The sequence below is a fragment of the Syzygium oleosum genome, unplaced genomic scaffold (genome assembly GCF_021117445.2).
Source record: "Syzygium oleosum isolate NSW1041296 unplaced genomic scaffold, Sole_v2.1 Sole_v2.15, whole genome shotgun sequence".
Taxonomy (NCBI): Eukaryota; Viridiplantae; Streptophyta; class Magnoliopsida; order Myrtales; family Myrtaceae; genus Syzygium; species Syzygium oleosum.
This window is the reverse complement of record NW_026607499.1, coordinates 6,840,669-6,979,408: the sequence shown is the minus strand read 5'-3', so window position 1 is coordinate 6,979,408 and position 138,740 is coordinate 6,840,669. Positions and strand designations below refer to the sequence as shown.

At 42.0% G+C, this 138,740-nt stretch overlaps 16 protein-coding genes across 25 annotated transcripts in view; 10 read left to right on the top strand and 6 right to left on the bottom strand.

Annotated features, from left to right (window-relative positions):
- Positions 1–5,740, top strand: part of LOC115675487 (probable inactive ATP-dependent zinc metalloprotease FTSHI 1, chloroplastic) — a 5,941-nt gene extending 201 nt beyond the window's left edge. The window contains exons 1-15 of the mRNA XM_030598174.2: positions 1–730; positions 814–898; positions 1,001–1,435; positions 1,547–1,600; positions 1,697–1,762; positions 2,344–2,439; positions 2,506–2,634; positions 2,959–3,011; positions 3,207–3,402; positions 3,637–3,751; positions 3,821–4,095; positions 4,324–4,407; positions 4,518–4,630; positions 4,718–4,967; positions 5,145–5,740. The exon at positions 1–730 is cut by the window's left edge and continues 201 nt beyond it. Coding sequence (XP_030454034.1) covers positions 18–730; positions 814–898; positions 1,001–1,435; positions 1,547–1,600; positions 1,697–1,762; positions 2,344–2,439; positions 2,506–2,634; positions 2,959–3,011; positions 3,207–3,402; positions 3,637–3,751; positions 3,821–4,095; positions 4,324–4,407; positions 4,518–4,630; positions 4,718–4,967; positions 5,145–5,330 — 2,850 coding nt within the window. The 5' untranslated portion in view covers positions 1–17 and the 3' untranslated portion in view covers positions 5,331–5,740. The remainder of the gene's footprint in view (positions 731–813; positions 899–1,000; positions 1,436–1,546; positions 1,601–1,696; positions 1,763–2,343; positions 2,440–2,505; positions 2,635–2,958; positions 3,012–3,206; positions 3,403–3,636; positions 3,752–3,820; positions 4,096–4,323; positions 4,408–4,517; positions 4,631–4,717; positions 4,968–5,144) is intronic.
- Positions 5,741–5,907: 167 nt separating this feature from the next.
- LOC115675488 (uncharacterized) lies at positions 5,908–8,606 on the bottom strand. Of its 3 annotated transcripts, none has more exons than XM_056318185.1 (3): positions 8,259–8,606; positions 7,357–7,587; positions 5,908–6,413 (listed from the first exon to the last, which is right to left on the bottom strand). In XM_056318185.1, exons 1-3 carry the CDS (start codon positions 8,516–8,518, stop codon positions 6,203–6,205), a joined length of 702 nt encoding a protein of 233 aa, XP_056174160.1. In that variant the 5' UTR covers positions 8,519–8,606; the 3' UTR covers positions 5,908–6,202. The 3 variants fall into 3 exon arrangements, with proteins under 3 accessions (XP_056174160.1, XP_030454035.1, XP_030454037.1); XM_030598175.2 differs by having other exon boundaries at positions 5,908–6,327; XM_030598177.2 differs by having other exon boundaries at positions 6,207–6,381.
- Positions 8,607–10,116: 1,510 nt separating this feature from the next.
- LOC130140081 (RNA polymerase II transcriptional coactivator KELP-like) lies at positions 10,117–11,880 on the top strand. Its single transcript, XM_056318452.1, has 3 exons — positions 10,117–10,386; positions 10,757–10,862; positions 11,789–11,880. Exons 1-3 carry the CDS (start codon positions 10,117–10,119, stop codon positions 11,878–11,880), a joined length of 468 nt encoding a protein of 155 aa, XP_056174427.1.
- Positions 11,881–13,590: 1,710 nt separating this feature from the next.
- On the top strand, positions 13,591–15,123 carry LOC130140012 (uncharacterized). Its single transcript, XM_056318184.1, has one exon. The coding sequence runs from the start codon at positions 13,689–13,691 to the stop codon at positions 14,865–14,867; it is 1,179 nt and encodes a 392-aa protein (XP_056174159.1). The 5' UTR covers positions 13,591–13,688; the 3' UTR covers positions 14,868–15,123.
- Positions 15,124–15,516: 393 nt separating this feature from the next.
- LOC115693415 (omega-amidase, chloroplastic-like) lies at positions 15,517–16,896 on the top strand. Its single transcript, XM_056318186.1, has 4 exons — positions 15,517–15,832; positions 15,914–16,030; positions 16,450–16,668; positions 16,775–16,896. The coding sequence occupies exons 1-4, from the start codon at positions 15,599–15,601 to the stop codon at positions 16,793–16,795; spliced, it is 591 nt and encodes a 196-aa protein (XP_056174161.1). The 5' UTR covers positions 15,517–15,598; the 3' UTR covers positions 16,796–16,896.
- Positions 16,897–22,377: 5,481 nt separating this feature from the next.
- Positions 22,378–24,625, bottom strand: LOC115675509 (DCD domain-containing protein NRP-B-like). Its single transcript, XM_030598212.2, has 5 exons — positions 23,714–24,625; positions 23,182–23,282; positions 22,795–22,878; positions 22,577–22,687; positions 22,378–22,481 (listed from the first exon to the last, which is right to left on the bottom strand). Exons 1-5 carry the CDS (start codon positions 24,543–24,545, stop codon positions 22,404–22,406), a joined length of 1,206 nt encoding a protein of 401 aa, XP_030454072.2. The 5' UTR covers positions 24,546–24,625; the 3' UTR covers positions 22,378–22,403.
- Positions 24,626–27,080: 2,455 nt separating this feature from the next.
- LOC115675603 (3-oxoacyl-[acyl-carrier-protein] synthase I, chloroplastic-like) lies at positions 27,081–30,735 on the top strand. The gene is made up of 8 exons (XM_030598324.2): positions 27,081–27,409; positions 28,431–28,789; positions 28,898–29,329; positions 29,453–29,626; positions 29,747–29,860; positions 29,999–30,100; positions 30,211–30,277; positions 30,438–30,735. Exons 1-8 carry the CDS (start codon positions 27,091–27,093, stop codon positions 30,503–30,505), a joined length of 1,635 nt encoding a protein of 544 aa, XP_030454184.1. The 5' UTR covers positions 27,081–27,090; the 3' UTR covers positions 30,506–30,735.
- A 16,452-nt stretch (positions 30,736–47,187) lies between these two features.
- LOC115675551 (auxin response factor 9-like) lies at positions 47,188–51,532 on the top strand. The gene is made up of 14 exons (XM_030598274.2): positions 47,188–47,351; positions 47,576–47,691; positions 47,918–48,013; positions 48,343–48,399; positions 48,494–48,646; positions 48,731–48,815; positions 48,954–49,044; positions 49,164–49,328; positions 49,415–49,528; positions 49,611–49,683; positions 49,775–49,928; positions 50,036–50,583; positions 50,709–50,896; positions 51,000–51,532. The coding sequence occupies exons 1-14, from the start codon at positions 47,339–47,341 to the stop codon at positions 51,109–51,111; spliced, it is 1,965 nt and encodes a 654-aa protein (XP_030454134.2). The 5' UTR covers positions 47,188–47,338; the 3' UTR covers positions 51,112–51,532.
- A 6,816-nt stretch (positions 51,533–58,348) lies between these two features.
- Positions 58,349–60,020, top strand: LOC130140096 (uncharacterized). Its single transcript, XM_056318574.1, has 2 exons — positions 58,349–59,143; positions 59,588–60,020. Exons 1-2 carry the CDS (start codon positions 58,972–58,974, stop codon positions 59,770–59,772), a joined length of 357 nt encoding a protein of 118 aa, XP_056174549.1. The 5' UTR covers positions 58,349–58,971; the 3' UTR covers positions 59,773–60,020.
- A 6,380-nt stretch (positions 60,021–66,400) lies between these two features.
- On the top strand, positions 66,401–73,575 carry LOC115675535 (cellulose synthase-like protein G3). Its single transcript, XM_030598249.2, has 6 exons — positions 66,401–67,087; positions 70,013–70,162; positions 70,545–70,670; positions 71,156–71,602; positions 71,906–72,253; positions 72,852–73,575. The coding sequence occupies exons 1-6, from the start codon at positions 66,461–66,463 to the stop codon at positions 73,407–73,409; spliced, it is 2,256 nt and encodes a 751-aa protein (XP_030454109.1). The 5' UTR covers positions 66,401–66,460; the 3' UTR covers positions 73,410–73,575.
- A 3,914-nt stretch (positions 73,576–77,489) lies between these two features.
- LOC115675558 (probable E3 ubiquitin-protein ligase RHA4A) lies at positions 77,490–80,778 on the bottom strand. Its single transcript, XM_030598281.2, has 3 exons — positions 80,452–80,778; positions 80,100–80,185; positions 77,490–77,955 (listed from the first exon to the last, which is right to left on the bottom strand). The coding sequence occupies exons 1-3, from the start codon at positions 80,674–80,676 to the stop codon at positions 77,580–77,582; spliced, it is 687 nt and encodes a 228-aa protein (XP_030454141.1). The 5' UTR covers positions 80,677–80,778; the 3' UTR covers positions 77,490–77,579.
- Positions 80,779–87,312: 6,534 nt separating this feature from the next.
- Positions 87,313–90,540, bottom strand: LOC115675559 (30S ribosomal protein S6 alpha, chloroplastic). The gene is made up of 2 exons (XM_030598282.2): positions 90,093–90,540; positions 87,313–87,798 (listed from the first exon to the last, which is right to left on the bottom strand). Exons 1-2 carry the CDS (start codon positions 90,501–90,503, stop codon positions 87,556–87,558), a joined length of 654 nt encoding a protein of 217 aa, XP_030454142.2. The 5' UTR covers positions 90,504–90,540; the 3' UTR covers positions 87,313–87,555.
- A 7,678-nt stretch (positions 90,541–98,218) lies between these two features.
- On the top strand, positions 98,219–107,606 carry LOC115675462 (protein SPA1-RELATED 2). 2 transcript variants are annotated; one of them, XM_030598125.2, is made up of 8 exons: positions 98,219–98,429; positions 98,917–100,518; positions 102,314–102,471; positions 103,515–104,331; positions 105,178–105,324; positions 106,157–106,474; positions 106,607–106,666; positions 106,801–107,606. In XM_030598125.2, exons 2-8 carry the CDS (start codon positions 99,028–99,030, stop codon positions 106,990–106,992), a joined length of 3,183 nt encoding a protein of 1,060 aa, XP_030453985.2. In that variant the 5' UTR covers positions 98,219–98,429; positions 98,917–99,027; the 3' UTR covers positions 106,993–107,606. The 2 variants fall into 2 exon arrangements, with proteins under 2 accessions (XP_030453985.2, XP_056174470.1); XM_056318495.1 differs by lacking the exon at positions 98,219–98,429 and adding an exon at positions 98,595–98,734 and having other exon boundaries at positions 106,157–106,516; positions 106,550–106,666.
- A 670-nt stretch (positions 107,607–108,276) lies between these two features.
- Positions 108,277–112,629, bottom strand: LOC115675463 (uncharacterized). 7 transcript variants are annotated; one of them, XM_056318498.1, is made up of 7 exons: positions 112,133–112,583; positions 109,722–111,735; positions 109,470–109,583; positions 109,277–109,390; positions 109,084–109,197; positions 108,891–108,998; positions 108,277–108,742 (listed from the first exon to the last, which is right to left on the bottom strand). In XM_056318498.1, exons 2-7 carry the CDS (start codon positions 111,625–111,627, stop codon positions 108,585–108,587), a joined length of 2,514 nt encoding a protein of 837 aa, XP_056174473.1. In that variant the 5' UTR covers positions 111,628–111,735; positions 112,133–112,583; the 3' UTR covers positions 108,277–108,584. The 7 variants fall into 7 exon arrangements, with proteins under 7 accessions (XP_056174473.1, XP_056174471.1, XP_056174472.1 ...); XM_056318496.1 differs by having other exon boundaries at positions 108,891–109,001; positions 112,133–112,578; XM_056318497.1 differs by having other exon boundaries at positions 108,891–109,001; positions 109,722–111,728; positions 112,133–112,578.
- A 5,139-nt stretch (positions 112,630–117,768) lies between these two features.
- LOC130140099 (stellacyanin-like) lies at positions 117,769–118,924 on the top strand. Its single transcript, XM_056318578.1, has 2 exons — positions 117,769–118,090; positions 118,470–118,924. Exons 1-2 carry the CDS (start codon positions 117,898–117,900, stop codon positions 118,715–118,717), a joined length of 441 nt encoding a protein of 146 aa, XP_056174553.1. The 5' UTR covers positions 117,769–117,897; the 3' UTR covers positions 118,718–118,924.
- A 7,115-nt stretch (positions 118,925–126,039) lies between these two features.
- Positions 126,040–127,766, bottom strand: LOC115675393 (ethylene-responsive transcription factor CRF1-like). Its single transcript, XM_030598019.2, has one exon. The coding sequence runs from the start codon at positions 127,269–127,271 to the stop codon at positions 126,267–126,269; it is 1,005 nt and encodes a 334-aa protein (XP_030453879.2). The 5' UTR covers positions 127,272–127,766; the 3' UTR covers positions 126,040–126,266.
- Positions 127,767–138,740: the final 10,974 nt, after the last annotated feature.

Sequence of the window (138,740 nt, the reverse complement as noted above, 5' to 3'; positions counted from 1 at the left end):
TTCATTCCCCCTAGAACATGAGCAGCATCGACACTATGCTATCGTCTAGGGCTTTCTATGCCAAGCCGCGCGTATGCTCGAATGGGTTGTGCCCAATTCCGATTATCTCTCGGCGGGGACTAGAACGCTCGAGTTCCGTTCGAGGAATTCGGTTGCGGGCGGGAATAACTCGAAGGTTCTTCAAAGTTTCGTGCGAATCGAGCTCAGACTCGGCTCCTCCGAAAGGGGATGATTTTGTGGCTAGGGTTTTGAAGGAGAACCCTAGTCAGGCTGAGCCCAAGTACTTGGTAGGGGACAAGTTCTATACTTTGAAGGAAAAAGAGAACTTGAGCAAAAATGCTGATGTGGGTCTGTTTGAGATTTTGAGAAGGGCACTGGACACGAGAGGTAGACTGAAGAGAGGGAGTGATGAGGGTCAAAACAAGGTTGAGGCCGCCGCGAAAGAGGAGTCGGTGTACTTGAAAGACATACTGAGGGAGTACAGGGGGAAATTGTACGTCCCCGAGCAAGTCTTCGGCGAAGAGTTGTCCGAGGAAGAGGAGTTCGACAGGAATTTGGAGGCATTGCCCAAGATGAGCTTGGAGGATTTCAGGAAAGCTATGGAAAGTGATAAAGTCAAGTTGTTGACTTCGAAGGAGGTTGCCGGCATTTCGACGGCTAGTGGGTTTAGGGATTTTATTGTAGAGTTGAAAGAGATCCCTGGGGATAGGAGTTTGCATAGAACTCGATGGTATATTTCCTTACTTGTAGTTTTCGCCACATATTTTGTTTCGAGGTCATTTTTTGGTTGTTGAGCCATGTAGCTGTTTGTAGGGCTATGAAGCTGAATCAGGGTGAAGCTCAAGCTCTTCTGGAGGAATACAATGGTCCGCAGTATGAAATAGAGAGGCAAACGATGGTAATTCAGTTAATTATTTGCTTCATAAGTTTTGTGCGTAAATGGGACTAGAGATGGTGAATTCCTCTGACCATTCATTCTTGCTGATAACATTTTCTGTAGTCTTGGGTGGGAAAGTTACCAGAATATCCTCATCCGGTGGCATCTTCCATATCAAGCAGAATGATGGTTGAGTTTGGGATGATCACAGCTGTTATGGCTGCTGCTGCAGTGGTAGTAGGGGGTTTTTTGGCTTCAGCAGTCTTTGCTGCTACCAGTTTCATCTTTGTCACGACAGTATATATTGTGTGGCCAATAGCAAGACCATTTCTCAAGCTCTTTCTCGGTCTTATCTTTAGCATTTTTGAGAGAGTGTGGGACAATGTTGTCGATCTATTCAGTGATGGAGGGATCTTCTCCAAATTTTACGAGTTTTACACATTTGGTGGTGTCTCGGCTAGCCTTGAAATGCTAAAACCAATAAGCATTGTTCTTTTGACTATGGTCCTTCTTGTACGTTTCACTCTGTCGAGAAGACCTAAGAACTTCAGGAAATGGGTACTACTCTTCTCTCGTCATTTTCGCTTGCTTGTAGTGTGATGCAATAGCAATGTTCTAGCGTCTGTTAACCATTAAATTCTTTGCGTGACATCGCTTGTCATTATGCAGGATCTATGGCAAGGAATTGATTTTTCAAGATCCAAAGCAGAAGCTCGTGTTGATGTTAGTTTCGTTTTGTAATTTGCATCCAAGCATTCTTTGCTGGTGTAGAATTTGGACTAATTTTTTAGAATGTTCTCTGTGGATGAAATATTCCAGGGTTCAACAGGAGTAAAGTTTGGTGATGTGGCAGGGATAGATGAGGCTGTGGAGGAACTTCAAGAGGTAATCACTCTTTTTCTATGGGTATTCACTTGTAAGAACAGCTAATTTATTGCTTTGTTCCTGACTGAATGATCCCTTTGAGTTATCTTTGACAAATGGTACAAGAGTTTTCTTTGGATAACTACTATTTAAAGACTTGAATCTAGCATTTTTTACTTGTTCAACACTTCCATGTATTCCCTGAGCTTTGGCAATTTTACATGATGAAAATATTGTTCTAGCAAATCATGCCTTACAAAGTTAGATAATCTAGATGCAGCATGTGTGATATTTGCATCTCTAACTAAATCTTTTGCTCGAAGGGTGAGTTCATACTGAAATTTCGAAATTATCATTGTTTGTAGCCTGAAACAGACACATAGACATTTTTGCATACATAAACGTGCAAACGATAGCGCTAACTAGAATCTCGTTTTAACCCCAAATTTCCTGTTTAGAACACATTATACTTAAGGGGCCTTACTTACTATAAAGTACTTTGCTCTTTCATGACATCAATATATTGTAATTCCATAATGTGCTTTTGATTTGTTACCATCATCCAGCAGAAGCTCACAGATTCCGTTTATTTTGCTGGTTAGTTAGTGAGGTACTTGAAGAATCCGGAACTATTTGATAAAATGGGAATCAAGCCTCCCCATGGTGTCCTTCTGGAGGGACCTCCTGGGTGTGGAAAGGTTGGTTTTATTTGGTTTCTCCTGCAAATACCTTTGGCTGTTCTCACCCTTTCTATTATTCTGCAGACGCTGGTTGCCAAAGCCATAGCTGGTGAAGCTGGCGTTCCATTTTATCAAATGGCTGGGTCTGAATTTGTTGAAGTTTTAGTCGGTGTCGGTTCTGCTCGTATCAGGGATTTATTCAAGAGAGCTAAGGTATTATATTGTCCATACTATTCGAGTAAAGGATTAATTCCTTAATTTAACAAATAGGCCTATACTGAGTTGAGGATCGTGGAATTTTGTTAACTTTTCGAAAGATTTTGATGTGATTGTTTGCTCTTTGTTGCGTCACTTATGTGACAGAGGTTAGCTTTCTCGTATGTTACACCCAACTTTATGGGCTGTTACCTTGTAACGTACATCCACTTGTCGAGTGGGTTGGTTCACCTGCTTTTGGAATTGTCAACATCCTTTTACCGCTTTAGTTTTAACTATTCTGATAGGTCTTCTGATTTCAAGGTTTATCTGTTTTTGCAGGTAAATAAGCCTTCAGTTATATTCATCGACGAAATTGATGCCCTAGCAACCAGGTTAGTCTTCTATCTGAGCCGGCTCTTGATTGATTGAACCCTTCCTGTCACATTTTTGTCATCTGGAAATTCCTCAGTTGCCTGTGATTTGGCAGGGACAGTTGTCACTGCAGTAGTAATTAAAGCTTGTCTATTGTGCATGGTAAGCCCATAACTGTTGCTTGTCTTCTTGTTTTGTCGTTTATCTTTGATCAGGCGTCAAGGAATCTTCAAGGAATCCACAGATCACCTGTACAACGCCGGAACTCAAGAAAGGGAAACTACATTGAATCAGCTTCTTATAGAGCTTGATGGGTTTGATACTGGAAAAGGTGTGATATTTCTGGCAGCTACAAACCGTAGGGACCTATTAGATCCTGCACTCCTTCGTCCAGGTCGTTTTGATCGTAAGGTTTGTTTCTGTTAGTAAATAGTAGCTGTACTTTATTTTAGCTACACTGAACCCCAAGGAGAAATTGAAATAAAAGGAAAAAGGAAAAAGCTTTGAGTTAAAACTCGTACTTGGTATTAAGGCTGTTCTTGATATTGGGTGTCTTGAGTTTTTAGAATTAGTAAGGTGGCTAACTGGACTATTTCATGTTTTAAACTTTTTTTTCTTTATTTTCGTATTGTGTGTATACTGCAGATTAAGATACGGCCCCCTAATGCAAAAGGGAGACATGATATTCTAAAAATTCATGCAAGCAAAGTAAAGATGTCAGAGACCATTGATTTATCGTCGTATGCACAGAATTTGCCAGGTAGCTATGTTTCTCAACTATTATCAATTTGTTGGTTCAATATCTGATATGTGTTTGAATTATTGATAGGATGGAGCGGAGCACAATTGGCTCAGCTTGTCCAAGAGGCTGCTCTAGTGGCAGTTAGGAAAGGACACGGATCAATTCTTCGATCAGATATGGACGATGCAGTCGATAGACTCACTGTTGGACCAAGACGTGTTGGAATAGAGTTAGGTCATCAAGGACAATGTAGGAGAGCTACCACTGAAGTAGGAGTTGCGATGACTTCTCATCTTCTGAAGAGATACGAGAACGCCGATGTCGAGTGCTGTGATCGGATTTCAATCATCCCTCGTGGAGAGGTCCTCTTTCTGTTCCCAAGTCCTCTGTATCCTGTTTTCTTCTTTCACAAGGACTTGAGACTTCAGCATGTTCATTTCCTGGAACAACTCATTATGTTGGATGCTTACCTGCTGGTGCCATTAGCTACCAGGCAATCAGTATTATCATCGGATTTGCTATATTATTTTCCTTTGAAGCTTTATTTAGGGCTCCTCTTATTACTGAATGGTTGACTTGTGAACATGCAGACATTATCTCAAGTTGTCTTTCATCGACTTGATGACGAAAAATATATGTTTGAGCGCCGGCCACAACTGCTTCATCGCCTTCAGGTATGACACTCTCTTTGGCTAGTAGGCAGCTGGTGTATCTTCCCTTCCTCTTATTTCTATTAATAGATTAAATTGAATTGTGTCCTTATCCTGCTGTATTCGAACTATAGGTTTTGCTTGGAGGACGTGCAGCCGAAGAGGTTATTTATGGACGGGATACATCAAGAGCATCCGTTGGGTATCTTGCAGATGCTTCTTGGCTTGCTCGTAAAATTTTGACAATGTCGGTCCCTTGTGCTGTAATCAGTGAATTTCCTTTTCGAACATGTCATGGTGTTTAATACGGGGTTGTTCCGTGCTCCATTAACAGATGGAATTTGGAGAATCCGATGGTCATCCATGGCGAGCCACCTCCTTGGAGAAAGAACGTCAAATTTGTTGGACCGAGGCTGGACTTTGAAGGATCGCTCTATGACGACTACGGTTTGATTGAACCGCCAATAAATTTCAACTTGGACGATCAGGTTGCTCAAAGGACTGAAGAGCTCATACGCGACATGTATGGAAGGACTGTTTCTCTGCTCAGGAGGCACCATGCGGCCCTGCTCAAAGCTGTGAAGGTAAAATACACGATGTGATCTGAGTACTTGTTTTAGATTTTTCAGTATCTTCAAATCTTGGGGCCAAATGAAACTAGAGTCGAGCTAAATTGTGAGGGATGCTGAGTGTGTGGACTTATTTGTTTCATGCTCTTATAAGATAGTACTAATCCTGAGCCCTTTGGATCTGTATTTTAGGTTCTCCTCAACCAGGAAGAAATCAGTGGAGAGGAAATTGACTTCATTCTGAATAAATATCCTCCACAAACACCTGTGAGCCTTCTCTTGGGGGAGGAAAATCCGGGAAGTCTTCCGTTCTTCAAACAAGAAGCAAGTGATTTGGAGTACGCGCTTGTATCTCAGTCAAAAGAACAAAGCCTGTGAAACATTATGTGGCCTGGCTCAATACAGTAGATCCCTTGATGGGTGTGAGAGAGGACTCTCCAGTGAGTGATTTCCTCGTCTCATATGAAAGGTTGCATTCAGAAATAGCGTGAATGACAAGAGCATGGCGATTTTCATCGCGCTCAGTGTTTATTTGCTTCAGCTCAGTCCATGAAAAGAGAGGAACGTGTGACCTAAGAGAACTGTCAGCCACTTCTGTGTCAGTATTCAGAAATGAGATGGTTATCTGGCGCTTAAGATTCTTGTAGCTGTTAGAGTATTTATGAGTTTTATAAGGGGAAGGACAGCAGTTGTTTAAGTAAAATGATAACATAAGTGAAAGACAAACCACTTGTTCATTTTTGTAAATGATTTACAGGAATTGTTCATCAGAAGATTTGTTTTGGTCAGTAGGATATTGTACCAGCTCAAGTCTAGTTTTCTAGATGACTCCTGAATTCTCTGCTAATGCCTGTTGAGTTGCATTTGGGAGAAGATTGAATCATCCAAAAGTGAACCGACAACGGAACTTAAAATTCTACCAATGCAAATGAAGAAATGGGGAAAAATAAACAGCTTCAAATTCAACCATGTAGTTTCTTTTCCTCTAATATTGATAAACCATCCAAGGAATTAGGTACAACATTATTTGCTGTCTTGCAGAGCTGTTACTTTTTTGTTTGCCGGTAGCAGAGCAGTTAAAAGCATAGAAATTCAAGACTCAAAGATAATGTGTATATTTGTTGATGTTAAGTGCAAACCAAAAGAAAGTAGTAAACAAGAAAGATACAGTGATCATCACCAAACCCTGCAGTCCAAGCATCAGAAACCGACGTAGCTAAGACAAGGACAGGCGATATTCGTTCATCCCTTCAGTTTCTTCTCTTCCAGCTTTTCGGGCATCCCAGGAGACTAGTAGGATCGTGAACTTGTATGGCCATCATGATGGGAGAGGTGATATTACCTCTTGACTTTCCTCCGATCTCGCCCTTTCTTGCTGTAGAATTCATCGGTAGCTTACCCAGTTCGAAACATGTTGATGCTTCAAGAACTAAAAAATATGCAATAGAATTCCAGTAATTCCTAAATTGTCACCATCAACCCTAATAGGAAGTGATTATTGGAGAGAGAGAGCTACGGCTTAAAACTCATTTTATTTCAGCTTCACTATTATAACCAAAAATTCAGGGCTAGTTCACAAAAACAGGAAAAAAAAGGAAGTCACAGCCACACTTTATGATCTGGATATCCACAAAATGTCAGGCTTTTCAATAAGAATTCAAAGCTTTCAAGATTAACCGAGAAATTCACTCGTGTGATTGAAGCACCAAAAACAAGGGAATAGGCATAAACAAAATCACAACAAACCATTCAAGCATAAGTGGAAATGATAGTTGTAAGTAAAAATAAACAATACGGGCAGGTTGTCCGACGATGGATTAGGAAAATTCACAAACCCAGACCCCAGAGGGGAGTAAAAGAAAAGAAAAGTGCAACACCGTTGAGGCTAAGGAAATGAGGTCGAAACAGGAGGTCTTATCTTTGCTAAGCACTATCCAGGATTGCATTTGCACATTAGCTATACTTGTACGTCGTTGCTTGTCAAAACTAAAGTTGTCCTACAAAACACAGCAAATTACAGATTTCGCTGCACTGAAGGAAGATTTGATTTCTCCACTTATAAGGAGCATATTAAGACTACCTGCATAGGAGAACCTAAAAATTAATTTGGTATATATGCGAGTACAGACTCCAAATGGATGTCATCCTCAGAGCTAGACGTTCTGTTTGGACACTGACCTAAACCAGAAGAATTTCTTAATCCTCATGCCTGGAAATTAATGCTCGAACTTACAAATGAGCCAACATTCAGTTTCAAACACTCAAAGCCATTTGATCCAAACTAAAAACAACATTGACTAAAAATAATCCAGCAGTCATCAATAATCACTTAGGTGACCCTCCAGCAACGCCGTAAAATTCATAAAACCTCAGAGATGAAGGCAGACAAAATGAATGCCTTTACCTTGACTCTGATTCATCACCAGTTGCAGAACCGCCTCTTCCAAAAGCAACCTCATCCATGCTTTGCCCACGCCGGCGATATCGTCCACCAGATGCTACAAATCCAGGACAAGGCCTGTAAGCCTTTATTGGCCACCAACCAAAGCCTGGGACCGTCGCAATGCCACCTTGTATCCTCCCCTCTCCATTGCATCCCCTCTCCAGTTCCTCTCTCCCGCAGGCCTTGCAACCCCTGCACAGGGAAGTAATTATTCAGCATGATCCTGAAATTCTTGAACTTTGCAAATTAGTATCTGGTGATGGAGGAGCAGATCGACAGATTAGAGTCAAAATTTTCACCACAAGATTTAACAAGCATAGGCAAGGATGACATGCTTTCGCAACAAGCAATGAGTCAAGACAACGAATCAAGACAGGATCACAGGCATTATGTAAAGTACATTTACACATAGGTTTCAATTTAACTCGGCTATAACAAAGAATCTACAGTCAACAGAACTGCAAGTTCCTAGTTTGGTACCCTCTTCCCATTGAACCAGATAACAACGAAAGGTCCACCCGACAAACAAAGAAAGATTGATGGCAAACACGAGGTACAATTCGTCTCTCGGCTAGATGAACTACCAACTACCAAGCACCTTGTGGTGCTATAATCTGCACTACTTAAGCATAATTTGAGAGCTCCAATCATTTCATGCAGCTAACTTATAATTAGTGAAAATTGAACCACATGCTGCCGTTCCACTGCCACCGTTGCCGCCGCCGCGGCCACCTGCTGATTACATACTCCAGCAACAGGCAATGGCCTCTGTCACCATCTCTTTCTGGTCACTTTATGACCACCAGCAAGGCACTGAGTGTAAATCGCGAGAGAGAAAGAAAAAGGGTGGGGAGGGAAGATACCTCAGAGGAGAGACGTCGCCGCCTTCAACGGTGGAGTCCGGCTGGAGAGGAGCGGAGTCAGGCGGCGGCGGCGGCGGGGGAGGAGGAGGGAGGCCGTCTTCCACGACGGAAGAAGAAGCCGAAGCAGAAGAGGCGGAGAGGTCGAGCTGTGTAGGAGCACGACGGATGCGATTCGACGGCACCCACAAATCCGATCGCGAAGCTCCGCGGTTGAAGCAGTGGCGGTGACACGGCGGAGCTGCGAACATTGCCATCGCCATCCTCTCTCTCTCTCTCTCTCTCTCTCTCTCTCTCTCTCTCTCTCCGTGCGCCCCTGAGTGTGCAGGAAAGAGAGATGATAATGGCCACTCGCAAGTCACCAGCCTCTTCACTTCTCATACTGATATTTTAAAAGAGAAGAGAAAATAACGTAAACAATGTTCCCTCTAAAATTTTAATTTATTTAATTTAATTCGTGAATTATTTAATATAGTTTTTTTCCATTTGTTCAGACGACTAATTAGACGTTGTTTGATGATGTAAATTATTGTATCCTGATCTTGAGAAAAAAAAATATTTCATGTGTAACTTTTTTTTTGTGGTCCATTGTTCAAACTTAACACATTAAAAGCCACGTCAGCTGATTACGTTAACTTGCATTAATGGAAGGACGGCACTAAATATTTTCATATAGTTTAGAGACTAACTTGAACAATAATTCAAGGATTATATTGAATAAATTAAAAGTCTAGGGACTGCATTGCATATTGAATCGAATTTAGAGATTATTGGTGCCATTTTTCCTTAACGAAAGACATTGTAATTCATGTATGCGTTTGATAAAATATATAACAAAGAACAACAGGTGTGAAAAACTCTTAGAGAAATATGTCACTGATCTCAACTTGAAGATTGCAACACCATCATAAGACGAGTCACGTGTTAAATCATTACTAAAAGCTTCTCAATTCTTTGAAACAAATTTACGTTTACTTTTATAAGGTACACGAACGGTTTAACATTTTCTTTCCACTTTTGATCTCAAATTCACTTGTGTAGAAAAGGTTTCGCACAAAATTAGAATAATACGTGTAGAACCAATCCAACATCGCTTGCGAAAATAATCATTAGGGCTATATACCCGACATGCTCACCAGTTCGGCTTTTATAGGAAAAAAAAATTATTTCAGGTGCCAGCCAGTCCATATGATGCTCTTAAAAAAAATCCTTCTTACGAAATGGCTGGCACAGATAAGTTTTCCGAATTTCGACCGACGATAAAAAGGCAAGAAATCTTAGCCTAGTCGCATGAGATGGATACACTCATTAATGGGTTTGCTCTTGTGAAGAAAATAATTTCTAAAGCTCGTGGAATTATATGATCCCTAAACTTTGGCTCAATATACAATATAATCCATGAACTTTTAATTTGTTCAATATGGTCCCGAACTATAACCCAATATGCAATATGGTCCATGAACTTTTAATTTGTTCAATGTCGTCCATGAACTTTTAGTACATATTCAGTTTAGTCCCTGAACTATATGAAAATGTTCAATGTAGTCATTCCATTAAATCATGTTCAGGGACTACATTGAACATTTTCATATAGTTCAAGGACTACATTGAACATGTACCAAAAGAGTAGGGACCATATTTAATAAATTAAAATTTCAGGGACCACATTGAACATTAGGCTAAAGTTCAAAGACGATATTGAATAAATTAAAAGTTCAAAGACCACGTTACATATTGAGCCAATATTCAAGGGCTATTTGTGGCATTTTGAGAAATATATAAGAGAAAAACATCGAGTCCTCTCCCGCTCATTTCTTCTTCGCTTCCGTCTCTCTCTCTTTCGCACAAGAACGCAGAGACGATGATTGCAGCTATGCAGCAGCTGATCGCAATGACCGTGCGCGAAGTGCTGCAGGAGTCAGATGCCGACGAGATGACCGAGCACCAGCTGCGGATGGAGGTGTCCAGGAGGCTCGGGGTCGACCTCTCGCTCCCGAAGCACAAGGCGATCGTGAGCCAGGCCATGCAGTCGTTCCTCGAAGAGGAGGAACGAGCTCGGGAGGACGACGGCGAAGCGAGCGAGGATGAAGTTCCGGAGTATACTGACTCCGGCGACCTCATTGTCTGCAACGTGAGCATGTTTCTCTCGATCTCCATGCATTAATCCGTTTTTTTCCGTTAGATTGTGACGCTGGAGAGATTTGGAACTCTTCAGTTCCTTCAGGAGAACTTCATCCATTCACCTCGCTTAGTCTCTCTCTTTTCGGCTTGAGCTACTGCGATGCTTGATGCAGTGGAATGTGATAATTCTCCTTTCTCTGATCGGAGTCGATTAAGCTCGTGAGATGATGTTCGCGTGGCCAACTTCGATAAAAGAAAAAAAAAATTTCCGCTTTGTCGAATTGAATGAACCTACACGTTCTTCTACTAAACATCGATGACTTGCTGAACCATCTTAATCCATGGCGACCTTGTTTTGTTTCCTTGGCATTTGTTCACAGCTATCTAGGAACAGGAAAGTGACAGTCGGCAACTTCAAAGGAAAGACTCTGGTGTCGATGAGGGAATACTACAATAAAGACGGGAAAGAGCATCCTTCGCGTAAGGGTAAGCCATTTACACGCTTCGATTTCTCATGCGGTTTTGCTGTAGTTTAATCTTCATTTTCCAAACTGCGATGATCACCTGCGGAATGTTCTTTGAGTCCTTATCGTGAATTAGTCTCGATGATATACATCTGTTTCCACGCCGATGGGATGCTTTTGCTATTTAAGTGCGACGTATGCGTTTTATTGTTACATATTGGATCCTCCAGAAGATTAAGTTCTCACAGAATGAAGAGGTATTCCTTGAGAGCATTGGAGAATAGGCAATGTACGAGTTGAGAGACTTTCATCGGTCCATAAACACCCCCACGTATCTTGGTTAAGGTGCAATGTAGGAATTGTGAAATTAGAGTAATATGCTAATAGCGCAAGAGGAAAGAACTGGAGCAGAAGCTTCAAGCAGTTGACCGATATACAGTTAAGACAATAGACAGTGGATTTTGGATTTCCCCCATGACATTTTCGCAATTGATCATCACTGTTATAAAAGGTGAACGGATTTCCTAGCTAGGCGGGGACTTTGAATCACTTCGTCTTGGATGTTGCCATTGATGTTTTGTATTTCTTAGAATGAATTTTTGGATTTGTGAGCACAAAGCTTGTTCTATCTTACTACGTCGGAATTTGCCGATACCGCTTGTTTTCCTTTTCTCCTGATAAGCATATTTGCACCAGTGCCGATCCTAGGCTGATTTCAGATTTGCATCACAAAAGCCTTTGACGATTAAGCTTAAGCAATGCCATGAAGAAGCTTTGCATGCATGCATATGAGAGTCTTTAGCTGACACGCTTGCCCGGTGGTGTCTTTTCTAGAACTGATCTCTCTCTAGCTTTTTCTTACATATGTTTGATGGTAACAAGAGGGTTTATCCTTCATCTTTTGATTGGGGCAATTCTCATGTGCTTTCCTCTCCTTCGCGTCCGCAGGCATAAGCTTGACCAACAACCAGTGGTCACTCCTCAGGAACAAGGTGCCCGCCATAGAAGCGGCCATCAAGAAGATGACACCCGGCTCCTAGGGAGACTGCTTCATTCAGATCAAGATTTCAGACTCGTCCCATTTAAAACTTTAGCCTCCATCAATTGCCATTTATATTTGAAACCGACTATTACAGCTCTGCTTTGAGCTCCATAAATTTGCTGCGTGATATGAGTACATGCTGATACAGGCCGCAAGGACACCGGAAGTAGCATTGTCGCCTGTGTATACTTTATATACGATACGACTGATGTCTAGTATCGAGCTCTTCTGCGATCTTCATTCACTTATGATACTTGTTTTGGTCCCTTTTCTGGGGAAATAAATTCGAATTGACCTTCATTTCATCGAATGCAGTAGAATCAAGGTGATGCATTTCTCCTGAAACTGCCATATCTTGCACGTCTCTCGCCAGCTTAGAGAAGCTGCAAATGATTTGATCACAGCTCATTATTACTCACAAAATTTCAGATTTTAAAAATATTCTTCTCCGTCCATATATAGTTTCTTCATAATATGTCAATACCATCTTTCCCTTAATTAATAAACGAGAATATTTTGCAATTCACAAAATATTTCGGATGTCAATTTTTTTTTCCACACACGCAAGGCTTGTGTACTTCTATTAATCTCTACGATTACACTAAGTCCATGTACAGATTTTCCCGATGCATTATCTTCCTTGTAACACTCGGTCCAACAAGGGCGGGGAGTGGTTGCCGGGACTAGAGGGCCCAGACAAAGAGCGGCTTCTGGCAAGCCTCTAGGATGGCGAAGGGGCAGTAATATACCGAATTGTACATTGAACAGGAGAGGGCGATTCTAAGATTTATATGTGAAAATTGAAATAAACCTCAAATGCGCCTTTTGAGATAATGACAATGCTTAGCTTTGAACTCCAAAGATAAGCGTGCTCAGGTGAGAGCACTTCTAGGATGGGTAACTTCCTAGGAAGGTACCTACATGTGCGCCAAAGGACAAAATTGTAAGGTTCGGCATGAAACGGGGCAAAGCGGACAATACTTGAGTTAATCCACGGATGTCACTTCCTTTCTCCGGTACTCCCAATGTCTAGGCAAATCTCGACCAATCATTTATGGAAATGGAAGTTCTTATCGGACGTCGAGCACCGCACGAAATGAAAATTTCTCGACCCGATGAGAAGGGTTTATACTATACGACCATTCAGCTTCCATGGCAGTTTCTTATGGAGAGGAGCGCTGCTAATTTGAAAGAACATGTCAAAACTCAAAAGTGCTCCAATGGCGGCACAATGGCCGAACACAGTCCAATTGAGAGGTCCAAAATTGCTGGGTTTTCGCAGTTAACTTCGATATTTTGGTCAGCAATAGCTGAATATAACGAAGAAAGATGTCATTTTCTACTAATAAATTGAGAAAAATCAAATCCTTAAATCCGCATTCTTTTCGAAATTTTATCCCGTAACCCTAGATAATTATGGTGAGAAAATCACTATCATATCAAATTTGTTAGGGAAGCGCGAAGATTCATCTCCATGATCTTCGAAAATCGCTCTTTTCTTATCTCTCCACACGTTGATTCTCGAGGCCGACCTGGATCATCCCACCACCATTCAATCTTCTTGAGGTTTACAAATCGTTTCGACCCCACCACCGCCGCTTACTACCAAAAGACCATTCAGATAACCCACCGATCCGCCACCACACACTCCGTCCTCCCGCCACCACGTCCCCATCCGTCCTCCTCCTCCTCTAATCCAATCACACATGCATTAACTCTAAACCCACCACCCCCCCCCCACGCACGCCGGAGAAAACAAGAGGTGGGAAAACCCAGCACCAACCTCCATCGGACATCGCCGTCGCCATGGGCTGCGCCTCCTCCAAGCGGACCGAGTCCAAGGTCGACGTCTACCGCCCCCCGCCCTCCAGCTTCGCCGTCTTCGACATCAACTCCATCGAGGAGCCGTGGCTCCTCGTCGACAAGAGCGACAAGGAACCAGAGAAGGACGGCGCTCCTCCTGCTCCGGACCGCCACGCCCCCGACGGCAAGCCCTCGCACGTGCCCGACCCTATTCTCCAGAAGCTCCGCACCCTCGAGTCGACCGAGTCCCCACAATCCTGGGTCGAGGTCAGCAAGGCCCTCGAGGACCTCAAGACGGCCGCTGCCGCCGCGCCGCCGCCGCCCCCTCCTAAGCCGCTGCCGCCTTCGGCGAACAATGGTGCGGGAGAGGCGGCGCAGAGGGACGGGGCGCCGCGGAAGAGCGTGTCGTTCCACACGCTCGAGGAGCTCGATGCGAAGCTGTCCACGAAGCCGGCGGAGCAGCCGCTGCGCAAGACCGAGTCGATGCGGAGCGACCCGAGGAGGAAGGTTGAGTCGCCAGTCGCGGCCGAGTCGAGGGCGGCCGAGTTGAGGGCGGCGGAGCCGGCGGCGGGGTTCAAGTCAGTGAAGAACAACATCTTCATCGTGAAAGACAGGCTGGAGCGAGAGAAGGAAGGTAAGATGGCCAATTACGACCGGATGCTGCTGAGCAAGCGGGACCCGCTGAGCGTGTTCCCGGAGAAGTGCCCGCCGCGTGGCGAAGACTCGCTGGTCATATACACGACGTCCATGCGCGGCGTCCGCCGCACGCACGAGGACTGCGCGCGCGCGAGGTCGATACTGGAGATCCACCGCGCGGTGTTCGACGAGCGCGACGTGGCGCTGCACGGCGAGTTCCTCAGCGAGCTGCGGGAGATCCTCGGGGGTGAGGAGGGGGTCGCGCCGGGGCCCGTGCCGTTGCCCCGCGTGTTCCTCAAGGGCCGGTACCTGGGGGGCGTGGAGGAGCTCGTGAAGCTGAACGAGACGGGCCGGTTCGGGAAGCTGCTGGCCTTCGCCGGGGTGGAGCGGGGACCCGGGAGGCTGGCGTGCGAGGGGTGCGGCGGGGGCCGGTTCGTGCCGTGCCTGGACTGCGGGGGGAGTTGCAAGGTGGTGGTGGAGGGCAGGAAGGAGAGGTGCGGCAAGTGCAACGAGAACGGGCTCGTGCACTGTCCCGTCTGTCTCTAGGGGCGCTCGTAGGAGTCATCATCATCGGCCGACCATAGTCATCGTTCCGGCGTCGATGTCGATGACGAAACACATCCTATCAAGCGATGATAATCCGACATCCGATGATCTCTTTCAGGAATTGGAGATCACAATGCCAAAACGCACCGTATCAAGTCTCACCAATTTTCCTCTTTATCTTTTGTACATAGTGGTGGGCATGTGCTTTGCTTTGTTCAGTTTGTTTTGTTTATCAGAAAGAAATGATCTTGATTTACTTGTTAAAAGTTTCATCACATCCGATAGAAAGGTTTCACTTTCTCTGTTAAATTTCATTTATTTTTTTGTCTCTCTTATATGTTATCTCTATGTTTTATCCCTTAACCAATCGCTAATCCGTTGTTTTAATTTATCTGGTGAGTTGAATTTGTTCTAATCTGGCTTACTATAGATGCGCGCAATGCAGAGAACTTGTGCGTAGGGGTAAGCACGGTTTCAGGGTAGAACCGGGAACCGAAAAACCGAACCGGCGGGTAAGGTTCGGTTCCCGGTTCTAGGGTGGGCGGTTCCGGTTCTCGGTTCCAATTTTTTAGGAACCGCCGGTTCCCGGTTCCGGAACCCGGAACCGGAACCGTACCCGGAACCGGAACCGACACTCTTCCTAGTAAAAAATAAAAATCCTAACTTTTCTTCACAAATTTCTCTCTCTCGGTTGCTCCTCCGTTGCGCCCTCTCTCCCACTCCCCACACCCATGACTCGACAAGACCCTCTCGCCTCTCCTCGCTCCGTTCGGCGTCCGCCTCGGCTCTTCCTCTGTCTTCATCAACCGCGGTCCGGCTCATCCACGGCGGATTTCCGATTCTGGGTTTTTTTGGTGACCAATCGAGCGGCCTGTGGCTGGAGGCGCAAGAAGGGAGCGAGCAAGGACAAGAGTAAGCGTCAGTTGACGCCCGCGCTCCCTCTGCCCACTCCTCCCCTCGCCAAGGCATGGGCTCGAACCCCTCGACTTCGATCATCGATGCGACCTCGAAATTTGACGTCTTTTCTTTGGGTGGTGTGGTTTCAGTTTCAGATCGGGCTATGCCAACTTTCGGTGACGGCGGATAAAGAGAGGAACATTGCCCATGCTCGCGACGCGATTCGGGAGGCCGTGGACAAGGGCGCTCAGCTTGTTCTCTTGCCCGTGAGTCTCTCTGCATTAGGTAGACTTAGCAGATGTTTAGGCAAATGTAGCCCGTGTTGAATGAAAAAGGTCATTGAGCATTTCGTGTAGCTGCGGAAAGTTTGGATGTGCCTCCTGATTGCAAAATGGGAAATTTATGGCTTACAAGAACTTTGTATACCTTATCAAATGCCCTTTTGTGAAGGCGTGCACTAGAAGAAAGAATGGATAAAAGCATCTTGAGCGGGCACGTGTCTGTTTCATCAGTTTTGGGTGACTTTCTGTGGCTAAGTTCTTATTGATGCTTATGTAATTGCTATGTTTTTATACTGCAAGCTTTGGCTTCCAGTAAAATCAGCCATATTTGCAGCCTGCGCCGTTCTATAAAAGGAGGGAAAAATCACGCAGCTTGCCTCATGGTTTTGTTGACTCTGTGCCAGGAAATATGGAACAGTCCCTATTCAAATGATAGCTTCCCTGTTTATGCTGAGGACATTGATGGAGGTTCATCTCCTTCAACTGCTATGTTATCTGAAGCTGCTAAGGCCTTGAAGGTTACCATAGTGGGCAGTTCAATCCCAGAAAGATGTGGTGATCGATTGTACAACGCTTGCTGTGTTTTTGGTTCCATTGGAGTGCTGAAAGCCAAGCACCGCAAGGTAACTTTTCTTTCCTTAAGTAACTATGTATGGAACATTTAGTTGCCTGAGTCTTCTGGTCTATCTGTTGTTTGAGTTGTTTTCTTTTCTTTTTGGCTCTATGCAGACGTTGGACGTATTGGTATAGGCATCTGTTATGATATTCGGCTTCAGGAATTGGCAATGATTTATGCTGCAAGAGGTAGGTTTCGTTTCCTCTTCGTCTATTTTGCATTTCCTACAATGTTGATTGCATCTTGGTGCTGGGGCTACCACGGCCCAGTCTATGCGAGTTCAAAGTAAGAAGATTTTTGACAGTAAACATGTATGTCTTAAGTGGTGGACCTTTGGATTGTTTTCCTTTGATTTATTTTCGTTTTATCCCTTCCAATGATTTTTAAGTTGAACATCAGCAAAGTAAGCCTTGCACAAAGGGGGCTTAGCTGTATAAATGCTTTTACGACATTGCGATATGTCCTCTATTGCTTTTTGTATAGAAGATATCTCTTTGCAATATTGAGGCCTAATTAGCTAGTTTTTGCCTCCTCCACTATTATATTATTTTAAGTTTCTTTCCTAGATTAATGAGGTTTGCTATTGGTGTTGCTAATTGGCCTTTTATTGACAATATCATTCTACTAAATATATTTGCACTGATCCATTGATAATAAAGTTATATGATGCTGAACTCTTGGTGTTTTCTATTCTGCATAAATGGATCTAGGTTGTTAGATAATATCCCCTTTCTACTAAGCGAAATATTGTTTTTTAATAACTAGTCATTGTTGCGTTTATTTTCGTTTTGTTTAATTAAAAACGAAATTAAAAAAAAAACCTGTTGGAACCCGGAACCGACCCTGGAACTGTGACGGGGTAGGTTCGAGTTCGCGTTCTGACAGTAGGATTCTAGATTCCAAAAAATGAGGAACTTGTACCCGGGTAGGTTCAGGGTTAAGCGGACACGAAGACAAACTGGAACCACTCACTCCTACTTGTGCGTTTACATTTCTCGTACATGCAATTTTTAGGGAAAGGCCTGTTATCTGTCTCTTTCTCTTTCTCAGTAATGATCTCTCTCAGGTCAGCATTTTGCTGTGCTTGCAACATTATAAGTTGGTTAAAAATCTTGTTACCACACTCGGAACTTGTTTGCGATTCGAGACCAGAGAGGCATGGTTTCGTGAGACATACTCTTGGACATCAAGTTGTTGAAGATGCGACTGCGTCCTGTTATTCACTGCTATAGTGTTGGGGCTTCGTCGACTTCATGGCAACGTGAGCTGTTCGCTTCTTTCAGATAAAGTAGGACAGTTTAATTATCACCTGTAGTATATAGTCTTGTCTGTCTAGGGACCCTCACTGAATATACGGTTATACGCCTGAAAGGCCTTATATGTTGCTGCTGTGTCTGTCTCGATCGCCAATGTATATCTATAATGAACGGTCACATTAGATAGATAGACGTCTTTAGGGAATTTTTTGTTCTTCACGGGGAGAGAAGTTAAATGGAATAGTAAGGATCCGCCACCAATCATAGCGTTTTACAAGCCGTGCCACAAATCAGTATGCATGTGAGCCCAATACATCCCAACACTCAAATCATGCGGGCTCTGTCTTCTTGTAACCTGGTAAAATTAAAGACTCAGATGTATCGGTGATCACATGTACCCAGAACACCTCTAAGGTCGAGAAAAGCATGAACCATTCTTTTCTGTTAGGCTCGCCATTTTGTATCTTGCTTATAATCATGCCTTTGACTTAAGCCCACACGTGACTCAAGACGTTCATCAAATCTTAATTAACGTCATTAACTTAATCATTCTCATTAGCACCCCTCTTTAGCCACTTTCACTTGCTATTAGCTGATCATTGGGAGTGCGAGTGCGAGGTGCCCCAACCAACATGGAGGCTTTTCACGAGACGAAGAGTGCGCAACGAATAACATTGAAACAAAGTTGGTATACATTTTTCAAAGCATATTGTCGTATAGAATCAATGGGAACGTAGATCAAAATAAGTCGTATTTATAGTAAATCAAAACAGAACTTAAAACAAAATTTAAAAAAAAAAAAAAAAGCATATCTGATGGTGGCTACATTTACTTTCCTAGACCACACGCTCAATAGCATTTTAAAAGTTCACAACTATTATTACTCGTCATGGAAAAATATAATTAAGAAATGGTAAGAGTTACGTTTTTGTCGAAAATATCTTATGGAAAACTTCTCAAATTGTTTATGTGACGTCTACATGACAGCCCACTTTGTGGATAATTTTTTTTAAAAAAAAAATCCTTTTGAAGGAGAAGAAGGCATCTCTAGCGGACGCCGGTCAGCTTTCATCTTCCATGCATTATAAAATCGGAGGAATCTTGCTCGCTCCCGGATACCATGCATGCCCACTAACTGATACATTCTCCACGACCTTAGAAATGTAGAAGGGTCAAAATCAGCCCAATTGAATCACACTTCGAAAACGTATGAATGTAATATGAAAAAATGAGGCACGAATCAAGAACTTGCACATACTCATACAGATGAATAGCAATTTCCGAAAAGGAAACGCAAAGTTTGAAAAACTCACGAAAATCCTTCCACTTTGTGTTCTAATGGCCTGTTTCCTTTGTCGTTAAGATGTTGGGCCACTGGGCCTAAAACAAATCCATTAAAGCCCACATGCAGATCCATTAAATATATGGATTAGATGTTAATCGCTTTCGATATTATCTTAACTATGCTAACAAAGATGCTTTAACATCTCTTTCGTTCCTATCTTTGGGTTGATTCGTCCTTGAATAAAATGTTCTTTAGCTGATTGGCCCTGGCTATATGGCCAAATTCACTTGAAAAGATCTTGATCTTCATCTCCTCTTTCTTTCTTCTTCCCCGACATTTTTTTGAAAAATGATTAGGTAGTTCTTTCGGCTTCAGCGATGCCTTCATAGGGATGCAATTTGAGGTTCAACATTTTAAAACACTTACTTTTCTTCCAATAAATAGAGTCGCGAACAAGTTGAGGAACGACTGTTGTGGAAAATAAGGGCATCCGTCGTAAACTTTGTGAAAAATGTCGACTTTTTAGGTTTTCCTTTTCCGACTTCCGGAGAAGATGAGTTTTGGGGTCTTAAAAGATTTTGAAGGGGAGAGAGAGAGAGAGAGAGAGTACTAGGTATTACCATGTATGCATTTTCTAGTTAAGCGGACTAATCAAGTGGAATACCCACAAAAAAAAACAACACGAGAAGATATCCTTCGGTGTCAATATGATTTATGGATAATTATATAGATGGTCCCTGAATTTTGGCCTAATGCGCAATATCATATTTTAATTTTTAATTCGTTCATTGTGGTCCCTGAATTTTAACGTAATGTGCAATGTCGTCCCTGAACTTTTAATTTGTTCAATTTGGTCCCTGAACTTTTGGTGAATATTCAATTTGGTCCTTATATTATATGAAAATTTTCCATTGTCATCCTTCCATTGATTCGAATTAACCGAATTTGCCGATTTGGTTTCCAGTTTGATAACTTTGAACGGTGGACAAAAAAATAACGTTAAATGTGGATTATTAACGTACAATACCGAACTCAAATCAGGATCTGATGATGATAGGATTAACTTGACAGGATTAACCACTTGATTATCCCATTGGTAGAACAGTTCGCACTGAAGAGATATATATATGCAAAGTAAAGACCGGCAATTGGAAGAGTACCGAATGAATTCTTTAAGAACGTGTTTGCCTCGGGCAGAACCGGTAAAAATCAGGGGGAGGATCCTGTCGAAAGTGGTTGAGACTTTGACAAAAGAAATTGAGTTTTTCAAATGTCTATCTTTCGGCTACGACGGTTTCACATTGTTGTTTAGTTTAATGTTCTTCTAATCCGAACCTGTCCACGATTAGGATATTGGAAGGGACCAAGAGAGTTTTGGGCGGTGCTAAATTCATTGATTAAGTAAACCAACCCTGTGGAGTGGAGGGTAGACGCACAAGCAGTTCGGATATTGTTTCCGCAACATTCCTCTGAAACTTTCATGCATAACCATCTTAATTTCTCATCAACTAGTTTAAAAACACAATGAAATTGATGCACGGAATGTGTTTGCCCAGCGAAAAGTCAATGATTTGAAAAATATATATTTCCCTTCAATTTGAATGATCACTTATCGTCTCCTACAGCAATAAAATTTGTTTTCCTTACTAATGAATAATTGTTGTTTGTGATAGGCATATTTTCTGCGAACTAACTTTTCAAAATGATACGAATAATCATTTCTGTGAAGACGTTTCAAGTCATCGATTTTTCACATAAAAAAAAAACGGTGCTTAATCCACTATAAACGAGCAAATATATACTAAAGTAATCACAAAACAGAGTGGCAGGTCATGCACGATTTTTTCGATAGGGACAGGGCAGAGAGGGATGCACGATGCATGTGGGGCTGACTCGTAAACCTTGGAATGGCTTCATGGCCACTTAAAGGTTTCGATTGAGTAAAAACAACATCATTGGTCAAAATCACGGACTCCATTTGAAAAATTGAAAAGATCGAATCCTTTTGAACAGCTCCCCCCCCTTCGAGAATTGTCGACACAGAAACTTTTGGCTGTCCAAAAGTCGCGTGATGACAATTGACAAATGGGACCGGCCAGCCAATATCGCCCCTGGCTTCACTTCGGAGTCAGTCAACCCCCACCAACACTCGTAGAAGCGGTCAAAAAAACTTATAGAATTGAAAGCCGTATTAAAATCCCAATCTGCACGTCATGGCTGATGGCATGACCTTAAGAACATGTCGTTTCGAAGCTTCCGTGTGGACCTGTCCAGCACTATTTTGCTAAGTCTATGCTTCTTTGTCCGCTCCTTCACATGTTCTCACCTAAACCATCCATTTGTCCATCTTGTTCTTTTTCGATAGAAGAATAGGATGTCGGTAATCTCTGGCGCACCTAACGCATCATAAGTCATGGACACGACACATCGCTTTCCCTCTCCGATAAGAACAGACGAACCGGCTCAGGTTCCCGTCCAGTTGTCTGATTAACAACTATTCAAACTCAACAGCAGCTTCCATGAGACTCTCCTGCTGCTGATTAGTTGAAGAAAGCTTTACAGGGAAAGAAGAACAGAAGGGATGATTCTCGCGCAACGAATCAACCCTGCATACCTTCGTTCACTTCACATAACTATTGTTTCCATTTATCACTGTCTATGTGCACTCTCTCCAGGTTCGTGTGCAAATTGCAAACCTGAACATTCATTCAATCTAGGGTCCATGCTCCCGGGACCCTTGAATCAATAATTATAAATGACATCGGCCCGAATCGTAAGTATAAGGCATGACCAACATGCATTATTAAAAAACACAAAACATCACAATCACATCTTCATAGTTCAAAAGTAAGGAAACAAGTCCTTTCTCTCCAAGGCACGGCAGCTAAGCGAAGCTGCCGATAAAAAGCATTCGCCCTTTGGCCGTTCCTCTCCTTTAGTTGCAAAAAAGAAGGCATACATGTAGATATAACCCCTCCTTTGTAAACTATTTGACAATCATATAAATACACTTATTTTAGGTTCAGTATAACATTATTCTTACTAGTATCAGACCGCAAGGCAAGAACTAATAACTACACAGCTCGTATTGGTAGGTCTCCCTGCTCCCCCAGTTGCTCGAGAACCGCCTTGTACTAACTACTCCATCACAACTTAAAAGTATTTTAAGTGCGTGTATATCTCTGTTCCACCACGAACGCTTCATTCGGTGTCGTCGAATGATATCAAGCCAGTAAGGTTAGAATCCTGATCCGCAAATATATCCAAGAGGGAGAGTGCCTGAAACAAGAAAAATCGATAAGTCGTGAGTTATAGCAAAATGAACGGTTTGTCAATTCACTTGCGGCTGAGCACAGATCTAAAATAAGAAGTACCTCAGGCACGTTGAGTTCAAGTCGGAATTTGGGTCCATCATAATGGTGAAGAATGGGTCGGAATGAGTCCTCCTCAAGTGGGTCACAGATTTTTCTAGTCATAACTCTAACCTGTTGTCAATAAAAAGGATTAATACATAGAAATCAGTTTCCAGGACTAAAAATCTCGTATGTAATAAGCCATCATATGATCAAGCATGTAAGGACCTGGACAATACCTGTGCAGGGAAGCGTGATTCGCCAGGGCATTTTTTATCCTCCCAGGCTGTTGGGTCTAAGTTACTACCTCCAAAACTTGCAGCCTGAAATTACAAGTCGATGATAATTACCAGTAAGCACAACCACCCCTAGACCACCAAATCCATGAGTATTTTTATATCATGTAAAGAAGAGGATTAACATTAGGAAAATATTAAAGAGCGTGGTGCCTTTGAAGACCATAGGTATTTCTACATGAAGTAGGTAACTAGTTTTCAAATGTGTAATTGTTCAAATTTCAGTGTGTTGGTATGCGTTATTGCTAATTTTTTGTAGTCATGGGCACTCGTTAACGAGACTTATGTTGCACAAACCTAAAAGAAAAGAATAGCAGCATGTATACTAACCTCAAAAATCCCGTGGAGCTGGTGGGTCGAGTAGTTGTAGAGGAAAATGGGCAATCCCGGGGTAATCTGCCTGACCGAATCGCGATAGCGTGGAGGAAGACCTATCATACCCACAAGATACAAACCATTTAGCAAGAACGATGCAACTACTATAACAGCGGGACTGAAATCAATCAGATTGTAACTCCTCCAGAGGAAATTATCAAAAGAGGAGATAAAAGCCCCTATAATTTGATGGTCCTGGAGTTGAGTTGAAGAACGAACAAACTCTGAAGTTACTCCAATTATCATCATCTGAATTCAATCATCGTTATGCATTTTTCTCACCGCATACCATCAATCCTCAAACATATCTCATCATCATCTCAAAGGACCCAACAAGCTCAGAAACTATGTCACAAGCAAATTCACAGCAATTCTACAGTCACAAGAAGGAAATAATTCCCCGGACCTAAAGCTAAATTAAGTATCTCCTACCATTCACAACCTCAATGGCTCTAACAAAAGAAATCTACCGACGACAGAGACTTACCAAAAAGCTGTCTTTTCAGGTTTTCCTGCATGGTGTCGTTGTTGCAGACGAAGATGTACCCACCGACAGTCTCGTGCTTGGGCAGAGACTCCGACGGCGGAAGCGTCTTGAACCTCTTGTCGACGCCGCTCTTGGCCTCCCTCTCCTCGCCATTGTTGTAGCCATCGCCGCCGTTCATCTTCTTATTCCCGCTCCCGTTCTTCTTCGCAGCCTTGCCTCCATGGAAATCCTCGTTCTTGTTCTTCCCACCCTTCAGACTAACATTGTTGTTGTAAAAATTCACGGACTTGGCGTAAATCCCCTTGTTGAACCCTTCATTGAACCCCAGATTGTATCCCCCCATCTTCAAGCCGTCGTCGAAGCCGTTGAAATCCTTCCCCCCGCCGTTCACCTTCCACCCGTAGTTGAAGGCGTTGAAATCGTTGCCGACGCTGGGGCTCCCCATCTTCCACCCGTAGTTGAACCCATTGAAGTCGCCGCCGCCGTTGCCGTTGCCGTTGCCGTTGCCAGCGTTAGCGTTCCCGATCTTGCTCCAGCCGTCGGCGGGGGCGGGGGCGGCGACGGGGCTGAAATCGTTCCCGGGGAGGTTGAGGGGGCGGGGCCCGGATCCGACCTTCCAGGGCTCGTTCAGCTGGGGGAGCTTGGAAGCCGGGGCCGGGGCGGGGGATTCGGCGCCGACGCGGGCGTCGAAGTTGAAGCGGTCGTCGGAGCGCTTGGAGGAGGCGTAGGAGCTGCTCCAGATGGAGTCGTTGAGGGAGAGGTTGGCGAGGTTGGAGGTGTGGAGCCGGAGCTGGTCGCTGAACTGCCAGAACGCTTGCTGGTTGCTCTCCATATCTCCTCCCTCCTCCTTTCGCAAAGCGACGAATTCCGAACTGGGTGAGCGAGCGAGCGAGCGAGCGAGCTCAAAAATCACGACCCGATCTGATGAAGATGACGATGATGATGGTGGTCCGAAGGGATTGAGAGAGGAGCTGGGGAGATCGGTTTGCTTTAAATACAGGATGGAATCGAACCGGGAGAAATTTCGAGGAAGGAGGGAGGAGGATTGCGTGTGGATTTTGTCAAATGGTTTTGATCGAAAGTGGGAGTATAACTCCTCGCTGGCTTTGCTGAGCGGAACTACTTAGGAAGGGAGTGGGGGTTCGGGGTGTGAAATGACGGGTGGGGGAAGACGCGTTTTCCATTTTTGGAGCGGGACGGGAGGGGGCAGTTTGGGGAGAGCGCTGGGTAGGACCGGAGGGTCGCGTGTGTAATTTCGAGTTAATAAGTCTGCGAGACTTAGCGTAGGGGGAGTCGAGGGTCCACGTCATCGCATTCGGGCCGCGTTCTAGAAGGCCTCGGAGGTTTCCCGCCCGGGTCTCGCGTTACGTGCGTTTTGTGTTCACACTCGATCTGCGGAAATGAGTGATGGTTGGTTACTTTGCTTAATCCATAAATTAGGGTATGCACTTGGTTATGTTTCAGGAAAGCGGGGGTCGTCAATGGGCTTGGAACGGTAAAGTCCGAAATAAAATGGGTGCTGAATCGGTTTGCTCTTTACTTAGGTCCCGACTCGCCTCGATGACTCTCTCTTCACTCTCTCTCGATCTCGCGCTCGCTTACTCCGTGCTCTCATCTCAGTTTGAATGCGAGTTTTCCCCGGATCGAGTTTAAATATGGAAGTGTTTTAGCAATACGAGTCGGATCGGGTATAGGTCATTGGACTTGTATTGCATGAAATGGGTCAATTTTGGTCATGCCATTTTCGACCTGTCATACCCGTTTATCGTGTCCAATTTGTTTCGGTTACTAACCCTTTATTATATTTTTCGCTGGTGCAAATGGCTTTGGAAAAGTAAAAATGTATTTTCACTTTCTTTTTTTAAGGACATAAATGTCTCACCGCCGATTTTTTTTTGTCGTAAAAAAGAAACGAAATTAAAAAGTTGAGAAAAATAAATCAATTAGAAGTGTCAGACGAAAAAAAATCAATGATAATGATAACAAACGTCAAACAAAGAAGAATCTTAAAACTAGATGGTCGTATTAATAGAACTAATAGGATATCCACAGAAAAAGAATTACCAAATAAAGTTGTGATACCTAATGCGTAAAAATCAGTCCAATTTTGACTTTTCAAATTCAAGCTCGGCTCGACATTAGTATCATGGGTGCTCAACCTTAAACTCGACTATGCCGAAATTAACGACAAATTCGAGCCCCGACTTCTCATAGAACATGAAATCTAAAAGTGATCATCAGAGTCTCTTCAGCTTTATGAATACATGTTTTAGATATTGACATCATTCAACTATCCAACCAACAGGCAACAAGCGATCTGCTAGGGCTCCCCAAAAAGGGAAACACCTCTCTTCTCTGCTTCATATCAGTTCCCTGATTTCGGCCCAACCTTGTTGCAAGAACTGGGCTGACAACTTTGAAACGATATCTACATTTCTTTACTGGGGCATTCTTTTGGGCCCGAAAGCTCATTTGTTTACGAAGAACACCATCCTCTGTATCGGATCACGTTTTCCTGTATTCATGGTTACAGGAATGTATATGATCAGTGGCCTCTCTCTCTCTCTCGACTGAGAGATCATGGTCCGTGGCCTCGAGTCCTCCACGGCCCAAGGTCATGGTGGCGGCGACCGGCGGGTGCGCGCGCTCACGGGCACAAAGATATGAGAGAGAGAGAGAGATCATGCTATCGGCATTGGTGGTCGGCACTTTGCCGAGAGAGGAGAGAGAGAGATGGCGTGGTTATTAGGGTCGGTATTCTTTTTTCTTTTTCTTTTTTTTTTGGGTCTGTGCATGTGTATGTAGCTCTTTTGTGGTGCATGTCTCACGGGGGGTGTGCCTCCTATGACTCTTGCATGCTTTGAAACTTGCCCTATATATGCTCTCTAAAAATCTACTTGCTAACATGTAAACATTCATGACTCGTATCAGTTCTGCAGTATTATTTGATCAATTCTTTTGAAATCGCGTTCGCATTGAGTCCCATTAAACGATGCAAAGTTTCGATTCGGTCCGTGTATGTCATCTGCGATTAAATTTGTCCGGTCACATTCTCGCACGACTTGAGTATTCACAACATTGTTTTCCCTCTTTTGGACACTCCCAGAATGGCTTAGAGAGCTATGAAGGTAGGTCTGATATGTTCCCCACCCCACGACACTCAAAAGAAGCTCACGAATGAACCTAAAGAACACTTACGGAGCGGCACAATGAAGTGGTTAGTGGTAGCTAAGCGGTTAAAGGAAGATGAAGGCCATCATCTTTTGTAATCATCGCCCCATTCTTGTTCCCATTAGCACCAAATGGGATAAAAAGGATTGGGGGGGGGCGGATTCTACAAGCCTCCCAGCAAATATGGATCAATAACCCAACAAAGAATGCGAATAGCTCATTCTCGGTTACATCCTTGCTGTTCTCTGACAAACCAAAGTTGGGTCCGTCCCTACTTCTTTATATTCTCCTGTCCTGAAGCTACAACTTTTCAGGAACGAAAGGGTCAGAGAGAGAGAGAGAGAGAGAGAGAGAGAGAGATGGCAGGAATTGCAGGGACTTGCTCTGCTGGTCTGCTGTTTAAGGGCAGGGAGTCAGGGGCCAATGGGGCTGCTTCTTTGGTGCAGTACAATGGGCTTAGGCGAGTGGAGAATGTGCTTGTGGCTCCTCCTAGGAAAAAGCTTGCTGGGGTTATTTCTGCTTCAGGTATGAATGGCAATGCAAAAGAGTCGATGTGTGATCAAAATCTATATTATAAAACCGTATGGTGACCTTTCGTGTCCACATGAGATAATCGTGCTTGTGATCGTGATAGCACGAAAAGTAGTCATTTTGATTTGATAAGCTAAATATTTGACTTGCGAATGAAGACATGTCAATACGTGTCAATATATGGACAGGACTCAATGGAACTTATCATGCCAAATGCAGGCTTTTCTCATTGTAAGTTGTGTTTAGCCCCCCGTGTAGCGTAAACGAGTCATGTCCGCTGTTTTCAGCTCTCTGCGCTAGCAGAGTAGCCTTCTCTCTGGTTCTGATACTTCTTGATATCCGGTTATTAACTGATTTATCGATGTTGGGAGCAAATCAAAGGTTGTCTGTTGGGTCAAGTGCTTGGGCTAACCTTGCATAGGTTATTGACATGCGGGCCTGTACTACTAGGGAAACTTTGCACTGATAGGATTTCTTTGCACTTAGTAGAGCTTGGGGTTATTCATCTTATTCAATAAAGCTGAAAATTTTATCATCAGGAAAAGTTTAACATGATTCTGATAACCCAGAAAACAACACAAAATCTAGACTTTGTCATTCCATCATAGCTCCTTCCTTTCTCCGATTTCTTTCTCACTTATAGTTGGTGGTATCTACAATTCCCTGTAACTCGTGGTTTCTTGCAGCCCAGCAAGTCTTGCTCTTGATTGTCAATTACAGAAGTTACCACGTTCATTACGGCACCACTTCTTTCGGTAGCCCTTGCAAGTGTTCTTGCTTCAGTTGGGTACCTCTAGATGCATTAGTCTAGTGTTCTCACATGCAGAACTAACTTTGTATTTAATGGATGATGTAACTCCTGGCTTACTTTTTCCAAAGGATGTGCAACCCAGCACACATGCTATGCTAATTAGTCCTAATACATTGACAGTTTGTAGAATCTGATGTTGCCTATAAGCTATGAGAGATCCTATCTTGAAGGATCAAATCCTGATTTTAGTTTCGCAATTGTCAGCTCACAAGTGTGGAAAAATCAAGGCCATGGCCTCTCCGGCTGGATCAGCTCCCAAGCGAGAAAAGGATCCCAAGAAGCGCATCGTCATAACAGGAATGGGTCTCGTCTCGGTTTTTGGCAATGACATCGATACCTTCTACAACAAGCTCCTCGAAGGAGAGAGCGGGATCAGCTTGATTGACAGGTTCGATGCCTCGAGCTTCTCTGTGAGGTTCGCGGGCCAAATACGCGATTTCTCCTCCAAGGGCTACATTGATGGTAAGAACGACCGCCGCCTCGACGACTGCTGGAGGTACTGCATAGTTGCTGGAAAACGAGCCCTTGAAGATGCCAACCTCGGATCCGAGGTCCTTGACACTGTGAGTTCAATCTGTTTGAGTAAAGCACTCTGGCAATAATTATATTTTGCATATCATTTGGTCATTTTGATGAACTTATTGCCTTAATCTTTGTGTATGTCCTCACAGATGGACAAGACAAGAATCGGGGTTCTGGTGGGTACAGGAATGGGAGGGATAAGCGTGTTCAGCAATGGAGTGGAAGCGCTTGTCCAGAAGGGATACAAGAAAATCACCCCGTTTTTCATCCCTTATTCCATCACCAACATGGGCTCGGCCCTTTTGGCTATTGATACCGGACTCATGGGGCCGAACTACTCCATCTCGACCGCCTGCGCGACCGCAAACTACTGCTTTTGTGCAGCGGCAAACCACATCAGAAGAGGCGAAGCAGACATCATGGTGGTCGGAGGGACAGAAGCTGCGGTCATGCCCACCGGTGTTGGAGGATTCATAGCCTGCAGGGCTCTATCTCAAAGAAATGAGGACCCCAAGAGAGCTTCAAGGCCTTGGGACACAGGTCGTGATGGTTTTGTTATGGGGGAAGGTTCTGGTGTGCTGGTATGTACCGTGCTGACCAGCCAATAGTCCTTCACGATTAGATAAATTGACTTTGGTTGCACTCCTTCCGCTTTTGTTTGTGCATTGGAAACACTTATGCTGCTTTGTTTGTCGTTGTGGAAGATTATGGAGAGCTTGGAGCACGCGTTGAAACGGGGAGCCAATATTATCGCAGAGTATTTGGGCGGTGCTGTAACTTGTGATGCTCATCACATGACTGACCCCCGTTCAGATGGACTTGGAGTTTCGTCGTGCATCAGCAAGAGTTTAGAAGATGCCGGTGTCTTCCCTGAGGAGGTGAAAGCACTAGTTATAATGATACATTTCCAAAGCACCAGATATAATCATAATCCTATTGGGCCTATGCATATCACATATCGTTGTTTAGATGAAGCTAAACCAATCTTCGCTTGGCAGGTGAATTATGTGAATGCTCACGCTACGTCAACCTTAGCTGGGGATTTGGCCGAGGTTAATGCCATTAAGAAGGTCTTTAAGAACACATCTGAGATCAAGATGAATGGAACTAAGGTGAGACACTTCCTGTCCTGAATTTGGTTGTGGACTAGATGCACTGATTTGTCTACTCGTCGTGTTTGTACTCTCACTTTACTGTGTCCCTGTCACCAAAAAAGAAAGTAACAATATCAATAATGTAACTTGTTGCAGTCGATGATCGGACATGGTCTTGGAGCATCTGGTGGACTAGAGGCCATAGCAACCATAAAAGCAATCACCACTGGTTGGGTGCATCCGACAATCAACCAAGATGTACTGCAACTGAATGAATGTTCATGCTTTCATTTTCTATGTTCCTTGTTTTGACATTTCCCGTGACTTCAAAATGACCATAACTCTCTATTTGTTCTGCTCTTTTGTAGAACATCGAACCTGATGTAACCATCGACACTGTCCCGAATGTGAAGAAACAGCATGAAGTCAATGTCGGTAAGATCAATACTCAGCTTTTAGTGTGAGAACCAGATCTGCTGAGTGCTGGAGTTGAACATATATGAAAACTGCTATAACCTCAAGAGAAAATGTAATTTCACTGACAATTTTGTAAGAAGTTACAGTCTCGCTGAATTCATTTCACATGCATCTGCAGCTATATCAAACTCATTCGGCTTTGGCGGGCACAACTCTGTGGTGGTTTTCGCTCCATACACACCCTAAACAAAGCACCGGCTGATCAATCGGTCATCCACCATTCGCTCTCATCGACGTTCATGGGAACATATTCATTACCGCAATAGAGTTGAAATCAGCAGCTGAATCATATGCAAGCTGCAAGGAGGAATTATCGGCATCATCTCTTTTAGTACTCCTTTCAATCCTTCTCCCTTTACCGAGACCAGCTACGAATTCAAACATTTTTCAGAGAATAAGATACCTCAGTTCATTTTTGTTGTGGTGTATAATTTCCCACAAACCATGTTGAAAATTGAATTTCACTGATTGGCTTTAATCGAGACAAGGATAAGGTCGGTTGTTTCTGGTGATATTGTTTATCCCAGAAATGTTCTATCAACTGAGAACTCCCCTTAAGTGATAACACTGTTCTAGAGGATCGATGTGATGATGAAAACAGGTTCTTCACAAGGACCTCTACTTTTCTGCAAATAGTGTTAGCAAGGACCTTTAGATCAAGAAAATTGGACAAGGATCTTGTGAGGCTTTTTACACCAGAGCCCACTTCAGAACTTCAGTCCAGGAGCAGTCACATCTTCAATATGCTTCAATAGGAACAAAATTTGCATTGTTCCTTGATTGGTCCTCTCCGAATTCTAAAACCAGGGTCACAAGGGGATGATAAAGAGTAAATCGGATGAGAAGCGTCTGCTTTCAATAGAAACGACAATCTGTGAGGCAGCGAATCGGATTTGCGCTAATTTGTGTCTCCACTATGAAGCTACAATGATCAGAAACAAAAGAGGATCCGAACTTTTACATCCTTTTCTCTCTTCTTTCTTTTCTTCATCCGAAAAAATGCTTTAGAATAAAGAATCTATGAACAATTATCAGATCTTGAAAGAAATAACAGATAGGTTCTTGCCAGGTCATGGTCAGGGAGTGGTATCTTCAAAAGCTTCAGTTCAAATAAGCATATATCTGCTTGTACTGAAGTTGATCTCCAAATGGCTACTTTATGTCAATGAAGATTAAAGGACATTAATCGCTTTTAGGCTGTCATTAAAAGTCGATCGGGAAACTAACTCGCTTGCTTCTTGTTTGGTTACCGCACCAACTGGTGAAAAAGGGGGCACTGAACATGGGCAAGCTTGATGCCTTTGACATTGACATCATTTAGGTAAGCTTTCTGTACATTTGCTTTGGAAGTGAACATCAGTTTCCCTGTGGAGATTAGGTTAGAGATAAAGAATTAGTATTAAGCCACCGTGCCTTGCACATCTAACTTTTCGATATCTTTCTCTCCCAGTCTATAGATGTAATGCATTTCCTTTAGAATATTATGTTCATCCTATCTTTCTTGAGGGAGCTAAAGAGAATATGTGTCTAAGATATCCTGGTCTTCAGTGATACATATACACTTAGACATACGGTTAATACATATATACACATCGAGTGGTGAAGCGCTTGCCTTGGCTGCGGCAGTTCTCATACTCGAATCACGACTTCTCTCTCTCACGATAACCTCGCAGCCACATCCGTCATCCTATGAATAGAGCCTTGTCCAATATACGTGAATGGGATGATTTCCGTATATTCCTTAGGATCCCAGAGAAAGAAGAAGAATAATCTAATCTCTGCCCTGCAACAAGTTCCTTACTGGGTGGTTGACATCCACTCCTCAGTTTCTCATCATTTCCACTTTCCAGTGCTATTTGACCTACTTAGCCCTTTTAAAAGAACTATTCCCATTAGAATTAGCAAGTAATATCACGGTTCCATAATTGTATGGATAGAATAAGAGCTGCGCAGACCAATTTATGCATTAGTTAAGTATATACAGGCCCACATAAATTTGATCAATTATGATTGTGTTGCTAGAGACCACTTCCCACATGAATAAACCTTATTTACGTAGGAACAAATCCGAATGACCTTATTTGTTTTCTCTATGAAGTAGAACATTGAGTTGAAAAAGAACTTCTGGGTTTGTTTTCCAACCTCTGGTTGATTTCCAAAGAGGTGGCTCCAGGAGTGTTCATCATCACCCTGGCTGAGGAGTGTTGCAGATCTCTGGATTCGATTTCCCCAAGACAAATTGCTCCAGCAAAATGGAAAACTTATCAGATCACGAGCACATTGGAGATCTGATATCCCTGGCTGTTTTAGATTTTCATTGGGGCTCGTCGTTTGTGGGCACGAGTTTTTCCACGAGCTTCATTAGATGAACGGAAAGAGATTAGAGTTTCTACTTTGGGTAAGTGGTAGAACTTCATTCTCTCTCAAAAAAACCAAACGTATACATGATTTCTCTGTTTCGTTGGAGTTGAATCGTCGACGAAATACCTTTCACCAAAGGTTGGATCTTTGGTTTTTTTTAGGTGAATAGGGTTCTATGGTGATTCCGGATTGAAGTCTTATCAATGGAACACAGAGAAGAGATATGCTTTAACGGAATTTAATCAAACATGAAACCTGATGACATAAAATGCTTTTTCGGAATTTAATCGACGATAAAGTGCGATGACGAAATACAACGTCAAAATTTAATCGACGACGAATATCTAAAAACTATTAAAATACACGTCGGAATTTAATCGATGACAAGATATCTGAAGACAAGAGTATAGGAATTGAAAGATATTAGATTGTGGGAAAGAGCAATTGCGAAAAAGTAAAAATCAAGATAAATTGCGAGAATATTGAGTTCCTTGATTGATTGATCTAGCTTACAAAGAGAACGATGTGGTTATTTATAGCCCACAAACGACGGTTACATACAGAGGCTACAATTTTGGAATTCAAATAAGTAATAACTTCCTAATGGCGGTTACAAGAAGTTGTGTTGTTAACTAACTCCTATTATCTAGAACCAATATCCACGAGAAGTTAAAAATTCATAAATTAGCAACAACAAAACATAACTACCTAGCAACTATGTCTTCGTGTCGATTGCCTGTTGTTGATGGTTTTGTCGATCAACTTCTTAAGTCTTGATGAAAGCTCTCATCGATAACTGACTTCTTTCACGAGTTGTCGATTCTCTTCAAGTTGTCAATTGTTCTGGTCATTGTTGACTAAACTCTAATCTTATTGATTAAGCTTGATACTTGTCAATAATAATAAATAAATAAAATTGGTCATTTTTGGGTTTCAACATATGCCCCCTTTTAAAAGAATTGAATGAATGATTTACCTTACCAAAAAAAAAAAAGAATTGAATGATTTATGGATTATGATTCTTTTATATTAGATAATCACGAGTCATCATGTGTCCCCTTGTCTTCGGCAAATTCGTTTTTTCCTTATTGAATTTTATCTCGATCAGATTCATCATCTGACACATTTTTTCACGAAAGCCACATTTTGTGTATAGTCTTCATGTGGCCCTCTATCTTTGTCTTTAAATAGTTGCTCGTACTTAGACACTTGTGTTGCCAGCTGAAATAAATTGGCAAAATTTTAGCTTTCGAAATTTTCTCTTAGATTGAATTTCAATCCATTGAAAGCCAAATTTATGAATTATTTCTCTGAGTGTGAAGTAAGACATCTATTTATAGCCTTTTTGAATCGAGCAAAAAATTGATTGATCGACTCGTTATTATATCGATTGGGTGTGGCCAAATCAGTAATCAATACTTCAGGTATCGTTCTGTAAAATTGAGAATGAAATTGTCTCTCCATCTTTGCCCAATTACAAATCGAATTAGGTGGTAAATCAATGTACCAAGTATAAGCAGTTTTCGACAGAGACAAAGGATATAACTTAAATCTTAAAAACTCATTTGTCCCTACTTATCTGCACTAGGCTATAAATCAATCAATGTGTTCAATAGTCAATTGTTCATCTTCGCCCGCAAAATTAACTAATTTGGGGATTTCAAAGTATCTTGTAAAAGGCTGCTTATCAACCCATTCAGGATATGGTTTCCTATGATGATACCCCTGTCTAACCCAAATCGTTGTCAAACTTCTTCGACAAACTACGGTAGGTTCAATTGTGCATTTGGTTGGTTATTTCTCCCCGTAGGCAGTAACGTTGGTCTTGCCATATTATCAACATTAATCGGCATGTTAGGCCTAGCAAGACTATTCATAGTTGGTGGAACTAGCCTTATATCTTCAACATTTGGCAATTGACCGGCCTGTTGGCTAGTTTGATTTGCCAAATTAATATCACTTATTTGGTTATTTGAACCAACATCTGCCTAATTATCGTCATCATTGTGACCTCGATTAAAAGATTCAAGCCTTTGCATAGTTCTTATATGGAGTTGACTACTATGATAAATATTATTGGCATCAATAAATGAAGAGGGACTAGGAACATACCTCGTTACCACTGGATTGGATAGTGGTGGTTGATTGGACAATCTTGATCTCAAGAGAACATCATTCATGGCATTGATGACGATCAGCTTGATCATGTCTGATATGTGACTCACAATGTAATTGGTTATATCCTTCCAGCTCTTCGAACAATCTCTTCATGGTGGCCAACATATGAGGATTTGGTGCAACTTCTCTTAATTGTTCTTTAGTGAGACGTCAAGGAAGGTCTGCACCCTCGCGTTGGCCTACTTTTGCTGCTTGGTTAACGACTGAAGATTCGAAGTGCGCAACCCTGTCATTACCATTAAGATTGTTACCCGTGGCATTGTCCGACTCTGAATGATTCCTTGTTATTGGCATTGAATTTCCTCACATCGAACCACAAGTTATCCCACTAGGCATGCTGAAAAGATGTTTTCCCAGAATTGTGTCGTCAACGAAATACCTTTACCAAAAGTTAGATCATTGGTCTTTTTTTTAGATAAATAGGGTTTTGTGGCGCTTGCAAACAAGTGTCGTATCAACAGAACACAAGGAAGAGATCTGCTTCAACATAATTTAGTCAATGATGTATCCAGATGACATAAAAAGCTTGCCAGAATTTAATTGGTGACAAAGTGCGATGACAAATATACAACAACGGGATTTCAACAACAACGAGGATCTGAAAACTACTAAGATACACGCCGGAATTTAATCAACGACGGGATTTCTGAAACTACGATTAAAGTACAGGAATTGAAAGATATTAAATTTCGGGAAAGATAAATTGTGGAAAAGTAAAGATACATTTGCGAGAACATTGAGTTCTTTGATCGATTGTTCCAACTTACAAAGAGTACAATGTGGCTATTTACGGACAACAATCGACAATTACATACGGTGGTTATAATTTTGAAATTCAAATAACAAATAACTTCCTAATAGCAGTTACACGAAGTTTACCTAAAACAATTATCCACAAGAAGTGTAAAATCCCTAAATTAGCGGCAACAAAACATAACTACCCAACAGTTACGTCTTTGTGTCGATGACTTTGTCGATCAACTTCTCAAGTCTTGATAAATGCTCCCGTCGATAACTAATGTTGTCGATGACTTGCTTAGCGAGTTGTCGATTCTCTTCAAGTTGTCGATTGTTCTGTTCATCATTAACCAAACTCTGCTCTTATTGATAATAACAAAAAAAAAGTTAGTTATTTTTTAGTGTCAACATTCTCTAAACATTTGTGGAAAAAACAGACGCTTGGTAAATATGGGCCTTCCCTTATCCACTGCATTATCCTCCACTATACTTTCGACTACAAAACTCAGAAGATAATTTCAATAACTTTCTGCTTTAGTTTTCTCCCGGTGCGCAAGTGCAGATGACTCTCAGCAACAAAGAACTGAGCCAGTGAGAGCGTTGTAACATGAACTTGGATATACCAACTTGTCATTTTATCACTAATTATAACATGTCTGCACTATTTTACTGATCGAATGGGGTCATTTTCTAAGGGGAAAATCATGCTCACTATTCTCTGCTTTTCCTTTGGTTGGGAAATTCAAATTTGTGCAAGATTTCTTTCTTTTTAGAAGAATTCAAATGCTGTCTTCGGTCAGTGCACCCACAGTTTTACTTGCAGACCATCAAGTTCATGGACATGTAAGGATTTTAACCATTGAGAAATGCGTTTATCTCTCAAGTCTTCCAATATTTGAAATTTAGATGTCTTTATTCCATAGCAACCTTACTAACAAGATCTCAAAGTTCAAAAATATTTTCCGCTTTCCATAAATATTTTTATGTTGTTCGGATTGTGTATCTATATCTATAATTTCTTTCCATTATTTGATAACTCAAATTCTCCATGATAGAATGATTTTGCTTAATCTTTTAAATATCAATTTTCCTGAACACACGGAACGCGTGCACAAATATGCTTTTACCATGTGCTGGATAGAAAAAAGAAAAGGTATTTTGTCCTATAATATTTTTCTATGATCAATTTTTTCTTCTCAAAGACCCAATTCAATTCAACCATTTGACAGTCGTTGATAATTGAAGACTGAAAAAGGTTGAATTTTTACCATGAGTTGGACATGTTAGGGACATCATGTTTGCTAAAGTGCTTGATAATTGGATTATACGAAGAAATTCTTGTTCGATAATTTGGAAGCTTGAGCTCGGGCGACTCTCGTAAGCCCTTTAGAATTGCTGAAGAGAACATATTATCCACATAGAGCTCCAACCATAAAAGACTTATTCATCATGTGTTCGTAACCGGATATTTCACTCCCTAGTCGATGAAATAAATTTAAAATTAGGACTATATTACAAGAGGACTGGATATTGTCGTCCTTGGCAAGCAAATCAAATCAATGCGCGATGATTTTCTTTGAGTCAATACAAGTATGTAAGCATCATTACTTACTTAATCAACAGTACCCTGACTGAATAACAAGCTTAATTGTTAATCTTAGTAAAATTGGAGATAACGAATTTAGCTGTAGATGATCCCGACAGATAGGATTAGAGAGCCGACCACAGTCAACTTTTGTCTAACCAAGATGAGCACTCTTACCATCGAGCCAAAAAAAAAAAAAAAAGATGAGCACTCTTGCTCTAATTTAAGATTATTACTGTTTATATATATTATGTTTTGCTTTTGGATTAATACCACGAAAAACTCCAAACTTGTACACATTTGATAAATGTACCCCAAATTAATATTTTGACGACAAAAAACCCCAAAATGGTTCACCTACGACAAATTTACCTTCCGTTAGTTTCCGTTAAATTAGATTAATACCGCGAAAAATCCCAAACCTGTATATATGTGACAAACGAAGGGTAAAATCTCAATCCGGTACTCCCATCAACTGTCACGTGTTAACCAACTCAGCAAATTGACGATAAAATTTAACGGAAATTACCGGATGGTAAATTTGTCACGGGTGTATTAATTTGAGGTTTTTGGTGATCAAATAATTAATTTCTGGTAAATTTATCACACACGTATCAGTTTAGAATTTTTTGTGATAATAACCCTTTGCTTTTTCCTTATATGTGATTTTGGAGAATCATATGTTTGGGAAATTGCGCTTTATGCGAAGTAATCAATATTAAAAAAATTATCCTAAGACGAGCTACACTACAACTGCTTTTACTTTTGACAGATGGATCGCATTAATAAAATCAAATAGCTGTCTTGTTTAATTAGCGTATGATCTGCGCCAAGCGGTAAGAATATGCTGATCTTAAACCGCCCTATGTTCTGCCTCCAAATGCTGAAATTCCTTTTGTAATTACTAAAAGATGCGAGATTAAATCCCTTCTGTTCTCTAATTTCTTGCACCCCATTTTCTCTATGTATGGATTGCCCGCGATCTGTATTTTCCTCTTGATGTTAATATAAAGAGACAATTAATTTTTAAACGAAGCGTTATCGTGTCACGCTAGAAAACTAATTTGCATGTTGCTATTGAAGAAAATCTCCTCACATATCAATGACGCGTGATATATTTTCACTATTCAGATGAGAAGTATTTGTCGATAAAAGAAAACTATTTGCTCGTGCACACTTCCTAATGAAAGGGTAGTCTTTAGGCCGATTCATGGCGAATAAAAACTTTACCAGGAGTATCGTTGGTTAATTGACACGTGTGAATAAGCTCGGTCCAAATATTAAACTCCGATTCTATAAACGATTTCATATGGTTTCGTATGTTAGATAAGTCGTATTTTATTAGGATTGTTTTTTACATTTTACTTTTTTAGACAAAATTTTGTGACTTACGCACCTTTGATATTTTTTTTAAATCCGAAACACTTGAAACTTTCATGAAATGTATATAGGCATGTAAATTCATACGTAACTTTTTCGTACTTTTTAAAATTTTAATAATTTTTAAGTTTTACCAGAAAAGTAAAAAATATATATTTTTTTATTACTTGACTCAAAATAGACATGCCCTGGATGCATATACCATCAATTCCTTATTCTCCACGGGAAATTACATTAATACCACGGGTAGTAATGTAGCATGATTATTAATTTTCCCTAAAATACCCAAAAATTTGTTGGGGTAACTTGTTCTGTACATGTGACAGTGCTGACGTCGCATAAACATCACCAGCTAATCTTTAACGCTCTTTTGAGGACAGAACTACCGTGGACCTAAAGCAAAGTTTTGGAAGATAGAAAAATGATACAAATAGTTTCAGAACTTTGGTCTATTATGCAATATAGTCTTTTAATTTTTAAGTTATTCAATATGATTCATCCTATTTGCAATGTCATTTATGAATTTTTAATTTATTCAATATGGTATCTAAATTTTGGTTTAATGTTCAATATGGCCGTTGAACTTTTAAATCCTTTCATACAATTTAGGGATTACATTAAACATATACCTATAGTTTAGGGACCATATTAAGTAAATTAAAATTTTAGAGACGACATTACACATTAGGCCAAAGTTTATAGACTATATTGCACAAATTAAAAGTCCAGGGACGGTATTATACATTAGACCAAAATTCATTGACCATTTGTGATATTATCCCTTGGAAGAGCGAACTCAAATCCTCAAGCATGAAAATCCTTCATCTTTAGGTAAGGTGATATCATACTTCGATTTGTATTTTCCATTCGGGAAAAGGAGGGAGGGGAAAAAAACCCCGAACCCTCATATTTGTCCTTATATTTAACGCGCTCGCTTGAAGATACGTCACTCCAAAACGATTTACTGCGAATCTCCTACTCCCGATAGGGACAACTACCTTTCAATCGGATCGCAAGGTGGAATTTATTCTAGTGATCCTGAATGTCACCTGGTTACTAAGGTTAAAAAAAAGAATAGGATCGCCCCAAATTAGATAGAGTAAACTTGGGATCCAATCTTTCTTAAATTTCATCCGGTGTCCTCGAACTTGAGGATGTGATTTCCCCATAAAATTTGTGGGGAGATTATTGAAATGCTACTGAAAACATGGCGTGTGGCCCTTACTTTTGTTTTTCAATCTTTGCCTTAAGATAATTCCAAGAAACTCGTTTGTCTCATTATACAAAGGCCCTTCGATAGAGGGAAAGGGTCACTATGGAGATCATCAACATCAAGGACCAGAAACCATAGAGCCACGGTCCAATTATCACAAGTCCTAGCCATTAAACAAATCCCTAATTACTCCATCTTGCAGCCTAATCATGCACCGAGACAGACAGACATACACAAAACCACTACTTCATTGGCTTGTCCTCATCCCTCTCCATGTTTTCTCCTGCTGCTAGGAAAAAGGCTCGAGGAGGGGTTAAATATTAATGCCCTAGGAGCCTTTTAGATGCTTAATCACGCCACTAGGAGATAATTATATTTGCACAAAACCAGCTGAAGTGGACTCACTGAACTCGATTAGTACTGATACTAACAATTAATTTAATCTCTCCCCCACCTTTTTCTGCTGTCGCATAACGTCGTGGAACTTTCACAGAAACGATGTGGCAATGGGGACTTTGCGCATTCGGAAGGCCTCGACGGATTACCAAACCAATTCTCACTTTAATAAAATCATAACAAGACTTTGAATTCAACCCGAGTAATGGGGGGGAAGAAAGACTAATGAATCCAGCACTGGAATATGCGCTTAGCCTCATTGCATATTCAACATAGAAAAAGACAAGAAAAACTCGCGAGTAGAACCGAAGCACGAAGTAGTTAGACAAAAAAGAAAAGAAGAAGAAACTCGGACGAAAAGAGAAGTAACTTGAACGAAACGAAACAAAGCGACTTGGACCAGTTGAGAACCGAAAACTAAGTACTGTAACATTTTCAAGGGCTTCATGACTAACATCTTTTAAATGGCTAAGTGTGATTAAGGACGAGCATCGGGCTAATGGGTGTGAAAGGGATCTTGGATAAAATAAAATGTGGAAGGGGAGACAGGAGAGTGGCGTAATTGTGCTGAAGATGCAAAGTGGAACGGAGACGGGGCATTAAAATAATAAAAAGAAGTTAGGTTTGAATGAATCTTTTTTCCTTCTTTCTGTCGTACGTCTTCCAAAGTTTCCATCGAGTCATGATCAGGGAAGCAAGTCTCGTTTCCACATGAGACCGTCTAATAGTTGGATTCTAGGGTTTCCTGGTGGTTTCTCTGCCTTTTCCGCAGAAAGAGATCAGCAATTATCCAAAACTTGATTTGATTATGGATTAGGTTAGGCTGCAAGAAGGTTGCAAACTTAACTCTGCCATCAAAGTCTCGGTCATGGCGGGGGCTTAATTGAACTAATTTGCGTTTATGGCGTGCTAAAACAGATTTATAAAGTCAATACATTGATTATGGATTTTGATTAGGTGTTCAATGCCACCAAATTTTATTTTTTTTTGAGTGCCTATTAACGAATACATGACACAATTGCATATAGCAATGACAATAAGTTCTTAACATATCTACCAATAATCTTGATGCCAATTATGACACAAATAGTGCGCAGTTTCTCTATAGAGAGAGAGAGAGAGTTGTATTTCTTTTTTCTTTAAAGGTTAAACTCACGTGTAAGTGTTGGAAGAGTCCGTGTATGTCCCCTTGATCGAGAGGTAGAGGTAACTCTCATAGCCGGTAGCGAGCTAATTCAACCCTTCGATCATTAGCATGAAGCGAAGCTCGTTGAGATGATAAATTTCATCTAACATCAAACGAAAGAGAGTTTTTTTCTTCCTTTGGTCGGTCGTAAAAGACAAATGATTTTGCAGCTCTTGACATAGACCCTTGCAAGTCTTAGTCCTAGTCTAATACGTTAGTACGGCAATAGAAAAATAGACACGTTTGGTGTCTCTAGTACAGCAAAGTCAATTCTCAATTCAAGTTTGGAGATACTTCTCGCTCCCTTTAACCTTACATGATTCTCTTAGTCATTGGACAATTAACATGTACATTTGAACAGGCGCACCTTGTAAGTTCGAACTTTTGTACCACCCGATATAAACAATTCCAAGCGTCGGTTCATTTATCCCGCAACGCATAATCTAAGAATAACGATTACGTATAATTGCAATAGACAAATCACGGTTGAAGTTAGACTTAATCCGAAGAAAGCAACCATTTAACAAGATCAACACAATTCCGTTCATTTAACCCCCGATGTTGATGTGAGCGGTTGCCTTACAAGCTTAACTACAAACGGGAGAAAATTCGAGTTGTTTGGAACTTTGGAGGATTAGTCGGGGAATCTACTGGTTTTTTTAGTACAAGATATGATTCCATTAGGTAATTTATTGAGAAATTTATATTATAATATCAGTGGTTTACCACTATAATCAATTATAAATCGGCTAATTAGATATAGTGGACGGGGAATGTCTCTTCTAATATCGTGTAAAATCTTTGTGGGGTATAGTTGCGGGACGACCTCTAAAGAAACGTTGTGCGGTACAACTACACGAAACATACGTATTCAAATCGAGTGTATTGTTAAGGAATTTAGTCATGCCTTAAGCAAAAGTGACGAGGTGATAATACGAAATTGCTAATATAATAATTAAATATTAAACCACGCTTAGCTTAAATTTTTAAAAAAGTTGACAATGATCTCACAAAATCTCACACGGTATCAGAGCAGAAGGTCCTCGAGTTCGAATATTACCATGCTCCACTTACCTCCTCGATTAAATATGTCTACGCTTAGTACTGATCAAAAAGACCAGATTACGTGCGACGGGGAGTGATAGAACAATTAAATATTAAATCACGCATTAATCTAATAGCTTAAACTTTTATAAAAATTAGCAGTGGTCTTACAAAATATCACAATTACGATGTCTAAAAATATAATGGTGCATTTGCATTCGTTTGGAAAAGTATGTGCGGCAAGCTTTAAAGAAAATAGAGCATAAGTAGACAATAACATAGTGTTCTCGTAATAGGAATTGTATAATGGTGCTTCCGGAATATTGAGGAGGTGCTTGAACAAGTTTCGAACATTATAAATTTTCCCATTTTCTCCCAAACGAAAAATGATTGAAGGCTACGAAGAAGGATGACAGGACTTGTCTATTTTGGATTTAGTCGCAAGCGATGCCGCCGAGCGACGATCTCTTTGCAAGTCCCAAATTCGAACATTCCGTAATTTGTGTGGTGCCCTCGTGCTAATATCCATGACGACAGTCATATGAGTTACTCCATTATCTTTCTTTATTAAAGAAGGATGACCAGATGACCTTTTCATGATCGTGGATTGTCTGGGTAGACATGACAAACTATCGCACGAGCATAATATTGGGGACGAGCACAAGGTTCGATTTAATCTAGGAACCTAAAACCGGGTCCTTAGGAAATAAAAAATAAAAACACTTTCGCGCACATGGATAATTGAGCGGACAATAATAATATGACCAATCGATTAACAAATATTTTTATAACGAAATGACGCGACTATGTATATTTCATTATAGAAACTCGAATTTTTTTCCGGACAAAACAATAATTGGACCGGTTCCCGGACAAAAAAAAAAAGACAACGTTCATATCTGTTTTTGATAGTCGTATCCGTATTCATTTTAGGGATAATGGCACAAGCAGTCCCTGAACTTTGACCCAATGTGCAATTTGGTCCCTGAACTTTTAATTTGTTCAATATAGTCCCTGAATTTTAGCTTAATGTTCAATTTAGTCCCTGAACTTTTAATATGTTCAATGTAATCCTTGGACTTTTGGTATATGTTCAATTTAGTCTCTGAATTATATGAAAATATTCAATATAGTCCCTGAACTTGAATTAATTGAAGGACTACATTGAACATTTTCATATAGTTCAGGGACTAAATTGAACATGTACTAAAAGTCCGGGGACCACATTAAACAAATTAAAAATTCAGGGATCAAATTGAACATTCGGCTGAAGTTCAAGGATTACATTGAACAAATTAAAAATTCATGAATCAAATTACACATTAAATTAAAGTTTATGAACTATCTGTGTAATTTTCCCTTCGTTTTAAGATCACGCGCTTCTCTTCCTGTAGACGATCGATCCGCAAGAAAAACTGTTCGTATTTGTCCACGTCACCCTCCAGCAGGAGGGGCCGACACGTGGGAATGCGGGGCTCGGGCCTTCTCACGTGTGTGAAACGGGATTGGGGGGGCTGTCGTACGACGGGGAGAAGAAAACAAACAAAACAACAACAAACAACATGGAAACGTCACCATCCAATGGTACGGCGATGTCTCTCCATCACCTCTTTTTTTGATTGGTCCCCCGGACCAATGGCACGGGCCACGTAGTTTTCACCTCCACCCGCGGGTCAAATCCCGCCACCCCCAACCCCCAATATTCAGTCCATAAATCCTCCCGCGAAACAAATTAATTCTTTATTTTATTTTAATATATATATATATTATTGACCCGAGCATGTCGTGAAATTTCTTCGGTCTGAACTCTGGAAGGTTAAACTCGGGAGCATTCTCCATAGAGAGGAAATAAAAATTGGTGGGCATGGAGTATTTATATATTTAAAATAAGGAACGCAGTCCTGTAAACCTGTCAGGATTATCTGGATAAGCGGGACTACCCTAATTAGAAGCTTGCTTCCTCAGCTTTGAACCATCATCGCTGAGGATCCAAGGCTCGTCCCCGGTTATCGAGGTACGGGGAGCTAATACAAAAATAAAAATAGAGGGGAAGGTTATAAATTAAATTAGGGAAAACGAAATAAATGAAAGGCATCTCCCAAAAAAAAATTGTGCTGGGTAAACCCGGGCCAAACCTGTTGCCTGCTGCGAAGCAGACAACGAAAGGGACGGCGGGATCACGGGAACGGCGACGGTGAAGGTAACGGTGACGGCGGCTCCACCTAACGACTTCCGTTACGTCCGGACCACACGCCCTTCCCCTGCCATCTGGTGGTCTGATATTAAAAAAGGGACCATACGTACGCCTGCTCTGGAGAAAAAGGGCGGTGGAATTGTTACCTCGTCAGCCTGATATCACCTCTTGACCAAGGCCACAAAAAAAAAAAGAAAAAAGCGAAATATGTTACCATGGGACAACGAGATTATTTTACCTTCGAGTAAAGTATAAAAAAAAAAAGGGGAGAATTAGTAAGATTTCGTTTGTTTCGTGAAAAAATATCTTTCGAAAAAACATTATCATCATTTTCAAGCATTTGGTTCGTTTTGAAAAATGAGTCGACGAAAAATATTTTCTTCAGTCAATGGAAGACTTATTCTTAAATTCGAGAAAATGATTTTTTCCTTTGAGAAGTTGGAAAACATTTTTCTAATATGTGATTAAGTGTCGGCGCTTGAATCCAAAACTTTACGGTTAGGCACGAAAATCCTAATTTTGGTTCTCAGGTCCTGGCGTTCGGGACCAAGTCTCCATTAGCCTAGCCCGGATCCATCAGGGCTGAGCCCGAGTCCATCGAGGCGGGGGTTGAACCCCTGGTGCTTGTAGGCTCGTAAAAGCTATGCTCGAGTTGCTGACACTCAAGCTTTGGTCCACAAAGGCCGTGCGTGGGTCCTCGACGTTCAAGCTCGGGTCTATGATCAATGAAATGTTTGTTTTTATAAAAATATTTTAAAAAAATTTGTAGTTTTAATTATTTTAAATTTTGAAATTTTTTTCTCTTTTTCTTTTTTTTTTCTTTTCCCTTCTCCCTCACCCGGTGGCTGACCACGAGCACGGTTAGCAATAGATCATGGGCCTCGCCCAAGGCCGGTGAGCTCATCCCTTGCTTGTGGCCGGCCACTGGCCATTGGCCGAGAAAGAAGGAAAAAAAAAAAGAAAAAAATTTAAAAATTCGAATTCTTTGGTAATTTTTAGATTTTTCCTACCAAATGGTGAAAAATGTTTTTTATTTCATTTTCAGGCTTCAACCAGATACCAAAAAATATAGTCATTTTCATGAAAAACGACTTCTTATAAACATTTTCCAGAAAAAATGTTATATTTTTTGCGAAATAAACGGAGTCTAAATTCATGATCGAACGTGCTGGGTTTTGTTGAGGTAGCTGCTGTGGGGGGTGGGATAGAGAAATTTTCGACTCTTTTAGCACGGTCACTTCGCTAAATCGTCCTCTCGGTGGTACGAGATAAACGTGTTACGAAACTTGATCTGGGGTTTGCCACGGCGGATGTGATTGTTCCCCCATAATTAAAAGAAAATCAACACTCGCTTACCATATTCGAGCGCGCAATGCGTTCGACGTGGATTTGGGATTCGAGTGGTTGGGAGCCCCGTGATCAATTTAATTTATTTTCAGATGTTCTTATCTTTTATTCAGAAAGTAACTTTTTTTAACAAAACAATTTAGGAGGAGCTCAGTATCGATAGTTTAGTATTGATGCATCAAGGTTCATTTGAGTAAATCACCCGCAGTTCTTTTTTAGGTCTTTGATAATCCTAGTACAAAAAATTCAAATGATAGCGGTAGGTCTAAATTTCGGTTTCGCTCGTACTGTTTGCCGCGAGGTACTCTTTCAAGGAAGGACAATCGTGTTGAAACCCCGAACGTTAATTGGTTCTACAAAGGGAATTTCCTCCGCGCGCACTTCATGAATCTCCAACTACTCTTGTACATAGTGCGGGTTGCACCTATTCTACGATAGTCCCACGGTTTCTGTCAATTATCCAGGGGGACATGAGCTCGGGAACCTGCTCACGAAACGTCATGTAAGTCTCGTGGAGCGATTAAATTCAGATCTCTAGAATTTGCTCGCGATGTATAGCAATTTACACGTAATTGGTGAAATTCAAGCGGCCATCTCAAATCCCTCGTGTTAAATCGATGCTACAGGCCCGATTTACTGCTCTCGAGAAGATCTAACGTTTTTAGCCGCACGTAGGGGGCGCGGCGAATCCTGCTCACATCTCAGTGAAATCTAACGAACACAAATCGTCACTTTTTTTTTTTTTTTATACTTTTTAACCGAGCTGCACGACAGGTGGGGTGGGGGGGGGCCCACGAGGACTGATCCTGATCCCCTCCCCCGTCCCTGCTCCGTCAAACCCGACCGTCAGGTAACCCAGGCCCCCCCCCCGGGGTCAAATCCCAACCGCGGTTACTTCTGCTGGCGTTAACCAATACATGGCGGACAGCGCGAAGTGAAATGGGGGGGAGGAGTCGCGGCCGAAGGGAAAAAAAAACAGGAAAAGAGAGAAGAGAAAGGAAGGATTTTTAAAGAATACAAAAGAGGGTCCGCGCATACCCAGTAGAGGCGAGACGCGCGCACACGGAGAAGTGGGTTTTCCCTTCTGCGATTCCAGAGAGAGATAGAGAGAGAGAGAGAGAGGAGGGGGAGGGGGAGGGGGAGGGGGAGGGGTGTGTGCGCGTGAGCGTGTTCTCTTGCTGCGGGGAGGGGGGGGGGGGGGTCGAAGCTGGTGGCGGCGGCGGTGTGTAACGGACGGAGGACGGGCGGCGGCGGCGGCGCTGTTTGCGTTACGCCGTCTTTGTTGATCGAGAGACACGGGGAGAGGAGGGGAGAGAGAGAGAGAGGGAGGGAGAGAGAGATCTCAGAGGCGTGTCTGATCGTCCGGCGACCCCGCTCTCGTCGAATTCCGCGTTAGCATGGCGAATCGAGGTGAATGCCGAAAGGAGCGTTGGAGGAGCCGCTTTTCTCTCTCTCTCTCTCTCTCTCTCTCTCTCTCCCCTCACGATCGTGTCTCTAAGAGCTAGAGGGCGAGAGAGAGAGAGAGAGAGAGAGAGAGAGAGAGAGAGCTGCTGCTGCTGCTGCTGCTTCTTCTTCTTCTATATTTTTTTTGTTGTTGTTGTTGGTGGTGGTGATCTTTGATTCTACGTTGATAGGTGGTGGAGAAGACGATCTGTACATGGAGCTATGGAAGGCGTGCGCGGGCCCCCTCGTTGACGTCCCCCAAGTCGGGGAGCGAGTCTTCTACTTCCCTCAAGGACACATGGAACAAGTGAGCATCATTTGCGGACGATTTCTTTGCTCCCCCCCTTCCCTCCCCCTCGTCCGAATCGACGTTTCTTTTGTTTGTTGGTTGGGGAACCGGCCGAGATTTAGCCACGAATCTTTTTTGACGTTTCTCGTCTTAACTTAGTTTCCTTTTCACGGTTCTTCCTCCTTCTTTGGGTCGAAACCCAGAAATTATTTGCCTTTGAATCTGTATGCTGTTCGGGTTTCAGCTGGAGGCGTCCACAAATCAGGAGCTAAACGAGAGGATTCCGCTGTTCAGTCTGCCCTCGAAGATACTTTGTAGCGTTATACACATTCGGCTGCTGGTAATTTGTCTGGACTCTTGACTTCAGTTTCATGTGATAACTGTTCCCATGAGTTTTCACTTATACTGGATTTGAGCTTTACTTATTTCAAATGGGTTGGAAGGGAAATCGTGTCAGATGATATTGTTCGCCGTAAATTCTAGTTTCCGTTTGATCTTGGTATCAGATGAACTCGGGGACTTCTCTCCTATCTTTTGTTCCCTTCGATCCCTGCATTTTCCGGGTTCTTGAAAACACTTGTCAATGACCGTTGGATATGTAAATGGGAGCTGCAATTCAACGTGACGTTTGATCTTCTTTTTTTTCGATTTTTTTTTCTTTATATTTAGGCGGAACAAGAAACGGATGAAGTTTATGCCCAGATTACTCTACTTCCACAGTCCACTGTAAGACCCCGTCAGACCATAATTCTTGTACAAGGCTCGTACATGGGAAAGATTGTATCGTGAGCTCTCTGTTGATTTTCATGGTTTTCTGTAGGAAACTGAGCCCATGAGTCCCGATCCTTGCCTGCCTGAGCCTTTAAGACCGAAAGTTCACTGCTTTTGCAAGGTTTTGACTGCTTCAGACACGAGTACGCACGGTGGATTTTCTGTTCTCAGGAAACATGCGACTGAGTGTCTTCCTCCTCTGGTAATTTTCATTATAACTTGTTTGGCCTCCACCCCCTCTTTCCTCTTCTCATGTGAGCATCTTGTTTTGTATTTTCTTCCGCAGGATATGACCCAGTCAACACCAACTCAAGAGTTGGTTGCGAAGGATCTTCATGGTTATGAGTGGAAATTTAAGCATATTTTCAGAGGTAAAGAAGAAACGCTTTTAGTGTATGTAGGAAAGTGGCTTTTGCCCAGATGAAGGAAGTGCATATAGGTGCTCTCTAAAGTTGCTTGCTGAGTAAATAGAAGTCTTGACTTGTGCTACCGCTCGACTCTATGAACAGGTCAACCACGTAGGCATTTGCTGACAACTGGATGGAGTACATTTGTCACTTCCAAGAGATTGGTTGCTGGTGATTCCTTTGTGTTCTTGAGGTATTGAGGCTGTTCATATTCTTAAATATGCACTCCTTATTTTTTTGTATGGTTGACTTCGTTAGATTGTCCCACTCTGTTGTCAAGGCTTTAAGTACTTTTGCTTGATGCATTCATAGAGGGGAGAATGGAGAACTTCGTGTGGGTGTCAGGCGTATTGCACGTCAACAGAGCAGCATGCCTGCATCAGTGATATCGAGTCAGAGTATGCACTTAGGAGTGCTTGCAACTGCCTCTCATGCTGTTTCAACGCAAACCATGTTTGTCGTCTATTATAAGCCCAGGTACACCAAATGGACGTTTCTTTCCTGCTGTTGTGTCAGCATTTCTAGATTGAAGCATGCTAAATTCTCTTTTGGTAAAATCTTAGGACAAGTCAGTTCATCATAAGCTTGAACAAGTATCTAGAAGCTGTTAACAATAAGTTCACCGTTGGAATGAGATTCAAGATGAGGTTTGAGGGAGAGGATTCTCCTGAGAGAAGGTAATGGAAGTCACATTTTTACTCTTTCAGGGAGCTATTTTGGTTTGTGATTCTTCTCTGACCTCATATTTTCTCTCCTCAGGTTTTCTGGTACTATAGTAGGGGTCGAAGACATTTCCTCTCAATGGACTGATTCCAAGTGGCGATCTTTGAAGGTAACGACTAAATGGAAATGCTTTCCCTCTTTGATAGAATTTCGCCTACAACAGTATTGTCCTGACTTTTTGAACCTCTTTCATCCTTTAGGTTCAATGGGACGAACATGCTTCTGTTCCAAGGCCAGACAGAGTTTCCCCGTGGGAGATTGAATCATCTGCACCGTCTATACCTCTGAGCGTAACAGAGTCAGCATTGGTGAAGAACAAAAGGCCTCGACCGATTGCTGAGATTCCTGCTCCTGGTATTCTTCAAAGACATTGCTGTTAGCTTCATTCTTACTTTTCTGCTGCAGATATCATTCTATTTACGAGTCGTGGGTAACTAATGTCTTCTCATTCATAATTGTAGATACTGCTGGTCAAGCGCTCCATGATACTGGACTTATGCAGTCCTGTGATGCTACGCAACCAAGTGTTTTCATTGAAGGTAAAAGAAGTGACAATCATGTTATCTGGCATCATAAGCAAACAAATGTGAACACCAGTAGCGGCTCTATGCCGTGGCCTCAGACTGAGGGGGACAGGCAGTTTTCTTCCAATGTCTCTGGTTGGCCACTTCTCTCAAGTTCAACTATGCACTCACCAAAGCCGAGAAATGAGCCTAAGGTCGAGCTGGGTGAGAAGCCCGAGAGAACTACTAGTTGCCGATTGTTTGGCATTGACTTGATAAATCGTTCTTCAAACTCTCAGCAAGTGGACAAGCTGACTGTTCAGCCACTCAATGGATCTTCTGGCAGTAACGAAGCACACACTCCGGGCAATCTTTCTGCAGCAGATATGCAGCAAAAGTCTGTTGTTTTAAAGACCTCGAAAGAGATAATTCATTGGCAGTCTGTAGTTTCACCAAAAGAGATACGAAGCAAACAAAGTTCTACTTCTGCAAGGAGTCGCACTAAGGTACCTACTTTGTGACTGACGATCTGGGCTAATATTATCTATATTAACTATACAGTGATCGTTTGTTTTCTCTACATTGTATATTTGTCACCAACTTTTGGCCTGGCTGGAATATGTGCCCACAGGTTCAAATGCAAGGAGTAGCTGTGGGTCGCGCTGTAGACTTGACTATGTTCGAAGAGTATGATCAGCTTATCGATGAGCTCGAGGAGATGTTTGAGATAAAAGGAGAGCTCAGGCCTCGAAACAAGTGGGAAATCGTCTTCACCGATGATGAAGGGGACATGATGCTCGCGGGAGATGATCCCTGGCCGTAAGTTCATTTTTGTACTGCTACTTCAATCAGTTTGGTCCTTAGACACTGTGAGCCACTTGAACCGAGAGTGTCCTCTTGTTTGGCAAATCCCTTTTTGCAGGGAATTCTGCAACATGGCCAAAAGAATTTTCATATGGTCGAGTCAGGATGTGAAGAAGATGAGCCCCGGAAGCAGGCTCCCCGTGTCCTCGGTAGAAGATGAAGGGTGCTAGCTTAACACCACCTTAGAGTCTCAGTGCCTGTGTAATTTCTTTCCTCCTCTATTCCCCCCTTTCAATTCTTGTCTTCAGTTTGTTGTCTGTAATCTCTCTTGTGCCAAAGTGGCCTTCTCTTTTGTCCTTTATTTTCATTTTTTTTTCTTGTCTTGGGGGGGCTGAAATTTGCATCGCTTGGGGAAATGGTGGGACTTGGCGTTATTTGTGAAAGCTAACTTCTATATAGGGACCCGCTGTCAATCACACTTAGGAACTTGGGGATGGGGGTTTTCATATGTTGTGTTAGGTTTTTAGGACCAAGAATCTGTGTATATCTTTGGAGTTTCTTCTTGGGTGGGATGTAAGTGGGAAGGTCTTTTTGTTTTTATGTAGATATGTTTTAATTGGGGAAGTGGAATCCTTGGAAGTCATCAGCAAATGGAAAATGGCAAAGCTTTTTCCCCCCTCCCTTCTTGTTTTCTTCTCCTCCATTCTTCTTCTCCCTCCCTTCTTTTCTTTGGTCCCTTTTTAATATGCATTAAGGCTTGGAAAATATGGGACTTGAGTTATAGAATATCTGCAAAGATGCCTTTTGGATTTGCCTTTTAGGAAGGGCCCCTCCAAAATTCAAACGAACCAGTTGCGCGCACGTGGGGGAATTTTGAGGAGAAAGGAAGTGGGACCGATCGGGCCACAGCCGCACCAATCCCCCCTGTCGGGCTTCCTCGGGGCTGTCTGTTGATTGGACGTTCCCTATTATATTGACCATCAAATCCTATCCTTTTCGTTTGTTTATTACCGCCTCGCTCCTCCTCCCACTAGCGTAAAGCATGTCATTATTGGCGTTGTTAATCTTAATTCTAATCCCCTGCTGCTTTGGAGCTTTACTGAAGCGAAGATTTTTCTTTGTTTAGTAGACGAATCTCTTTCCTTTCTTCCTTCCTTCTCTTTCTTTTTTGGTTTTTCTTTTGGACCGAAGCCGAAGCCGAAATCTCCGTTGTGTCGATCGGTTCGGTGGGGTTGTGTCGATCGGTTCGGTGGGGTTTGTCATTGGATCGGACGCAGAATATACCCCACCTTGGCCAAATTAATGGTCAACCAACCATATGTCTCGTGGATTTATCTGGTGTGTCTTTATTCTTCAATTATGGTGGCGCTTTGCTCACTCTCGAGATTCTGACTCGGTCGCAGCAACCCTCGAAGGACGCCATTGAATGGGGTCTTTGGCGACTTGGACGTGTTGTTTGCCAGTCGTTATACGTCCATGGGAAGAAAGAATGCACGTCCAATCGGAGGAGGGGGTCCTTTTTCCTCTCGAGTGTTCCCACCAATTGGACAAGAGCTCGTGAAGCTCGCGAGAAAGAAGCACGATGCTTTGTATTTGATCTCGGGTTGTCGTGATCTTCCGCGAAATCGACTCTCTTGCTCGTCCCGTGCTCTCGGGGTGGGATGAGGCTTCCTCTCCTTCGGGTGTCATGATGCCACCGATATGGAAACTTAGGGTCAGTTTGTTTCGCGAAAAATATTTTCATAGTCATTTTTCCTATCAAAGCTTAAATTTCAGAAAATGTGATTTTCTTTTGGATAGAACTGGAAAACGTTTTCTTCTCGTGAGTATCATGGGAGTTCGGATCCGCGAGGACCGAGTGATGAAACTAGGTTGACGAGTCTTTTGAACTGTGAGCAACACCCTCGAACTCCCATTGAACACGAGGGCAGAGCAGCCATGAGAATGGTCAATAAGTTGGAGTAAAAGCTACCAAAGCGACTCCTTCTAGATGCGCTCACTTTTAGAATTTGGAGGATTGTCTCCTTTTCATTGGTACATGTGAGAAATGATTAGCTAACGGCACCGTCCCTCTTTAAAAAAAATGACGGTGCCTTCCCAGCCTCTCATTTTCCCAAGGAAACCAGTTGAATTGTTTAGCCGGTTTCCTTACGCGATCACCAATTGAGTGACCATAATCGAGAGCTCAACCATGGCCCTGAGCTTTATGGCTCGAAAAGATCTCTAGGACACGATTGCTGTGAGCTTCTGCGACTTGAGCCCATGGCCGCTGCGAGCTCAAATTAAGCGGCCATGGCTATGAGCCCGAGCTATGGGAGCTGAGATGGAACCCCTCTCTCTATGTCTTAATTTTGTTTTCATTTACGTTGTTTAATGTGGCGCCTATCTTAATATTCCATGACAATCGTATCAGGGTAATGAAGCGACGCCGGTGGAAAAACAAGTCTATAGCTAACCGTTCCATAAAAAAATAAACTTTAAAATCGTCCACTGGTCGTGTCACGTAGGACGACCAGTGTTGACTGCACTACCATCATAGCGATTTTCAGCCAACATTAGCCGAAGGGATTACATTGGCAAATGGTTAAAAGGTTTCGGATTACATTGGTAAATTGTCAAAAAATTTATGACTAAATTGGTATAATTGAAAGATTTAAAATTAAATGGGCTGCCGTTTTATAGTTCTAGGACTTTGGTCAATTTTTCCTTCATAACAAAGCTTTGACCAAAATTAGCTAATCAATTGATACATGCTCACTAAATACATAGAATTAACACTTATTCCGTCTTTCCATTCTCTGTTTTCCCAAGCAAAGCCCTTCTAAACTCTGATACCGCCAACTTTATACTTTTTTCTTTGGTTGAAAGAAAATTATATTAATTGCTCAAATAATATATGAGAAGTAAATAAACTTTATAACAAAGCGAATCGATGCAGAGGAAAGCCTAGAATATTGTAATATAAATATAAATCCAAAAAATAAAGAGGATTAATAGAACACCGGTAGAAGAGTTAAGTACATGCTCGTTCCACGAGAACAGATTTGTCAAGCAAAAAAATCGGTGGCTGATCACTCTTCGTTAATGATGAGCACACGCCGCAAATTCCTCCTCTAATAACTACAACACTGTCAGTTAACGGTGTACGCTTTGGTTTATGCTTTCTCTACACCATCGCCATACGAAGACAATCAAAATAGGTTAAATGAACATAGAGTTCCCGCGATCACCATTGAAGTTGGAGGCAGATGACTTGTACACGGACAGAGCATAGGGGCATCGAATCCCCGGAAGCAAATTTATTATACTCCTAGATCTAAATCGGGAGAAGAGAGCTCTCAGATCTAGAATTAGACTGGGAGAATAGTTTCAAATCTAGAACTAGTTAAAAGCTCAACACTAAATTGTCAATCGCGAGAAGCATAATCACGAATTCGAATCCTAAAAAGGACGTCTTTCTTATGTCCACCTCCAAGAGCTACTCGTCTCGATAATTTCTCGATTGCTATGAGACAACGCTCTGCCCTAAATCCATTCTTTCCATGTAATTTTCCCCTTAATCACATCTTCATTTCGAGAAGAAAACAAGAAAAAGTTGAATTTACGGGGCGATAACAGGCTGGGCCACCAAATGTTATGGAGAGTAGCACGAAGGAAACAAATGGTCTGGGCCTATTCGGTCCCATGAACGTTGAGCTTATGTTATTCGAATACAACTCACAAGCGGGGCTCCAACGTCGTGAATTCACCAAAATCTTCCCCAAGGAATAAAGGACTCTAGTTTTCCGGCGGCTCGACTGCGCTCGATTCGTCGATATGAGTTCGAGACGAGGAAAACCGGCCCGATCACGCTCTCCGCTCGAAATTTCCGGATAGGCGAAAACGAACGCGAAAACAAGCGCGCATGTACACGATGGACTTAGTGAAAACTATATCCATGACCAAGGGGGAGAAATCGGACTTAGTCGTGAGTTCTTGAAGGTCCATTCAACAACTAAAGGAATAAAATACATTGCTTTGTGAAAAAAAAAGACAGAATGTGAATTTTAATGGATAAGAGTGTTTGATTAGGACTTTAGAAGCGCATGTGATAACATGACGCTTCCATCGACTTTACCCCGTCCATGTTGACCGTCCATGTGGACCATCCATAATGGACCAAAAATCATCTAATCAACATTATCATGCGATTTTGACCCCAAAAAAAAAAACATTATCATGCAATCAATTTTGACAATCTAGGTGCTTGTTTTTCTTTTTATGACGAGAAAACCCATCTAGATTAGTAAACAAATCCCCACTCTGACCTTATGGGCTAAAGTCCGGGTAGGAAACTAAGGACTTTGCTATCATCACAGTCGCGCGATTTTAAGGATAGAAATATCTAAATTGTTTTTGTGTAATTATCGGTCAATTAGATTATCATGAATTACGAGAAATTATTAAGAGTCTGACCATGAAGAAAAATCAAGTGGGGGTGGAAATTATTTGTGTAATTATTCGTCGATTAGATTATCATGAATCATGAGAAATTATTAAGAGTCTGACCAGGAAAAAAAATCAAGTGGGGTGGAAATTATGAAGTTAATGGATGCTCGTGCCATAATCACGAGTTGATTATTTTCTAATCATTAGTTAGCAGATTTGTCAATGCATAGAATTTTCGTAAAATCTACAATAAACAAGGATTCTTTCCACGAAAAAGAGAGTCATCGACATACCCTTGAAATCGGGGATCCTCTTCCTTATAAATATTAGCATAGATGGCTGGAGCTTTATCGTGGGAAAAACCGTTTTCTTTATCATGTATCTGCTTGCCAATAGGCATACGGCCCTCTGGTATAGGGATTACGGGGCGGGAACGCTAGTATCACAAATGTAGAGTTTGACTCCCGCACTCTGCAAGAGACAGGGTAAAAGTCAGAAAGTGAGGAGAGTTAAAGTAAGATAGATTAAAAAAGAAAAAAAAAACCATGCTTTATGGACCTCGATAACCACATAGGCACGTAATCCGTAGTTGTTACCTCGTCAATGCCAGATAATTATCCAAAATAGTCCTTAACTTATTGTATTTGTGCCTATTTAATCATAAACCGTTTAATTTGGCCAATTTAGTGTTAACATTTTGACAATTTGTCAATGTAGTTCATCCGACCAATTTTGGTTGGGAAATGCTGACATGGACGTTGGCCAGCAGGCGTTAACGATGACAATTTTTTTCTATAAATTTTTGAACTTTATTTCTTTTTTTTTTCCTTCTTTTCTTTTTCTTTTTCACTATGGCCAGAAAGCTCTAGCGAGGCCGTTGAGGCCACGAGTGAAGGTGGCCTCGCCCACGGCCGGTGAGGCCTTGCCCAGACCATCGTCGCCATGGGCGAGGGCTGCAACCCTTGCAAGCGGCCAGCCCTCACCGTAGCTCGTTGACCACAATGAAAAAAAAAACAAAAGAAAAGATGGAAAAGAGAAGAAAAGAAAAAAGAAAAGAAAAACAAATAAAAATTTCAAAAAAAATTTCACGTTAACACCGACCGTGCCACGAAGACGGTCACCGTCTACGTCAACAATTTCCAATCAAAATTAACCATATGGACTAAATTGGTAAAACGTCAAAAGGGTTTAGGACTAAATTGGTCAAATTTAAAAGTTTATAATTGAATTGACACAAGTGCAATAAATTTAAAATTTTTTTTGGAAATTTTTCCTCGTCAATGCTAACAACCACCAAGGTCCACTCCAAATTATCGTTTCATTCTTACTTACATTTTTCTTCCCGCATGCTTTTAATTTGGAATTCTCTGGGGACCGACAGGGGCACGCGTACCGTTTTTGCCAAATCCGATGTAACTTGCGCATGTATCATAGGTTACGATTAAACAAGTCCGGTAAATTCCGTCGTGCTCGTGTTTACAAGATTAGTGGGGTATCTTATGGACCCGGAACTTACTAGTTAAGATGGGCTTCTTAATGATTCATGTATCGAAACTGATCTTATCGTGAAGAAGAAAAACCCTAATAGCGACAACACTCTTCTACTTGCAATGCTTGTCGGCGTTGGTATTGCCGGACTCTTTACGCCACAACACTTTCAATTACTTCCTGGACGTTGGAGTCATTGTCCGACACCCAATCACCCACGGCAAGTAATGGAGCGACAGCAATCAATTGAGTACGTACGAGAAAAAGGAAATATCACGACGTGCCATAGGTATTGAAGAGTTGGATCGAAGACTTTGCCGGTAGTAAAGTACCTTCTCCTTTCGCGGCTTGATAGCATAACACAAAAAAAAAAAAACCCTACTCGATATTTTTTATTATCTTCATTTTGGTGCCATAACTTTTCCGTCCGAGATTGAATTGACCGTGACATTAGTTGTCCGAAAAGTACTAGGCGAGTTCGACTCGAGTGGTACAAAATAATAGAGCCCTAACTTTTTGAATCATATGTTTTCCTTGTGTTGGGCAATAATTTTGCCGTGGGGTGCATATTCCACCTATGGAGGTTCCCACCAAAGGACAAATTCAGGGAAAGAGACCGAAAATGGCGCAAAAAAACACTTAGACGACTTGAAAATGATAGACTCGATTTCTTAACTGGATTGAGCTTGAGCTGGAAAATACCTGACTCCGAGTAGCTTGCAAGCCAATGATCGAGTTATTGGAATTTCATATAATTGTATCGTATGTATATATTTATAATATGAATAATTAGATAGATATATATTATTGGTTTTTCAATTGTAGTGTATTTGAGAATTTGAGTTGAAGTTCTAGTTTAATTTGAGTTTCGAGCAAAATTTATTAATTAATCAAATTGAATTGAGCTTGAGCTTGTTGAAAACTTGTTCGAGTCAAACTCGAACTTGAAAAATCAAGCTCGATTGAGCTTGAGTCGAGCATTAATCCTTGAATATGTGAAATAGTGACTTTTATTCATATTTAATTTTAATATAAGGTGAAGTATATAGAGATCGTTTTCCGCTTTTTTCATTCAGGTTTTTATTATTTATTAGGTAACATGTGCATGTACTATCATATAGGCCTTATTATCTAATTGAAACATACATATCTCATATTGTCATATTTTAAAGTATTTAAAAAAGTACGTAACTGTGATTGGTGGAATAAATTGCCATCGCGTAGGGAGGTACGATTTGGTTACATTAGACGTGGGTGACAAATGAGTGAATTGGGTTAGGTTTGGATAGTTCACGTATTAATTTGGATCAAACTGTCCCATTTAACTACCATCTTATAAAGTACAATTCGGACTATCCATACCCGAACCTAGATCCATCCGAATAAACCTTATTTCAAGAAATTACTGATAAAGCCTTCCTCTACTACATTTCAAATGACCAGTATACTAGTCTCTTTAGCATGAGATGACGTGACTATAGTATATGCATGCATTTCCTCAATAATAAGTATGTAAAGAAAAAAAAAAGTATGTAAAGAGGCTCAATCAAATGCCCCCAAACGAGAATACTCAGAAAGATGGCGCATTCATCACTCACTCTATCCATTACTTAAAGAAGGGTCGAGTTTTCCACGAGGGGTTGGAGGAAACACACAACCAAAACGCGCATGTCCCTCAGCTAATTAATATAGCTAATCATGGCAACGTATGGTGCTACTGTTGGTGCTGACTGGTAATGTCGCAGATGATGTACGAGAGCGTGAAGGTGAGGGTCGAACATGTCGCCGAGAGAGGTAACGTCAGGGAAGAGTACACCGATGGAGATCGGGAGCGCCAAGCTCTCGGCTAGTGGACGAATGAGTTCACGAGGCAAGATCATCCCACTGTCATGCAGGTACTTCAATCGCAACCCCCGACATTACTATTCCGTGTTACACAGCGACTTGTGAACTGTCTAGTGCACATGGTCCGCGTTCATTGAGAAAGGCTCCACCTAGGCATCGGGAAAGGCATTGTCCTCAAGATTGCTCCAAGCCGGAGAGGTCGCGATTTGATCATGGGACTCGTGCATCCGAACCAAGAGTTCTGCCAACTCTTGGTGGTTGTCGGCAGCTATCTCTCAATGAATATGTGTAAACAACATAACTCTAGGTATTGTATATGATGAGTCGACATGGGGCTCACATTTGTTACTAATAATGGATGTAATTTGGGAAAGGTTTTGCTGGACAACAGCAGAGACAGAGACATTGCAGGAAACGTGATCCCGATCTCATCTCTCTCTCTCCGGAGAGAGGAGCAAGAAGGTGCCCCGCCATTTCAAGGCCGGTGCCCTCAATGCCCTGGTAATTCTTGTCTTCGACTATTGCTCTGCTCACACTTTCATTTTGACGACCCCCCCCCACGCGAGAGGATTTACATTTTTTATTGCACAGACTCTCCTGAATGTGCGTCATATATTCTCTTTCAAGTTCATTCGCGAAACCATAGCCGAACTTATCAAGTTCGATAATACCTGCCCCTATGACATTGTTGAGACTTAGGATCCAAATTTGAGGAGGAACTTTTCTACGGCAAATTCTTTGATGGAAAAATCGGTTTGCAAGACATATATTGGCGAGTGCGTAGCCTGAGACTTCATTAGCACCTGCCATTGAATTCTAACACCATATACTTCTGTAGTTATTCATTTGCTGTGATTGAATTATAGCACCTTCAACTTCACCGATGTCCGTGCCACTCTGGCCGCGATCATTAACCTGGTGTCTTTCATGGTGGGTTTAATGCAGATGGTTGTGAAGAGAAGTGGGGAAGTGGAAGGGCTGGTGTTGCAATTGCTGGTTTTGGGGTCGTCAATTGCTGGTGGTATGAAGCAAGGTTTTCGAGGAGTGACGAGGGAAGGATACCACCAAAGGATACGTTGGCATCTGCATTTACAGCGTCTCTTCTTGGTGTTGCACTTTCTCTGGCATGAAGGTTTTAAGGTCTTCTAGGGTTTTAGTTTTGCATGATGATATTTTCATCCACGCGTTTAGATTGAGCTTACGATTATAGTGTCTCTAAATTTGATGCTTCTCCTCTTAAAACGGTCCTTCCGCATATCGACTCAATGGCCAAAGTGTACTCGGCATCGATTATGAATAATAATCTTTACTATCCAAGCAAAGAAAGAAAAGGACATGTATAGTCGATCCTCTGTATTTGCATTATTGAACTTATGAGTTATACAATAACTACCAACAAAAAAATAAAAACAGTGGTAAACATAAAAGAAAAAAAATTAAAAGTTTAATAAAAACAAAAAAAAAATTCCATTGATATAAAAAACCGCGTCTTTGGCCTTTTAACACACCCAAAAACAGGCCTTTATTTTATTATTAATAAAAATAATGGTTTAACTCGATTTTAAAAAAATATTTAAAAAATATATTATAATAAATTACAAAAAATAAAAACAGACTCAGCCGCGGCTAGTGCGGCTATGTGCGTGTGCGGCTTGAAACCCTCGCAGAAGATAACATGCCTTTTATACGTGTGCCCCTTCTTTCTCTTTTATTTTATTATTTAATTCCAAGAGTCAACAAAGAATAACTTTGACCAGGGCCCACCAGTTTTCCTTCTCTGTTGAAGACGTCCTTCGCTTTACGTGCCACCAGAAAGGAATTCTTTAATAGGCAATTTTGAATATTTTCTCCAAAAGAAAATATATATATCTTCACGATAAATATGAAATTTATCCAAGCGAGTCACATTCCGTAAACGATTCAAACTCGAGACATAAATTCAACATATACAAATACTGTTGAATCCACGAGTTTATCTACATCCTACGATGCATGCACTGTATTGCCAGGGCAATTCTGGTTGATCGGGACTACCTACCACTCAATGGTCTTAGCAGACGCAACGCTAATTGCCACTTACATCACTGTGGCTCCCGCCCTCCCCTTCCCCTTCCCCCTCCCCCTTCCCCTCCTCTCTCTCTCTCTCTCTCTCTCTCTCTCTCTCTCTAATGAGACAATTCGCCATGGACACGTAGAGAGAAAGCTACGGCGACGGCGAGGTAGAGTGAGGACAAGCAGAGAGTGTCTGTGGAAAGAGATTTTGTTTGTGAGGAGTAGGTGTGTGATTTTTAACAAAGCGCAGGGTAGAGTTCAACGGCTTATGACATATACCTGTTAAGTTTAGAGGATCCCAATTCAATTAGCAGGGGAGGCTCTTGTCAAATTTTAGATGGCGAAAACGTTTGAGTTGTGATCCTATTCGGGACAATGATGTTGCCATGGAGAAACAAAATCTACATGATACTCATTTTTATCTCTCTTTCTAAGCGGAAGAGCAGTACTTCAACCACTACATGTGGACATTGGGGGTCATCCACAAACACCCAACCACCCCACTTGGGAGTTTATCTAAATTCCACGATGCATGCAATGTAAGTGTAGTTTCAGAGCGGGTCTCGTCTACTTTATAGGAACTCGGTAGGTGCCTAGGCAATTCTGGTTTGAATTTACTTTGCAGTGTAGCTTTTTTCATGACGTGGACCTACAAAATGAATTCCGACAGAGATTTTATTAATTTTTGTTAACTAAGTTACCCCATTATTCAACCAATAAATAAAATAGTTACCACTTCTAAATACTTGACATATAAGCACATTCATTTTTAATGGTCCAGGTCTACTCCCTTATTTTTTTTCCTTTTCCATTTTTGTGTTTTATCTTCTCTCATCCCTTTCCTTCTTTCTCCTTCTCCAAGTTGCTACTCGTCTGCAAAACTCCCTCACGCGCACGCATACACACACTCTCCCTCCCTCCCTCCATCGAAGGGCAAAACGAGCGAGACTAGACAAGAAATTTCCTTCTTAGACACGGCATGCTCACTTTGGCCCACCAAAACACATCTAGATCCTGTCATTTTCGTATAAATTTTTTAGAATATTTAATTGTGGGAGAGCTTAGGCAAGAAATTACTCTGTTCAATACTAAGTTTGACCCGCTCATTGATCAGGACTACCTACCAGTCATAGGCCTCAGCAAACGCAGCTCTAATTGCCACTCACAACACTGTGGTTCCCACCCCCCCTCTCTCTCTCTCTCAGGAGACATTTCTCGAAGGGCACGCAGAGAGAAAGCTACGGCGAGCTAGTGTGAGGACAAGCATGGGGTGGCTGTGGAAAGAGAGTCTTTGCTTGGGAGGAGTAGGTGCGTGATTTTCTTCCGAAGTGTCGAGTAGAGAGTTAAAGGGGCTAAATTTGTGATGTATATTAGTCAAATTTAGAGGATCTCAATTCAATTAACAATGGAGCTTGTCAAATTTTAAATAGCGAAAAGGGTTATAAGTTATGATCCTTTATTTGGGATACATACCCCCTTAGCTCGTTCCATATTTAAAATTTTTATTTCATTTCCCCTAACCATACTATCGGATGTCTCCGAAGAGACCCCTAACCATACTAAATCTGTGAAAATAACGTTGCCATAGATAAAAAAAAGTCTACTCTATACTCATATTTTTTTTCATCTCTCTTTGTAAGCGTAAGAGCACTACTTCAACCGATGACCCAACTGGCGGAGTGTTCTGTCTTTGGAATTAATAGATGCCGACGGCGATCAAGAAAGTGTCAAATCCAGTGCCTACAAATTGTAAGGTGTACAAAACATCGACCTTGACGATTCATCAATCTTGAAGTGTTGTCACGAGTCTAACGACCTCTCCATAGCAATAATTTGGCTTGGTGTCCCATAGACCATTCAAGATTCTTCACCGGATATTTTCGTTCACAAACATTTTCTTATGGCTGGAACCCCACCTGGATTGATAAGTCATGAAATAAAAGTAGCCCGCTAACTTGTGGAGGAGGTAACGCCTTAAAATCACGTCACTATTTTAAATATAAATTTGTTTGTACTTGATGGTGCATGGAGTTGAAATTATGTTGGATCCTTGATTTGCGCGTAAAAATCCAGTACTTTAATCACTAAACCAATTCGATAGGGTGGAATAACCTTTGATCTGGACGAGAATTATCACAAAGCGTTTATTGTGTTTTAAGTTGGTTCACTAGAATCTAATCCTAGCAAGAAATCAATTCGAGTATGGTTTGATTTGTGTTGATGTTCACAAATTTTTCACATATGCATTGGAAATTATTTGATTATGACTTCAATTTGAACTCTCAACTCGATCAGCCTGTAAAGTACGTGAATTGGAGGCTTTCTAGAACAGTACAAGCGAATTTGCAAAGACATGCTTCATGTATAAATTCTTACAATAACAAGTTTGAGGAAATGATTGATTAGACTAGAGACCACCTCCGGACATCAGTGCGTTGAATTTAGGTTGCACGCGATGACTTGTTATCTTACGAGTCAGAGGCACGGTTGGAGAAAATATGCATTCCGTTTCATAAATAGAAATTGAAAGAGGATAATATCGAGTTTAAGGTGATGGAGATGCGTGCCATTCGCAAGATTTCTTTTTTCGTTCTCAGATTGGAGAATGGTCAAATTTTACATGTTGCCCTCAAGTTGGTCGAGGAAAGATAGTTCTCAGAGTCGAAGCAAAATATGGACCTCAGAATCGATTTGTCAGTCTCTTACTTCAATCATAAATGTCATGTCTAGACATTAATGTATACTCCTCCATCACCTATGTACAACAAGGGACAATTTTATTATTTTTGGTACTCTCTCCGACTATATTTACTCATGAAAGAAGCATCTTCTGCAAGCATATAGGATGTGCCATGTCACTAATTAATGCTTGGAAATTTCGAAATTCGTGAATTAGTATTCTTTTTGTTCATGATAGCACACGATCATGCATCAATATGGCAAAAAGAGAAAGTTATTAGGTAATTTCGTTTTAGATATGATGGTTCGATGCAGTAGAAACCAAGATCTTCACCTAGGAAGATTACCAAGTTGGACTTTACCGCAATCATCTTGGCCCAACCAAGTTTGATAGGAAGACGAGCATCTCGATTAGGGAGTCACGCCCGAGATTCCTTCTTTGAGATATTCATCAAACACCGATCCACATTAAAGACCTACCAATCTGCCATCGCCTCTGATACCACTTTTTAGGTTAACAAGCTCGCTACTATCATCTAGGGAGATCATAAAAAAGAAGTCCAATCCAAACTTACCAACATATGTAATTAGACCCACTTTCACTTGAACACTTGAACCAATAAATTATGGACCAACTAAGATGTGTTAACTGCTCCATAATTGAACCACATTCCCGATGTGGGATTTCATTTGCCTAATTACATGTGCACCTTAACAATATATGATTACAAATAATTTAAAGTGTAAGAAAAGTTAGGCGAGATTGTATTCTCATCCAAAGTCATTACAATTGTTCATTATTGGTGAGCAGTGGACGGATCAAAATAAGTTAGGGACCATATCTTCTATTTAATAGGACCCTTTTCCCAGCATATATATTTTGTATCACATCTAACTGGTCACAAATTGTTCATCCCAAAAATGATGTACCTGTACAAGCCCGGATAACCGATCTCCACGCCTATGTCCCAAGATTGTCTTAAAAGAGAAATCTCCATGCACACTTTGATGATAATAAAAGGGAGAACCTACAATCTTCAATTAGCAATTTTTGTAGGTAACCATATGGCAAGTATTTGAACAATCTTTTGGGGATAATAGCACAAATGTTCCACGGACTTTGGTTCAATGTGTAATGTTGTCTTTGAATTTTTAATCTGTATAATGTAGTTCCCGAACTTTGACCTAATATGCAATATTGTACCTAAACTTTTAATCTGTTTGATGCGGTTCCTGAACTATTAGTAAATGTTTAATGTAATTCTGAAACTATATGAAAATGTTTAAAAGTTCAGGAATCACATTGAATAAAATAGTTTAAGGACGATATTACACATTGAATCAAAATTCATGGACCATTTATGTCTTTTTTCCAAACTTCCAAAAATGCAATCAATGAAAATGCGCACGAGCATCATATTTTTTACTATAGTTTTAAATTCGGATCTTCAATGCATAACTTCTCTGTGCTCTCTCTCTCTCTCTCTACTCTCTCTCGTGTGCTCAATTTTGACATGTCTTCTATTTAAAGACGAATCCAACTTGAATGGCGAGAACTTTACAGAATATAAACTCAAAAATATCAATAACAATGAATTTTGCCCTCGCATTGGAAGCATACACGCACTGTCATACACGTGTGGCTCCAAAATATTAGTACACAATTCCATGAAAAAGAAATTTGAAAGCCTATACTGATTTCTTACATGAGAAAGTAGTTTACATATCTATCGTGGCATTAATGGATTGAAAGGCACGAGGCGAGATCACATTTAATGCCATAAATAAATAATGGAGCCTTGATCTTCGGATCCATTCATTTTTGTACTTTCTGGGATGTTTTCATTTTGGCGACTATGCGTTAGATGTTCGGACCGCAAGAGAAAGCCATGAACATAGATCGTCTAGTTTTGAAGATCCCACCCACAAAATCTAACGAACTAAGGGGACAAAAATTAGGGTTACGGGATGGAGGTGAAGAAGTATGCAGGGCTCGGCACATAGTTCCGGTAGAGTACTCGACTCTCAGAACTACGAAAATCATGTTACATACAGCTCCACATGTGCAAAGGAGACGTGGTGCACCGATCTAAACCCCATGTATGATCTCGATTAATCTTTTGGATAGATAAGCCGTGAAATAGAACTATGTCTATAGATATTTGGGTAAAATCATATTAATCTATTCCTTGTATTTTCCGACAATATTGGTTGCAGAGCCAAGGACAACTTATTAAAGGAGACCTAATCAACCTGCACGAGGAAAATACTTTGCTATCAGAAAGTATGATGGAAGTAATAAAAGGATCAATTTCACAGACTTAATATGATTTATCTTATATAAATACGCGTGTTCATAGAGAGCGATGTTAACTACGAATACTAATGAAAATTTAAATGTCGATTTTGCTACCGACACCGTGTTTTTTTTTATTATACTCATTTTCACAATTCGTTAACATATAACTAACAGAAGAAAAGAAAAACATAAAAAAGAATAAGAAAAAAAAAATCATAAATCTTGCTGTTAACCGGTCTATCGTCGACCTGCCCTGATTTTCTTATGTTGGGATTTTTTCGAAGAAAACTAAGATGCTCCCAAAGGTTTCTGACATCCGACACGGAGCCATACCTACCACTTTTCAAACGTTGAAGATAAGGTAAAGAGATAAGGCAAATTATTAGATTCACCATAAAATAAAATGGAAATTTTTCTGACTGGGTCCAATCGATTTGCAGTGGGGATGGTAATTTTTCTGACTAGCCCACGGCCCTAGAGGTTAAAATGGTCGTTGGAAACCCTAAATCAAATGACTATTTATATTCACAAAATATCCCTATTCTTCTAGAATGCACTATATCAATTTTTTTTGCAAAAAAAAAAAAAGATAACATCAATGTCCTAAACATAATTTGAGTTTTTTACTGCTCATCTAGCAGGTAAAATTTCTCAAATTTTCTAAACTAAGGCTATACGTTATGCATTCACTACTGTTCTAGGACAAAGATAATATATATAGACCATGCGATCTTCCCCGTTTCTTCAGTCAGATAACACCCGAACTCATTGCGTTATCGTAAGAAAGGATGGTGGCTCCGAAGACAAGCGTGGCCTCTGCAGCCACCGCTGCCGCCGCCGCCATCCACCCTCCTCTCAACTCCCAAAAGCTCTTGCGACGCGCAGTCCCGAACCGCGCATTCGCCCTTGCTTACGCTTGTGCCATCCTAGCCCTATTCTATCACCATGTGGAAACTCTCCTCCACCCCGCCACCGCAGGCCACGCCGTCGCCGCCCTCCTCTTGCTTCTCGCCGACGCGGTCCTTGCCTTCATGTGGAGCACTTCCCAGTCCTTCCGGATGTACCCGACCCGCAACGAGGAGTTCCCAGAGAACCTCGAGAAGGTGGTGGCGGGGGCCATGGGCCTCCCGGCGATGGACATGTTCATATGCACGGCGGACCCCTACAAGGAGCCGCCGATGGGGGTGGTGAACACGGCGCTGTCGGTGATGGCGTACGAGTACCCGGCAGAGAAGTTGTCGGTGTATGTCTCCGATGACGGCGGGTCTGAGCTGACGCTGTTCGCGTTCATGGAGGCGGCGAGGTTTGCCGGCCACTGGCTGCCGTTTTGCAGGGAGAGGAGTCTGGTGGAGCGCAGCCCGGAGGCTTACTTCGCGTCCAATCATTGTGGTGGCGCTGAAATTGATAAGATTAAGGTACGGTGATCTTTCTATGCTCACATAATTCACGTACCACACTTGGCATCATACACGCGTCGGATACTATTGTCAGTTTTTGTTTTTTTGCTTCTATTTTTGGCTGAAAAGATGTTATTTTCCCTTGAGAACTTGATTAAGAGTACGTTTGATAACCATTCTATTTTCGAAAATAATTTTTATTTAAAAATAATTTTTTTTATTCTGTTCCCAAAAATAATTTATAAGCATTTGAAAGCATATGGTAACGGCCCAAAATTTTCATTCCTGAAATAAAAAAAGAACATAAATGTATTTGATAACTATACAAAATTTCTTTTTACTAATAATATTTTTAAATATTTTAATGTTTCTTTCTTTCTTTTTTTCTTCTTCTCCTTCTTGGCCATGGCTGGCGAGGGCAAGGGCAGGACCCTCGTGGCCTGGGCGAGGGCGACCCTCGCCGGCCTTTTCCAGCCCTTACCCGAGCCGACGAGGGCCTCCCTCGCCGCCGCCCTCACCAGATCCGATGAGGACGGCCCTCGCCCAGGCCACGAGCCTCGACGATGGTCCTCGCCGAATCCGGCGAGGGCGACCCATGTACTCGCCTGCCCTGGCCTATGGCCAGTCGCTGGCCACCGGTCAGGAAAGAAGAAAAAGAAATTAGAAAAAAAATCTCTTCTATTTCTGATTCTTGTTCTCAGAATCAAGAATCAACTTTTTTTTTTTATTCTTGATTATGTTCCAAAACTGATTCTGGGAACAAATTTATGTCCGGAAACAAAAAATTTACCAAATGAATTTCTGTTCTTTTTTTGTACCCAGGAATAAAAGAATAGAATCAATCACTATTTAGCAAGTTACTAAACACACTTTCAGCTCCAGCTGAAATTCGACAAATTAATTCAACTTTTTTGCTACTAATGTTTACAAGATTACCATAACAGAAGGTTAGAATAATTTGAATTCACTCTTTGATTTAGAAAACCTATTAAGTTTTTTCAATATCGGGGAATTTCCAAATCTTCTAGACCCCTATTTACTTCCCCAATTGCATATTTGCACGCTTTATGCTCATAATTTAATTAATTTAACTTTTAAGTGGAATTTAATTCTATTATCTTAGTCAATGAGATTGTCCTTAGTTTGCACTCTGGATCTTCCAATGACAAGGTATCGGTCTTCCGCTACTTTTCTAACATTGTCCGTATTATACCTTTCGTACTCGAAATCCTTCATGAATTAACATCGCCCAACCAATGGTATAACAGTCCTCGTAATTGGGCTACATATATGAATTCTAGCTCATGTCACGGTCTACAACATCCGTGGCGCTTTTTTTTTCTTTTTCCTTTTTCCTTTTTTTTAGTAGTAGCATGTACCTTTTGATTTATATTTCGTATTTTTTCTTTACTCATACGTAATTTTTTTAGCTTAGCAAATAAAGGGTATACTCACAAATATGATTATTCACAATTCCACGTTGCATATACTACAAGCGAGCCGCGGGCTAAAGTTGTAGACCTAATGTATTTGGGCTAAAAAAACTTATAAAAAATTAATCGACAACATAGTTTAGTAAAAATATCAAACTCGACATATCATATTATGCGAGATCGAATCCGATTCATGGTGCGCACTTCGAGAGAGATTCCAAGAGTTCACAAAAATCAAGGGTCAAAAGCGGACAAACGAAAGACCAGCAGGTGGCATCATAGCCTCTGAATGAACGTGGGGTTCTCCATCATCACGATTCTTGAAAAGAGAGTTGTTAGGCCTTATTCTAACGGATCGAGCCAAGTATCTTGGACAAACTCAATTGGTAAATTATTCGACCAAAAATTTTTTTTTTGGTAAATTAAAAATAATCACAAGTGGGCTGTTCCCATACGAAACTTTTATCGTCCCTTCCAAGAACGAGGGCCACTGCAACACGAAGCAGCTAATGACTTGAAATCAAGTACAAAATAGAGAAGAAGGTGTCATTATCAGCATATACCCTGAGATTAGGTTAGAGGGTCATCTATAAGTTGATATGATCGATCATGCGCATGCAAATTACTTAATTAGTTTCTTGCTTAATCACTTAGATAGATCTCTCTCTCTCTCTCTCTCCTCTATTTATATTAGCATTAGATTCCTTTTCACGCGTTGTTTGTGAAACTAGGTTTTCGCCTTCACCGCTGCACGAATTCGGTGTTACAACCTATCATCGTCGCCTTCGATCTTCCTACTTTCGACCGTTACTACTACCATTACCGTGGCCCTCCCACCAAATCCATGGCTCTAAGCGTAATTTCTGCGTTGCCCACTTAAAGATTCTATCTTCCTGCAACCCTCAGTGTGTTACAATCGACGACGACTCATTACCATGTCACTTACAAGACTAAGTCATTTACAGACAATCTTAAGGGACGATAATCAGGAATGAGTGCCGGTCTGCATAGAGTCCACTGCCTGTCTAATTATTAAATGCAATTCTAATCACGTTTCGTTGTGTGATTGAAAGCTTGACCAAAGTTTAAAATCGCAATCAAAGTTTTCACGCCCGCCAGAAATTTGTCTTTGGCAATATCCCCGGAAGATACGGCGTCTTCAATCTCAATTATTTCGAGATTCGAATATTATATTTATGCCCATGAAATGGACACTTTTGTCTGTTTAGAGTCTTAGACCAGGTCACCTCCAACTTATACTATTACAAGATATTGTACTTTCCCTTGGATGGATCGCCTCAATCATTTCTAGAAAGGAAAAATGAATTTTGCCAATAAGAGTGGAGCAACTTCTTTTTAAGGATACGAATCGAATGAATTCATTGAATATTTCTTTTGGCACTTTTCTTGTTACAATGAGACGTTGCAATAGCAATTAGTTAACTAATTTCATGCAAATTAAATTATGCAATAATTGATAAACGCTAATCGTGGCTACGCAATGTTGCAGATGATGTACGAGAGCATGAAGGTGCGGGTTGAGCAAGTGGTAGAGAGAGGGAAAGTTGGGGAAGAGTTCATCGACGGAGATCGCGAGCGTCGAGCTCTTAGCAAGTGGACAGATGACTTCACCCGCCAAAATCATCCTGCGGTCATTGAGGTATTCAATTTACAACCCTAGATTATCTGTAGATGCATAAACTGCAACATCAAAGCTATAATACTCTCGATCTATATATGCTTTGCATTTCTAACCCGTATATCTAGAAATGTAAGGATTTTCGGATCGAGTCGATCGCATTTTAAGAATCTGTGGAACCCCACGTGAGGTCCCATTGAAACAAATATAACTCATACAGTTTTTATTGGGTGACCGGTTCCTGTCCACCACGTCGCCCATAGAGCTTATACAATGTTTTCTCATATATATAGGTATTATTTTTCAATACGTTTGTCGGACGACATAACTCTAGTTATTGTACATATTGAGTCCACAAGGGACTTATCTTTGTTATTTGATAATGGATGTAATTTGGATTTAGGTTTTGCTAGACAAAAGCAGAGACAGAGACCTTGCCGGAAATGTGATGCCCAATCTCATCTACCTCTCCAGGGAGAAGAGCAAGAACGTGCCCCACCATTTTAAGGCTGGTGCCCTCAATGCCCTGGTAAATCTTGTCTTCACTTTGATTGCTCATTATTTCGATTTTGGTTATGACCTTTTCATTTTTATGACTCCCACATGAAATCATAATCAACTTTTTAACTCCAAATACACATCTGTAACATGTATATAGGACATTATTGATCGATCAGTAGGTTTCATATGGAGTAGGAACTTAGTTCTTTTTCCATTTTGTTCCCTCTTGATGGAAATTTTGGCTAAGTCAAGAGACTAATATAAAGCTTGTATGCATCTAAGTTCAATTAAATGATTTGGCATTTTTGTAAAAGTGTAAGATGAACAAGTTCTAATGCACATGAATGAGACTTCATTAGCAACTTGCCATCCAACCCTAACCCTTAATCTGTGCGAGTAGTCCGATTTTTCAGTGTATTTCTAGGTAAAAGTTTTTGAAACTAAAGGATACCATTGGATTTCTTCTTTGTATAACTATAGGGCTAATTTATCTAACAATTCTTTGAATGAAAGCTCCGCGTGTCGGCGGTCATGACCAATGCGCCCATAATTCTGACCCTGGACTGTGACATGTGCTCGAACGACCCCGAAACACCTCGCCGGGCGTTGTGCTACTTAGCTGACCCCTCGACGGATCAGTCCCAACTTGGGTATGTTCAGTTTCCCCAACGCTACCAAGGGATCAATGAAGGCGACATATACGGCGGCGATTTCAAGCGCTTGTTCCAAATCAACCCAGCTGGAATGAAGAACGGTCCATGTTACGTCGGGACCGGGTGCTTCTTCCGGCGGCGGAGCCTCTTCGGCGCTCCTTCGGCTATCGTGCTGCCAGAGATCCCGGAATTGAGTCCCGAGCACATTCCGAAGGGTTCGATTCGGTCGGAAGAGACGTTGGCATTGGCACAAAAGGTGGCCGGATGCAAGTATGAGGACAACGCAATTACAAACTGGGGCCACAAGGTAAGCCTTCATTCATGTCCTAGCAAGCTTGTTTTCCTTCTCCTTTTAGAGCCTCTTTCAGGGTTAATTACTTTAATATCTCCAAGTTTTTAAAAGGGCTTTACTAGCATAATAATCTTTAACCCACTACGAGAGCAATAGCGTATTGTAAGCCCATAAATTCTTGAAAGAATGGACCCCATAATAATTTATAATTATTTGTTATTTATTTTATTGTGGTTCATAATATACCGTTAATCTCATAATAAATTAGGAACTGTCACTTAATCATTTCTCTTTTGAAAATTGAACGTGATTATTTAGGTGGGCTTTAGATATGGATCACTTGTGGAGGACTACAACACAGGCTACATGCTTCAATGCGAGGGGTGGAGATCAGCTTTCTGCCACCCTAAGAGGGCGGCGTTTCTAGGGGACGCGCCGATTTGCCTCATCGACGTGGTCAACCAGAACAAGAGATGGGCCGTCGGGCTTCTCGAGGTGGGCTTTTCTAAGTTCAGCCCGGTCACGTACGGCATCCGGTCCATGGGCCTCCTCATGGGCCTCTCATACGCGCACTACGCGTTCTGGCCCCTGTGGTCCATCCCCATCACCATCTATGCCTTCCTCCCTCAGATTGCTCTTATCAATGGACTCTCAATCTTCCCCAAGGTATGTACTACATTTATGCCTTTCCTAACATTAGGGGTGCAATGCTCGATCTTGGGTTTCACGAAGCAAAAAAAATTAGAAATAATATTACGGATTCAAGTTGAGTCCAATACCGCAGGGCGGCATGTGCCTGAAGGGCACTTTGAGGCGGCTTGGGTAAGGCTACTTAGTTATGGAGTCCAATTCGATTCGTTTATTTTACACGTTAGGCTCGTTTTAAGGGTTGGGTCCGGCCCGTGCCCCTCCATCGATGACTTCTATTCATGCATAGAGATGGTCAGTGCCCAACTATGGTAGACTTTCTCTGAATTACTTGAAATTAATTGAATTAAATTCAGTTTAATTAAACAAATTTTGACCGTTAGCATTTCCATTGAATTCGCAATATTGTACCGGCGAGGACCATCAATGGAAGCACCCATCTGTGAATGGAATAAATATAGTTGCCAAAATTAAGAACTATATGCGTATACAAGTGTAGTATATCCTAACCCTTTTGTAGAGAAATTTTTTGCACTATCGTTAGACCATCTCCTAGTTGGATCTCATGAGTACATGTTATGTCCCATTTAGCATGAACAGATTAACATTCTCGCAGGTCTCGGAACCATGGTTCCTCCTATACATTTTCCTCTTCCTCGGAGCCTACGCCCAAGACCTGGCCGACTTCGTCTTAGCCGGCCACAACGGGACCTTCCGGCGGTGGTGGAATGACCAGCGGATGTGTCTGATACGCGGCCTGACAAGCTACGTGTTCGGCGCCATCGAGTTAGCTCTCAAGTCCCTAGGCATCGCCGCGCATGGGTTCAACGTCACGAGCAAGGTCCTCGACGACGAGCAGAGCAAGAAGTACGAGCAAGGGCTTTTCGAGTTTGGGGCCGTGTCGCCGATGTTCGTGGTGCTGGCGCTGGCGGCGATCTTCAACTTGGTGTCCCTCGTGCAGGGTCTGATGGTGGTTGTTGCGAGGAGGAGCGACGTCGATGCTGTGCAAGGGTTGGTGTTGCAGATCTTGTTGGCCGGTTTCGGGGTCGTGAATGGTTGGCCGATTTACGAAGCCATGTTTATAAGGAGTGACAAGGGAAGGATGCCCACCAAGGTTACGTTGGTCTCGGCGTGCATAGCGTCTCTTATTTATACTGTAGTTTCTCTCGCATGAGAGATGAAAGGGACATATGTGGTTCTTTTTAAAATATTTCTTGTTAGGCAAAGTATATCCATCATAGATATCTAAGTTGGTACTTTCCATATCGAGATATACTCTATTTATACATTTATGTATAGATAGATATATGTTGAATCAAATTTTACTCGATTTTCGTCAACTGGTCTTCTTGTTACTCTAGTTTTTTCTCTGTGAGCTTCACTTCTACTCGTTCCTTGCTCGCACTTTGCTGTCCTACGTTTCCTCACAACAACTAGGCTCTCATGTCGTGAGTCGTGAAGACTCCAGCGTTTGGACATTCACAAATCACTTATTGTGATTCCCCAAAACAAGCGTTCCTGCTCGAGCTCGAACCTTGGATTGGTACAATGTCGTGTTCTTGTTGAAGCTGTCACAGCTTCTCTAGATAGGGCAAGTGGAGTTGGAGTGGGAGCCAGTGGTGGATGCAGTCCATGTGGAAGACGTGCCTGCGGTGCGGCAATAGGCGCAACTCCTCTTTCATTTCGAACTCTCCCAAGCGCACGCACAGCACCTGCTGCTCTATTCAGGGTTAGAGAGATGAATGCTGTTAGCTTTCCTTGAAAAAAAGACAAAACGTTCAAGTGATGCGGACACAAACGAGCCCACTGCAAATTTTTTTTTTGTCAACAGTCGAGTGTTTTTAACGAGTCTCACGTGGAATCCACATTATCTAAATTCTAACATGCGTAAAAAAATGTGCTAAAGAAAAATGGGTACTTTATTTTTCTTTGAATAAGATCATTTATACTGTGCAATATTCTCTTTCGTGTCTTGACAAATCCCAACCTTTGATAAAATGATGGAGATTATTTGTTGAGACATCTAGAGGAGTACGTACTGTACCGTGGGTCCACGCCCAATTTTCTTAGTTAATTTTAGGGAATGAAGATAAGTTCATAATTGGTTTCAATGACTGAAGTAGAGAAAGCCATTACATTAGATTATGTAATGTGCAATGACTAATAATAACTGTGTTTTGACTTTAAACGGGTTACAAAATTTTCGGACAGTGTTTGCATAGGTCGTAAACTGCCAGACTGCGTTTCTTATTTTAATATGCTGGTGTCCGTATGCCTTGCTCTTTCAATTCCTTTCGAAAATTTTTCTTACTTGGAGAGAGGGAATAGAAGGATATATTAGATGAAGCAAGAGCAACCGGACGTTAATTACTTTATAGAGGGAGAAAAAAGAGCGGCTCTTGTCAAAGATCCATAGTGCTCGTACCAGCGGTGATTTCCACCAAATATGGCCCCGTCCCTTTTTTGACATGTAAAGATGATGTGTTCTTGATTTGTCCTAAAGGGCATAACGTTCTTCTACGATCTAAAGTTATCCATCAGAATTATGAGCAAGAATCATAAAAAAAAAACCACGGTGCATGTGAGCCTAACTCACACGTACCATTTAATGAGACTGGCACGTGAGACCCACTTAATTTAACGGTTCATGAAAATTAGGCGTACATGGATTGGATGCACTTGATACAGGCTCTACAAACAAAGTAAATGACTACATGGGACTGTACTCGTATACTGTCTACATAGTTAAGTTTCCTTAACCAAATTTAGGAAATAAACGGGAAAATTGTCCAAAAAGTAATAAATTTATTGCACTTTTGCCAATTTAATCCTAAACCTTTCAATTTTGTCAATTAAGTCATAAGCCTTTTCACTTCTTGTCAATTGAGTTCATCCAATCAATTTTAGCTGGAAATTGCTGACATGGACGTCGGGCGGTCTATGTGGAGCTGACGTGGATATTTTTTAATAATATTTTAATATTTTTCGAATTTTTTTATGTTTTTTATTGTTCTTTTTTTTATTTTTTTTCTCTCCCTTCTTCCTCCTCCAGCTGGAGGGCTGGCAATGCCTTACTGGCCTCGGGCGAGCCTTGGCCCCATCGGCCACTGGTGAGGTTGAACCTCGCCCAACAATTTATACTATCAGTATACGGGACAATAGTTCAAAAAGTCCTAAAACTATAGTATGGTGGCCAACTCAGTCCGAAACTTTTCAATTTGGCTAATTTAGTCCTAAACATTTTGACAATTTTTCATTGTAGCCTTTATGGCTAATTTTGACCGGAAATCCTAATGTGGATGTCGGTTGTCCTACAGGTTATGGCCGACGGACGGTCGGTACTGACATGCACAATCTTTGCAATTTTAAAAAAATATTCTGAATTTTTTTCTTTTTTCCTTTTTTTTTCTCTTTTTTATTATTTCCCTCAACCAATCGTCAGGGCCTTGATGATGGCCTGCAGAGGTCGCTGGCCACAGGCAACCATTGCCAAGGCCGCGATGACCAGTGGAGGGAAATGGGGAAAAGAAAAAAGAAAAAAGAAAGAACCAAAAAGGGAAAAAAAACTTAAAAAATTGCAAAGATCATCGATGTTAGAACCGACTGTGCCACGTGATACGGATGGCGCTGATTGGACTGTCACGCCAACGAATTCCAGTCAAATTAGCTGAAAGAACTACATTGAAAAATAGTCAAAAGTTTAGAATTAAATTAGCCACATTGAAAAATTTATAACTGAATTAGCCATCGTATAATATATTTCGGATATTTTGGACAATTTTCCCCATCAATATACCAAATAAAAATATATGTATTAATCTCATAAAATGTTTTCAGAAGAGCACTTTCAACGAAATTTTAGTTGGATCTCATGAGTACATGCCATGTCCCATTAGCATGAACCCATTAACATTGTCTCAAGTCTCAGAACCGGGGTTTCCTCCTATACATTTTCCTCTTCCTCGGGGCCTACGCACAAGACCTGGCCGATTTCGTCTTAGCCGGCCACGGCGGACCCTCTGGCAATGGTGGAACGACCAGCGGATGTACGTGGTTGATACGCGGCCTGACGAGCCACGCATCCAGCACCATCGAGTCCACGCTCAAGCCCCTGTGCATCGTGGCGCACGGGTTCGATGTCATGAGCATGGTCCTCGATGACAAGCAGAGCAATAAGTATGAGGAAGGGATTTTCGAGTTCGGGGCTGTGTCATCGATGTTTGTGTTGCTCGCTGTGGCGGCGATCATCAACTTGGTGTCCTTTATGCAAGGTTTGATAAGGGTTGTCGTAAAGAGGACCGGTGGAGTTGCAGATTTTGAGTGCATTTGGTTTGGCTCCCGGGGAAAGTTTTTGGAAAAATGCAAATGACTTCAGGTTAACGGGGTTTTTCGAAATGCAAGTAATATATGGTACATTGTAATTTAAAAATGCATTGGGAATTAATTTTGGATTAAATGGTATTTAAAAAAATTACACTTTGTGAATGACTTTTATTTTATTTTTTTATTAGAAAAAACCTCAAAACCGACAAAGGGTTCAGCGGCCGGCGGGCCGACGCCGAGCTAGATCTGTCACAAGCGAGACCCAGGTGACCATTGCTTGGGTCACACGACCTCAGGGGAGGCTGCCGGTGCCAAATCCGGCCTCTGGAGGCTTGAGCCGCTCACCGGCGACGTCGTGTGAGGTGAGGACATTAGAAAAGTTTAGCGAGGACAAAGCTAGAAGAAAAAAATGTATTAACATTCCGGAAATGCTCAAAGTCCATGACACTTCCGGACTCGCCTTGGGCTAAAAGCTTTTAAAAGGCCTTTGAATCTGCAATTTGCATCCTCTCCGAAGCTCTGCAAAAAATTTACCAAAGGCCTCTGGCTTTGCGTTGCCAAACGCAGCCTTTGTTGGCCGGTTTCAGGGTCGTGAATTGTTGGCCGATTTACAAAGCCATGTTTATGAGGAGCGACGAGGGAAGGATGCCTAGCAAGGTTACGTTGGTCTTGGCATTCATAGTCTCTTCTTTATCCTGTAGTTTACTAGTTTCTCTGGCATGAAAGATTACTTAATAATGTATGGTTTTGTTTAAGTTATTTTTCGTTGGACCAAGTATATCCGTGATATATATGTAAGGTGTCTATGTGGAATCAAATTTTACTCAAAGAACTATTAAATGTGATCAACTGGTCTTTTTATTACTCTTGTTTAGACTTGAGATTGACTTTTCAAGTTTGGCCCATAAAAAAAAAGTGTGAGCAGCAAAAAAAAAAAAAAGAAACAAAACTTTCCACTCTACAAACTACAATAGCATTTCACCCTAAAATTTCATGCCCAACCAAAAACAGAGAGAGCCTCTCATGTTGTGCTTCGTAGAGACTCGAGCGCTTGGACACTCTCAATCACGGGTTGTGATTCCACAACACAAGCATCCCCACTTGAGCTCGAACCTTGGATTGGTATGGTGACATGTTCTGGTCGACGTTGTTGCGGCTGCTCTAGATCGGGCCGGACGAGCGCCCGCCCAGGGTCTGAGGAGCTCCGGCCGTCTTGGTGGGGTGGCGGCGGGCCGTGAGACTTGGTGGCGGCGGGGACGACGGAGCAGCGGCAGAGAGGGCAAGTGGAGTTGGAGTGGAGCCAGTGGTGGATGCAGTCGACGTGGAAGACGTGCTTGCAGGACGGCACTTGGAGCAACTCCTCCTTCATTTCGAACTCTCCCAAGCACACGCAACACCTGTTGTCATATTCATGGTTACAGAAGAGATGCCATGCCAGCTTTCCTCGAGAAAAAAGAAGAAGATAAATTCTTAATCGAATCGAATGTAAATTGTTAATGTTGAAATTGATGAATCTCCCGTGAAATTCATGTGATCTAAAACTTACGATGCATCCAAAAATGACTTCTAAAAAATGGGTATTTGATTTTTTTTTTGAATAAAATCATCTATTCCGTGTTGTGCTCTCTTCGTGCCTCGACAAATCAACCTTCGATATATTTTCATTTTCATAAATCGGTGATTGGGATTTTTTATCGAGACACGAAGAGAAGGTCGTACGATACAGAGGGTCCCCGCACTTTTTCTCTTAGCAAATGTCAGGAAATGAAGATGATTTCCTTCTTAATTTCAGTCAAAGTCACCGTTAGAGCTGTTGATGAGTAGATGTCATGAAAAAGAGTTAACCCTCCCCAACATCTAACTGGCTATCCGAGTCGAACTCTAGCTTTTCTTGCATATATGCAAATAAGTTTCATTTCAACCTGAGTAATTTCGTGAATTGCTCATAATCAACTTAACTTCTGCCATGCTTTCTTTTTTAATTTCTCCATTATTCTACCTTTTCAGTTTTATGTACTTTCGTAAACAAATATTTCATGAAAAATAACGAATTAAGGGAGAAAAGTTGGTACGTTCAGATAATTGTTAATGAATAAAATATGAAAGCTGATAATTTTAATGCGTTCAAAAGAAAGAAAAATAAAAGTAGGTAAACTATAACAAAAATTGGTTACTTAATAAAAAGAATAAAAAAAGTATCGTCTAGTAACTCAAATAATAATTGGTAACTAAAAATTAATTACTAATTCAACCGAAAAAGAGTTGATGAATAATTCAAATAAAGATTAGTGAATTAATATAAGAGTCGGTAAACTTAAAGTGTTGGTAAGATAAATAAGTAAAAGTGGGTAAAAGATGACGAAAACAGATATTTGAAAGAGGAATCAGAAATTTCATAAAAGTGTTAATAAATTTCTACTGAGGTACCGAGAAACCAGGCGATCGGTAACAAATTTACCGATATTTTAAGAACCGAACAGTAGAATCATCTAAAGTGGTTACTAACTCGCTTTATAAGATTTTTATAGTGTGCGATGGCTACTAATAACTCTCTGCGTTTGACTATGAACATTGGTATCGAAATGACCCGACTCTGTTTCCATTTTTTGTGTTCGAAAAGTGTCGTGTAAACAGCCGAAACTCGAAAAGAGATATATTCTGTGGTGCAACGGAACATGAGAATTACTTTATAGATACTGAGCCCATTTACATGAGTCTCTCTCTCTCTCTCTCTCTTCAGGCTCTCTTTTATGGGAATAAAAAGAGCGGCTCTTATCAAAGATTCAAAGTGCTCGCACCAGCTGTGATTGTTCAACCAAATATGACTCGGTTCCTTCTTTTGGCTATCTAAATATGATGCCTTCTTCCACGGCCTAAAGTACAAACGTGGAAAGAAATATTCTTCATGCTAAAGATGCATGGGAGCGTAGGTCGCACATCCGCGCGAGACCCATTTGATCTACTGATTTTTGTTTGAATCGGGGCCACGTGTATTGGGTGCACTCGGAACCTACTCCACAAACATAATGCGCCGTATTGTGCTCGTACACTCGTCCGGATAGTCTAGTGGTTTGAGCAAAATTTTATAAAAATGAACTATTCATTCTCTCTATTAGTGACGAGAATCTCATATTAGATAAGTAAAGGCCGACGCATGGGACGCATCACTAACCTCACCAGCTAGATAAGACGCGTTCGTCAATCCGAATATATTGGTGATTTAGCCATAGGTCTCTCTCTCACCGAGGAAGGAATTGGAAACCATACTGTATTGTTTCTTTAAGCAGTGGCATCCAACTTTAAAGAAAAAGGGGGCGGCCATTATTACTAGTCAAATCTCAGTCGTTCACCTTTCATGTGGACCAAGCCACGACTGGGTGGACAGATGCGATATGGCGCCACGTGATGCATATGTCGCAGGCCAAAGTATCGATCGGACACCCATCGTGCGTAGTGCAATGGTTGAAAAAGATGGCGGACCGAAATGATTAAGCGTCCAAGAATCAATGATTACGAGACGAAGTAAAAGCGACGGACTTACTGCGAGTCCTTTGCGCCGAGTTCTTCATCGAACAATACTATGGGAAGCTTGTCTTTGAGCTCTCCTTTCAATCCCGCTTGGCATGGCTGCAAAATGTAAACGCAAATCGCAATATTAGGATTCGTTCATTGCCCGACTTTGGATTCCATCTAAAGAAATCTCCGAGAGAAGCAGAGATTCAAGTCTATACAGCTCGAAAAGGATCGAATCCTACTAATGGGACGAATAGTTGAATATTTTGCGCATAGTAACATCCTTAAGTTATCGCCGAACACAAACTCGTCAATTGCAAGAGAGAGAGAGAGAGAGAGAGAGAGAAGGGGGGGTGGGCGGGCGGTGGGGCGGGGCTTACCGAGGAGACATAAGGAGGTGCTCGGTTGGAGGATATTGGGAGGGCAGGTCGGGGAGAGGAGAGAGAAGAGGCCCTCTTCTTGAGGTAGAAGAGGTAGAACAGCAAGAAGAGGATGATGGAGAAGAGGATAGGGATGGAGAATATGAAGGCCTGATAAAGCTTGAGCTGAAGGGCCTGAGGATACAGATGAGGTGGTGAGCTTGGTGGTGATTGAGGAAGACCCATCAAGACTCCTCACACACTTTACTGAAAAATTAAAGAAAGAAACTATGTCGATATATGTGCGAAGTTTAGAGCTGATAAAGACAAACACATAGGAGGTTACATAGGCCTCCTTCCTCTATATATATGTGAAGAAAGCTTGCTCTATACAGAGAGATAGAGACTCTTTTTGAAATTTGTTGAAGGATTGAGGAAAATTGCTAAAAAATGAGAGCTTTTTGTTAGTAAATTGGAAGCCATGGGAAGAGCTTTTGACATCAATAGAACGTGGTATCTATTCCCTCATTTTCGATTGATGGGACTACCACCACACTTAACCGGTGAGTCACCACAATGAGATGGGCCCTCACACTTGCCACTAAGGCCCATTTGTCCTCATCCTCTAGGCATGGCCCTGAACAGCATAATGCCATCCTAACTTTTTGTTAACGATATTTTAACTTATGATTATCTTGGTGACTCGGGCGCCCAACTTTAATAATGAGAAAAAGCGCAAATCCTTGGTTTGGGCATGCTTAGCTAAGCGAATTCTTAAACGCCAAAGTTGTTGGTGATTGTCTCTTGAGAAGTGAAGTAGGAAGATGTTGGTCTCGAATGCTGCTGACACGTTATGGTGAATAAGGTGAGTCTTTGCTATTTAGATTTTTTTAGGTTCTTTATGTTTATCCATCATTGGCAAGTTCATGCATCTAACAACCTAGAATATGAGAAAGTATGAGGCATTTCATAAACACGTCATTGTCTTACATTATTTATGATTCAAACTAAACGAATTATTGAGTGACGAGTGTTACGAATTCTTTTGTTTTTTGGTGAAGAAAAAGAAGTTGCAATAAATATTGGTTTGAATGGACTTTGTGGAGTGATGAGTGATGTTACCAGTTTTTTGCCGAAGAAAGAGAGAAGTTCCAAATGATTATTGATTTGGATGGACCTTGCCTAGTGATTAGTGATGCTATAAAGTTTTTTTTTTTTCAGATAAGTACACTGAAAGTCTTTAAACTTATCAAGAAAATACAATTAAGTTCAAAAACTTTTCAAAAGTGCAATTAAATCTTAAGACTTGTCACGAAAGTGCAATGGAGTCCTAAAACTTTCAAAAGTGCAATTAAGTCCTAAAATGCAATCGAGTCCTAAAGATTTCAAAAAATACAATCAACGGAAACTTGTCAAATTGATCCTTCCATTGATTGCACTTTTTGAAATCTTTAGGACCCAATTACACTTTCGTGATAAATTTTAGGACTTGATTGCACTTTTTGAAAGTTTTAAGACTTAATTATATTTTCGTGATAAGTTTTAAGACTTTCAATGCACTTATCTATTTTTTTTCCTGTAGTCGAGAATTACAAAACAGCAAGCTCATAAGAAACCTCGGGATTGGTTGAGTTGATTGGGTCATCCATGCATAGGCAAAATGTCTGATCCTAACCGGCTTGTGGGGTTTGTAAGGTATTCAATGGATCTCTAAGTAAGCTGATTGTTGTACCCGAAACACATCAAGCTCATATATCCGATCAATGATAGGTTTACAATTTAGAGGAACTCTCTTACTAGTAATACTCGTGTATACATTTTCTATACACACAAGTAATAACATTTCTTCGACCAAAAAAAAAAAAAGTAATAACATTTCACTAATTAATTACACTACACCATTATTTGTTAAAAATTGAGTAATTATAGCAGATATCGCTAGTGTTAAGGAAATTTTACACAAATGGCTTCATTCACCCTTGATTTGGGGAAGTACGTTGTTATAATCCTCCAACCAAGGGTTGAAAAGGCTGCTTGGGTAAACCTTCCTTTACTCTTGCAGCATAGGACTTATTTTTCCATAAAAATATTGTTATGGATTTGATTCATTACGTGAGCAGTCGTTCGAGTTAGGCAATACTTTTTTCCTTTCTGGTCTCCCATTAAGTTGAGCCAAGTTGCTCAAGGTAGGCATTGTCTTGAAAGAGAGAGAGAAAAAGAGGATGTGTAAGGTAGGCATGTGTGTTTTCCAATTGACAAAAGGTTTTGTTGAGTTCGTGTAGATGTTAACCTAACCTCCCTAATTGTGTTCTAAAATTGGCTCATACATGGTAAAAAAGACAGTCCAATCGAGAAGGTACGATCATCTTTCGGTTAATTCTTATCTACAACCAGTCCATTACGAATCAAATGATTCGAATTGTCAAATATATGTGAAATACACTGGATGTTAGGATTAGGCCTATAAACACAAAGAAATAGAAACTAAAGGCGAGATAGAGAAATCGAGACACCAGTATTTATTTTGGTTCACCTTTAAACTAAGGCTACATCTAGCATATAATTCCACTATAATTAGTACCTCCACCTTTTTGTTACAACTCTCAATTATAAGAAAAAGATTATATATATTATATTTATGTGGCACAAAAAAACCCTAGAGGCTAAGAAAGCCTAGGCCACTCAGTATCTATTCATGTTTTCAAATCTAAATTACAAATAAAATACGGGTCCAAACTATAAAAGCCCCCAGGCGGCCTAGTAGTGCTGCCCCGCGATCCTCGCCAGGGTAAGCCCCCAAACCTCCGCTTGCTCACTAGAAAGCGGGGCCCCCATACCTTCTTGTCGATGGGGAGTATGGACCACACAAACGCTAGATTCAACATTTAATAAATCAATCAAAGGCCATAAATTGAGTCATAGGCAAAACACAGCCATTTTCATCTCCTTTGGAACTAATTATGAAAATATTGAAAAAAAGAAAGGTGGGTGTTGGGGCCAAGCCAAGGCCCCTCTTCCCTGTACCAATAGAATTGGGAGAACTTATTCTTCTTAAAAATGAAGAAAGCGATCCACGCACTACTTCAAAAAGCGAAGGTCCGATCAGATTAACCTCCTAAATATCTTCAAATATTCTTTCTTTATCGGCAAAAGCTCAGCATTGAAGAATAAATAGGCCTAGAGAGAGCAATGCCACGGGACAGCTATTGCCTGGGAAAGAGTGTCAGCTTCTACTTTAACTAGTGCAAGCCTTAATAGCATGCAATGCGTGGATCAAGTTGGTGCTTCATTAGTCATGATCGGAAGGATCAAAGAATGGTTTTTCACCAGATCCCCGTGCAAATAATTCGATCGATATTCATCATTTACAAGTTGCACCATGTTGGATTATGGCAATTTGACATATTATTTCAGAGAAAGGAGCACTCGTTATATATGTTACATCATAGAACTATTCAAATGAGAGGATAGAATCCCTAAAGTGATTTTTTTTATAAGCTACCAAAGCAAAGTACGCTAAGAATGTGTTAGGTGATATTAGCCAATATCAGCTAGAGAGGGTTGAATAAGTGATAGTAAGAAACTTGACAAAATATGACGGAATAATAAATGTCAAGTTGAATACAAGTGGAAAGCAGTTGATTGTATCAATTGTAGTGCGTTTCTATCAAATAAATATTGAAATAAGTAGAGAGATAAAAAACGATGCCTGCATAGCTTTATAGTGGTTCAGCTTGATGAAAGCTTATGTCCACTTTCCCAAACTATGAACACGGAGCTTCATTGGATGGATTCCATTAGCAATTGATGAGAAGTTACAGTCGTGTATGCCTCCTTATACCAAAGCGCTTGTTCACAAAACAGTTGCTACTTATTTCAAGCTATCTCAACCTAAGCACACATTTAAAACATTGCCAACACCTCTCAAGAAATTACAATATGAGTATGCTCAAAAGACAAGATGTAAGAATATAAAGCACTCTCTAAATTTGGATTTTGCACTCAAGATATCTTGTACTCTTCTCGGCGTCTTTGATCTTCTTATATACTTCTCATCATCCAAACTACCCATTGGAAAATCTTCACAAGGATCAATCTCCAATCTATCCATTGGACAATTGATTAGAGGATCAAATTAATTGTTGGAGTCAATCAATTTGAGTTCTTGTAGATTGGGTCACCCATAGAATCAATTGATAGTGATGTAAATCCTGTAGATTGTTCACCTTGTCTAGTACCTCCAAGTCTCCACAAACTTTCCGTTCTTCATGACTTGTTCACCTCCATAAAGGTCTGTCTAGTTTTCGTCAGTCTTTCACTTCATACTTCTGATACATTTGATATAAGCAAAGTACATCAACTTCACTCTTGATTCTATCTTCTGATCATTCCAAGCATATTGACAATCGTGGCTCTACCTTGTTGTTCACCTATCCATGGTATCTCCAAGTTTTACCGAACTCCCCGTTCTAGGCTTGTACACCTTCTACTCAGGTACCCCAACTTGTAGACACATTTATGCCCAATACCTTATTCTCCATTGTAGAGAACTCATAATCTTTAAACGTCCCGTTAGGACACCATTTGCATAATAGCTTGTGCATATTTCACCTGATTTACTTAACCTTAAAACTCATCAGTAAACTCTTCAAAACATCGTAAGGGATTTTCCCAACATTAGGCACAAGTTTGGTTCGAATAACTCCGTAGAAGCAAACATTCATCTGAGCGCGCTTGTGATCACTGCCAAGAAGTTACGCTAAACACCATCTCATTTTTCACTCTAAGCCTCTGTAGCTAAGCAAAATTGAACTCGTCATTCGTCCTCTCATTCCTTCCAAACGTTAATCAATTAACAACTCAACTCAATACCAAAAAGATCTTGTTCTCAGTGACTTGATTTATGAGACCCACCAAGAGATGACTTCACTCAAGTCTTCTGCAATATCATGATATCCTTCACACTCTCCCTAGTTACCATCTTTTCTTCTTCTTGTTTTGTGGACTTCTCGTTTAGCAGCTGTTGATGATCGATGGGAGCACGTACTTTTCTTACCTTTACATCGATCGATAGAGCTCTCACTGAGATGGTGGATCAAGAACAACAGCTCTCTATCTCTCGCATAGTGGGAAAGAGATAAGATCTATCGAAATCAAAGGATGGAGACCCAAAAACTATGTACGCTACGAAAGCAAAGTACACTAAGAATGTGTTAGGCACAAGGGCAAAGATGGGAACATACCCCAAAAGCTAGCTCTAACCATGAGGCTTTCCCTCACACTTATAAAGTGTCCACTTGACGTAAGATAACCCCAACAATAAGACATTGTCAAGAAGGGGTTCAAGCTTGAGCCTGTCAGTATATTTATGAGTAAAAAGCTAAAGCTAATGAGTTATGGGTCAACTATGATATATTAACAGCTCATCACCATATTAATTATTCGATGTGGGACTTCTCTAACACAACTCACAAGTGCATCTTAACACGAACAGCTCCAGAGAAGCAATTATTCAGCTTCACAAGTTTGGAATCACTGCGGAGAAGTTACACCAAACACCATCTAATTTTTCACAATAAGCCTTCGTGGCTAGGCAAAATCGAACTCGTCTTCTCATTCCTTCCAAACGTTAATCAATTAACAACTCAACTCAATACCAACAAGATCTTGTTCTCAGTGACTTGATTTATGAGACCCACCAAGAGATGACTTCACTCAAGTCTTCTGCAATATCATGACATCCTTCACACTCTCCTTAGTTGCCATCTTTTCTTCTTTTCTTTTCTTTTTTGTTTGCTTCTCGTTTAGCAGCTGTTGATGATCGATGGGAGCACGTACTTTTCTTACCTTCACATGGATCGATAGAGCTCTCACTGTGATGGTGGATCATGAACAAAAGCTCTCCCTCTCTGTATCTCTCTCTCGCATAGTGGGAAAGAGATAAGATCTACGACTACACCACTGAAAGTCGGATTCTCATTCTCTTTCTCAGTGACGCTGCAATGTGTATCTCTCGTTCTCTCCCACGTTTGCTTTTCCTTTTCTTTTTCTGATTGAGAAATAATACCACCAACGATAAGAATAATACTAACATTATTAAAAGTGCTTCCACTTTATCCTTTTATAGTCGTCGATGGTGTGGGTGACGACGATCATGTTGTAGTTGAAAAGGGTTAGTCCAACCACTATTAGATCACGACATATCTGGTTGTGGCCTTAGTGTGTATACGGAAAAATTATTATTATTAAGTTGTAGAGCCCTCACGTAGGATATTCGTGATTAAAGAAACGATTAAGATCGTTAATTTTATGGTTAGTGCCTTCCAACTCAGGTATTTATGCTAGATTCAAATAATTTCGAGATCTTGGTCAGTGGACGATCATCGGGACACTAACTAGACATCTTAGTTGTCTACGAGGTTTCAACCTTTGGGAGTATTATATGCGATATTATTTGATTTGATGAACCCTCGTGCCGTAGATGTTTCTAGACACTTTTGTGCGATCGATGCATTTTGAGCGTGTCTCGTGTTGTTATCTTACGTCACTGCGCGCGGCTTGTTGTTTACTTGGCCTTTGCCTCTATTAGGAGAGCGAGAAGCCAATAAGAGCGAAGACAAAGATATGAAATTTGCAAGAAGCTGATTGAACTTCGAATAGGTACGTTTTTGGGAAACTTCCCTGGGACATGATACACGTTGCATGGCAGGTGTTTTGTTAAGGTTAAATAAGAAAGGCCAGATGAATTTTGCCTCGTTGTATACCAAACATACATAACGACAGTTTTCCAGTGCAAGAATGTGAAATTGCAACCAACTTCATTGAGAGAGAGAAGGGGACATCCCACGAGAACTTCAAACAACCAAGGAAAATGCAAGATAATTTCCAGGAACTGTTCTTTTATAAAGCTTCATGTCACAACATACAAGCCACGGTTATGCTTACCAGCCCACCTCTATCAACCGGATTATCCTACAGCAGAAAAGGGTCAAAAAAGGAAAGAAGAAGCTATAACGCCGGACCCCCAATAATTGCAAAAGCAGAACCACAAGTAAAATTAGTCGCATGCGAGAATTTTGCTTCCTTTCCACCTCTGGCGAGAGACCCGTGATTTTACGAAAGAAACTAATTATACTTCCTCTTTCTTACTTTGAAGCTGGATGACCGGATTACGTCATCGTCGGCGTTCAGGGTGGCCTCCAGAGTTGCAATGGACTGGGGTTTGGTGAAATAGGTGAAGAGAAGGTAGATACCATCCAAGTAGGTGTTAGTTTCCCCTGCTTTGTTCTTCCTCTTGATGCTGTAGGCCAACGGAATCACGCCTCTGTTGAAAACCTCGACGTACATGCCACCTCCAGCAACAAGCAGCTGCACAATGTACACCATTAGCAGGACGACTCGAGTTCGTGACACTAGCAAGTAGCAAGTAATATGCATGCAGCTTGAACTGTCACTTGAGAAGCTCCTCCAAAAAAAAAGGTAAGAAAAAAACAGCTGCCAATAGGGCTCATTAGTCCTTTCAACTTGTATCCAGTGACATTGGTGATACAACAATAGACACAGTTTCTGAGCATGCTCAGGCCTAAACATCCTTTCCATTGCGACAAATTCTGCTAGAAATGGAAAAGCATGAATACAAAACAGAAGCGACATAACCAAGGAGAGAAAACATGACATCTCGTAAACAAAATGGTAATAGAGAAGCTGTGAAGCTCATGGCAGCACATATCGAGTTAAGCTAAACTTTGCACTGAATTAGACCATATCGAAGCTGATAAGTATAGTAGTTGATTCGATATCAATCATGTCGCAAGCATTATAGATGGAAGAAAGTTCATAAAGCAGATCCACTGAATGGTGTTACGTAAAGTAACAGAACCAAAAAGAAATGCAGGGCTTATACAGATCCAAATGGATGATTAGTACAAATATACCAGAAAGCAGGCAATATCGTCTGAAATGTCCAGAAATTACATCAAATTACTACAGTATATGCTTCATGAAGGCCTTAAACAGACTTTGACACTGAAATTAAAAGTGCATGAAAACGAGGGAAAGAACAACAAAATCAAAGATTCATGACAGTTCAATGTTTTAAGTGCCCCCATTACCTTAATACCGTGACTCCAAAATCTATGGATAAGAAGACAACAAAAGATGCATCAAATTTGCATCAGAAGCAGAAAAGGAACCTGAGGAGATTTCCCACTGAGAGAGAGAACTAATAAGTGACATTAAATAATGTAGCCATTTTTTCTTCATGTGTTATAATTATAATAGGAGATGATTATATGAAACAAGTCGGATATCAACCTTGAAGAACCCCTTCTAGTCAATAACGCCATCAGGAACACAATCAGCTCATTTCTTTTTCCAGAAGTTCATTGCATTAAGATATTGTAAAAGACAATAGTATAGCCTCAGTTTATCATATATTACCCAATGCAAAGTTTTTTAAAAACTACAAGAAGCAAGTTAGGGCATTAATATCTCTTCATTTTCATTTTAAGGATCGTGACAGACATTATAGAGGGTAGATGTCCTTCAATTTCATGCAATGTAATAACCATAATGAGACAAAACCCAACCTAGATTTTTTTATTTTTTTTGGGTTTGGTCCTAATGTATCATATATCTATTTTACAAGCCACTGTGTGTGCTATGTGCTGTGCGCGGGTTCCAAAACCCTGCTCCCTCACTCATGCGTTCCCACCCCAACCCCTCGAGAAGGTGGGGAATCGAACTCCCCACCTCTCCCTCCCCAAGTGGGAAGGGTGGCCACTAGGGCAACCCCCAATGGTTCTAACCTAGACTTATGAAGCAGGTAATGTATCATGTATTATGCCATCAGTTCATACTAACATCCTTATACCAACAAAGGATCTGCTTAAGCCCCTATATTATGCACTCCAATCAGAACCAAGTGCAAGACCATTGTCATCATGAACATGCAATTACCTCAGATAGTAATAAGAAGAGACACAGTCATTGTTACCTATGGAAAAATGCCATCACTTCAGACTAAAGTCCTCATACGAAGTCAAGCCCCTATTATGCACTCGAATCACAACCAGGCGCGAGATCAATAAACAAAAATTCAATGCCACTATGTTCCTTCAGATAAACAACAACATTTTGCCTGCTCCTAATCTAAAGCCAACAGGAGTGGAGTTGGCAAAAGCAAGCAACCTTTGAGTGGAGAAGTTCCCCTTCTCCAAATGCATATATTTTGCACCTCTTCCGTTAATGTTTCATTGCTATTGGTCTCATATCTCTCCGGGTTACATCGCACATTTTGCTTGTAGAGGCGTTTCTTGCAACCACATCTAAGTGTAAGATTGTTGCCGGCCGGCCAATGTTCAGTAAAATGAAGGGTCACTAGCAACAGCTCGAGACATTAGCAAATACAAAAGTCAAACTAATCCTGAGGTGTGTGTTCTCAATTCTTTCAGCAGCATCTATTGCACAATCTCCAACAAAGCTTTAAAACTGCATCATCAACTTCCCACAGCTAATGCCTGATCAATACTATACAGGATAACGCAAAAAACATGCCACACTCCAGTAAAATCCTGTTGCTTTCTTTTTCCTCCACTTCCTGATCAAAAGAAGCAGAACAAGCTAAAAGTCTAAAGCATCACGATGTTTCGAAAGCTCATTACCTCTTCATACTTCTGGGTCAACGCGAGCCTCTCGTCTTCGGACATGTCGGGCCTCAAGACCGCCATGGTCTCGTACTGCCTCAGCCCGGGCGGGCACTGGGGCTCCACCCTGTCCTCCACCGCTGTCGCGCCCGACCCGGGCGGCGACCCCGGGTCGTCCTCGGGCCCCAGCCCGCCCTCGAAGAAGGTGCCGGAGAAGTCGAGCGTCTGGGCCCGGACCGGCGCGGCGGTCCTCCTCTGGGAGCGGCGCGGGCAGGCGGCATTGAGCTGGGAAGGGAAGGGCCTGAGGGTGCGGGACAAGGAGAGGAGCGGGGAGGAGAACTTGGAGGGAGGGCGGCGGGGGCAAAATGGGGAATTCGAGGGGGGCTTGAGCGTGGACGCGAGGGGGGAAGAAGAAGGAGAAGAGGCCATGGCGGACGGAATTCGGAGGGAAAATGGAAGCGAGGAAGAGCTGGTTAAGCGGAGATAGGATAAGGGTGATCAGCAGACAGTGGACTGCTCATTTGTGCCGGGCCGGGCCTCATGTGGTCATTTGGACGGGCCGGGACGTGATCCCGAGTCAAGTCTCGTTAAGTCAATACTTACTTAATCTATTTCAAGAATCTTACTTATTAACCTTTTGTAGGTAATTAAAAAGCCCTAAATCTATCGCACTTTGGTCAATTTAGTCGTAAAGCTTTCGATTTTACTAATTGAGTCACAAACATTTTGATGTTTTACTAAATGAGTCCATCTGGCCAATTTTAAACGGAAACCACCGATGTGGGCGTTAATAGTGCCATGCAGGATTATTGATGCTAACATAGACATTTTTTTCTATTTTGTATTATTTTCTTTTCTTTCTTATTTTCCTCTTTTTTTTTTAACTAAATTTAGTGAGGGTTGACCGACAACCCTCGTCGGCCATTAAGCGAGGGCCGGTGACCCTCGGCGAGGGTCATGAAGCCCTCGCCAACCAAGGGCGAGGGTTTTGACCCTCGCCAAGTGGCCGACAACCCTTGCCGGGCTTGAAAGAAAAAAAAATAATAACAAATTTTAAAAATTATAAAAGTTGTATACCCAGTGCCAGCCAAACCGCATAAGACAGTTGCCGTCCACATCAGCGATTTCCGGCTAAAATTGGCCGAATTGACTCAATTGACAAAACGTGAAAATGTTTAAGACTTAATTGGCAAAATTAAAAAGTTTGGGACTCAATTAGCCAAAGTACGATAGGTTTATAACTTTTTGGATAATTTTCCCTTACCTTAGATTAGAGGTGCAGACCACTTGCACTTCTGCGATCCAGAGCAATCGAGGTGATCACTGGACGGGTTGGGACGTGATCCCGAGTCAAGTCTAGTTACGCTAATACTTTCTTAATCTATTTCAAGAATCTTACTTCTTTAACCCTTTGACAATAAAAAAAAGAAACAAAAATTTCTAGTGAAAAAGTCACCATTATTGAAGAAAGACAATATAACTTTTGATTAGGAAACTTGCAAAATGAAGGAAAAAGATGTACTAGCTAACAACTTTAGTTTTCCCAACTTTGAAAGTTTTCCTACCCCATTGAAATTACCGACCATAATAAAAAAAGGTTATATAATTACTAATATATATGATTATACATCGCTTATAGTAATTACCAATATATTGTAAAACTTGTAGATTCTCATTGCTTCATATGAGCAGTTCTTTGGGAAGTTGAGAAGGCCCTTTCATCTTTATATTCTTGAGCATCAATGAGCCTGTAAGAATAGTTTTGCATTGCTGGAAATTGGATTGTTCTCTGCCCCTCCCCATCTTCAATCAATCCTTACAGTTCTGTTCTCTAGGCCCCAGAAGCTTTATGAAGTGGTTCAAGCCACATTAGGAGAACTTCACTGAACTGATGATAAATTCACATCTACAGTTCTGTCTCGATCATCACCTTATATTCTTCGGCCCGAATCAAGCAAATCATCTTTATACATAGCCCACGATGACGGCCATAGGCCGAGTAGCTTCGGGTAGATTATCGCCTAGCAATCCACCAAGCCATCTGAAGCAGCAATAACATGGGAAGAGGGCATGAACAAAGTGATGATGCTGGGGTTGAGCTCGAAACAGAAACGACCGAATTGCTGAAATTACCTACTCTCTCGCGGATGAGCAAGTTGCAATTGCTAAGGCATTCACTGTTCACTTCGCCATCCCCGCCATGGTATGCTCGGGCCTCTGTCACGTTTCATTGGGGGGAAGTGCCCAGCAAGCCACAGGCCTTCCATGCCTGGTCGCCCGAATGTGTCCCTGTACATACTTGAAGCTTCCTCCACCTCCACCTCCAAGGTTGTTTGGTGCGAATATGGGCAATGTCGGGTTCATGCACTCTCCCACAGCCGTCTTGTCGGACGTACACCGACCGTTCTTTCCCATTCTCGAGCTCCTTCAGTAGCAAGTGCCAATGCAGCTGCGCAACAGCGAAGTGGTTGGAGCCGGCGATGCTGATTTTTGCTCACACAGGGAAAGCAGCCGCAAAGACAGTTCGGAGCTAAGCGGAAGGGTGAGAATCACAAGGATTATGAGGAGATGGAGATCGTCTCACCTCTTACAGGGAAGATCTCATTCATGGGCGAGTTCATCGAATGTTCAACTTCAGTTTATCCTTCTTCGTACTCCAGAACAAATTTGCCTGATGGGACTCCTAGCTATTATCTTTAATCAATAAGTTTGCTTTTCGTCGTTAGAGATCGCATGTTTAGATCCCACCAGCTGCGTGCAAATTGTTCTGAATAAGAGTGACATGAATGTGTCAAAAGTCGGGATTTCACTGATTCATAGAGCTTTCACGGGTCTCCAAGTGGCCGGGCCTCCGTACTTGTGCTTAATGATATTTTGTCAGCTAATTTATTTGTTCGATCAAGTCCTCCAACTTTCTGGACTTGTGCGATTTGACTCTCTACGTTTTATTTTGCGCCATGAAGTCCTCTAACTTTATGAGTTTGCGCAGTTAAATCCTTCAATCAATCACTCTAACTACACTGTCAAATTAATTAATGACGTGACATGGCTTACATAACAATACGACAAGTGGTGCTGATTTGGTGCCAAATGAAATCGTCGCCCTTTCATGTTAGTAATAAATCTGGAGAAATTGAATGTTTTGGTCGCACTTTGTATAAGATTTGGTCATTTTGCTGATCTCTGCAGTACTGAAAGCTTGTTCAGCCGCCAGGACGGGTTGCTCCGGTCCGAAGTGATCCTTCATCCTCCTCTTTCAACGCTTCTCGCATCCATTGTTGAAGTACTGGTTCATGAGTTTCCGCGAACCAAAAAGGCAGAGGCCATGCCTCCTTCGAGAAAATGTTGTGCAGGCCGGCCCCCCCGCATCGCCATGGGGGCAGACCTATTCAATGGGTCCAGGTCCCACCATTCCCCTCCTCTTTAGTGAAAGCATCTGTCCAGGTCCCACCTTTCCTCCGCCGGTCGCAGCTATTGGAAACGACGGAGGCCCGGCGAAAAAAGTGAGGCCGAACAAAGGTGAGGGTTTCCTTTTAGGAGTTTGTATAGCCGTGCCAAGTTACGCGATCCTAATGGGTGAGAGTTCAGGTATCTCAAATCCTATGGCGCCAAATATGATGCTCCAAATGGTTAATCGGCTCTTGAGGTTGAAATTTCTTTAATCGGATCCGAGATTTCTAAATTTCAATTTCCCTAAATCAAATGTCTAAAACAAGATTAGAAACGAGTGAAATTCTTTTTCGTTTTTTTTTTTGTCGAGAAACGAGACTCGCTGTGATTGGGCATCTCGAGTCTCGAAATTTCTAACTTGAACCGTCGGGAAAATTAAAGTGTCGACACTTGATTAAATAAATTATAAGTACAGGGACCTGATTCGAGAAAAAATGCGCTTGTGTAAAATACGACAAATATAATTTTTCCTAATTGAATCAATTGTAACTGGGGGGCCAAAAAAATATGTAATTAGGGGCCAAGAAAAGTTATTTCCTGAGCTCGTTCCCATTGTAACAAACACCCCTTCCATTTGAGCATAAGTGTGTGAATTAGGCACGTTACTTATACTGTAATTTTTCCATGTAGATAATTTAATGTTTAGATCACTCGTCCATGCATTAATTCAATAATGGAGCATGTCGCTCGAGATTTGCTTATGTGGGGTGGGGGTTTCGATCACAGAAGAAAAATCAAACGACGTTATGGTTATTAAAACTCGTCTATCAAATCGATATCAAGCGACGTGGCAATGCATGAGTAGCTATTTGAGCAAGTGAATTCATTCAAACACCAATGCCAACATTAATTGATTTAATACAAAAGTTTCAATATGTCGGTCATAATGTTGAACATTCAAATAAAGAAGTTTCGTCATTTTTCAAAATATTATTATTTTTCCTTCCTGAGCACGATTAACTCACTGTGAATCAAAATATTTCTTTATTAGGTATAATTAATAAATGCTCTTTGAACGCTCAATTAAAAGGACTCATCGAAAATCTCTTCTTACGAAGAGCAGCCGCCGGAAACAGGACGTTGCCTTGAGTGGAAGTAATAGTGGACGGTGAAGGGCCACGTGGCACGTGATCCTACGAATAAGAAAAGGACAGGAATGAACGCTGAAAGGAGGAAGGGCCACGTCACCGGGGGGGCTCGGATCAGCTGATGGAGGTTCAGGGCCTTACGGTGGACTCGCGCGGGACGTCTGCGACCACGTGACCGTCGGTTTAGCCGGAGGTGGAGAACGTGAACAAAATTAAGAAAAGGGAAAAAGATGGAGAAATGGAACACGGCACGACACGGATTCAGTCGGCAAATGCGCCGACAAATTAGTCGCTCGAATGCATTGATCATCAAATTCATCGCTTTGGAAGCATTTTCGGTGCATGGTCACGGCATGATCACGTTACCGAACTTTGCTATCTCTGTTCAATCGAAATAGAAAATTGGGGCAACCGTGTACCCAAACTCGGTTGCCGTGTTTCGAACACTAGTCCTAGGGGGCCGTGACATTGGAACTTGGCTAGTGAAAAGGGAATGGTCACCTTGAATTAATCTTTTACAAGTCGAAGTAATATTAAATCTCGCTAAATTTCTTACTTACCAAACAATCGGGCTTTATGCGTGTGTGCTTCTCGTCATGATTGATTTATTATGCATGCGTTGCTTCATTAAAAGTACAAATGCAAGCACATTTACTTCATTAAAATACAGCCCAACTTGTAAACTTTTCCTCTCTTTTTTTTCTTCCCCCGTGAACCCATCATAGAGACATCGGAAAAGGAAAAAAGTTTTGCATGATCATAGAACCTAAGATGTCATTTGTCACCCTCCTTAAACTCTTCTTAATCTAGTACTTATGTCCCCCTTTTTTGATTTATTTATTTTCCTCTCTACCACACGCCAGTTACAAATAACGATCCTCAAATCCCAGGTGACTTGTCATTTTCTCGACGATTATTATAATAAGGGAAATTTCCAATTAAGGACCCCAGGTGGGGTCATTTTCTCAAAAGAGGACCCAAAGTGAACATGGTGTCAAATAAGGGCCTAAAGTGCTCAATCAGTCTCAAATATGGGCTCGAAGTGCTCAATTCGTCTCAGGTGAGGGCCTGGGTTCGTCGGCCAGGTCAAATCTCGCCGGCCGGCGAGCACAGATCTTGTTCCGAAGCCAAAAGACATTTCCTCTCTATTTTTTTTTTTCCTTTTTCTGTTTTTTTTTCTTCTCTTCCCTCCCCTCCGCCGGCCATAGCCGGGGTCGGCGGAGGTCGCCGGACTTCAGCGGAGGTCGCCTCGCCCGCCCGGGTTGAGGGCCGCCCACGCCGGCCGGCGGCGGCGAGGCGACCTCGCGCATCCGGCGAGGGCAACCTCGCCGCGCCCGATGCCTGGCGAGGGCGGCCATCGACAAGGCCGGGCAGGTCGAGCGAGGTCGCCCTCGCCGAGATCGGGCGAGGCAACCCTCGCCCGACCCTCGCCGAGATCCGGCGAGGGCAACCCTCGCCCAAGCCCGCCCGGCCCGGTAGAGGGTCGCCCTCGCCGGCGTCGGGCGAGGGCAACCCCGCCCGGCCCAATTGAGGGCCACCCAGCGCCGGCATCGGGCGGGCGAGGGCGACCCTCGCCGGATCTGGCGAGGGTCGCCCGCCCGCCCGACGCCGGCGTGGGCGTCCTCGGGACCGGGCCGGCGGGGTCGAGCGAGGGCTGCTCTCTCGCCGGATCTCGGGGCGAGGGTCGCCACCGCTGCGGCCGCAGGCGAGGGCGACCCTCGCCGGCGTCGGGCGATGGTTGGCCTCGCTGGATCTGGCGAGGGTCGCCCTCGCCCACCAGACGCCAGCGTGGGCGGCCCTCGACTAAGCGAGCGAGGGAGACCCTCGGTGGCGTCGGGCGAGGGCGGCCTCCGCCTGAGGTCGGCGACCTCCGCCAGCCCCGGCTATGGCCGGCGGAGGGGAGGGAAGAGAAGAAAAAAAAACGGAAAAACGAAAAAAAAAAAACAGAGAGGAAATGTACTGCTTTGCCATTTTTGAACAAGATTTTGCTCGCTCGGCCGGCGAAATTTGACACCGGCGAACCACAGCTCTTACCCGAGACGAATTGAGCACTTTACCCTATTCGACACTATGCTCACTTTGGGTCCTTCAAAAAAAAAGGACCCCACTTGAGGTCCTTAATTGGAATTTTCCCTTATCTTTTTGATGGGGCAAGAATTTTATTTTGGATTTTGGGATAAAATCTTAGGAAAATTCCAATTAAGGACCCCAAGTGGAGTCCTTTTATCAAAAGAGGACCCAAAGTGAACATGGTGTCAAATAAGGGCCAAAGTGCTCAATTCGTCTCAGGTAAGGGCCTGGGTTCGTCGGCCGGTCAAATCTCGCCGGCCGGCGAGCACAGTACTGTTCCGGCAATCGGAACTGTACATTTCCTCTATGTTTTTTTTTTCCTTTTTCTGTTTCTTTTTCTTCTCTTCCCTTCGCTCCGCCGGCCATAGCCGGGGCCGACGGAGGTCACCGGCCTCAGGCGGAGGCCGCCCTCGCCCGCCCAGTCGAGGGCCGTCCACGCCGGCGTCGGGCGGGCGAGGCAACCCTCGCCCTCGCCCAACGGCCGGCGAGGGCGGCCTCGGCCGGGGCCGGGCGGGCGAGGCAACCTCGCCCAACCCCGCCTAGCCCGGTCGAGGGCCGCCCTCGCCGGTGTCGGGCGAGGTTGCCCTCGTCGGATCTCGGCGAGGGTCGCCCTTGCCGGCCGCCCTCCGGCGAGGGCAACCTCGCCCGACCCCGCCCGGGCCAGGCGCCCACGCCGGCATCGGGCGGGCGAGGGCGACCCTCGCTAGATCCGGCGAGGGCAACCCTTGCCTCGCCCGACCGCCTTAGCCGCGCGGGCGGCCCTCGGCCCTCGGCCGGGCGAGGCGACCCTCGCCGGCGTCGGGCGAGGGCGGCCTCCGCCGGCCCCAGCTATGGCCGGCGAAGGGGAGGGAAGAGAAGAAAAAAAAACAGAGAGGAAATGTACTGTTCCGGTTGCCGGAACAGTACTTTGCTTGCCGGCCGGCGAACCCAGGCACTTACCTGAGACGAATTGAGCACTTCGGGCCCCTATTTGATACCATGTTCACTTTTGGTCCTCTTTTAAAAAAAGGACTCCACTTGAGATCCTTAATTGGAATTTTCCCTTATAATAATGAGACACAAAATTACTAAGATCTAATCAATATTGCATTACTTAATCTCGCGAGCTCTTTTGCTTTTGGCATCTTCTGTGATGCGATGCAATGCAATGACTTCACGACGAACACGAATAAATAAAAATGAAAAAAAACTCATTAATTATGTCGAGTGGTAATTTCGTAGATATCCCCTTACTCGGGTCTTTTGCCACCTCGGAAAAAAAATAAAAAATGGAAAGCCAGATAAAATCTTTCTAAAAAGATAACTGGTTGTCGCTTTTTCCACCCCACAAAAAAAATGAACGGATTAAAGAAAAGCGACAACATTGCACTAATCTCTATATTCATTTCGGAAATAAAGAAAAGAAATTATTGGATAATTTATAAAAATTGCGAAATTCCCAACGGAAATTTTTTTTTTGGTCGAATCCACGGGAAATTTGAGAGGTTATAGAGTGTGGCGAAGATATTTTTATTTTTCTCTGTCTCTATTTTTTTTTTTGCCATTTCAGGCAAAAAGATCGTACCTCTCTCTCTCTCGTTCTTACCGTGTTCTTCTTCTTCTTCTTCTTCTTCTTCGTAATCAAGAGGTCTAGGGTTTTCGTGATTTGACCGGAATTCATGGTTTTGCCCTCTCCATCTCCGCCGTGTTTCCGCCGGAATTGAAGACGGTGCTCCTCCGCGGGGAGCAATTTGCGAGCTGGTACCTCGTGCGTCTGATCTCTCCAGCTATCGATTGTTCGTTCTGGGGTGTTTTTTGAGCTGAATTCGAGTGTAATCGGTCGAGGGAAAGGGGGGGAAGGGAACGGAAGTTTCGAATGAATTTTGGGGCGTTTGGTGGTTTTTCCCATTGCCGGAGGCGTGTTAGTTTCTGCTTCTAGAGTGGCAATTTCCTCTTTCTTTGGCAAGTTTTTCTGCGGAGAAGCGAGGGCTCTGCTGGCATTTTGGTGAAATTGCTTTCTTTTTTTTTTCACGAATGTTGTTCTTCTCATGTTATCTGAAGTAGGAACAGTAGGTGGGTGTGGCTTCTTTTCAAATGATTTCATTTCCATTCGATTTCAGTGAGTGAAATTTGCTCATTTGGCTTCTGCCAATTTCGGATTAAAGCTCTGTAGGCATGTGGCGCTTGTCTTTTCGTGCTCTGTGCCAATGTTGCGGTTAAATGAATTAGATTGAAGCGTGACGAATGTTTCGCAGGAGACAGGGAAGGGTGAAGATTGTGGCGCTTGAGTAGTGTGATTTTATTTGCGGACATTGTAGTCGAAATGCAATGTAATTAGTTGATTGAATGAAGCCTGGTTGGGCATCATGGATGAGGATGTGGGTGATGAAGTAACAGCACTGGATGCGGCCGAGGGTGGTCACCTCCAAAGCAAGGAAAGTGAGTATTCACGCAAGACTGAAAGTGGCAGTATGTTGGAATCACGGGAAATGATTACTCCCGGGGAGGATGAGTACCATGAGACCGCACCTCATGTGTTAGCATCAATTCTAGATGGTAAGAATGTAAATATAAGTTTAAGCTCTTTGGACCCCCTTGATCGTCCATCTGTGAGTTCTCACTCAATGGATGATGTCGGTGGCATGGTTGAGGAGTTAACAGTAAGGAACTACAATAATTTGAATTTGGCTGTATCGGGCACCTCAAAAAGTAGTGGTAGGATGGGAACTAGGATGAACCAATGGCAGCACATCTTTCAGACAGCAGGTGGATCGGCAAATTCGAGCTCCCATGGCTATCCTTTGAACCGGGATGGTACCAGTATCTGGGAGGACATAGGAGGCTCATCCTTTTCTGAACTATTGTCTCAAAAAGCATCAAGAGGTGATAAAAACGAAACCATGGAGCAACCACCTCATTCTGAAAATAGAGAAACTTTAGGTGGTGTTTTAACTCATGGAGGTATTCGGACAAAAATTCTGTCGAAGTCAGGATTCTCAGAGTTTTTTGTTAAGAACACTCTGAAGGGAAAGGGAATCATATTCAGAGGCCCACCTACCAATAATCTCCGTGTTGAGGCAATAAGTCAGAATAATGTAAATGTTGCTAGTGGTTCCAACATGGCTTCTGATGCATCACTTAGTTCGAATCCCTCGAGTGTTGTGCCTTCTACTCATAGTACCTGTGGGACCAAGATTGTCTTCAGTTCTGATCCTGATGGAGTCAATCTGAGAGAATGGCTTAGCGGTGCGCACAGAGATGTAAATAAAGTGGAGAGATTAAATATTTTCAGGCAAATTGTGGATTTGGTGGATCACTCTCACTCCAAGGGGATTGCCTTGCATGACTTACGGCCGTCTCGTTTTACATTGCTACCATCGAATCGGGTGAAGTATCTAGGATCATCATTGGGGGGAGAGATTTCTGGAACCTTTGGAGGCAAACATTTTCCAAGCAACAGTAACCAGATCATTGAGAAAAAGGTACTAGAGCATGGTTTGGTTCGACCTTATAGCTCCGCTGCAAAGAAGCAAAAGTTCAATGCGGGCATCAATTATGTCCAGCAGTGGCCTCAGTTTCATTCAAGACCTGGTTTAAAAGCTGAGGCTGTGAGCGGCAGTGAGATGAGTACAGGTGATCCACAATATGCAGGCTATGTTTGCGGTGCAAAGAAGCCAAGTACGGAATATGGATCCCAAAAGTCTGGTGGCATTCCTACTTTGAGCGCTGCTGCTGAGTCATTGACCGCTGGAAGTTACCAGCTGGAAGAGAAGTGGTACAAGAGCCCTGAGGAAGTCAACGAGGGATCAAGCCATACAGCATCAAATATATACTCTCTGGGCGTTTTCCTTTTTGAGGTTCGATCTGATGTGGATATTGCTTCTGTTTTGAATTTTACATGAACTTGTGGGCGTTGGTTGCAAATGTTGCTTCTCCCTCCACATGGGGGATATTGCATGTTGGCATCAGATGGGATATGTAAACATTGTATGATGAAATCTAAGCTAAATGTCTTTCGGGTATTTTACCATATGTCGTGCATATTGTGTTAGTGTCATAATTCTGAGGCAAAGCCTTCACTGGGCAAGTGCACATGTATCTTAAAAGGGGAGTACTTTCCAAATTACATACAACAAAACCCAACTTGATATTCAGTTATATCATCCTTGTCACTGATGTTGCTTTTTTCCACTTTTTGTATTGTGCATTCAATAACTGCTCTGTGTCAGCAATTACAGTGTGTCTGGGGCGATTTTTGCTTTTTTGTGCTTTATGCTTATTTTGCAGATTTCCTTTTGTAGAGTTTGAAGTAATACTGTTATTTAATATTGAACACATAAAACTTTACAAACCTGCATTTACTGATTTGTCGAATCATATAGAATGTCTTTATTGATCATTTTGATAATTGACATAGTTTTTCCTAGGAAGCACGGACACTCTCCGGGGGCCTCCGTGTCGGTGTTGGACATGTGTCGGACACCGACACTCGTCCGACACTCTTTTTTTTATTAATTATTTATTTATGGATATGAATCAAATTAATTTGATTGTGAAATAATCATAAAAATGATAATTTATCATGTATATTAAAAAATATACATTTAATATACGACGTTTCCCAACGTGTCGGAATTCTCTATTTTTTAATAAATGACGTGTCGGCGTGTTGTGTTGTGTAGTGTCGTGTCGCATGTCACGTGACGGTGTTGCTTTTCTGGCACGTGGGATTTGGAGGGAAAGCCGATCGATACTTTTAATAAGCTTCTACAAGCGTATTCATATGTCTTTTCTAATCTTGATCCAGAAGTTGCACCCAGTGAACAATTCAACAATTCTATTGTTTATTGCTTTGTAGTGTTCTGTTTAGTTTTGATGATTAAAGGATTCTCTACGTCAAGTTGTTTCTTGCAACGGAAGGATAAACGTGACCTTTTGTCTGTGAATCAAAGACGTTACATTCTTATGTTGTTGTCTAAACATTTTGAATGGCAATTTTGCTCCGAATCTGGACATATCTGTTATTGATGGAGGCGGTGCTGGATCTTCATAGCCAGTTCTCTCACTTAGGGGCAAGGATGAAAGTTTTCTTTTATGTGTGAGACCACCTTGCAGCAATAGTAAAGCATAGCGTAGAGTTTCCCAGATAATATAAGCTTTGCTTGCTTAGTTCTCAAGCTTGTAGTGTTAATCACTTTGCTCGCTTGACAACGCATGATGTCTTTGCATTGAATCAAATACATCTCTTCATGGTGTAGCTTGTGTTGCCTGTTGCTATTCGTAGAACTAATTATTATGTTCGACTATATTAGTGCATCATTTTGTCTCTGGTGGATTCTTTTATATATTTTTGGTATCCCAGTTATAAGACACTTGTCTTCTTCTCATGTCTCTGATTTTGGCCTCAAAAGTTGGCAGCATTGTCAAAAGTAGAGACCTATTTTGTTGTCGAAAGCTTTTCCTTGAGCATATGTAATTCAGGGTTATAATCACTGCCATTTTTCATTGATCAACTTTATATCTTGTCTTTGTAAGACCTATTATTTATGTTACATCCCCCACCGGTTAATTGATTCTTTCTACTTATAATTATCGAAAAAATGAGCAGGCATGTACTTGGCTGTAATATTTTCAATGAATATCTTTTTTCAGTTACTTGGTCGCTTCGACTGTGGAAAGGCTCGGAATGCAGCAATGATGGATCTTTGTCATAGGATTCTTCCCCCCAGTTTCTTGTCTGAAAATCCAAAAGAAGCTGGATTCTGCTTGTTGCTACTATATCCTGATCCTTCTTCACGCCCAAGTTGCAGGTAAGGTTAATCTACCTGCCCATCTGTACAATAAAAACTGCGGTGATATGGCATGGTCCACATATGGCTCCGAAACGAAATAATTTGCTCTCATCATTGGCTTGTTCGGGTAGATGTATTAAAATTTTGATGAATCTAAAACTATTATTATATTGGTTAAACAGCAATGGCACCCTATGTTACTTCAGGTTTTTAATTGAGGTCACATATCTTTATGTATATTATATGAATATGACATGCGTGTGGCCCGTGGGTTTCTTATGGGGACATACTTCTTCTCAACATTGAGGGTTTCTTGTGGGGACATACTTCATCTCAACATTGATCATTTGACGTTATTCTTTATTCCAGAATTACATAGAAAGTAAGCCATCATAACAAAACGTTGAGGAGAAAATGTTAAGATATTTGAAATGTGATGTTGGGATATGCTAGCCAGCATGTACATTCACGCATATATGGCATCTTAAAAGGGAAATTTCCTGTCTATCTTGTATTTTACATTTTTCGTGTTCTACTGTTTAACTTTTACATCTTTAGATGCCAATTCTACATATTCCTCCCCTTGTTGCCTAGATGAGTCAGACCACTACACATGGCCAATTCTGATTAATCCAGATGCAATTTGAAAAAAATTAGTGTGATCTAAATGCAGAAATACATCTATAGTGGCTGAAAATAAAAGAGAGAATTGGGCATCCTTTTTCAAATCCACAATCCCTAATGCATATTATCTGGATTCCTGAGACTTATTTTAGTAATTATTTCCACCTTCTTAAGGTTGAAAAAATCTGCTGATTCTAGGTGCATGTTTATTTGTTTAGCAGAATTAATTATTTGTAGGGAAAGTCAAGGTGGACTTTTGTGGAATGACAAAGATTTACCACATTCATCTTCTGATACTTTGCAGACTTCTCTGAAATCTTTCGAGGCGATTAATTTTGCATCCATTAGATAGCAACTCACCAAGTTTGTGTCATTAACCTGATAATAGCACATGGTTAAATATGATCTGCTACATCTATGGCTGCGGTCTTTGACAGGGAGATCCTAGAGTCGGAATTACTTAGTGGGCTTAAGGAGGTTTGCCCGGAAGAATTGTCATCTTCTATAGAGCAAGATGATGCAGAGTCAGAATTACTTCTGCACTTTTTGATCACCTCAAAAGAGCATAAGCAGAAATGCGCCTCTAAGTTGATAGAAAATATAACTTGCTTGGAAGCAGATATTGAAGAGATTGGGAGAAGGCGCCATGCAATTGGCCTGGCTGACTCCTTTGATTCAAAGGAGAATAAGCTTTATCTTACGGAGCTTTCTACCCCAGATGTCATTCCTCATCTTTCTCCTGTCACAAATCCGGTTGAGTCTAGGTGGATGGGGAACGTGTGTCAGCTTGAATCTGCTTATTTCTCCATGAAATCAAGAATGCAGCTCCCTGAGACTGATGCTGCGAGGCGTGCTGATAATGATTTGTTAAAAAATCGTGAGAATTGGGGTCCTCCCAATAACAATGAAGAACAGAAGGATGGCTCTGATCGGCTGGGTGCTTTCTTTGATGGCTTATCCAAGTATGCTCGATATAATAAGTTTGCGGTACGCGGTATACTAAGAAATGGAGAGTTCAACTCCTCAGCAAATGTGATTTGCTCCCTAAGTTTTGACCGGGATGAGGACTACTTTGCTGCTGCTGGGATATCAAAGAAAATAAAGATATTTGAGTTTGATGCGCTCTTTAATCACTCCGTCGATATCCATTATCCAGTGATTGAGATGTCGAATAGGTCAAAGCTAAGCTGCACTTGCTGGAATAATTATATCCGTAACTACCTTGCATCCACTGATTATGATGGCATAGTAAAGGTGTGTGAAATTTCCATTTTAAAGTCCGTATTTTGGTGCATATTTTTTTCAGTACCTTTTCTGGTTGGCACTTGGCATCTATTGATTGAAATCTCTCTTTTTGGATTCATGGTTTATAGTCAACATTCTTGAATGGTGGTAGGTCATATCCTGTGATAGAGCTGATATTCAAAGTTGTGGTTTTTTTGTGGCATATTTGCCTTTTTGTTTGTAAAATAGTTCATTTTCTTGTCCATTGTAATATTGGTCTCTCATGTTTTGCGACTTTGAAGTTCCTATCGTGAATATCCAATTTAAATTAGGAAAGTTCTGTTGATGGTGCAAGAATGAATGTTATAGTAGATTTTAAAGCCTCCAACTGGTGGAATCGCCAACTTTTGACCTTACCGAAGATTACTGGGAATTCAAGTCTTCATTGTTATTTAGTTTCATTGGTCTTGGATTTACTTTTACCTGTTTAGAGAAGTGTGAGAAAATTATCTTGTGTGTGTGTGTGTGTGTGTGTGAGAGAGAGAGAGAGAGAGAGAGAGATAGAGAGAGATTTATAGCCATACACGCGCTGTAGGTTTATTTGCAATTGTCTTACTCAACAAAAAATGGTTGACAATGTTCTCTTACATGTAGCTATTTAATACCTATTCCTCACTTTGTTCTTTTCCATTTCTGGTCCAGTTGAATTTTGTGATAATTTCCTAGTTTATTGGGTTGACAGGTTTGGGCTTTCCCCCTACCCATTAATAAGTATGCTATGTTCACCACTTACTTTCTATTTTTGCTCTTATCAACTCTGTTTGTTTTGGTATTAAGGACGTTTTCTAATTCTGACTTTTTTGCAATGATATCCAGTTATGGGATGCAAGTACTGGTCAAGGGTTTTCTGAGTTCAGTGAGCATGAAAAGAGGGCCTGGTCTGTTGACTTTTCGCCTGTATACCCTACAAAGTTAGCAAGTGGAAGTGACGATTGTTCAGTGAAACTTTGGAGCATCAATGAGGCATGTTCCCTCCTTAATTAGAATTACCTCTTGCATATGTAACAATCTGACGGGTGATTGTTTATAAACCTATTTGGTTGCAAAGTTCTGGTATTCACTACTTTATAACTTAAGATAACTAAAGTAACAATGCAAACTACTCATGTATAAATTCCATCACATGTGCCCTGTTCATCTGCATTAGAAAATAGGGTGACGAAGTCATGATAGTCATGTAGGCTTTTGACAATGGAATTGCTATGCATTAATTCAAGGGTTAATACCGCGAAAAACCCCAAACTAGTACGCCTGTGACAATTTTGCCCCAAACTAATTTTTTGACCACCAAAAACCCCAAACTGGTACACCTGTGACAAATTTGCCCTCATTTTATTTCCGTTAAATTTTACTGTCAAATTGCTTTGTTAAATGACACGCAGCAATTGACGGATGTACCAATTTTATGTTTTACCCTCCGTTTGTCACGGGCATACTAGTTTATGATTTTTTATGGTATTAATTCAATTTAATGGAAACTAACAGAGGGTAAATTTGTCACAAATATACCAGTTTGGGATTTTTGGTGGTAAAAAAATTAGTTTAGGGTAAATTTGTCACAGATGTACTAGTTTGGGGTTTTTCGTGGTTAAAAAATTAGTTTGGGGTAAAATTGTCACAGATGTACCAATTTGGGGTTTTTCGTGGTATTAACCCTTAATTCAATAGCAAGCAAATTCATCGGCGAAATTCAGCTGTATACTTAAATATAGTTTGCCCTTAACACTTCACTTTATTACTTCAATAATTTTTGAAGGCCTTCAAGCTCATGCAATATAAATTTGATTTTGAACAGAGAAATTGTTTGGGGACAATAAGGAGCATAGCAAATGTCTGCTGTGTTCAGTTCTCTCCTCATTCCACTCATTTGCTGGCATTTGGGTCTGCTGACTATAGAACTTACTGTTATGATCTTCGGAATGCGAGAACTCCCTGGTGTGTATTGGCTGGGCATGAGAAAGCTGTAAGCTATGTGAAGTTTTTGGACTCTGAAACCGTTGTAACTGCATCCACTGACAACACCTTGAAGCTTTGGGATTTGAACAAAACCAGTTCTAGTGGTCCGTCAAATAACGCCTGCAGCTTAACATTTAGTGGGCATACCAACGAGAAGGTACAATTGCAAGGCTACATAGCATTCCACTATCTTTCTCTGGTCTTCAATCTGAATTTTCATTTTCCCTTAGAGGACTTGATGTTCTTCCTTTTTTTCATCGGGTTCACTTCTCATTTCATGACGTGCCAGAATTTCGTGGGTTTGTCCGTTGCAAATGGTTACATAACATGTGGTTCCGAAACAAATGAGGTATGCATCTCCATATACCATTTCTATTATTTTGTCGAAATAGTAGCTTGCTTCTCTTGCTTTTATTCAATGAAGTTTCCTGAGTTATTAGAAACAACTGTGCTCTTTCGTGATTTGTGTCTTTCTTTTGGTAGGTTTTCACATATTACAGGTCTCTGCCTATGCCGATCACTTCCTGCAAGTTTGGTTCAATTGATCCTATTTCTGGGAAGGAAACTGATGATGACAATGGGCAGTTTGTTTCCAGCGTCTGTTGGAGAGGGAAATCGGACATGGTTGTAGCTGCCAATTCAAGTGGCTGCATAAAAGTCTTGCAGATGGTTTAGGGTGTAGGGAGACCTGTGAAAAGGACAGCAGCACTTCATGTACCTGCTTTATGCTTGTGAGTCTCCAAAGTTGTGAAAAAGATGGCGGCACTTCATGTACTCTGCCTTGAGAATCTCAGGTCATCTTGTCTGAGAACTGAAGGACACAATCTAGTGCATGCGGTGTCGTGCAGCTATGAGTTCCTAATTGTACCGTGTTTGCAGAGACCAGTTCACACACAAGGACATTGCCAGAGTAAGCTGAAAAACACAACAAATTTGTCAATGGGGATGGTTTTCCCATTGGAGCTTACGGAGTCAATTGTCCAAAAGAGGTGAGCTATCTCAAAAGGCCATATAGTTAAAAGTGGGTACGTGGTGGACTTGAAGTTCGAGATGGAAGTAATGCTGCTGTTGCTTAAAACTTCTGTGGGGGGATCACATGCCTGGCTCAGATGGCAGGCATTTTAGGATTTCGGACATGCACATTTGTTGCCAGGATGAAGATTCATAGTGTTGTCCGACAGGTGTCAAAAGTTTTTCATTGAGCTGTATGTAAATTTTACTGTCAGAAAGATGAACCTTACCCGATGTAAATCTCGTATAGCTTGCTCTATAGAATTATTTGTTTTAGATTTTCCTTTTCTTGTGGGAGTACTGGTGCACGAGGATTACGTAGCTTTGTTCTCTCAATTTCCCTTTAATGGTGGTGGAGCCGGAAAAGTTACCTGTGGGGAAACAGAGGTCTATTACGATAGTCGTCATAAAATTAAGAAGTCATATACAGTAGGAGCTTTATGTCGCTTTGAGATCATTACAGACATTATCAGGTAAACAAAGATTGTGGTTGGTTTGATGTGAGATTCAGCACATACTAATTAGTGGTTAACGAGACCCGTTCCTTCTTTTTCCCGCTCTCTCTCTCTCATAAAGAGATGGATCAGTTTTTATCGGCCGAATGATACAGCAAAGTTAGAACAGAATTCCGGCCCCACGTATGGTTACACAGATTTGGTTTAAATTATTTCTTATTGTCGAGAATCATACACGGTGACCCTGCCCAATCTACAATGCTCTGGGAAAGTTTGGAGACTTCCAAACCTCAAAAATAAGGACTGATAGATGAAGTTGTGCAGACAATTTTGGTCAGTCTATCACAGCCTAAAGCCGAGCAAACTGGCATTTACATTGTGCAGTTGCATCATCTCAGACCAGTAAACCACCGGTTTGCGGATCCGAGCAGACAAATTTCCCAACCACGACCCACTCCTTCGAAGTTTACTTCGGAACAGAACTGAAAACTGGTTTAGAAACATCTATACACAATCTCTATATTGTCAATGTAAAAGAAGTATGTTCTTAAATAGACTGTCGCGGTACTTGGAACAAAAACTGATTCACAAACACAGAAAGAGATCGATTGTAAACAATGTGAGCCGGTCTGTGGAATCGAACGCTGGATTCAATCTGCCCTCACCAAATCGGCTTGACATGACCCAATGAGAACCAGAGACTGCCATGTGAACTGAGCTGCTTTAGAACCAAAATTTCCTCGGGCCAAAATTTTCTAAGAATGACCATACAGTGCAGGAGTGTGAAGGAGGAGACATCGGCTATTGTATTTCGGAATCTGATACGTGTCCGCGTGTTCTTCCTTGACTCGCAATCTTAGAGGAAGTTATGGGTACAACGAAGTCATTCCTTTTGTTTATCTTCACACTACGACGTTGGGGATTCAATAACGACGCCCCGTCCTGTGCTTTCGGTGTTCCTGTGATGAACAAGCCACATGCAATTTAGCAAACATATCTCCAAACACAACTTTTGAAGATACTTCTCTACTTCTCTTGAGACATAATCACTACTACTCAGAAATATGAAACAGATCGACAATAGCAAGTTCAAAGAAATATATTCACCTGAACTTTTCCGCGTCTTAATGTCAGCGCATTTCTTAAATGACAAAGTTCTCTTCTCTGGTATCTCCGAACAAATAGACCTCACATCGTTCCCTGGCTGGACCTGATCTTCTAATGCAACAATCCCAGAAACCAATCCATAAATGACCTAAAAAACAGATCAACAATAGCAAGTTCAAAGAAATATATTCACCTGAACTTTTCCGCGTCTTAATATCAGCACATTTCTCAGATGACAAAGTTCTCTTCTCTGGTATCTCCGAACAAATAGACCTCACATTGCTCCCTGGCTGGACCTGATCTTCTACTGCAAGAATCACAGAAACCAATCCATAAATGACCTAAAAAACAGATCGACAATAGCAAGTTCAAAGAAATATATTCACCTGAACTTTTCCGTGTCTTAATATCAGTGCATTTCTTAAATGACAAAGTTCTCTTCTCTGGTGTCTCCGAAGAAATAGACCTCACATCGCTCCGTGGCTGGACCTGATCTTCTACTGCAAGAATCACAGAAACCAATCCATAAATGACCTAAAAAACAGATCAACAATAGCAAGTTCAAAGAAATATATTCACCTGAACTTTTCCGCGTCTTAATATCAGCGCATTTCTTAAATGACAAAGTTCTCTTCTCTGGTATCTCCGAACAAATAGACCTCACATCGCTCCTTGGCTGGATCTGATCTTCTACTGCAAGAATCACAGAAACCAATCCATAAATGACCTAAAAAACTGTTGAGTGTTAGGGTTAGTCCTTCAGTTGAATAAGTTAGTAACTTGTCCGGCAATTGAATTGACACAATCACGAAATGTTGGAAGTGAACTAACCTGGAACTCTTCTAACCTTCAAAGCTGTGCCTTTGTTACTCAGTCGATTTTTCTTGTCTGGAATATCAGAAAAAACCGATCTTGCATATCCTACAGGTAGTAGAAAAGAATCATCCTCAGCGAAGAAGTTCTCGTCCTTGCTGGTTGTTTCTGCTTCGCTCGCTGTCTCACAGATCCTGATCTTAGTACTCAGGCGAGTCTTGTCTAGTTCGGCAAGTTTATAAGCAAACATGTGAAATGGAATCTGTGTTACTGCCATTGAATTGACATACGCGGATAACTTCTTTTGAAATCCAGCCTCTACGTCACAGCAGTCTACAGGAGGAGATTGCAGATCAGGGTGACCATTATCTGGGTTCATCACCAAGAACTTCTTGATGTAACGCAGAATTCTACATATCGATGAAAAGCTTGGACGCAGCAAAGGCTCTGTTTGCCAGCATCTTCTTGTTAGATTCACCAAGTACTTCGGTGAAGGTAATGAGAACAGAGGCCTCTCGCCAGCTCTTATGTTTCGACTCATCTTATCTCCTTGAAGATGGCCTTCCTCGAAGGGTATTTTCCCGGTCAAAAGCTGAAAGCAAATCATCCCGAAGCTGTACACATCTGATTTCTCTGAGTACTTCGAATTAGAATTACTCTCTGACTTTTCCTGCTCGGCAAGGACTTCTGGGGCATACCAAATGAAAGGGTTGGTTGAGTCCTGGTTTGGCAAATGGTGGGAATTATGGTTGAGCGCACACAATGAACTATACCCTGCCACTTTAACATGAAAATAACCTTCCGATGGAGTCCTCGATTTGAGCAGGACGTTTGTTGGGTTCAGATCACCGTGATAAATCTTCTGAGAGTGGAGATACTCCATCCCTCTTGCAATCTGAATCATAATGTCGACTACAACCGGAAGAGAGAACAATATCCGTCGCCTCAGACTTGAATTTTCTTTCACGTGACAAGCGAGAGTCTTGTTCATTAACTCTGCAACTAGAAAGCATTCTTTCTTTTCCTCATCACAAAAGGCGCATAAGTACTGAAGCACGTTAGGGTGGGAAAGCGAAAGAAGAGTAGAGATCTCGCCTTTCGATGACCCGTCCTCTCCGAAAAGGTGGTGCAGAACAAAGCTCTCCCCTAACCACTGAATCTCCTTGAGCTCTTTCCCGCATCCCAATCTCCGCCTCACAGCATAGTCCTTTGCCCCAGTAAGGATCGAACTAGGAAAGAGCGTCCAATTGTACGTCTCTGAGGCACTTATTTTCTTGAGCAAAAGATCGGCAAGCCGCTGCTCGTTCTTTGTCAGAACAGCAGATTCTTCCAGGCTCTTTTTCTCCTTCAGAAGCTCACAGAGAAGCCATCTGTCCTCTCTCCAAACCATGTCCAATCTCTTGCACAGCTCTTTAGGGACCAGATACTGCTTACCGTATCTCAGTTGGAAGAGTTTCGGGTCATTCCATTCCTTATCATACTTCCTCCTCAGCAAAATTCCTTTCTTTTGCATCTCATCAGGGTCAAGCCCCGAAATCTCGCCAGCATTCTCGATTGCCTCGATGACTGCTGGGAAACTACACAGCAAGTTGTGGATGTGGAATTCGACACAATCCTTGCTGTTGTGAAGGGTGATTGCTTTGCCCCAAAAGTCTTTGACATCCAAACAGTGCTTGATGTAAAGCTCGCCTTCTTTAAAAACCCGGTGGAGCTCTCTCAGAGGCTGCTCGAGAGCCTTCCACTTGGTGTTTTTCTCTTCGAGCTTGAGGTTCTGCTTAATCTCCGACGCGATCTCTTCAAAAGCCATAGTGAAAATATCTAGGAGTAAGCAACACTGTCTCCTATTGATTTGGATATCCTCTTGCAACACCATGAGAACCTTCATACTCCCTAGTACCTCTCCGACATGCCGAAATTGTTCCATTCCGGCTTCGAAGAGTCAAATCTCCAAGCTGGGCACGCCACAAGACTCGGCTCAATTTGATCCGAAATCTCCGAAAGTTTACAGATTCAAGCAAGTTGTTCCTGGAAACTAGAAGCATCACATACACATACCAACACAAACTCAGCATCTTATGCGTACGTTTCCCATGGAATTCACAATTAATTGAGATTGGCCGTGAACAAACACTAAAAGGGGAATTTAAGGAACGTACATGAGTCAACAAGAAAAAATCAACCCAAAAAAAATCTGTCCTTTGCAAGAAAAACAAAGGGAGTTCACCACAATTTAGGTCCAGGTAATCGAAACAGAGCAGCAAAGATTTCTCAAGTTGTTCAGAACCCAATTCACAATCATCCAATCCAAGGCAGAATCTCAAAAAAAAAAAAAAAAATCCGACTCATTCAACAGTAAATTCGACAAAGCAGAGGATCGCGGGACCCAGAAAAGAAAAGAAAAAAGAAGAAGAAGAAAGAATCAAACTCACCTGAAGAAACAAAAAGCACCCAACAAAAAAAGCAGGCGATGTATCTGATGAAACGTCCCCGCAAGAAAGGACCCACAAAACCAACGATGATCTCCGAGCAAAAAAAAAACCGACTTTTCTTTTGTCCGTAATGACTCGAGCTCAAAGAGAAGCTGGTGTTTCAGGTTTTTGGTTCGTTGTTCGAGCTTCGACAATGGAAATGAATGAGAGAGAGAGAGAGAGAGAGAGAGAGAGAGAGAGAGAGAGAGAGAGAGAGGGAGGGCGTGGCCGTTGAAGATGTCCGGTTTCTTTGGAGTCACCACGTCGTACTGCTTTATACGTTGTGTTCCCGCGAGTTTCGACTCTTTGACTGCTTTTCGAGAGACCGTTGCTTTCGAGGGGCGAGGAGTTGGAGGTCGTTTTGGGGGGCAGCTTGAACGTGAAACGACGTTCGCGAGTAGTGTGGGACTTGGCAGTGGAAAGTTGGGGGGGGGGGGGTCAAAACGGTGCCGCGTTTTGACTGATTCGGAGTCCTCCCCGAATCTGACGCTTCCCCGATGTTACAGGCGGTGCCACTAGAGCAAAGTGGGGGTGGCTTTCCCTAGTTTTTATTTGCTTATTTTACCCTTTTTCTGTTAACCTCATATGAAATGCCGGCCAGTTTAGTATACACACTTCATGCGTTTGGACCGTTTTCGATAATTGTGAATCTGTTACCGAACAACGTGAAGAGACTTCTCTGAGAAGAGTGCTCGAATCCGACCCGCGATCCCGCTATTCGAGTCCGTTCTGATTTCGAGATCCTGAGGTCGAGGCTTGGATATGAGGGCCCATACATGAGATCTTATGGGAGGAATTCCAATCCATACCAGGGATCCTAATGCCCGAACCTTTGGCGTCAGCCCTCGGACCCTTGACTTTAGGGCCTAAGACTCGAACCTCAAGGATCTGACTTAGGACCCTGACGCCCCTAACTTGATATCCCAAAAGTTGGACATGAAAGTCCCGTGCTCGAACCAAGCACGGAGAGGGCCAGGGTCTCCCGAAATAGGTGCTAGGGTAATGGGTTGAGGGACAAGGATCCCCGCTCTAGAGGGCAGGGTCTCGGGTTTTGGTGTCTGGTTCCTAAGTTCGAGCCTCCTGGGTGTAGCCCTCTAGATCCCAGGTTGGGCCTATCCAAATTTTGCCGTATTGCAACATTGGACAAGATATATTGAACAAGAGTTTCTCGTATGAAGTCACCATTATATTCTTAAATATTGTCTTAGCATATTGGGAAATCGGATGACTTTGATCTTATCTGAAAATTCTATACCATCTATATGTTTTTGTTTCATGTATATCTATCTATAAAATTGACATTACCCTACAAATGGAACTTGGATATGGCGTCCACCTAAAAAACATCAGAATGCTTGAAAGATGGTTGGTTGATGAACTCATTCACCCAAAGAGAGGGAGGGTAGAAATGAGATTGTCCTCTCATGAGTGCTCTCCCTTGCCATGAAGTTGGTGAAGGATAAGCAATTGACATTTATGTGGGACCCACCTACGCAAGTATGGCTTCCAATATTTATTTAACTCTCGATTTAAACTTTTGCAATGATGGATTTATTGCGCAATGATTTGATCTATAGTTCAGGAACTAAGTTGAACATGTACGAAAAAGTTCAGGGATCACATTGAACAAATTAAAAATTCAAGAACCATATTATATATTAAGATCAGTGATCATTTGTGTCATTATTCATTTATATATATATGAAACAAATAACTAAGGGTTCCTTACCAAAAAAAAAAACAAATAACTAAGGGCAGAGTCTAGAATGTGTCACATTCCAACATTTGGAAGTACATGGCTCATAGATCAATCTAATTTGAGGGGAGTGCACGTCTTGAGCGGTTGGCGGGACGGCCACGACCTTTTAAAGTTAAAAACAAAGTCAATGGATGGGATGGTCCGTCGTCCACGCACTACACCTTGACCAACCATAGACAGCAACGTGCCAACCCCCTGGATGATTGGTTTCACTAACCTAACGAAAGATCGACTAATTTATTTCTAGAACTTCCACAAATTCAAAACGGGTCGCACTTGCTCATTTTCCATTCCAATCAACCATTCATTTGTTTCATGGTACTTATCGATACAAAACAACTTGCATAGAGAATCGATGATCGAGTCTATTCACTTTTAAGTCTAAAATGTGGGTCCAAATATAAAGAAGTTAATGGTCCAGATCTGCACATGATACATACAGCACGATGGATGAAATGCACACGGCCCAATGGATGAAATGTCTTATAAGCTCGTTGATCATGAATGTCACAACAGCACAACTGATCCACAAGGCCCATCGATAGAATGTCTCGACTTTGTCGATCATGAGTTTCCAATGGGCAGTGTTATGGTGAAGGTACATGATACATGGCAAACAACCAATCGACTTGAAACGTGTATTCAAAATTGAGTTAAGGAGTGTCTATCAATCGAGGTGAAATCTATAGCTAAGAAAGTAGCGCTTAAGTCAAGGCAATAAGAGATTCCAGCGAGGACGACATTGACGCATGATGGAATGGCTCATGAAAGATGCAGGAGTAATCAAAGTAAGGGATCACACAATACGATCAATCCACATAGCATCAATCAAGGCATTCATAAACAAACACAAGACATCGGATTCTAAAGATAGGGAAGATCATTCAATACGGTCCGATTAGATTTCCTAATTCTACCACTCGCTTTTGTTTATTGAAGTTTTCTAGTCATACTTTGTGTGCTTTTTACCCTTTCCGTCCATTATAGTCATCTCCATCAGAATTCTTATATCAATTTCAATCATTGAGCAGTCATGATATCCTAAAATGTAAACCATCTATTCTAACTCAGTGAAAGTTTCATGCGATTTCCTTATTTACTTTTATATATTATTTGCATTTTGTATTAGTAGTTCGAATATTATAAAGTCCTCGAGACTTTAAGGCATATTAAAATCCATTTAATTTCGACTTGAAGTCAAATTTGAAACTTTGATCGGCCATGGATTATTTTCCATTGGACTTTAATCATTTAAGCTATTTAGTTTCTAGCGACCACGACTGGACAAAAATTGCACGTAACAGACATTAAGTTGAAATAATTTTTATGCTATTAGGCTTGCATATGGAAGTGAAGACCTTCCAAGAGCAACATATTCCCTATCCAATTTTAATAACTAAGAGCAACATTGACCCTAAAAATGGCCGTCATGCATTCAGCATATCGTTGCGTATCCTTAATCAATTTAGCTATATAAACTACCCATTATATATCTTTTCTTGAGTTGTGGTTGACTTCTGTATTACATGAATCTGGATCAACAAAACCCAGAAAGGAATTGACTCGATTACATCAATAATCGATCCAAGAAGAATAATCCAGTACTGTTCTGTATCTTATATGAATCGCTGCATTGCTGATAAGAGAAATCTTCCTTTGAGTTGAGATCCACTAGTCAGGTCAGACAGGTTCCAAACATCTGCCCACTACAAATTACAAGCCGATCCAACATGCCACTATAGCCTCGGGGAGATTTTATGTGCATCAATTAGCTGTAAGAAAAGAGCAAAGACAGGATATAACCAGTTTTATTCCCACTAATCACCAGAAACTTGATCGAGCAATGTTTAACTTTCTTTGTGAGCGTGCCATGATCTTAGTGAAAGTTGTAAGTTATCCACAACATGTATCTTCCAGAACTTTGGGTCTCAGGAGATTAGTGCATGTGCATTCACCATTTTTTGCTTTCTTTAGGCTCCGTTTGTACCTCACAATTGCTTTCTAGATTAATCTGAGATGTCTACAGAATGGTAGCCTGGCATGTGAAACAATAATTGTTTTTCGAAAGAACAGAAAACATAGCTAGCGAAACGGCATTTTTTCCTTTACTGTCGGGTTGAGGCCAAGTGGGCACGAAACGGCCGGTAAGACCGATCTCGAGAGGTTGTTCATTCAAGATGCCGCTGCACTACCCTCGGTACAAAACTACACGGCCATGCATGCCCGAGTGGAAGCTTGACCCTGCTGCTACTGCACGAGTACGGGTTGCCTGTGCATGGAGACGTCGATCAAGCCGTGGGAGCTTTCCTTTGGCCATGTGATAGTGATTAATTAAGGAAACGATATTGCAGCTAGAGCATGTTGGTTATGGCCAAGTATAGGAACATGCTTTGTGGCATTATTGGAAAAATATACTGTTTAATCATGTTATTTCAATCATACATAGCCAGCATCAGCCTAGCTAAAGTTCACGTTTGAGGTTGATTTTGTGCAATCCCCTCTACGTACGAAAATATATGCTATCCTTGCAATCATCTTTCAAGCGGACAAAATTCACTACCTCTAATTATAGAAGATTGGTTTGTACAATTCAACTGTATAAAGAAGTGTTAAAGCTCTCATATGGTATTTGACAAGTACCTGATGGTTGTAGCATCTCCACAATTACGACACCTGACAACAGTTTTTTAAAAAGTTGCTCACCTAGTTTTAATGCATTGTAGTTTTGATGCATATATTATCATATCACAAGTCACGACACTTCAAAGCATAATCACATCACGTCATAGTTAAAACCCGGCCAAAGCTATACCAAATAAATCAAGAAAACTGTCCAAAAAGTCTTGAACATTGCATTTTTGCCAATTTCGTCTTAAACATTTTAATTGTGACAATTGAGTCATAAAATTTTTCACGTTTTATCAATTGAGTCCATCCGGCTAATCATAACTGGAAATTGTTGATATGGATGCTGGCTTTTCTACGTGGCACTGCTGGCACTAACATAGACAATTTTAATAATATTTTATTATTTTTTAGATACTTTGGTTTTTTATAATTTCTTTTCTTTCTTTTTCTTTTTCCTTCTTTACTTTTTTTTCTTTTTTTTTTATTGTTAAGTCCGACAGGGGGCCGCCGACCACTAGGAGCCGTCGCTGGTCGCAGGCTAGGGCTCATGGCCCTCCCTCAGAGCTGCACGATGGCCGTGAGCCCTAGCGAGGGCTCGCTGCCCTCACAACAGCCAACCATGTAAGACACACTAGCGTTCATGTTAGCGAATTCCGAACAGATAAATTAAATTGGTACAAATGCAAAAGTCTTCTAACTCAATTGGTAAAAAAAAGGGGGTTTAGAACTGAATTGGCGCAATTGCATTAGATTTAGGCCTTTTTTGGTAATCCTCCCTATAATAGTTGATTGTAACATCTTTATCAATACAATGTCTAACCCAGCATCCCTAATTAACTAGGAAACGATCAATTCAGTTATGCATTTAGGATTTTAACCTTGTTCATCTTGTGTTGCCTAGCTATTCTTAATACATCCATTAATTCAATGTTCCCAACCAATCTGCATACACTTGTTTAGTTTCTGTTGATGCATAATCGATAAGGAAGAGAGATGATAAGGTAGGGAGAGAAAAGGCCGCGATCTCTGAAATCCCAACCATATCCTTCCATAAATTGGAGTTTGTTTCGGTTGACCCGGTCAAAACCCCCTCAATACCACTTCGATCAATCAATCAAAACAAATCAAATTAACGACCTCTCCAAATCATGATTTTGGGCCTCTCGATCCCTCTTTGTATTTGAAGGGGGAGATTAATTTTTGATTAGGTAATTTTTTTTCGCCGAAAATTAGCTAATTAACTCATTATTATCGTCGCCTCTCCTTTCGAACGCAGAGGCATCAACCCCAGAAGAACAAATTCCCAGAAGGGCAGCGAAAGGGCGAGGAAGTCAAAACCATGGAGAGATCATCATCAATGAGTCTTGGTTTGGTCTTGTTAGGCTGCTCGGTGATGGCGACGATGTTGATGGGATCGACGAGCGCAGTGCTTCACGTCGTCGGGGGTCGTCAAGGATGGGACGTGCCCGATAATGTCACCTTCTACCAAGATTGGGCCAGACCTAGGACCTTCGGCGTCGGCGACCAACTCAGTGAGTTTCTACTTCGATCTAATTCTGATATTTTGTTTTGTTTCGGCAAAATCAACCATAGTAGGCGTCATTTGATCACATTGTTTGTGAACGTAAGTCTCTTATAATGCCATTTTGCGATGATAGATCTACTCAGTCGGCACCGAGAAAGGAGACTTCCACAAACTTTTTGTGATATGCTGATTGTTAGGGTTTCCTTGATCAATATGTGCATATTAGTTGTCTCGGTCGGAATTCTAATCCTTGTCCGAACATTTTTTCGGTATAAAGTTTGACAAGAAAACGTAACATGTTGTGCGTGCGTGTTCTAGCATCCATAAGCGCAAAAATGACAGTATCAAACTCTAAATCGTCACGAACATGCGTATATGCATGGCAGTTTTCCCATACAGGCCAGGCTCCAACAACTTGCTGGTAGTCAAGAAGAAGGCCTACGAGACATGCGACATGAGCGACCCCATCAAGATGTACTACATGGGCCCCACCATCCTCAACCTCGCTGCCGTCGGCGACTACTACTACGTCTCCTCCTCCGGCAGGCACTGCGAGCACGGCCAGAGGCTCCACGTCACCGTCGGGAACGCCCCGGGCTCATCCGGGGTCAAATTCCCCATCAAGCTCAACTGAGCAGCCCCTGCTCCTGCTCCCGTGCTCGTCCGCCGGCACCGCCGAGAAGGTTAAGGGCGGTTCCCGGCATTTTGTCGACCATCTGGCCTTTGATGGTAGAGAGATCCTATTAATATTTGCCATTGCTAATATTGGCACAAATAATAAAGCTTGTGGGTCTAATAAGATGCTTGTAGCTTTCTTCCTGGTCAGGAAGAAATTAATCCATACGTACTTGTTCCGACAAACGCTACGACAAAGTTCACAAAACCTGGCATTTAATGTTCACGTTTCCCCCCTTGGATCAACTCTCATCTTGCATCTCGGTCCAAAGAAAAAAATGCTATTTTCTTGGTCCAAACAAAACCCGGCATTTGAAATATCATTCGATTCTTTCCCACTCACAGAGCGATGAGCGATCCGCGTTTGCATGGGGGTCGTTATTTACAGTTATCATTAGCCACGTCAGCGTAATAACGCCTGATGCGCCGCTCGCCACGTAGGTTCAGTTTCGGAGCAGGAACGAAAGATGAGATTAGTCGCATACAAAAGAAAAGATCTTGTTTGTCCAGACCAGACATCCCGTGCATGTGAAATATCACGTTGCATGGCGATTCGCTAAGCGAAGAGGCAGAAGATCGGGTCAAAGATTTTGCTCGCGCAAATTGCAATTTGGGAACCCCCTGGCTCGTCACTTTCTCTCGCCCTGATTCGTATCCACCAGCATTTATGTGCCTCTGGGTCTACAAGTGAAAAGAAAACAGTAAACGAGCATTAGCAGATGACAATTGCATGCAACATCAGATTAGGTGATCGACTTGTATTTGTACATGTGTTTCATCTGTTAAATTGTACTGGTGCGAGCTATCTAGTACTTAGGTGTGGGATCTATAAATCAATCCGCGATACCTCTGACCTTGGTCCCCATGAGTCCCTTGTAAGCCTTGCTGATGATCTGTAATTCAATTTAAAACATGCATTAAGTTCATGTACGGCTTGCTTGCGGAGCGAATCTCTCTACTCACGCGCCCCTTCTGTGATCTCCCTCTTGTTCGACAAGGAGCTAGAATTCTCGTCACATTATGTACAGCCCCGATTGGGAAGAAGGTATTTTGTCTGACAGATACATCACGTGACAGTAACACGTGCACTTTGGTGTAATCAACCAATCAAAAAGTAATATGAATATGCATACGACACCAGATCGAGATGAGATTTATAGCATGCGAGCAGCGATAACTAATCGGTTGCTCCACATTATCACTATCACGTGACATGATATATCCATCGCATGAAATATTTTTTTCCTAATGAGGCTCCCGCCACCGATACGAACGGACAATCGGAAGCTTCAAGATCCTACCCGGGCCACGCGACATGATAGCCCACCAAGAAGTGGGCCTAAAACAACATCTCGACACTCTCCAGTAAATTTTCTCTTGTTCTTGTTTTGCCACCCCTGCGAAATGAAAGAATCACAGCTCCCAATCGATCCACAACGGAGGGTCCATACGAAGCGGGTGGGGGTGGACCACAAATCACGACCGTACCTCAGCAACACTGACCGGCTGAGCTGGCGGGACAGCGGGGACCACGGGGACCACCACCACCACCCCGCCAGTTGGTTTCTGAAAGAGAGGTGACTGACATTACGTGTACGGCCAGGATCCGGTCGGCAGGCCCCCGAAAGAATAACGAAGAAGATCTTCTGCGTCCGTCCTCTTGTCTAGATGGGCCCGACAGCTTTTCGAATTACAAAAGGGACGCAGGATCGAATTCGTTTTCAACGGCGCGCAATTAATGTGTTTTTTACACCTTGAGAGCAGCAGCAGCAGCAGCAGCAGCATCGCAGAACAGCAGCAGCAAGCAAACTCTAAGCGAAAAAGCAATCGCATAATGCGTGCGTACGTAGGCCGCGCATCGCCTCCAGTCCGGCAGAAGTTGCAGTGGTTGACGTGGCGCTGCCCTAGCCTGTTAAAGTCTGCAAACGAGAAATTACAAGGACAAACATTTTGCTCTCGAAGTTCCAAATAAGAGAAGGAAATGAGATTGTTTTGTCAAAAAAAAATCCAAAGTGATTTTTGTTTCTAATAAAGGCCTGAATTGATCAATTCGGTCTCAAATAAGGATCTGACTCGCCGACCTGTCACATTTTCGCCAACCGGCGAACACAGAACACGAGGATTTACGTGGTTCGATCACAACGTGATCTACGTCCACGGGCGAGGCAAGACAAGATTCCACTATAATAAAAGAGAGTACAGTTTTCAGAAGTCGAAACAACGACAAAAACTCACGGCTCACAAAACTCTCTAAAAATAAAATTCTCTCTCTTTACATCAATGAGAAAACCTAGCCGCAGTATAAATAGTGCTCTCGAAATTTTTCCTCGGAGGCTACGCCCCCAAACCCCCCGAAACATTGGTTCGCTTGCTCCAGCTCGGGCGGACCGCCATAGAGATTGCTACGAGTTGGGCCTATCGGCCCAACTCTCCGCGTCACGAACTAAATCTCAATTTTCGGGTCGCACAAAAATATATCGGGTCGGGTGTTGAACCGGACTGAGAACATAAAATTCAAGACATATTTAACATCTATGGTGACTATGAGCTTCAAAGTTGAAGCTCGCGGCCACCCTAGTTGCTCGAGCTCGAAGCTTGGCCTCACACACAGTAAAGAAGGATAATCTCTCGTGGTCGAGTGGGAACTAGGAAAAGTAGAGTTGGGAGGGAGCCAGGGGGGTTTGGGGGTCTAGTGGGTTGGATAGTATAAGTGAGCAAAAGGAACTGCCCAAACAAATCGATTTTGGGCAGTTTTCAAGAGTACCAGTGCGTTTCCCAATTCCAAGTGATTTTCAGTCTAATTCCCAATTCCATATATGAATTTGCTCACCTAGACCACCTGAACTAAACCGTATAATTATACAACTTGGGTCGAACAGGCTATTTCAAGCCATGGGAGATAGGGGCGAGCATGGTTCTAAGGTAGAGTATGAAACCTGAGAACCTGACCAGTGAAAAATTATCGGTTCCAGGTTCCAAGATATGCAGGGTATGTCCCAAATTCCAAAAATTGAGGAATCTGCATCAACGGATTTTGGTTTCAAGTTCTAGGCCTGTAACTTGGAACTTGAAACAAGTTTTTTTTTGTATTTTTTCTTAGTTTATGTTTTCATGTAATCCTACGATGTTCTGTAGCGTTAAATGATGAGTGTATAATCTGGAATTACTAATTTGATATTTCATTTTATGACTTGTTAATGTTTCATATTCGTGTCTTTAAATACAAGTTGTGGTCAATGGATCATAACAACAAGTGGTGGTAATTAAATATGATGATTCACTGCAATTGTTCAATTAATAATACGGATGGAACGTAGATAGACCCTGGAACCTACTTTGAAATAGGTTTAGGGGGTAGATTTCAGGTTCCAAACAAACTGAGGAACTTATTCCCGTGGATAGGTTCTAGGTTTCAGGTGGAACCTATACGAAATCTGGAACCGTACGAAACCTGGAACCGCTCACCCTTAACGAGACGGGTGGACCGGAATGGGGGCCCACAGCCTGCTGAGCTTCCCCCGAGTAGGAAAAGTGATCGACCGCCGTCTGATCGGTGGAGATCCAGGTTCAGCAGGCCGCCAGTGGGTGGGCCCCACTAAAAGGTTCGGGGGCCCACTTCTGGTTAAATATAAAGTCGTCCTTCCCCGCTGCCAACGCACAGGCAAGATCCGCTCGAGAGCGACGTCTCGTATTTCCGCTTGGGATGCTATCTCCGCGGCGATTTTGTTTGCGACCCCCAATCAAGTTGGTGGGGTTAGCTTGGGATTTCAGTCGACATTCATTCCTTCTCGCCTGAAAAAGAAATTTGAACATCTCCCAAATGTTTGTTTCTATTACTCGTACTTAACATGCTATCGTGTTAGGATTTTCGCGTAGCATGAACGGTCCGTGAATGTTCGAAACAGATATTCGCTCGGGTTAGCTTATAGGTGGCGTTTCGAATGCGTTGTCCCTTTGCGGTAGGATAGTACACGGGACAGAACCATGTCGCACGGAAATAAATTTATATCACGCGGGGGTGTTATTAAAATATGAAGAAGCGCGAGGATTTTAGGAATATGGTAATACACCCCGAAATACTTCGAGCATTTAATATCGATTACAAACGTGTCACAGTATACCCGGATAAGGCATGATATACATCTCACCAATATTTTGCATGTAAATTTTGAAACTCTAGTTTCATTGAATTATTGAATTGATTGCTCTTGTTAATTTCAACCCTTTATTGTCCAATATAGGAGAGCACATATGAAATACCTTCCAATAATATATATTATGGAAAAATGACATAAATGGTTCATGAATTTTGGCCCAATTTACAATATCGTATTTGAACTTTTAATTTGTGTAGTATAGTCCAATAGCTTTTGGTACATGTTCGGTTTAGTCATTGAACTTAAACTAATGGAAGGATAATATTGGATATTTTCAATTATAAACCTTTGATTTCTTCTGTTATTTTTAACCCACGTATAAAATACCTCCTAATAATACATACATATAAAAATGGGAAATAACACAAGTGATTCTTGAATTTCAGCCCAAGATGCAATGTCATTTCTGAACTTTTAATTTGTCCAGTTTGGTCCATGAACTTTAGTCCAATATGCAATATATTCCCTTAACTTTTAATTTGTTCAACGTGGTTCTAAATTTTTTGCGCATGTTCAATTTAGTCCCCGAACTTGAAATAATGGAATGATAATATCGGATATTTTCATATAATTTAGGGATTAGACTATGTGCATGCATGAGGTGCGAGGTAATTATAATTATAATATTTTGCTTTGGCATGAGGTACCAGAGGCTTTTAAATGGTGTCGCAGGAGCGAGAGCAAGAGGTCAGGGCAAATTACATTTGCCGAAATCTGGCTGCTTCTGGTTACTCGCAGATAATAACATTTGAGGACCCCTTTGGTGGGCGTGATCTAACCGAGAAGAAGTGGCTTGTCCCCTAACGCCGCAAGAACCCCATCACATATTCTTCTCTTGTCTCTTCTCGTGCGCAAAACGATGCGCCAACCCAATTGCATTTCGTAATGCCCCCCACCAGTTACGGATTAGATGGAGGAGTACTATTTTAGGGCACGAGTTTGTGTGCTCCGTGCCCCACTTATGATGTCAAGGAGACTGTTAATATAATTGCCAAGAATGTGGAGCTTATTGTAAGATCGAGTAACGCCTGTTAGGATCGGTCGCACAATCACAAAGAAAATAGAGAGTAAAATCGAGAAAAAGAATTTGAGACGCAAGATTTTGTCCTAATTTATCTTTAAACTAAGGCTACGTTCAGTTGAGGATTCCACTATAATTAGCACTCCGAACCTCTCTGCTACATCCCTTAATTACAAGAATATAATTAGCATCTCGCACTCGTACTGTCATGTCGTTAGGGAGCATGAACCACACCCCAACAACGCCATACCCGATAGGGAGCAAAGAGTGTAACCTTATTTAGGCATTTTTGGAGGATAATCTCCTTTTTCTTCTACTTCGCCTTTTCATGTGGAGAAATGAAATTCCTTATTTTTTCGTGTTTTTTTTTTCCTCTTCTTGCTTACGTTATTGTCATTTTTTTTCCTTGGGATCGAAAGTGGGACTAGAATATCCCGATGCGCCACCTGTACGACCGAGTCACAAAGTCCAGCTGGAAAAAAGTGCACTACGGGTCCCACTCGAGTTTTCCAGTCACGCGTTGTGTTAAATATGTCTTGAATTTTATTTACTTGGTCCGGTTCATCACCCGACCCGACATATTTTTTGTGTGACCCAAAAGTGGAGAAAAAAATTGAGATTTAGTTCGTGATGGGGAGGATTGGGCCGATAGGCCCAATCTGGAGCAAACGAACAAATGTCTCGGTGGGTTCGGGGGCTACTCCCCCAAGGAAATTTTTTGGGGAGCCCTATTTATACTGCGGTTAGGTTTTTTCATTGATTAAGAGAGATTTTTGTTTTGGGAGAGATTTGTGAGCCGTGAGGTTTTGTTAAGTCGTTTTTTCGACTTCTGAAAACTGTAATCTTTTTTATTATAGTGGAATCTTGTTTTGCCTCGCCTGTGGACGTAGATCACCTTGTGATCGAACCACGTAAATCCTTGTGTTCGGTATTTGTTTTTCAGCGTTTGTTTCGAACACGTTGGTTCGGCCAATGGGAAGTTGAAACGTGGAGACCAAAAACTCGGATAATGATTATCTTAACACATCTTATCAATTTGAGATTGGTTTTCAGACCCCCCAAAAAAACATTTGAGATGGGTTTTTTTTTTTGTCAAAAATTCTCCAATTTTCGATAAGGTTTTCTTTTGCCAGACAAATTATAAACATTTTCCTCCTATTGCCTCAAGATGGAGAAGCAAAACATATGATATATCAGAATTTATTTGTAATGATAACTTACGAGAATATGACAGCCTCACATCGAATATATAAATTCAGTACGTTTATTGAAATGTCAAGTCATCACTCGTCATTATACGTCAATCTTGTAGACCAATATCAACATGATTTCCGCATTTTCTCGCTCTTGTTGTAATGCCAGCGGATATTCACTGGTGGCACTACCGAACATCGCCCTCTAATGGAAAAATCAAATTCAGTGAGGATTTGGTTCATCTCACACATACGCATCATGGAAATCCTGTCTTTCTATGTTCTATAGACTTGCACGTGACTATCGAAAGTGAATATATTCTACATAACGTGACCATTCTGCCAAAAAGTTTTCTTTTGATTCAAAATAATCAATACGTAGAATCTAAACAAGTGATTGCTTAAATTCGTGCGGTCACATACACTTTCAATTTGAAAGGGAGGGCTCGAAAAAGCATTCATTCTGAATCAGAGGGAGAAATGCACCGGAGTGCCCACGTATACCGCGCACCTGAACTTAAGGACGATATTTTTTAAAGGAACGAAAGCGACGTTGCGAGCATTTAGCTATTACACGTGGTCGTTTTGTGCGTTTCGAGACGATCAATTCATAAGCAAATTGAAACTATCTAATTGGCCATTTTACCATTTCTCGAATGTCAACAAGAATCTCCCCGGTGCCGGACAAAAATTCGAACGGACGAGCCACCACACATACGTGCGAAAATCCATCTGACCGCGAGAAAAATGCACCCACGTACGACCTCGTTTTAATGTCCGCGAAAATAAAATGAACAAAGCATCTTAATTTTTCATGCGTGCTTCCGTCACGTGCGCGGCACGTTCCCAACACGAACAAAATCTGAAAAGAGAGAGAGAGAGAGAGAGAGAGAGGGGCGAACACTACACGTAGCAAAAACTCGTCCGTCACCCACCGTTACCTTGACGGCGGCGGAGATTTCGTCGTCGCTAATGACTTATTGACACGGACTGGAGATTACAACTGGACGCGAGAAGAAACAAAGAGCAAAACGGGAACGTCGCCGGTACAAAACTGTCGCCGGCCGGTGACCGGCACGACCTAGACTACACCACGGAACTCGATCTAGAAAGCACAAGGGGGAAAAAGGGGAAAATTCACATTGCTAACTGAGGGTCGGAGCCGAACAGGTCCCCGATGTCTTGGAAGTGATCGTCGTCGGCGCTCCAGCGGGAGGACCCGAACCCGGGCCAGAATCCGAACCCGAAGTCGTCGCCCGGGTTCATGAAGGGGTTGCTGCTGAAGTCGCCCGCTTCGTCCTTGAACATGCTGTCGCCGAAGCTCGCGTACTCGTCGAACAGACTCGGGGCCGAGCTCCGGAAGTCAAAGAAATCGTCCGGGAACAAGCTCTCGAAGCTCGTCGTGGAGTGCTCCGACAGGTTCTCCGCCGACGCGCACGACTCGTCGCCGCGCGCCTCCTCTTTCGCGGCGTCGCCGGCGCTCCCCTGCGAGTCTTCGGCGTCGTCGGGGAGGCACCGGAGGACCGACGTCGGCGAGCGGGCCTCGCCGGAGCCCTTCGCCGGCGGCGTCGGGGGGGACATCGCGGCCAACTGCAACGGCGGAGGGGTGGCGAAGTTGGTGAGCGCGTCGGGCCCGCGCAGCTGGATCGCGGCGTGGTCGTAGACCAACGCGGCCTCCTCCGCCGTGTCGTAGGTGCCCAGCCAGAGCCGCACGCGTCGCAGCGGGTCCCTTATCTCGGCCGCCCATTTCCCCCAGGGCCTCTGCCTCACGCCCCGGAACTTCCTCCCCGTCCCCGGCGGCTTCATCTCGCGGCGGCCCACCTGTAGCGCCGGCTTCCCCGTTGACTTCCTGCACAACTTGCCCCTCGCTGACCGGCTCTTGACGACCTCGCGGCCCTCTCTCGAGCACGACGGGTCGATGGCAATCTCGTGGACGAATCTTTTCACTCTCCGGCGACGACATTCGAACGGGTCGTCCTCTTCGTCGCTGGAAGAGTCGGTGGCGTCCCCATCCGTGTACGATATCCGGACGACTCTGGGTCGGGTACTGGGGTCGCCGGCAGGCTCGGGTCTCAGGAGCCTCGCGCGGGCTCGGTGCTCGGTGAGCTTGATAGGAGGCACGAAACACGTCGTTGCTTCCATGGTTCTCTCTTTTTCTTCTCTGTTCAAAATTGCAGGAGCTTCTCGGTCAGACTTATTGTTAACATCGAAAGCGAAGCGAGGGAGAGAAAGGGGGGGTTGGTGATATAGAGGGAGGGGAGTGCGAAAAAAAAGGAGAGATTCCTCTGAGACTCGGACACGAGGAGGAGGAGAATAAAGAGAAAAAGGTCGGAGTGAACCACGTTAAAGAGAAGCTTCAAACGCAGAGATATCTAATCGACCAAACACCCAAAAAAAAAAGGCACCAGGAAAAATCTGGTGTGATAAAGGTTGGTGGTTCAAAGGGTGCGACTGTTAGCGAATGTCAAGTAAAGCGAGAAGTGCAAAAAGCAGAGAGGCGCAAAAAAACAAAAGAAGCAAAGCGTGCGTGCGCGCGCGAGCGAGCGAGAGAGAGAAGCGGAGGGAGTGAACAAGGTACGGAAGGCGAAACCACTGAAGCAGTAGTGTGCAAAGAAGATGGGACGACCCAGAAGCAGAGGGAGTGACCGAAGGAAAGAGGGGAGGGGGGAAGGGAAAAAAGCAGGGGATTTTCCTGGAAAGTTGAGGAGGGAAAAAGAAGAGGGTGGCTTTTGCCGGAAAAGGGAAGGCGGGGGGGGAATAAATATGAGGGAATCGAGCCACGCCCCCCAGCTAGGGCCGAGCAAAAGGGGGGGCCGAGCAAAAATCTGCTGAGGCTACCAAAGGACTTTGCTACTTCGGGCCAATTCCTATCTCGCCGTGGAGACGGGTTTGCTTTTTCCTCTCTGTTTTTCTCTGGGATTTTCTCTTGCTGATCTTTTTGACTGGGGATTTTCTCGGAAAGTGGAGGAAGAAGCAAAGAAACGAAACCCGTTGCAGAGAGAGAGATGGAGAGAGAGCGCTCTTGAGGTGTGGATTTGCGGAGAGATATAGAGAGGTCGCGCGAGCGGAAGCACGGTTGCTGGTGGAGACTCCGCCTGTTCTATAGGATTCTGAAACGGCTGAACCACCCCGGATTCAAGCTGCATTTCCTAATTCGTTTTTCGAATAATTTCTTCTTCTTCTTTTTTTAATTTCCTTCTTTGAGATTGCCATCTTAACCCCCCAAAAATCAATTGATTTTTAGTAAGGTGAATCGAGATTTTTCGCTTCTAAATTTGCAGCATATAGCCAACTAAACTATAAAAAACGCCTATCAAACCGTAAGAGTTCTTATCTTACAATATATCATGCATTTTACGGGACCATTTCCAAGAGCGCGCAACGCCCGATTTGGATCAATTGATCGAGATTTTCATTCGTTTTCGCCGTGACAGGAAAGGCTCTATGTAAGCCGGATTTTAAAAAACACGAGCTGCTGATGGGTCTCCGATTTATATTTTCTTGATACGCGATTCTTGCAAGTATATAATCTCAACGTGACTATATGTCTTAAGAGTGTAAGGTGAGCCTAATGTAGCTCCTGCCTACATGAAAATAAAAGTGAGTGAGAGAGAGAGAGAGAGGGGGAGGGGGGGCTTGTTGAAGGGTATCCTAGCGCGTGCCTACATGGCAACAAGCCTGGTTTTCCCAAATTTTTTTTTTTTTTTTTTTTGGTAAGGTAAGAAGTGGTTTTCCCAAATTTTTCAAATGCACCAATCTACTAAATAATAATTGCTTATATGACAGTACTTAATTTATTGTGAAAATAACAGCTTATTTTGACTCACAAAAATATATATAATAAATAATTAAGAATTATCGTGGGTCCACTTCCTCCGACATTTCCCTTAATTAGTGTAATTCCGGCGAGCGTCCGGGGACAGAAATGAGATTCCAGCGAGGCCACAGGAGAGGGAGGGGAGGAGGGGAAGGGGAAGGGGGAGGAGGAGTTGAGAGATATTTACGAGGCGCCGCATAATTCGGTCACGAGAGACGCCGACACGTGTCGAGGTGGGCCCGGCCCGAGGCCCTGATCCGATGGGGGTGAGATTTAACCGGGTGCTGACTCGGGACCCGGTTTTTCTTTTCCTTTTTCTCCCTTTTTTTTTTGGCCCTTTTTTCTCCCTTGTTTTTTTTTCCTTCCTTTTCGCCCCTTGGAAGGAGCGACGCAGGTCACGTGACCCGGGGACAACTGCCTCCACCGCCCCGCCTCCCCCCCCTTTTTCGTCGTTTGACTAAATAATGCAAAAAAAAAAAAAAGCGAAATTAAGAACCCAACCCCCAGCACAAAAAGCCCACTTAATCAGTAATCACTGCTTAATCTAATCCCCGATTTTTTAAAAATTTAATCCACCGTTACGGGAAAGGGGGGGTGTTTAAACCTCCGTACGGGAGGGTGTTTCTGGTCATTTCCGTCGCGAGACCGTTAGCGACACCGTGCGTGTGTGTGGCAGGCAACCTTGAACTTCGCGCCTTTTTCTCATTAATGATGTTTCTCTCTCTACGGTCGCCAGTCCCTCGCCAGCATGCCCTGCCGTTGCTTTTCTCTACTTTCCGTATATATTTATTTTCTTTTTCCCCGCTCCATTTAGCCGAAATTATCGAGTAAAAAATTTATTGGGTTCCGTTATTTCTTTCTGGCTGTGTTTTACTGGACCGCGATTCGCGACCCGGAGTAAAGAATTTGTGACTTTTTCGTCATTTTTCCTGAGATTTTCCGCCAAGATTATTACCTCATATCTGTCCAGATCAATTTCTCTGGCTAAATTCCATCGCGCGTGGAGAAACGGTCTTGTTCATAATGGCTAACTTTACGTGACTCGAACCCATAAAAAGAAACAATTAATCTGTGCCACCCGTATGGCACATTTTGTGCTCTGGCAATTGACAAGTGAGTCTGCGGTGGGCAGGAGAGCGAGTTGCTTTTGGGGGCATCTGATGAAGAGAACGAGTGTTCAACAGTTGTGTTTTAACTGACGGACACTAAAGAGAGAGTGAGAGTGAATGGGACTAGGCTTGTACGCCGAGTCCTGTCATGTGATCGTGTGGTTGCTGTGGTCCCGAACGGTTCGTGTTGGGAGTCACGTTCCGAACGATTAGATGACCCCGATTATTTGGTCCTAACTATTAGAATAATTAAATATTAAATCACGCATTCATTTAACAGTTTAAGCTTTTAGAATAGTTGGCAGTAGTACCACCAAAATCTCACACTAACTAAAATGGGTGTGTTCTTAAATTTATGCACGGTGATGAATTTTTTGTTGTAAAAGTCACGTGGGATTGTTTTCGAGCCGGCTCTTAAAAGAATAAATGCAAAGTCTTCCTTATGGATTGCTTAATCTGGTCACGTGTGGAAATTGATCTCGCAAAAATGGGTTTCCTCTTCACAAAACCACATATTATTTAACGCTCTTTTTATGAGTTCCAAAAGAAGAAGAAGAAAGAAACAGCCCGGAGGCCTAAGAATTTGGATCCGCCTGACCAACCCAACCCGAATTTCCTTCGTACTCCTCGGTGCTCGATGCATTTTTTTTTTCATCGAATAATTATGACTTGAGAAATATCATGTAAATTTCCACGTTACTCCATGAGGTCGAGCATTTCATATGTTTTTTTAAATTTTTAATATCGACCCTTAATTTTCCATGGCAACAATAAAGAATGGCCAAATCTCATACTTGCTATTTAGTTGATTCGTGTTAATTGTAGAAGAATTGAGATTATTCAAATCAAGATAATGATTTAAAACGGGAGTCTCTATTGGGGTATTGCAAATGCAGTGAATTTTCGAAATCGGGTCATGTCCTTTTTTCGCAACTTGCAAAAATATCCGCGCCCTCTCTTTTTTTTTTTCTCCCCCGCATTATTTTTTCATAGTATTGCAGTAATTTTTTTTTATCCTTCATTTTTTAATTTATTATTCTGGGCGGGAAATGGCGACCGAACACGAGATATTGCCTCAAAAGAACTGTCCGAAAATTCCATCCCAAAGGGCCAAGAATCCCACCACGTGGGCCCCACACATGCGTGGTCCCACGCATTCCTCGTACACCGCGTCGAACAAAAAAGCCGTCTCCTTTGTTTTTTTTTTTCTTTTTTCTTTTCGAAATTCCGTTTTATTTAGTTAATAATGAGTTGCGACTAATCCGAATTTTGAGAATATTTGCTGAACGGTAACGAGTGTCGTTACATTTTATTTACGCTGAAAATGGAAAAAAAAAATATGTGAACTTCTTTTTGAATCTTTTATTAATTTTTCCAGATGTGGTGGAGTTTTGATTTAATTCATTCTTGACTTCTGATAACTTCTAAATTAATAAATCTCGAATAGGCACCCAATTAAGTTGGAAATTCGAAGAAAAAAGCATGACGCTTCTGTCAATCATTTAAGCCGGTTTGTACTTAAACTAGGGACGGACTATTTGGCGACTTCTAGGGCCAAGGCAACTTGTATACATGTCATTTGTTCGTGAGTCATAATTTAATGGTATGTGTTTATGTGTCCCTTGGGTTGTTCTTTTCTATGGATTAAACAACTTGTACATTTTCATGGGTACCAGTCAATTTATGAGTAATGGCTACGAAAATGACAAACCTAAGGTGCTAGTGTCCCCTTCGGATGAAGATACGGATTATTGCAGATCAGATGAAATCACTTGGCAACATTAGTTTAGGTAAGTTCTAGCTAGGATCGGATGATCTATCCATGGTAATGTCTGTTGATACAAGTGAGGATTCCAACAACGCAAAAGGCAAACTTGGGAGGATAGGAGTTCTTCTAAATTTAGAAAGGTAAGTTCGCATTATAAATTTATCCCCTTTAAATAGTTGAGACATCAACTTGACTGAACGGCCTAGATTGAGCCATATCACCTCATTGACCTAACTTAAAAAGGCCTCGACGTCTTTGGAATCAGATTACCGACCATTAAACCCTAGCTCTCTCTCTCTCTCTCTCTCTCTCTCTCTCTCTCTCTCTCTCTCTCTCTCTCTCTCTCTCTCATGCAAACCAGCATAGGATATTTGGTGGTCGACTAGTTTGAGCAAGGGTGACCATCGTGCAAATCGGCCACAACTCGTGGGTCTCTCAATTTAGGGGCGTGGTCGAGTGAACATAGTTCAATACTCGAGCTCGAGATGCTCATCTCACACTCAATTGACTTTGACTTTTCAAGCTCAATTAAATTCACCTTGACTAGATTATTTAATAAATGAGAAAATTGTCCAAAGAGTCTTAAACCTATTGTATGACCGGTAATTTGATCACAATTTTTTCAATTTATTCAATGTAGTCTGACAATTTTCCATTGTCATCATTTCGACCAATTTAGGCTAGAATAACTAATGCAACGATCTAGTCAACGCCGCCCATCTTATGTGGCGCGGTCGACAATGTAACGTGTTAGATAGAGCTCCAAACAACATCATTTTGTGAATTTTTTTCTTTTTTTTTCTTTCATCTTCTCTGAATTATGACTGGCAGGGTTGTCAAGGCATCAATGATAGCCGGCGACCCTTGCCCAGATCTAGGTGAGGCAAACTCGTGAGGTACATGCGTGTACATGTCGACACGTGCATAGAGAGAGAGAGAGAGAGAGAGAGAGAGAGAGAGAGAGAGAGAGAAGAGAGCAATGTGGATAGAGGCTGAGAGAAGGGGAGAAAGTATTGGGTAGGGCTATCTTGCCCCGTAGCGTGCGTCTCTTCACTCATTGCTCGCCATGTGTTCAAGTGAGGCCTAATTTTCAGACTTTTCTCTCCTTCGTTGCACTCTTTCTCTTCTCTCACTATTTTCTTTGGTTTTCTTTTTGTCTTTTGAGGCCATGGACAACGCTCACGGTCATCTGTAGCAGCGTCACCAGCTAGCCAGGGACAACAACGTCATCGGTCATAGACGAGCCAGGCTCGCAAGCAATGCCAACACTCATCCATGGCCGTCATCATCATTGTCCGGTTAGATCTAGTTGGCATTTGGAGATTGAGGTGGGTGAGGCCAAACTAAAATGGTCATCGTCCGGGTCTAGACGAGCGACTCACGTGAGATGCTGACGCTAGCCCACGGCCGTCATCAGGGTCATTCAGCCAGATCCGGTCGGCTTGGTCAGCTCCGGCGACTCCACTAGTGGCCACAGTGGGGGAGGCGCAGAGGACGGGCTTAGGTAAAGGAGAGGGCAAGTGAACTTTTGGTAAACTGTCGTTGTTGCATAAAGTGAGCTTAGCAAGAAAGGGTAACAATGGAGAAAATTTAAGGAAAAAAATCTGACAAATGGGTCCATTATAGACATGTTACGATTAATGAATGGAGTTATGCACGATTTACGTGACAAAGACAAGTTTACCTAATATTTTCTCTCAGAGGAGGGAGATAGGGAGGTTGAGTAGAGGCGGGTGCCATGGTGGCTGTGATGGGACAAGAGTTGACATGAGACGCATGGAAGAGGAGGGGGTGCTCGGAGGAGGAGAAGGAGGACGAGGAGAAAAATAAAAGCGGAGAACACACCTGTCATTAGAAATGTAATAAATTTACTCACTAAATTTAGAGGATAGTAATCCGACTTATGTAGCTTAAATAATTTACACTATGCACCTGTATTATGACCAATATATCATCTAAAAATATCTAGTCTCTTTATTTATAAAAACAAGATTTAATAGAGTCGAGAACTTTTTAGTATGGCCGAACTTAATCAACGAAATCAATAATTTCTCGAGATCTTAGAGAATCTTAAGAGAGTTATTCTCAGAGCATATCTTTAAATCATATCATATTATATTATATATATTTGTGTGTGTTATATGCAGGTTCACAAATGAATACACAAACACACGAGCATATAGGTATCTAGATGTGCATATTTTAATGATTCCATAAGAAGGAAGTCAATCAACATCAAACCCTAGATACCATTCTTGAGCCACCAAAAGAGGAAAGACGTAGTCATGAATAGTATTTTTACTTGGTTTATGTATCTTAACGAAAACAAGCATTAAAGAATTCTGCTTGGTTCGGAGACCAGTACTACAGCATCAAACATGTACCATCATATCAAGTCAATGAGCTTTGATCGCTGAGATCCATACGCATTCATTGAACAAGGAAGTAATTATTCCATAATCGTTACCTAAAAACTTTTTCAATTTACAGAGGCACATGTGCTTGTGCATCGTATTCCGTATCTTATGCTCTTCCAAGGCATTCTCAAAATCATGGCAGCACGTCGTAGCCAGATGACATTCGGTCCTTTGTATCTCGCTTAATTTATTACCAGTTATGATGTTGAATTTTCGAACGGTATATATGCAAAAGTAATGGACGTGATCGTGTCAAATTCAACAGAACATATTTGAGCAGAAACATTAAGCCGGATAGAAATGAACGTTCTTAGCTGCGTTATTTTTATGTCTTTTTACATAAACAACATTAACACCAATGTGCTATTTTTATTCTGTGACAAAATGTCTATCTCAGTTGCATATATCTCAAGCCCAGTAAAAACTTTTTTCTTTTTTTCCAAATTATTTGTCCTCTTTCATTAATTTTCCTGTCTCGAATGCAATACAGTTTTACTACACCGCGTCTTCATTAAGACCCGTATGCAAAACGAAATGACATTCAACTCAGTATAATTCAGTTGAAAACCCTAGTTTCTCAGTACGGGAGAACCCAAACAAGGTAAATTGAGATGTACTCATATTCAAATCGAATACTGATTCTGTGGCTTTTGTAAACAACTGTTCCCTATATAACTCTTTCCAGAAGGAATCCTGAACGTTACGTTAGGAATGTGTGTGCAAACAATAAATGGGGTTGATGTCTCAGAGCAGGTAGCATGTGGTTATTATCTTCCAATTTTATGTTTCTGTGGTATGAAGAAGAAAAACCCATCGTCGCTCGCAGTTGTTAAAAATAATCATAAGACTGATTGGAAGCAGAAAGCTTCGCAGAGCTTGTTCTTATTATAAAGGATCCAGTGAGAGAAAACGGCATTAAATAATTTCACAGGTAGAAGACACGATGGAGAAGCAAATATCGTGTTGATTCTTTGTATATTAAAAAAATTAGGGATATGTGCAATGAAAGTTCACGCGAGACGAACACCAATATTACAGCTAACTAAGAGCAAATGATGGCCATGTTATGGGAGACTTAAGTATGATTAGGTTTTCCGGGAGGATGATTAGAAAATAATAATCACTATATGATACAATGAATGAATTGCCTCTCAATATGCAACTTGGAGTCTTGCAGAGGTTTTTTCTTGTGGCGACTCGAGAGTCCACAATGGCTGTGCTATCATCCCTTGCAACTTTAAGGTTTGACTTTTCGTTGGTGGTCCACAAAGACAAAGTGCTGTGTTGGAATTAATGATGAGTGATTAGAAAATATAAAAAGGAGATTAGATGGGTCAGATTTTCAGGTGCCGGGTTCTTTTTACAACTAGAGTACTCGTACGTGTGCGCAACTACTCTATCTCGGATCTTAATTATTTTCTAATTACATTCTTCTGCTTTAGTATGCATAATACGATCATGTTAAGAAAATAGGCTTGACAATCAATGCATGTTAGGGAGATTTGCACCGATGGTCCCCGCATTCACCTTTTAGTTTCCATGATTGATTCATATATAAATATATATATGAACAAATGTTGGACCTGAGTAGATTCTTAAAAGGCTAAATCTCCTAAGATCTCTCATGTAAAGTCCAAAGGAGATACTCCCTCTCTCCCAAGAGGAAAAATAATGGGAGGGAACAGGGGGGGCTCTGGGTTGTTTGGCTGCCGGGACGTAAAACAAGGCATGTATGCCTTCGGTTAACTTTAATAGGGTTGGTTGGAGGCGCTCCAAAGTTGCAATGATCCCTAGGGTGAAATAATACTCTGTCTTGAATCTTGATTATTTATAATTACATTCTTATGTTTAGTATGCATAATACGATCATCATGTTAAGAAAATAGGTTTGGCGATCAATGCATGTTAGGGAGATTTGCACCAATGGTCCCCTGATTCACCTTTTAGTTTCCATGATCGATCCATATACATATATATGATGTACAAATGCATGTTAATACCTGTATCTCTGTTTAATGAAAACTAGCTTTCTTTGTCAATCAAGTACAGTTTGACTCAGCAAAATGTAGTGAAATTTTTGGGTTGAGTACTTCAACTGGGGGTCGATAGGAATGTTGCAGCGATCGTTGGTAACGGAACTCTTGGTCTCCGATCTCTCGTCGTAACGTCAATCTCGTTCCACTTGCGCAATTTTCGACAGATAAATACAAAAACCAAACATCTCGAGGCACAAGTACAGCAAAGCTGGCAAAATTCATCTGCTATCAAGAAAAAAGCATTCTAAAACCGAAGCTAAGCGAAAGTCTTCGGTTATGAACTCCCAAAGCGAAACGTTGTTCGATACAAGAGGACACGGGACACACTGCCCCACGTGTTTAAGTGTACAAGGAGTGACATTATGTGAACTTACACGACTGTTCTTATTCATTTGTTTATTTAGTTTTTTGGGGATCTTCTTTTCTTTTTCATGGGGAACGACACAAAGTCAGTGTTTGACTCCCTTGCTTTACGGGGCTCGTGCATGAGTCGGCTACAATTCATTTGTTTTTGCGAAATGTGATCGTGGCCTTGGACTTGCTCTCACGTCTTATCGAGAGTGTGATTTCAAAATGCTAATTCAAACAGCCATTATCTCTCTCTCTCTCTCTCTCTCTCTCTCTCTCTCTCTCTCTCTCTCTCTCTCTCTCTCGAGTCAAAAGGTTCCACCTCCAGCTCTTAACGGGGTCTGATTTGTGGGCTTGACGAGCAGTTTCGTGCAGAGCTAGAGATTGCTCGCACTCTGGAAATAGCGAGTAGTTTAACTAATCTGACATCCATATAGTACAAGTGGGTTTATTGATTCCTTAGCTTAGTCTATGGCATCGTTTGACAACGGCCATTGGCAACATCAAGCCTTGAACTGTGATTCTTTCGAGTGTTATTGTATAGGGTCTGTATTATTACCATTGGAAGCAGTATCTTATTTACCTTTTTTCTTCAAATCTGTGTGCGCTTTACCTTTCTTATGACCAACAAACATAAAATTTTCACAGAGCATATGTATCCGATCCTTTCCGTAGGCCAAATCTGATTAACAAGGTATCGCCCTAAGTCGCTGTCCTCCGCTTTCCGGGAGCGTGCTATCCCGGCACTCTCCGTTGGACTAATCGTATCTATTCTAATCATTATACACATTTATTTTTTTATGGAAATTTGATACGCATGCGTACGTGTTTGCTCTATTAATAGTCATATGTAAAGTACCAATGCTTAATTTCTCCTTTTTATCACATGGACAATAATATATTCAAGGCCCCGAGGCACATCTTAACTAATCCTAAAAATACGGAAAAAAGGCTTATTTACTCGAACTTTTCCAAAAGTTGACATATTTTGAAAGGCTACATTCACTTTAGTATATTTTTTTCACATTTATTCCTTAATTTAATATGATCTCATCTTTCTCTTTTCTTAAGAATATGTTTGGTTTGTGAAAAGAGTTCCGAAATGCGATCAAACACATTTTTCAAGAATGGTTTTCATTTTTTAGTAGGATCAGATCAAGCCGTTACTTGACTCTCAATTTTAAAATCCTTTTGCATTCTCCAGTGTGCAGCACACCGTGTGCTATGACCATCAGTCTTCTTTCAATTTTGATTTTAGGCTTCCCTTATTTTGCGAAAAATATTTTTCGGGAAGTCATTTTCAAGAAATTAACATTATTTTCTGGTATTTTGCTGAGACCTGAAAATGAACTGGAAAATATTTTCTGTTATTTAGTAAAGAAAATCTCATTTGATTTTCCTAAATAGGCATATACTATTTGGGGGCTAGTGACTTGCCCATGGGTAGCCAAGGAATCTAGCATGGGCACCGGGGTCTCAAGCTCGGATCCCCAACTCCCAAGCACAAACACTAGCACTGGTCTTGGATCCACCGTAACCGAGTCCGAGAATTTGGTGCCCATACTCGACTCCCTGGCGCCCTGGTCCCAATCTATAGGGGCTGGGTCCCAATCCCTGCCACTTAGGCCTCCGTATGATTCAGGCTTGGGATCGGGACCCCAGCACCTAGGCCTGGGTACATTGAGGTCGAGCCCCGAACTTGGCCCCTGGACTCGAGTCCATCAAGGTCGGGCCAAGGACCTTGGCACCCATGCCCGAGTCCAATGAGGCCAAGCTCTAGTCTCTAGGCTCGAGCTTGGCATCGATGGACTGGGGCGCAGACGCAAGGGACCTGGGAACGGGCACGGGAGTCTTGGGCCCAGCCTCGATGGACCTAGGCTCGGAAGTCGGGGACCCGAGCATGGGCTCGGGCCCGACCTTGATATTACCGAGCCTAGCATCTAGGGCACGGGCACCAGTGTCCCGAGCCTGCCTCGATGGACCCGAGCACATCAACCAGGGTCTCGAGTGCAGCCTAGATGGACTTGAGTAGGGCATCGGGGTCATGCTCCCTGGTGCTGGGGACCCAACCACACTACTAAGGGCTTGGGAACGGGTGTTGGGGTTTCCATGCCTA

Bases quoted from the DNA above. Each gene is read 5' to 3' on its own strand.
- LOC130140099 (XM_056318578.1), top strand. From the start codon at position 117,898: ATGGAGAGATCATCATCAATGAGTCTTGGTTTGGTCTTGTTAGGCTGC. The intron at 118,091-118,469 runs GTGAGTTTCTAC...TATGCATGGCAG, and splicing joins CGGCGTCGGCGACCAACTCA to TTTTCCCATACAGGCCAGGC.
- LOC130140012 (XM_056318184.1), top strand. From the start codon at position 13,689: ATGGGCTGCGCCTCCTCCAAGCGGACCGAGTCCAAGGTCGACGTCTAC.
- LOC115675535 (XM_030598249.2), top strand. From the start codon at position 66,461: ATGGTGGCTCCGAAGACAAGCGTGGCCTCTGCAGCCACCGCTGCCGCC. The intron at 67,088-70,012 runs GTACGGTGATCT...GCAATGTTGCAG, and splicing joins CTGAAATTGATAAGATTAAG to ATGATGTACGAGAGCATGAA. The intron at 70,163-70,544 runs GTATTCAATTTA...ATTTGGATTTAG, and splicing joins ATCATCCTGCGGTCATTGAG to GTTTTGCTAGACAAAAGCAG.
- LOC130140081 (XM_056318452.1), top strand. From the start codon at position 10,117: ATGATTGCAGCTATGCAGCAGCTGATCGCAATGACCGTGCGCGAAGTG. The intron at 10,387-10,756 runs GTGAGCATGTTT...ATTTGTTCACAG, and splicing joins GCGACCTCATTGTCTGCAAC to CTATCTAGGAACAGGAAAGT. The intron at 10,863-11,788 runs GTAAGCCATTTA...TCGCGTCCGCAG, and splicing joins AGAGCATCCTTCGCGTAAGG to GCATAAGCTTGACCAACAAC.
- LOC130140096 (XM_056318574.1), top strand. From the start codon at position 58,972: ATGGGGCTCACATTTGTTACTAATAATGGATGTAATTTGGGAAAGGTT. The intron at 59,144-59,587 runs GTAATTCTTGTC...GGTTTAATGCAG, and splicing joins CCGGTGCCCTCAATGCCCTG to ATGGTTGTGAAGAGAAGTGG.
- LOC115675462 (XM_056318495.1), top strand. From the start codon at position 99,028: ATGGATGAGGATGTGGGTGATGAAGTAACAGCACTGGATGCGGCCGAG. The intron at 100,519-102,313 runs GTTCGATCTGAT...ATCTTTTTTCAG, and splicing joins TGGGCGTTTTCCTTTTTGAG to TTACTTGGTCGCTTCGACTG. The intron at 102,472-103,514 runs GTAAGGTTAATC...GGTCTTTGACAG, and splicing joins TCTTCACGCCCAAGTTGCAG to GGAGATCCTAGAGTCGGAAT.
- LOC115675463 (XM_056318496.1), bottom strand. From the start codon at position 111,627: ATGGAACAATTTCGGCATGTCGGAGAGGTACTAGGGAGTATGAAGGTT. The intron at 109,391-109,469 runs GTGAATATATTT...TGATTCTTGCAG, and splicing joins TAAGACGCGGAAAAGTTCAG to TAGAAGATCAGGTCCAGCCA. The intron at 108,743-108,890 runs GTGAATATATTT...TGTTCATCACAG, and splicing joins TAAGACGCGGAAAAGTTCAG to GAACACCGAAAGCACAGGAC.
- LOC115675551 (XM_030598274.2), top strand. The intron at 49,329-49,414 runs GTACACCAAATG...GTAAAATCTTAG, and splicing joins GTCGTCTATTATAAGCCCAG to GACAAGTCAGTTCATCATAA. The intron at 49,684-49,774 runs GTAACGACTAAA...TTCATCCTTTAG, and splicing joins CCAAGTGGCGATCTTTGAAG to GTTCAATGGGACGAACATGC.
- LOC115675509 (XM_030598212.2), bottom strand. From the start codon at position 24,545: ATGGAGAGCAACCAGCAAGCGTTCTGGCAGTTCAGCGACCAGCTCCGG. The intron at 22,688-22,794 runs GTATTGTCCAGG...TATTGACAACAG, and splicing joins AATCACGCTTCCCTGCACAG to GTTAGAGTTATGACTAGAAA. The intron at 22,482-22,576 runs GTACTTCTTATT...TTCTTGTTTCAG, and splicing joins TTGAACTCAACGTGCCTGAG to GCACTCTCCCTCTTGGATAT.
- LOC115675393 (XM_030598019.2), bottom strand. From the start codon at position 127,271: ATGGAAGCAACGACGTGTTTCGTGCCTCCTATCAAGCTCACCGAGCAC.
- LOC115675488 (XM_056318185.1), bottom strand. From the start codon at position 8,518: ATGGCGATGGCAATGTTCGCAGCTCCGCCGTGTCACCGCCACTGCTTC. The intron at 7,588-8,258 runs GTATCTTCCCTC...TTCCCTGTGCAG, and splicing joins GGCGACGTCTCTCCTCTGAG to GGGTTGCAAGGCCTGCGGGA. The intron at 6,414-7,356 runs GTAAAGGCATTC...GTGACAATTTAG, and splicing joins GGTGATGAATCAGAGTCAAG to GAATTACTGGAATTCTATTG.
- LOC115675559 (XM_030598282.2), bottom strand. From the start codon at position 90,503: ATGGCCTCTTCTCCTTCTTCTTCCCCCCTCGCGTCCACGCTCAAGCCC. The intron at 87,799-90,092 runs GTAATGAGCTTT...TACATTGTGCAG, and splicing joins TGACCCAGAAGTATGAAGAG to CTGCTTGTTGCTGGAGGTGG.
- LOC115693415 (XM_056318186.1), top strand. From the start codon at position 15,599: ATGACTCGACAAGACCCTCTCGCCTCTCCTCGCTCCGTTCGGCGTCCG. The intron at 16,031-16,449 runs GTGAGTCTCTCT...ACTCTGTGCCAG, and splicing joins CTCAGCTTGTTCTCTTGCCC to GAAATATGGAACAGTCCCTA. The intron at 16,669-16,774 runs GTAACTTTTCTT...GGCTCTATGCAG, and splicing joins TGAAAGCCAAGCACCGCAAG to ACGTTGGACGTATTGGTATA.
- LOC115675603 (XM_030598324.2), top strand. From the start codon at position 27,091: ATGCGAATAGCTCATTCTCGGTTACATCCTTGCTGTTCTCTGACAAAC. The intron at 27,410-28,430 runs GTATGAATGGCA...CGCAATTGTCAG, and splicing joins TGGGGTTATTTCTGCTTCAG to CTCACAAGTGTGGAAAAATC. The intron at 30,101-30,210 runs GTACTGCAACTG...GCTCTTTTGTAG, and splicing joins ATCCGACAATCAACCAAGAT to AACATCGAACCTGATGTAAC.
- LOC115675558 (XM_030598281.2), bottom strand. From the start codon at position 80,676: ATGGGTCTTCCTCAATCACCACCAAGCTCACCACCTCATCTGTATCCT. The intron at 80,186-80,451 runs GTAAGCCCCGCC...TACATTTTGCAG, and splicing joins CACCTCCTTATGTCTCCTCG to CCATGCCAAGCGGGATTGAA. The intron at 77,956-80,099 runs GTAAGTCCGTCG...ATATGACAACAG, and splicing joins CTCGGCGCAAAGGACTCGCA to GTGTTGCGTGTGCTTGGGAG.